This window comes from Heptranchias perlo, chromosome 34 (genome assembly GCF_035084215.1).
Source record: "Heptranchias perlo isolate sHepPer1 chromosome 34, sHepPer1.hap1, whole genome shotgun sequence".
Classification (NCBI taxonomy): domain Eukaryota; kingdom Metazoa; phylum Chordata; class Chondrichthyes; order Hexanchiformes; family Hexanchidae; genus Heptranchias; species Heptranchias perlo.
Window position 1 is genome coordinate 16,552,005 of NC_090358.1, and position 144,179 is coordinate 16,696,183.

General features: G+C 40.1%; 1 protein-coding gene across 4 annotated transcripts; it reads left to right on the forward strand.

Annotated features, from left to right (window-relative positions):
- Positions 1 to 467: 467 nt before the first annotated feature.
- Positions 468 to 100,889, forward strand: znf280d (zinc finger protein 280D). Of its 4 annotated transcripts, none has more exons than XM_067971520.1 (21): positions 468 to 555; positions 27,123 to 27,273; positions 42,028 to 42,123; positions 42,362 to 42,501; positions 43,588 to 43,717; positions 46,968 to 47,177; positions 53,330 to 53,509; positions 58,058 to 58,158; positions 58,466 to 58,686; positions 63,964 to 64,121; positions 72,407 to 72,507; positions 72,596 to 72,742; positions 75,153 to 75,287; positions 77,568 to 77,824; positions 79,312 to 79,452; positions 83,830 to 83,892; positions 85,332 to 85,453; positions 87,230 to 87,260; positions 95,685 to 95,733; positions 96,841 to 96,902; positions 97,088 to 100,889. In XM_067971520.1, the coding sequence occupies exons 2-21, from the start codon at positions 27,138 to 27,140 to the stop codon at positions 97,836 to 97,838; spliced, it is 3,231 nt and encodes a 1,076-aa protein (XP_067827621.1). In that variant the 5' UTR covers positions 468 to 555; positions 27,123 to 27,137; the 3' UTR covers positions 97,839 to 100,889. The 4 variants fall into 4 exon arrangements, with proteins under 4 accessions (XP_067827621.1, XP_067827622.1, XP_067827623.1 ...); XM_067971521.1 differs by having other exon boundaries at positions 95,688 to 95,733; XM_067971522.1 differs by having other exon boundaries at positions 42,362 to 42,489.
- Positions 100,890 to 144,179: the final 43,290 nt, after the last annotated feature.

Sequence of the window (144,179 nt, forward strand, 5' to 3'; positions counted from 1 at the left end):
GGGGGGGGGGGGATTATTACGTTATCGGGGCATGAATTACTCTGTGACTATAGCCTCATGCCATGCTCCAGGCTGCCCTGCTGCCAACTTAGGCAAAGAACAATCGCAGAGGAACAGTTGCATTATTAAAAAGCTGGGTAAGAATGGGAGGAGGGGAACCAGTAGGTTACTGGGGTGGGAGGTGGGTTTGCAATGAGTTGCTCTGTGATGACTGTACCTCATGCCCTGCTGCCAACTTAGGCAAAGAACGATCGCAGAGCAACAGTTGCATTTTTAAAAAGCTGGGTAAGAATGGGAGGAGAGTAATCAGTCGGTTACTGGGGTGGGAGGTGGGTTTGCAATGAGTTGCTCCGTGACTGTACCTCATGCCCTGCTGCAGGCTGGCACGTTGCAGAGCAGACGCTTCGCGCGCCGACCATCGCACGGGCTGCCTCTGTTACCCATGATCCTCTGGCGGGTTCAGGCGAACTCCCCAGTGCGCACAAGCAGCAAAAAAAAAATGCTGGCGGATTACTGTAGTAACACTTTCCGCTTTTAGCCCGGGATAAGCACGCGGTGAGTCACTCTTTCTGACGGTTATTCATTATTAAGGTGCACGGCCGCGGCCCGGTGGCGCTCGGGGGCAGCGGTAAGCGGCCGCCGCGCTGTCCGAAAGCCGGCTCCAAAGATCGGGCCTGTGGAGCTGGCGGATGGATCGTGGGCGCCATGTTTGGTTGTTGTTGCTTTACCGAAACAACCGGACGGCGAGAGATTAAAAGGAGAGCAGTGCGCCGTCGGCGGCTGACTCACAATTTAATTAGCCCTCGTCGTTTTATTGTGTAGTCTGTTTCCCCTGTGGTCTGATGGTTCTGATTATATTTATTTTGGTTTGTGGGTTGATTTTTTTTTTCCGGGAAGGTTATTTATGTAAAACCGCTGCGGCTGCTGCACCACGACCAGCAGAAAATAGAAAATGCAAAGAGCGCGGGGATGGGCGATCTGAGCTGGATCGGCTGCTGCCGCCGCCGCCGCCGCTTGTGGTGTTTTGTCCGCCTATCGGTGGAGGAATAGCTGTTTTCCACCATAGCGGGTGCAAAAAAACACACTCACTCAGCTGTTTACCATATCCTAATGTAACTTGCATGATACAAAGGAGGAAAACACGTGCATTACCAGCCGTCTTTGACAGTTATGCTGTGTGGCTGGTCGCAGGTTTTATTTCTCCAAATATGATGGTGAACTTACGATTGTAAAGAGTAACGGTGGCAGGTACACGATTTCTCCTGAAAACGTGGGTCACCAATAGTTGTAAAACGGTTACTCACATTATACGGAACTGTACTTGATTACTTATAATTGGAATACTACTGCGTTTTTGTATTGGTTTCTGAAGTGCTTGTTTATTTTGGTGACGTGTGTGTCTACGCTTCATACTCTATCTAGTTTATATACACTTCAGTAAACTAACGACTCACCAATTGAACTGTTCGGACGGAACTGCTGATTTAAAGAGATTTTGGCGCTTTTCTGGATGTGGGTTATATGTGTATTGAAAGGCTTAACTTTGGAAACGCTACCCTTATCTCCCATTATTTAAATTGTCTAATAAACATCGAAGTAATTTAAATGAGTCTCTTGTTGAATGGATCCAGAAGTAGACCCATAATGATTTTTTCCCCTAAAAATAACAGATTCTTCAAAATGAGCAAACGTTTTAATTTTTGAGGATGGCAGATATTAGCCCAATAAGATTTATACTCCAAATATGGACTGACAATTTATTGAATTTTTTTAATTCCAAGGTTGAGACGGGAAAGAATGTTAATCAACATAATTCAGTCCTAACTTGGTAGACTTTTATCAATTTTTAAAAAGTATTGTTGTTAAGATGAGTTGCAGATTGTGGAAGTATTTTTTATAATTTAAAATACTTGCAGTCCTGATGCCAAGTGAGTAGTTGAGCCTTGTAGACTAGGAAAATCTTTGTTTCGTGCTTAGTTAACTGATCTTTGCTAGGCAACAGTGGGGCACTACAAATGGTCTTAGTTCTCTGGGTAAGTGAATTGAAATTGGCTAAGGTTCCCGTTTTGATTGCTGCCTGAAGAGCGTGATTGCAGATGGGATAATATTTGGCCGTGAAGACATTCATAGTTGGGCTTGCACATGAATAATGACAAACTGACTGAAGTATGGAATTATACCCCAGAAAATAGTTAACATCTTCAGGAGAGGCAGGGGAGGAAAAGTTGGTGAGAAAAGAGAGGATAAAACGAAAATACATTTTTTGATTTTTTTTTTCCTGAAAATGGGAATGATTGAACTAATCCTAAATATAGGAAGTAAACGGAAACAGCTGACCTGCCAAGATTAGATGACAATTCTACCACTAATTTAGGGGGAAAAAAAAAATCAAATTTTCTTTAAGAATCAAAAATACAGCCAGTTTGAAGGTAAGATTGCAGTTCTTTGGTTGTAACAATTAAGCCCCAGTTTATGTAGACAAATTGTTGATCTTATTTTCATTTTGCTAGTAAAGGTATTAATGAGATGAGAGGCGAGTAGAGTCACATAACCCACATGTGGATATAAAGTAAATCCTCGTGGTCAAAATCAGGCATGAGTCTCAAAGTGAAGATCTTCTGTTAAAGTTCAGAATTGTTTAGGGATTTGTTTCAAAGTAGGAAGGGCTGTTGAGATGTCTGAGAAGCTGTTGTCTTCTGTTAAAAATCCCAGAGGTTTTAACATTAATTTTTTTCAAGTAACATGGTACTTGTTATAATTTTTTTTAATCTTAATTTTAATAAATAATTGAACTCGTCAAATTTGAAAGCATTAGAAATGGTTGAAATGAGTATTTGTTGATTTAAATTTGGTTAAGGCTGATTCTAGGTGTTTCTAATATGTTGAGAACTTTACACACACACGAAATTGGTGAGACTGTTTACTGAGTTAACTTTGTGAGTTCTAACGTTAAAATTGTATCCATTTTCAGTTTCATATTTCCTGTCCTAGAGTATACTTTGTACCCACTTTATTGTAAAGCTTCTCAAAAAAAAATGAAAAAGAAAAAGGCTGTGAAAAGAAAAGTGGCAGCTGAACAAAAGTTAATTGTTGTAGAAGGTGATGCTTGAAGTTTGATTGTCCACAGTTGAACTCTTTGTGCTTTGATTTATGGCCATGTGTATATTTAGGACACATATTGTACCATTTATTGTTTGGCTTTTAAATGTAATTTCCCCCCCCCCATTTCCTTTCTCATATTCTTAATTGTCATTGCTGTTCATTTTTCTTTTGGTCCAACTCAGAATTTTGTTTCAATTTTTAATCATTCTGTTTTATCATCTTACAGTGCAATGGCATTAACCCGGATCAAGTAACTTTTTTGCTGTTTATTTTACCTCATTTGTAATGGAATCTCTGCTGTCTAATGATATAGAGCTTTAAGATATTAACAGCTGTTTTGCAATGTGACAGTAAAATGTCTACAGTGTAAGAAAGGAGGTAAGAGTGCTAATTTTCCTGACTTTTGTACTAGAAAACACCCATTTCCCAGGCACAAAGGTCAAGAAAAATGGGGCTGGAGGTTTGTTCTTTCAAGTCCTTGTCCTCTTTATGTTCTGTAATGTCTGGGGCTACCTGGGGCAGGAGGGCAGGGCAGAGCTGAGTCTGCACCTGCAATGGACTCGATGATATTATCAGCGCATGGCACGTAACTTTTCCAGCGCTCGAGCCTCCCCTTCCTGTTATCTCGGTTGGGCGTCCGTTTTCAGGGTCACCTTTAGGTGACAGTGTGATGCTTTGGGCTGATTATTCTCTTTTCTCCCCCCTCCGCCCACCACCCCAGCCGCCCAAAGCACCCGGGCAAAGGGGACCAAGAAAACTCAGTCCGATGAACTTCTATGAATCATTTCTCTTGTGCTTGATCTAAACTTAACACAGGTCATTTAATTAACAAGGTAGCATGTTTGCAGAATTTCAGTGACGTGTACTTCCCAAAGGAGAATGTGAAACAGCAGGGCCCCCAGGTCAATTGTAGTACCCCAGCTACTGCTCTACTGAGATCGATTAATTCAGTGCAGACCAGAGATTGAATCTGGAACCTATCTGGCCTTTATGATTCACTGGGCAATGAATGTACCAACTGAATCATCAGGGCAGCCTTCATGGTTTTATAAAGGTATGAGATATAAAGCAATTTAGAAATTACTAGAGTTTGTGGGCCCACTAATGTGTCATATTTACATTGTAATAAAGTTGCACAAGGCATACTGAATCTCATTTATATTTACAGAGCTAACAAATTCAAGCAAATTTGGTGTTCACTAATCCTTTTACATTACATGGTTTATGCTCCTTTCTATTACCTGGCTTTCTTGGCTGGCCAAAGCATCTTTGGAGACAACCCTTTGTATAAACATCACAACTGTGATTAACAGCAAGAGCAATCTTCTTGTACAGGGTTTTTGCTCATTGTCTTTAAGCCATACTACTGACCGTGGTAAATATAAACAGCATGTGTTGGTGGCATATAGGTCAGGCTTGACCATATGGGATGTCGACAAGTGGGCTGAGGTTTCAGCTTGCCTAAAGGGGCCAGCACTGCCCTTTGGCATTGCTTATTCAAAATGACCTTCCTCGCATTAGTAAACAACTTTTTACTGACTGCACTTGTGAAATTCATGCATGTAGATTAGTGTTGGTCACATTTGTGACTAAGGAGAAATGGTGAATGCAAAATTCATGTGTCTGCTCCACATTATAAACAATACATTTTCAGCACAATGTAAATGGGCACATATAAAAGACAACACCAACCTACTCCCAATGCCTCCTACAATGACCAGCTCCATGGGACTACCTTTGTTTGGTTCTACTGTTAACTACTCTGTGCTTTTAGATTCCCTGATATCCAGTCTTGGATGAAATGTAACTTCATACAGAGGCTGAATCAGAATGTTCACAACCTCAGTGACCTGTCTGACCCTGAACTAAGTTTGTAATCCATATTCTTTGTCACATGGACCACCTATTTTGCTCCTTAACATTGCCTGTCTCTGATCCGACCTCAGTCCATCTGCCGCTGAAACCCTTATACATGCTTTTGTCACCTCCAGACTGGATTATTGCAACGCCTTCTGAGACAGCCTCCTATGCTTCACCCTGCATAAACTTCAACTCATCCAAAATTCTGCTGCCCATATCCTATCCTGCCCCAAGGCCAACAGGCTATCTTCCCCTCCCCCCCCCCCCCCACCCCTGTCCTCACTGTCCTCCATTGACCCCTATGCCTTAGATTAAAAATTCTCATCCTTGTGTTTAAATCCATCATGCTTATCCCTGTACCTTCTGCAGTCCCATTGCTCGCCCAAACTGTCCGTTGCTCTGACCCTGGCCTCTTGTACATCCTCCCCTCCCTTTGCTCCACCATTGCTGGCTATGCCTTCAGCCACCTGGGTCCCACTCTGGAATTCACTCCCTAAAGTCCTCTGCCTCTCCATTCTCCCTTTTCTCCTTTAAGACCCCCCTTAAAACTCAATTTGACGAAGTGTTTGTTTACCCCTGCTAATCACTCCTTTGGTTTGGTCTTTTTTTTCTCACACCTCGGAAGTGCCTTGCAAAGTTTTTCTACATTAAAGCTGCCAAATAATTGCAAGTTGTTGTTGAGTTAGATTGCAGTTCTGGACAAGTAGACAATATTTTGTAGTGATTAAATGGGCTAGTATCTGTACAAATTGATTCTGGTTGGAGAATAAACTTGGAAAAGTTTTCAAGTGGATTCAATTTTGACCAAGATTTGTTTTGATTTAAAGAACTAGAAAATGAAAACAAAACAAATACAATGTAGAATCTGTAAAGCAAACTAGGGGAAAGGGATGTAAAGAAAGGACATGCTAAAAGCAGTAATTCATATAGTTATAACAAAACTTGTATATTTCTTGAGATTATGGTTTCTGGGCAAGACTATGCATGCTGATCCCAGGCCGTAGCCAAGAAAAGTAATTTGCAACTGCTGAATGTAACTTTTTTTAAAAAGCTTTAATATTTAGTATTTAATATTTAGGGTGTTTAGTAAACTTATAGCCTTACTTAAATAATGACAAGCTTGAAATCTTGAAAGTGACCTGTGTTGAATAAACTGACAACTTGGCATATGCTTGTATTTTTTTATTCAAAATTGCAAATTCTTGATGTTTAATCCTTTCTAACTGTTGGTATGTTTTTATTTGAACCTATGGCCACCATATCTCATTAGGCAGTAAAATCTATGATCTGAATCTAGTATCTGAGTTTGCTGTGGGTAAAATGTCTTTTAATAATTTACTACTTTTTTGTAATTTCATATCCAATTGGTGATTAACGTTATCCAGCTCAACTCTGTTTAAAATACACATGAAGCAGTTATTTATCGAAATACATTGGTCATTTCCTTTTTTAAAAAAACTTTTAAAGTACATTTTTGAAATGGTTATTTGAATTTTGGATTGAGTTTTTGGAAGATGAGCTTCAGTTTCAGATTTATCCTTCAAACAGTTAACTGGTTTATCCCGCTTAATTAACACATGAACAGTATTTGTGGATTGTTGTCCTGCACCAAGGACAAATGCAATGAAGGATAATTTTAATGTGTTTTTCAAACTGTAAATTCCATATTCATAGGTCAAAATTATAAACTTGGAAGCACTTGGGAAGAAATTGGGTGCAACCTCTTGTACCACCTGTATTTATATGATTTGCATAGTAAGTAGCAACAATTACTGGATGGGTAGGCTTAGCGTAATCTTTTAGGAAAGGTCACCTTTGATGCTAATTTTCCATATCTAAGTATAGTGCCTCTTTTTTCCATGCATTCAGCTACCACAGAAAAGCTGGTATTGCTACAGTAGTCAGTGTACCTCTTAGGTCTGCCATCAATCTTGCCCGTTACCGATCTGGTATAGGTTAAAAAACAGATTGGAGATAGATATAAATGGCATTACACTGAAGAATATGTATTGCTGTGACTATTTCTTGTACTTTGTAAAAACGAATATAGGGTAATGATGGATGGCAGGGAGATATGATAGTATTCAGTGGTATAGGAGGGCCCAGAATTCTTAAATTGCATTTATGAGAACTTTTTTAGCCAGTACGTAGCAAGCCCAACAAGAGGGGGACAGTTCTGGATTTAGTTTTAGGGAATGAAGCTGGGCAGGTGGAAGGAGTATCAGTGGGAGAGCATTTTGATGCTTGTGATCATAATTCAGTTTGATTTAGCATAGTTATGGAAAAGGGCAGAGATAGAACAAGAATAAAAATTCTAAATTGACGAAGGGACAGTTTTACTAGGCTGAGAAGTGATTTAGCAAAAGTGGACTGGAAACAGCTACTTGAAGGTAAATCAGTGTCAGAGCAGTGGGAGGCATTCAAGGGGGAGATTCAAGGGGTTTAGAGTAAACATGTTCCCACAAAGAAAAAGGGTGGGACTGCCAAATCTAGAGCCCCCTGGATGACCAGGAGCATACAGGGTAAGATAAGGCAAAAAAGGGAACCTTATGTCAGACACCAAGAGCTCAATACTGCAGAAAGCCTAGAGGAGTACAGAAAGTGCAGGGGTGAAATTAAAAAGGAAATTAGGAAAGCAAAGAGAGGGCATGAAAAAATACTGGCAAGTAAAATTAAGGAAAACCCAAAAATATTGCATAAATACATAGAGCAAGAGGATAACTAAGGAAAGAGTAGGGTGTATTAGAGACCAAAATGGTAACCTATGTGTGGAGGCGGTAGATGTAGGTATGGATTTTAATCAATACTTTGTGTCTGTCTTCACAAAAGAGGGGGACAATGCAGAGATTGTAGTTGAGGAGGAGTGTGAAATATTGGATGGGATAAACATGGTGAGAGAGGAAATATTAAGGGGTTTAGCATCTTTGAAAGTAAATAAATTGCCAGGCCTGGATGAAATGTATCCTCGGCTGCTAAGAGAAGCAAGAGCGGAAATAGCGGAAGCTCTGACCATCATTTTCCAATCCTCCCTGGCTACAGGCGTGGTGCCGGAGGATTGAAGGACTGCTAACGTTGTACCGTTGTTTAAAAAAGGAGAAAGAGATCAAGTAAGTATAGGCCAGTCAGTCTAACCTCGGTGGTGGGCAAATTATTGGAATCGATTCTGAGGGACAGCATAAATTGTCATTTGGCAAGACAGAGAATCATAGAAGTTTACAACATGGAAACAGGCCCTTCGGCCCAACGTGTCCTTGTCGCCCAGTTTATACCACTAAGCTAGTCCCAATTGCCTGCACTTGGCCCATATCCCTCTATACCCATCTTACCCATGTAACTGTCCAAATGCTTTTTAAAAGACATAATTGTACCCGCCTCTACTACTGCCTCTGGCAGCTCGTTCCAGACACTCACCACCCTTTGAGTGAAAAAATTGCCCCTCTGGACCCTTTTGTAACTCTCCCCTCTCACCTTAAATCTATGCCCCCTCGTTATAGACTCCCCTACCTTTGGGAAAAGATTTTGACTATCTACCTTATCTGTGCCCCTCATTAGGATAGTCAGCATGGATTTGTTAAGGGATGTTCGTGTCTGACTAACTTGATTTAATTTTTTGAACAGGTAACAAGGAGGGTCGATGAGAGTAATGTGTTTGATGTAGTGTATGTGGATTTTAGCAAGGCTTTTGACAAGGTTCCACAAGGCAGATTGGTCAAAAAAGTAAAAACCCGTGGGATCCAAGGGAAAGTAGCTAGTGGATCCAAAATTGGCTCAGTGGCAAGAAGCAAAGGGTAATAGTTGACAGATGTTTTTGCGACTGGAAGGCTGTTTCCAGTGGGGTCCCGCAAGTCTCAGTACTCGGTCCCTTGCTTTTTGTGGTATTTATTAATGATTTAGACTTGAATGTGGGGGGCTTGATCAAGAAATTTGCAGATGAGACAAAAATTGGCCGTGTGGTTGATAGTGAGGAAGAAAGCTGTGGACTGCAGGAAGATATCAATGGACTGGTGAGGTGGGCAGAATTTAATCCAGAGAAGTGTAAGGTAATGCATTTGGGGAGGGCAAACAAGATAAGGGAGTACACAATAAATGGGATGATACTGAGAGGTGCAAAGGAACGAAGGGACCTTGGAGTGCATGTCCACAGAACCCTGAAGGGAGCAGGACAGGTGGATAAGGTACTTTAAAAGCATATGGGATACTTTCCTTTATTAGCCGAGGCGTAGAATATAAGAGCAGGGAGGTTATGCTAGAACTGTATAAAACATTGGTTAGGCCACAGCTTGAGTACTGTGTATGGTTCTGGTCACCACATTACAGGAAAGATGTGATTTACAAGGATGTTGCCAGGGCTGGAGAATTTTAGCGATGAGAAAAGCTTGGATAGGCTGGGGTTGTTTTCTTTGGAACAAAGGAAGCGAGGGGAGATTTAATTGAGGTATATAAAACTGACGGGACTAGACAGGCCAGATAGAGTGGATAGGGAGGACCTATTTCCTTTAGCAGAGGGGTTAGTGACCGGGGGCATAGATTTAAAGTAATTGGTAGAAGGATTAGAGGGGAGCTGAGGTAAACATTTTTCACCCAGAGGGTGGTGGGGGTCTGGAACTCACTGCCTGAAAGGATGGTAGAGGCAGAAACCCTCAACTCATTTTAAAAAGTACTTGGATGTGCACTTGAAGTGCTGCAACCTACAGGGCTATGAACCAAGTGCTGGAAAGTGGAATTAAGCTAGATAGCTCTTTTTCAGCTGGCACGGATGTGATGGGCCGAATGGCCGCCTTCTCCGTTGCTTTCTATGATTCTATGATACTTGAAATGCAGGATTCTGATAATGTGAATTGCAACTAGAGCTTTAAACATCTGAACTACTCAATTCAGGTAATCTGTTGGCATCTGTTATTTTGGGGAAATAACATTGTGAGCTATTTATAATGAAATCATAAGCCTGTTCTTTAGAAACAGGTTCGTACAGGAAACCTTCTCCCTTAATGTTGGGTTTTATAAAGGACAGGAGAAATAGTTTTAAGTAATGGTGTAACTAAGGCCAGGGACAACCAGTCTATTCCTTAACTAAATACACATTGGAGTCACTTTATTTATTAGGAAATGCTGAAGGAGCGGCATGACATATGTGAGCTTCTTGTGAAAGTGTTGTGTTGATTTATACATGGTTTCAGTTTGGAGACAGACATGGCTCTTGATGGCGCTATGCAAGTTGTTGACATTCCAGGATACTGCCAGCATTTTGGAACTACGTAAGAAGATAAGAACTAGGAGCAGGAGAAGGCCATACAGCCCCTCAAGTCTGCTCCGCCATTCAGTAAGATTATGGCTGATCTTCGACCTCAACTCCACTCTCCCACCCGATCCCCAAATCCCTTGATTACCTTGGAGTCCAAAAATCTATGGAACTCGCCATAATATACTTAAATGGCTAAAGTGATGCGAGAAATATCCCATCATTATACTTAGTACTAAAACTTCTTTTATATTGCATTAAGTGGGATGCTAGGATCTCTTTTTTATTCGTTCATGGGATGTGGGCGTCGCTGGTGAGGCCGGCATTTATTGCCCATCCCTAATTGCCCTCGAGAAGGTGGTGGTGAGCCGCCTTCTTGAACCGCTGCAGTCCGTGTGGTGACGGTTCTCCCACAGTGCTGTTAGGAAGGGAGTTCCAGGATTTCGGCCCAGCGACGATGAAGGAACGGCGATATATTTCCAAGTCGGGATGGTGTGTGACTTGGAGGGGAACGTGCAGGTGGTGTTGTTCCCATGTGCCTGCTCTTGTCCTTCTAGGTGGTAGAGGTCGCGGGTTTGGGAGGTGCTGTCGAAGAAGCCTTGGAGAGTTGCTGCAGTGCATCCTGTGGATGGTACACAATGCAGCCACTGTGCGCCGGTGGTGAAGGGAGTGAATGTTTAGGGTGGTGGAATGGGGTGCCAATCAAGCAGGCTGCTTTATTTTGGATGGTGACGAGCATCTTGAGTGTTGTTGGAGCTGCACTCATCCAGGCAAGTGGAGAGTATTCCATCACACTCCTGACTTGTGCTTTGTAGATGGTGGAAAGGCTTTGGGGAGTCAGGAGGTGAGTCACTTGCCGCAGAATACCCAGCCTCTGACCTGCTCTCGTCGCCACAGTATTTATATGGCTGGTCCAGTTGAGTTTCTGGTCAATGGTGACCCCCAGGAATATGATGGTGGGGGATTCGGCGATGGTAATGCCGTTGAATGTCAAGGGGAGGTGGTTAGACTCTCTCTTGTTGGAGATGGTCATTGCCTGGCACTTATCTGGCACGAATGTTACTTGCCACTTATGAGCCCAAGCCTGGTTGTTGTCCAGGTCCTGCTGCATGCGGGCTCGGACTGCTTCATTATTTGAGGGGTTGCGAATGGAACTGAACACTGTGCAATCATCAGCGAACATCCCCATTTCTGACCTTATAATGGAGGGAAGGTCATTGATGAAGCAGCTGAAGATGGTTGGGCCTAGGACACTGCCCTGAGGAACTCCTGCAGCAATGTCCTGAGGCTGAGATGATTGGCCTCCAACAACCACTACCATCTTCCTTTGTGCTAGGTATGACTCCAGCCACTGGAGAGTTTTCCCCCTGATTCCCATTGACTTCAATTTTACTAGGGCTCCTTGGTGCCACACTCGGTCAAATGCTGCCTTGATGTCAAGGGCAGTCACTCTCACCTCACCTCTGGAATTCAGCTCTTTTGTCCATGTTTGGACCAAGGCTGTAATGAGGTCTGGAGCCGAGTGGTCCTGGCGGAACCCAAACTGAGCATCGGTGAGCAGGTTATTGGTGAGTAAGTGCCGCTTGATAGCACTGTCGATGACACCTTCCATCACTTATGGGGCAGTAATTGGCCGGATTGGATTTGTCCTGCTTTTTGTGGACAGGACATACCTGGGCAATTTTCCACATTGTCGGGTAGATGCCAGTGTTGTAGCTGTACTGGAACAGCTTGGCTAGAGGCGCAGCTAGTTCTGGAGCCTGACATGTGGGCCTTGTAGCATGGAGTTAACTTGCTAATTTTGCTAAGGCTGACTGCTGGGAAGACTTGGTTTATAAAACAGCTTTTCGCAGGGGTTAGCCTTACAGGCAAGTTTACTCTGGGGTTGGTGCCAGCTGCCGGGGCCATTGTGTTTTTTAAATTCGTTCATGGGATGTGGGCGTCGCTGGCGAAGCCAGCATTTATTGCCCATCCCTAATTGCCCTTGAGAAGGTGGTGGTGAGCCGCCTTCTTGAACCGCTGCAGTCCGTGTGGTGAAGGTTCTCCCACAGTGCTGTTAGGAAGGGAGTTCCAGGAATTTGACCCAGCGATGATGAAGGAATGGCGATATATTTCCAAGTCGGGATGGTGTGTGACTTGGAGGGGAACGTGCAGGTGGTGGTGTTCCCATGTACCTGCTGCTCTTGTCCTTCGAAGTGGTAGAGGTCGCGGGTTCGGGAGGTGCTGTCGAAGAAGCCTTGGCGAGTTGCTGCAGTGCATCCTGTGGATGGTACACACTGCAGCCACTGTGCGCCTGTGGTGAAGGGAGTGAATGTTTAGGGTGGTGGATGGGGTGCCAATCAAGCGGGCTGCTTTGTCCTGGATGGTGTCGAGCTTCTTGAGTTGTTGGAGCTGCACTCATCCAGGCAAGTGGAGAGTATTACATCACACTCCTGACTTGTGCCTTGTAGATGGTGGAAAGGCTTTGGGGAGTCAAGAGGTGAGTCACTTGCCACAGAATACCCAGCCTCTGACCTCTTGTCGCCACAGTATTTATATGGCTGGTCCAATTAACTTAATTGGAACGCCCACACGTTGGGAGCTGGCAACTGTAGTGCCCCACTAAACACAACATAAAAGCAGTTATAAATCCCTAGGCCATTCAAATGGCAGTGGTCATCTAAGCAACTGTTAAGGGCATCTTCATTGGAAACCTCTTCTGGAAATCTGAATCTTCAATGGACCTTACTGGAACATTAGGCAGTGCTGTACTGTTAAGGGGCCAGATGGAGAATAGAAACTGGACCTAACCATTTACGGCTGGATTTATTCATTTGAAATGGAGGTGGCCTCAATATTTTCAATAAAAGGTTTCAGAATAGAGCGAAGTCACATCAATACCAAGTAAAATAATGGAATTCATTTATCAGTAGAGTTAAGGATTACCAGTATGACACGAACCTAGTAAATAGCAGCCAGCATAGATTTAGAGGGAAAGATGCTGTTTAACAAACTTCCTTAATTTTTTTTTGGAGAGACTTCCCAACTGGACGATGGAAAGCACTGCAATGTGGTCTTCTCAGACTTCCAAAAAGCTTTTCACAAAGTTATGCACAAAAAGCTGACACTTAAGCTTAAAGCAGTGAGGTTTCAAGGTGAAATCTGGAATGGATAAGAAATTGCCTGAAGGATAGGAAGCATTGGTACATGTTAGGGATTAATGTCAGGGAGGGAAAGTGTTACGCAGAGTTTTCCAAGGATTGATGCTGGACCCTTGCTGTTTCTAATTTACCTTAACAACTTTGATTTGATTTGGAAGCCTAACGTAAACTGGTCAGATTCGCATATGATGCCAAACAGGGAGTTGAGCGGGTGTGGGAAGAGTTAAATCTGAGGCGGTGTCCGGGGACATTCAGAATGAGTTAGGTGAAATATGTACGTGGGCAGAACAGTAACAGATAAAAAAATTAATATAGATAAATAGAAAATATTATGGATAAAATGGGGAAAAAAATCCAGGGTTTTAGTAAAATAGATGTTAATGATCAATGTGCAGTAACAATTAACAAGGTGAGTAGAATACTGAATCTATAGCCAAAAAAGTAGAGTGCAAGTCAGGGGAAATTATGCTTAAAAGTGTAAAATGTTCTGGTCAGATCACATCTTTGTCACCAATACGCCAGGGAGTGTGGAGGCAGTGCAGAGAAAAGCCAGGATACTAATCTCTAGTGTTAAAAGTATTAATCGTCAGGAAAGATTGAAGAAACTTGGGCTATTCCACCTTGAAAAAATGCAAGAGAGAGAGATCTAAGAAAAATACATCATAGTTCAACAGTTTAGGAAAAGTAAATCTGGAATGTTACTTCAAGTTAAACAGACAGTAGAAACTGACAAAAGGTCAATCTGGGACTGATGTTAGGAAGATCTTTGTATGGTGATTAACACTTAGACTGGGTTTATGGATTGGGATTGGAGGCACAGACCCTGGATGGTGTGAAGGGGGACTAGTTTTTTCTGGATGGATGAGCTAGAATGGGCTCAATGGCTTTCCTCATTTGTATATGTTGGGTGGTGCATGTTTGTTGGTGAATGGTGTTTGTATTTGCAGGTGTATAGTGAACTGCCTCTTATCCTCTCAACTTCTATGGCCTATGCTTGCATTGGGTGATACTATAGCTCACTGGGTGAATGCACTCAGCAGATACCGGCCCAATTTCTCTCTTGTCTGTCCTAAACAGACAAGAGAGAAATTGCTGCTCTTTCACATCATTGAATGTGTTTGTGCACAGCAGTTGCACAAATGCTGACTTTACCACAATGGTAAAAGTGAAAGGAATGGTCACTACAAGACCAGTGCTAGTGAGGCTATGACAGATGTGAGCCAGACTGTGACAGGTGACCAGTTTGGATCATCATAACGAGCCATTCTCTCCAGTTGAGACTTGGTATATCAAACACTTCATTACAATGGCGTAGTCCCAGAGAATGGTTTTATGCGCCCTACCTCTGCAGCCTTCTCCAGACTTATTTTCTCTCTTGCACCATTCCACCTCCTGACTCTGGACAACTGTGTATCTCGCTTTCCCTTTGCCCCCATCATTGGCGACAGAGATTTAAGCCACCTAAGCCCTGATCTCTGGAACGCCTATCTGAAACCTGTCTGCCTCTCTCTTTTTATCTCTTTTTAAAAAAAAAATGCTTTCTCAAAACTCATATTTTTGCTCCAGCTTTCAATCACCCCCTAAACTCTTGTCCCAGCTCAATGTTCCATTCTCTTACTGCTACTTTGTAAATTGCCTTGAGACATTTTGTACATTAAAGGTGCTGTATAAGTGCTTATGTTATAAACCTAGACTGTGCTAAACTTTAAACATGCACAAAATATTTTATTGCTTATTTTTTAACTGATGATTAATTTTATCTGTAGATGGATTTTTGATTCTATGTCCAATAAAACTTTGATTAAAAAGGCAACAGTTTTCCTTCCAAATAATTGCCAAAGTTGTGAACTTTACTGTAACCACAACTACCAGATCTGAATTCAGTAAAAAGTGATGAAAATATAGAGTTAATATAGAAAAACAGCACAATTTCTCATTAAAATGCTGAAAATTGTGATTATCGCTTTGAAGTATAGGCTTAAAACTAATAATTGTACCTGTAATTGTAATTTTTGTTCATAGTGACTTATGGATGGAGACTTTGCTTACTGAGTAAAAATTACCTTTCCTCCTCCTATAGTTAATATCTGAGTGGGTATTTATAATGTGTATAGCTAGCATCAGCAAGCTTCAAGCTCCTCCAAACCTCTTGAGATACCTCTTTAATCATACAATCAAGTTGCTAAGGCCTTTTGAAAATAATACAGATGCAGATGGTTCCAAGCATGGAGCTAAATATCTGTTGTTTTGATCAGTTTACTACTTTTATTTTCCCTTGGTTTCCTTGCTTCCTTTATCTCTCGTTCCCTTTTTCGCCCCCCGGCCCCCGAATGTTTTAAACTTATAGGATGCTAACAAAAAAGCATATGATGCAGATATATGTATCTAGAACTTGTGTACACTGTAAGACAAAACGACAGATTGTAACAATACATCAGGAAAGTTTGCGGTGAATTTACTTGAGCTAAAGCTTCCAGTATCACTGAGTAGATTTCTAGTCTCTCCTTTTATTTCAGTCTTGTAGGGTACATTGTGCCAGATATAATCATAAGGCACTGACCTGTGGGTCACCATGAATGGGGGTGGTTCAAATTTCTGGGAAATTGGGTACATTCCTGTTCAGAGGACCATGATGATTTGGGATTCAAGGAGTTTTGATTTGGAGACTTTCATCTGATACTCAGGGGCACTTTGAATAATTTTATGTGGTTGTAAATTGTCATATCTTAAGTTTCTCGTTTGCTATCCTCTGTTGTGAAATAAACATTTAATTGTCTTGATTATTGTATTGCTGTGCATACATATTGTACATGTGTTTCTCCTTGTTGAAAGAAAATTATGCTGAAAAAAAATTAAATCTAGTTTTTCAAAAGTTAGTTGATAAAAGCTTTAAAAATTCAGCATCTTGAATCAGTCTAGAGTGCTGTCAAGATTCATGTTCTTCTTATGTGGATTAACATAGTGGGTGTCATCAGGTCATTCAGCTGCTGGCACGCCACAGCTGAGCCTGTGTATGTTCTTACCAGACATCCCCAACTATACCACTCTGGAAGCCAGGTGATGTTATTCCTGTATTTAAAAAGGGAGATCGAACAAGTCCAGGGAACAATAGACCAATTAGCTTAACGTTGGTAGTAGGAAAGATAATGGAATCTTTATCAAAAATGTAATAGCAAAATATCTAGAGAACGAAAATATAATAAAGAATTTCAGATTTCAGAAGGAAAAATCATGCTTAACCAATCTTATTGAATTCTTTGACGAAATAACAGAAAGAATAGACGAGGGTAATGTAGTAGATGTAATATATTTGGATTTTCAAAAGGCCTTCGATAAGGTACCGCATTGTACACTCATTACTAAAGTCAGAGCATGTGGGGTCAGGGGACCCGTAGGAGAGTGGATAGCAAATTGGCTACAGAAAAGAGTAGGGGTTAAGGGTACGTACTCAGAGAAGGCAGCAAATGTTACCCTGCTATTCAAGAAGGGAGGGAGAGAGAAAATAGGGAACTACAGGCCTGACATCGGTCTTTGGGAAAATGCTGGAATCCATTTTTAAGGAAGTGGTAATAGGGCACTTGGAAAATCATAATATGATTAGGCAAAGTCAACGTGGTTTTATGAAAGGGAAATCGTGTTTGACAAATCTATTAGAGTTTTTTGAGGATGTAACTAGCAGAGTAGATAAAGGGGAACCAGTGGATGTAGTATATTTGGATTTTCAAAAGGCATGCGATAAGGTGCCACATAAAAGGTTGTTACACAAATTAAGGGCTCATGGGGTTGCGGGGGGGTAATATATTAGCATGGATAGAGGATTGGTTAAAGGACCAAAACAGAGAGTAGGGATAAATGGGTCATTCTCAGGTTGGCAGGCTGTAACTAGTGGGGTGCCGCAAGGATCAGTGATTGGGCCTTAGCTATTTACAATCTATATTAATGACTTAGATGAAGGGACTGAGTGTAATGTATCCAAGTTTGCTGATGATACACAGCGCTGTGGGGAGGAGACAGGCTGCAAAGGGATAAAGACAGATTAAGTGAGTGGGCAGGAGGATTGCAGTTGGAGTATAATGTGGGGAAATGTGAGGTTATTCACTTTGGTAGGAAGAATAGAAAAACAGAATATTTTTTAAATGGTGAGAAACCATTAAATGTTGGTGTTCAGAGAGACTTGGGTGTCCTCATACAAGAAACGCAAAAGGTTAGTATGCAGGTACAGCAGGCACTTAGGAAAGCAAATGGCATGTTGGCCTTTATTGCAAGGGGGTGGAGTACAAGAGTAAGGAACTCTTACTACAGTTGTACAGGGCCTTGGTGAGACCTCACCTGGAGTACTGCGTACAGTTTTGGTCTCCTTATCTAAGGAAGGATACTTGCCTTGGAGGCGATACAACGAAGGTTCACTCGATTAATTCCTGGGATGAGAGGGTTGTCTTATGAAGAGAGGTCGAGTAGAATGGGCCTATTCTCTCTGGAGTTTAGACAAATGAGAGGTGATCTTACAGAAATATATAAGATTATGAGGGGGTATGACAGGGTAGATGCTGAAAGATTGTTTCCCCTGGCTAGAGAGTTTAGAACTAAGGGGTGTGGTCGCAGGATATGGGGTCGGCCATTCAAGACTGAGATGAGGAGGAATTTCTTCACGCAGAGGGTTGTGAATCTTTGGAATTTTCTACTCCAGAGGGCTGTGGATACTGAGTCATTGAATATAGTCAAGGCTGAGATGGATAGATTTTTGGACTCTTGGGGAAATCAAGGGATATGGAGATCGGGCAGGAAAAGAGTTGAGGTCTAAGATCAGCCATGATCTTATTGAATGGCTGAGCAGGCTCGAGGGGTGCTCCTATTTCTTATGTTCTTAAAAGGTGGGAAGTGGTGATCCACAGGTTTTGGTGCTGGGACCACTGTTGATCACAATTTACATTAACTATTTGGTTTTGGGAATCGGAAGTACAATTTCAAAATTTGTGGATGACACCAAATTGGGGGGTGTAGTTATTACAAAGGAAGAATGCTTCAAAATACAGGAGGGTACTAATAAACTTGCAGAATGGGTGTGTAATTTCAATATAGATGAGCATAAGCCAGCAGCAGCAGCAGAATTGTATTCCAGCACAATCGTGGCCCGGCATATTCCTCACTCTTTCATTACCAACAAGCTAGGAGATTAACCCTGGTTCAAAGAGGAGTGTAGAAGAGCATGCCAGGAGCAGCATCAGGTGTCCCTAAAAATGAGGTGCCAATCTGGTAAAGCTACAACACAGAAACTTAACTGGACCAACCACATAAATACTGTAGCTGCACGACCAGGTCAGAGGCTGGATGTTCTGTGATGAGTGACTCAACTCCTGACTCCCCAAAGCCTTTCCACCATCTACAAGGCACAAGTCAGGAGTGTGATGGAATACTCTTCACTTGCCTGGATGAGTGCAGCTCCAACAACACTCAAGGAGCTTAACGTCATCCAGAACAAAGCAGCCCGCTAGATTGGTACCCCATCCACCACCCTAAACATTCACTCACTTCACCACCATGACTGCAGCAACTCGCTAAGGCTTCTTCGACAGCACCTCCTAAACCCGTGACTTCTACCACCTAGAAGGACAAGAGCAGCAGGCATATGGGAGAAACACCACCTGCATGTTCCCCTCCAACTTTTACACCATCCCAACTTGGAAATATATTGCCTTTCTCGTTGAAAATCCTGCAACTCCCTATCTGTCAGCACTATGGGAGAACCTTCACCACATGGACTGCAGCGGTTCAAGAAGGTGGCACGCCGCCACCTTCTCAAGGCCAATTAGGGATGGGCAATAAATGCTGGCCTTGTCAGTGATGCCCACATCCCATGAACGAATAGAAAAAAATAGTGCATTTTAGTACCAAGAATAAAGAGGCCACATACTACTTGGATGATAATAGTCTAAATGGGATAGAGGAGCAGAGGGATCCGAGGGTACAGATACACAAATCACTAAAAGTAGCAACGCAGGTTATCAAGGCCATAAAAAAGGGAAACCAAGCACTGAGGTTCATTCCGAGAGGGACAGAATTGAAAAGCAGTGAAGTTTTGTTCAATTTGGCTAGACCACACTTGGAGTACTGTGCACCGTTCTGATCTCCATATTACAGAAAGGAGAAAGATGCATTGGAGAAGGTGCAAAAAAGATTCACGAGGATGATGCCAGAACTGAGAGGATATACTTATTGGGAAAGGCTGAGCAGGCTGGGGCTCTTCTGTCTAGAAAAGAGAAGTGCTGAGAGGTGAAAGGGTTTGACCAGGTAGATGTCGAGAAAATGTTTTCACTTGTGGGGGTGTACAAAACCAGAGGTCATAAATATAAAATAGTCGCTAATAAATCCGATAGGGAATTCAGGAGAAACTTCTTTACCCAAAGAGTGGTAAGAATGTTGAACGTGCTACCACAAGGATAGTTGAGGCAAATAGCATAGATGCATTTCAGGGGAAGCTAGATAAACACATGAGGGAAAAAGGAATAGAAGGGGATGCTGATAGGGTTAGATGAAGTCGGGAAGGAAGAGGCTCATGTGGAGCATAAACGCCGGCATAGACCAGTTGGGCCAAGTGGCATGTTTTTGTGCTGTAGTTTCGATGTAACTCAATGAAATCTTTCAAGCTGAATAGCAGCATGTGTCAACTTTATTTTCATGTTACGGAGATGCTAGGAATTTTTATGTTTTGGAAGTTGCCAGTAAAGTCTTTTGTATGCAATTTTATTTTCAAACTTGAACAGAGACTTGGAAGTCTGGGGCAGTGGGCGACATGAAGGTTTTGTCTTAAAGGAGAAATGCACAGGATAAGATTAGGAAGACAAAAAACGTAATTAAATCACCGACAGCAATAATTCTTGATCAATTTCATGCTTTCCAGCAATTTGGTTTTGCAGGTTTTAACTAGTTTTACAACCATTTCAATTTTTCATGGTGATTGATTTGGCAGTCCGGATACCTGCTTATGCTGTGACATGAATAGTAGTTATCCTGGAATTTGCTGAATCTCAATCTCCATAATTGGGTTTGGTTCAGTGAGATTGCATTCTAAATAGGAAAAATACATGATTGAGTAAAGGCTTTGTGGTTCCATTACAGAACTTGACTTGACCATTTTTGTTTTATGAATGTAAATTGTTATTTTTGGACTTCAAGCTGAATTGGAAATCAACACAATTCTCTTTACAATGCTTCACCTGAGTCAGTATTTACTGAGTCATACCCATACGTCTGTCTTAAGATTTTGAAGTGGAAGGAAAGTCTGGGAGGGGGGGTGGAAAGGAAGTTCAATTTGTTCAAAGTAGATTTGTTCCGTTAAGAAAAATAATAGGCTCAGCTTTATTTTATTTGATGTTTTCTTGGAAACATCAATTTTACTACTGGTATGGAGACCAGTGAATTTCATATCCTTTGCTCCTAAGCCATTCTCTTGATCGCGAAGGAGTACCATGTGGATATGGGAGCGGCGGGTGTCGAACTGCCTGAGAACCATTCCAGAGCAGCCTAGTGCACACAACTTGCGCCTAGGCTTTGTCAATCCTGCTGCAGTGTCACATAATGTTTTGCCTTTGTTCTTGTTACAGTGGTTTCCAGTATGTTGCAAAACTACTAGTTAAAAGCACTCTTGGATTCATGTTTTGTGTAGACCTATTTCCAGTGTGGCATTCCAATTCTTCAGTGACATGAATAGTAATGATGGTTTATTGGGAGCATTCCCCACTTGTAATGTCAACGAAGTAGTACATTGTGGTGTGACACTAGGGAGGTTTCTGCATGGAAAGTCAATTGCCACGGCACCTTTAACCAACACTTTAATAGCATAACACTATGATAAAGGTTTAGTAAGACCACTCTTTACATTTAATATTGTTTTGTTCGACAGCATACACTTCTCCTTTTAAGAAATGTGCTTGATCTCAAAATTTCTTATGCATTAACATTATATACTGAATAAAAAGGATTAGTGGAACTACCCCTGATGGTTGTGTGTGGATTACAACTTATCACATATTACTTTAACGCTTAACTTAAAACAGTTGTCGAATACACAGTTCTTGGTCCATACTACTTTGTCCCAATATGTGCCCTTTGCACAGAAGTGGAAGGCACCAAGAATAATGTTCTTTGCAACACTGCAGTTGAGGATGTTACTATATGTGGTGAATTCCATAAGTATATTATGTTCCATAAGTGATAAAAAGTCAGTGCAGTTGCAGAGTACTTCAGTTGTGAGTTCTCTAAATGCCACCAAAATATGTAATTGCATAGCATGAACTTAAAAAAAAAATCAATCTCGGAATATACTTGCGATGGAACAATTTTGATTGCTCATAACAAATCGGGGTGGAAAATTCACACTTTATTAAACAAAACACCAAAAATTAATAGTGCAGTATGAAGTATTTATATAATATATAATTTGTCCACCTGTAACAAAGAACTAAGGATTGAAAGGACTTGCACAACTATAATGTATCAAACCTACATAAGTAATGAAGCCTGTCATAGAACAGAAGCTTATTGAAAATCAGAATGTGATCATCATTAAAGTTTTCCGGTGATGAGTTAATGACTCCTCATCACTGACTCCCCACCCAAAGGAAATAGTTCTTTCCTTGCTTAACCTATCAAATTTTTAATAATTTCCAATGGAAATCGTCATAATACCTCACATCTCTCCTCCTGTTGACCTTTTCTGGCATTATTGAGGTGAATCTACACTGTACATTGGCACTAATGTTTCTATATAATAGGATGCCCAAAACTAAACATAAGCTTTGTATAAATTTATCATTACTTTATTGAAATAAAAACAGAAAATGCTGGAAACGCACAGCAGGTCAGTCGGCATCTATAAAAAGAAAAGACAGATTATGACATTTCAAACTAACAGCTAAGAGATAAACAGATATTTTAGTACGGTTGGAAAAATAATGGAGAAAAAGGCAGAAGGAAGAACCAACAGATACTCTATAGTGGCAGAGAGGGAGTTCATGTGTTAAATGACCTGCAAACAACTAAATAAAAAATATAGAATAAAAAGTCATGCAGACATATGAAAACGATAGACAATGAGAATACAGTCAGACAGGACAAAATAATTTGCAAATACTGGCGGGGGGTTGGGGGGCTGAAAAGACACCAGAGGTTCAGGCACAGCAAAAGCGTAAGAAATAAAGAGGGACTGTGTCAATTGTGCTCCCAGACGCTTACAGACCTGAAGTGTGCACATCCGAAATGTCATGAACTGTCTTTTGTCTTTACAGATACTGATTGACCAGTTGTGTATTTTGCACAATTTTCTGTTTTTATTTCAGATTTCCAACATATGCAGTTTTTCCTTTTTATGCTACTTTTTACTCTTGTACTTTATACCCCATGGAGGTCAGCTTCGAAGTAAGAATGTTAGAAATCCAAAAATATACAGTATTGTTTCTGTCATCCACACTACAATGAATGAGAAACTGGGAAGAATGGAGAGGCCCATCCCAGAGATGAATCTCTGACAGACATAATATGCTGGACCTGAATGGCTGCACTTGAGTCCTCAGTAGAGGGAATGTAAACCAACATGGTTGCTGCAGTGAAACTTGAGTGACCGAGGGACTAAGCAATATAGAGCGAGAGCTGGACAGTCATGGAGAAATTGTCATCAGATTTTTCTGAACTACTCGATGTGCAGATCATGGGCAAGCCTGAGCAGAAGTTGACCACCAGTGGCCGAAGGAATGTGTGGCCAAATTGAAAGTCGGTGTGCAAGTCACCTTTCACTAGAGTAACGGTACCAAAAGGGGAAAACAGAGGGCACCTATAGTTGCAAAGATGATTTTGCATTTGTATATATAATTTATATCGCATATCTCAAAAATGTCCCAAAGCACTTCACAAACAATGATGCTGAAGTGCAATCACTGTTATGTGGGTAAACTTGCAGCCATTTTCCACACAGCATGGTGGTGCAAACATCCATGAGATGAATGACGATTTACTCTGTTTTTGGTGTTAGTTGAGGGAAGAATATTAGCCAACACACTTGGCAAACTCTCTGCTCTTGGAGTAATGCCATAGGGTCTTTAATCTTCACCTGAACCACTGGAATAGGCAAATGGGACCTCTGTTTAATGTCTCATCTGAACGATACCAAGTAGCACTTCATTAGTGCTGCACTGAAGTAGCCACACTGAGAAGTAATACATGGATATGTTAAGCACAAATTCAAAGAAGTCAAGAAATTGTGCATCACTGTTTTTGCTTTTGTCCCTTTTATTATGTGTACTTGTCATCAAGTAGTGGAAATAGATCCTGGTGTAATAATATGAGAAAGTGAAGTAGTCCTGTTGCAGATAATTTATTTTATCCTCTGGTTGTTTACATATCTCGTGTGCGTTCTTCATATTTAAAAGTGTCAAAAGTATATTACAAAAAGTGGAAGTTCTTTTCCTGTTGGCTTATCTGACCTTGTTAATCTGGCCTCTTACCAAGGGTGCAACTTAGAAGTATGCCAGTAGAATCATAACATTTTAAAAATTTGTTCATGGGATGTGGGCGTCGCTGGCGAGGCTGGCATTTATTGCCCATCCCTAATTGCCCTTGCTGTATGATACAGCACAGAAGGAGGCCATTCGACCAGTCGTGCCTGTGCCGGCTCTTTGAAAGAACTATCCAATTAGTCCCACTCCCCTGCTCTTTCACCATAGCCCTGCAAATTTTTCCACTTTTGAAAGTTAGAATTGAATCTGCTTCCACCACCCTTTCAGGCAGTGCATTCCAGATCATAACAACTTGGTGCGTAAGCTTTTTTTTCCTCATGTCTCCTCTGGTTCTTTTGCCAATTACCTTAAATCTGTGTCCTCTGGTTGCCAAATCAACCGCCACTGGAAACAGTTTCTCCTTATTTACTCTATCAAAACCCTTCATGATTTTGAACACCCCTATCACATCTCACCGAAACCTTCTCTGTTCTAAGGAGAACAACCCCTGTTTCTCTAGTCTCTCCACATAATTGAAGTCCTTCATCCCTGGTACCAATCTAGTAAATCTCCACTGCACCCTCTCAAAGGCCTTGACATCCTTCCTAAAGTGTGGTGCCGAGGACCTCTTTTTTTTTTTCCCCATGGATAGTTAACTGAGCAGTGGCCTTTAGGGGACAGGCATATATATATATATATATATGTAAAATGTTTGTATTTGGCACCTCACACATTGAATCCTTGGTTGTACATTAAATCTGCCTGTAACAGTAAAAATCAAATGTCACATTGATCTCAGTGGCACAAATAAGCCACTTACCAGTTGCAATATTGTTCGGCAAAGGTTCCACAAAAAGGCAGTCACTCAAGGTTGCAATTTCAAATTGGTTCCAGCTGCCATTCTTATTTCTGGTCCAGGTGAATATTACAACTGTATAAATAACATTGTTATTCCCCCCGATATGATAGTGACTCATATAGTTTCATGTGTAACATCCATGTTTTTCCAAGGGTGTACTTATGTCTTGGATGCCTGGGGTTCACTTTTCTTCTTTTCCCACAGTTTTATTTTTCCCCAGCCTTTATTTCCCATTTTTTTGCTTTGTAGTCTGCATCCCCATCGTGCACTTGAATTGAGCATGTCCTTGGGCCACAAGGTATTTAAATATACAGTTTGAACTTCTGATGCTTCCTCCGTGCGGGGCCCTGGGCCGATCATATTTCTGTTTTATGCATAAGTAGCTGCATGATAATGAGTGTCAGGCAGGTGGTAAAATGACCAGTTAATGGTAATGCTGAGAACAATGAGGTACAAATGGGATTACAGATGGGGCCAACAGGAGGCGCGATATAGCCCTGCCCAGCCTCAGCCACACAAGTTAGCCCATTCCAGTCAGCCTGAGCCTAACCGAGTCCATTGCACTTGCAGGTTACAAATAAAACTCTTGGCTGTTCAGCTCCACAGCTATCCTTCTATGTGGTATCATTCTCCCACTGCTGCTATTCCTGCTCTGCCACTTAGTCCTGGCTGCTCACAGCTTTTGGTGCGCCTTGGTGGGATGCATTGACAAGTTAGAGACACCTGGAAAGAGCTGATGCTCTTGGTGCTCTCACAACCTCCAGTATGGAGGTGTCCTGACTTTGTGATGTCGTAGAAAGAAAGAACAAACAAACTTGCATTTGTACAGCACCTTTCACATCTTTAGGATGTCCCAAGCACTTCATAGCCGATGAATTTCTTGAAAATAACTTGCTATATGAGCAGACACGGCAGCCAATTTTTGCACATTAAAATCCCAAACAGCAGTGAGATAAATGACCAGTTAATATGTTTTTTGGTGGTGTTGGTTGAGGAATAAATTTTGGCCAGGATATCAGAAGAACTCCCCTACTCCTCTTCAAATAGTGCTATGGGATCTAATATGTCCACACAAATAGCTCGAGCTTTGGTTTAATGTCTCAACGGAAATAGGGCACCTCTGACAATACAGCATTCACTCAGTACTGTGTTAAAGTCCCTGGAGTGGGGCTGAACTCATGATCACCTAGTTTAGAGCTGTGAGTGCTACCACTGTTAATCTGGAGGACTGCAGAACTGGAATAGGGAAAAGGGCTGCGAAAAGGGAAACTGCCAAGCCCTAAAACCGATCCGAGAGAAGGGAGAAAGAAAGAAACAAATGATCAGGTAAACAGAAGACTCGCAGCCATATCAAAACTGTTGCTGGATATGCAAAGCTAATAAAGATAAACTCAGGATTAGTGAAATAATTCAACATCATATTACGGTATTCCACTTCTGTTAATTTACACTAAATATTTGTTAGCCTTTGTATTCTGCCTTTTATGGACATTAACCGTTTGTGCATATGCATTTGCCTACTCCCGTTCTTTCCATCACAATGCGACAGGAGATGGGTGGGGTGTGTTTGTGTGAGAAAATCAGATTTTCCATACCTCTAATGCAGTGTTTCTCCCCGTGAAAGTCGATACCAGGGATAATGATACACAATTACACGATGCTATCTGGGTTGCTGAATTTTGTACCCCTTTTACAGCAGCTCGACTTCTGGTTGAAATGTAACCCACATAAGTATTTGGAAATTACGGAATGGCTGCAATAAATTGAATCTTTTCCACCAGTAGCAGTCTTAACTTGATTTGCAACACTTTTGAGAGAAAAAAGTGTTTTTCGTACAGTTGTTTAAAGATTATTCTGACCTTTTCAAACATAGCCGTTATAAATCCTGATCTTCAAAGCCTCATTGACATTTACATATTTGTTTATGATGCACCATTGTTTTTAAATTGCTCTCTACCTGCCACTTGGTCAAGTGAGATTTTATTTAACTGGCCAATTGAAGGTGCTCCATATTTCAGACGTAATAACCAAAATCTCAGTTTAAAGTGTTCTATAACATGGCAGACAGACAGTTGGGGATGATGGTAAAACTTGTCTTGACCGTTACGTTTGTCAGTCGCTATTTTTGACAGTTGGATTAAATGACACTTCTTTGTATTACGGTGAAATAATTTTAATGGACCCAAGTAATTCCTTCCTCACACCTGACAGACGACTGAACTGACATCTAATGGTGAATACACACAGAAAAGTACAATTTAAAGGAATCTATTGTACAAATATCTTAGGATTTTATTCAGAATTGGTTGATGTTACTAATTTTAGGAATTGAAAATGTACAAATATCTCTTCTAGATGTAAGGTGATGTAATGATGACTTTTAAACAATCTTTTTTTAAGTGAAGCAAACTTTTTCCTTCCCCCTCCCAAATCAGGACTGAAGCATCAGAATGGCAGAACTATTTATGGAATGTGAAGAAGAAGAGTTGGAGCCTTGGCAAAAAGGGAATAAAGACGATGAAGATGATGATGATGAGCCCATTTTTGTGGGAGAGATTACAAGCTCCAAAACCTCCAGTTACCTAAGTATGACATATATTTTGTTTCTTCAGGATTAATTGAGATTCCAGGCCAGAGCAGTCCGTTTAAGTAAATACAAGCTATTTGCCACAAATGTATGTTCTGTGGAATTGAACATAATTTCCGTTGCTGGGTGAGTGATCGTTCACTCAAGTGAATGATCACTTAAGCAGGTTGGGATCCAATTAGTTCCGACATTGAATTCTTGCCGCTCCAGCATTTAGGTACAGTAATGCTAAGGAGTATGATGAATCATTTTGATGGAATTATAGAACAAATTTCCCTCAATTTAAAAAAAATACAAGAAGACAGTATTGGTAACATTGGGTCACTTTATTTTGTTTTAACTGTAGTTCAATCTGAAACAATTATAATTGGAGCCTTTTTGCAAAATGATTAAATAACTTTAAATGGATAAAGATATTGTTTGTTTTAGGTATGCAAGGATGACTGTGTTTGGTCATTTCAAAATTAAACACAGCCTGATATGGTAACAATTCAATTATGCTCTAAACAAGCTATTGAATTGAAGAATTTGTTATAATAACAATAGCCATTTGAGCCCCATGAGATCTGCAAAAGAAGCAGTCTGTTTTTTTTTTCTTGCCCCTGGAAATGAATTATTTTTATAAAGGTGGAGAAAACTGCAGGTAATCAAATTTCATAACTAATATTAGATTATTCTGTTAAACTTCAAGAATGGGATGCCATCTGAATCTGTTAATCTGTATTATTAAGTGTTCAGTCCAGTGTGCATCCGTGGCATCATGCACCTGCATAGAACAAACAAAAGGTGATTGGATTAATTAACTAAATCACACATTTTAAAACTAGGGTACCTAGACCCTGGTGTACCCTATCAAGAGGGGCTGTAAAGTCATCAAATTTATGCATTAGTTCACTTAAATAGTATGTTTTTTAATATGTAAAATATTAAATAATGCTTTCTGCAATGCTTACCACTGTTTTCTTCTGGCTAGCAAACATTGTATTTCAGATTGACTTTGGGGATCCCTGGGAGTATATCCATATTTGTCGGGGCCCCCACAGAGAAAGGTTTGAAAACCAATGTACTCGACAGGTAGAAACATTTACTAGTCAACAACTAACAACCACCACAAAACCAAAAAATCAATTTGCTTAAAATTTTTTTTAAAACAAATTTTTTAAAATCCTGAGGAACACTGTAATTGCAGCCATGAACTTACCTATTTTATCTTCGAAAGCCATGTAACAACATTCCTGCACATAGGCCTGCCCCTTTCAGTGAAGGCTAGGATGAAGTTGTACGATTCCCCGACGGGTGCATTGTTTTTCTGGGCTTTCTTGATAATGTTTTCCTGCTAAGTTCTGAGCATGTTCCACCTCAGTTTTTAGCCTGTTACAGTTAGGAGGCTGAACTTGCGGCTGCAATAAATGAAGTTGGAAGTCTGTATAGCTTGACTTCATTTCTGAAATCTCCCTTGTCAAAAGAAATAAAGCCCTGCCTAACTGAAATAAAGCCCTGCCTAACTGTAATAATTGTAAACAATTTTACAACACCAAGTTATAGTCCAGCAATTTTATTTTAAATTCACAAGCTTTCGGAGGCTACCTCCTTCGTCAGGTGAACGATGTGAAAATGAAATCCTCGAGATGAAATCGCATTTATAATTCACAGAACAATGCTTGGTGAGTACAGACAGTTTTTTCAACTGCCCGTTGCCAAGGCAATCAGTGTGCAGACAGACAGGTGTTACCTGCCAGGTCTCACAGAATATACAAATCACCAAAAAAAAACAACAAACAAAAAAAAACAGAGATAGAGAGGTAGAAACATAGAAAAGACAGCAACTGACCCGTTATATTAAAAACAGATAACATTTGTTCGCTGGTGGGGTAACGTGTAGCGTGACATGAACCCAAGATCCCGGTTGAGGCCGTCCTCATGGGTGCGGAACTTGGCTATCAATTTCTGCTCGACGATTTTGCGTTGTCGTGTGTCTCGAAGGCCGCCTTGGAGTACGCTTACCCGAAGGTCGGTGGATGAATGTCCATGACTGCTGAAGTGTTCCCCGACTGGGAGGGAACCCTCCTGTTTGGCGATTGTTGCGCGGTGTCCGTTCATCTGTTGTCGCAGCGTCTGCATGGTCTCGCCAATGTACCATGCTCTGGGGCATCCTTTCCTGCAACGTATGAGGTAGACAACGTTGGCCGAGTCACAGGAGTATGAACCATGCACCTGGTGGGTGGTGTCCTCTCGTGTGATGGTGGTATCTGTGTCGATGATCTGGCATGTCTTGCAGAGGTTACCGTGGCAGGGTTGTGTGGTGTCGTGGACGCTGTTCTCTTGAAAGCTAAGTAATTTGCTGCGAACGATGGTCTGTTTGAGGTTGGGTGGCTGTTTAAAGGCGAGTAGTGGAGGTGTGGGGATGGCCATAGCGAGGTGTTTGTCCTCATCGATGAGTTGAGCGTCATATCCCGTTCTTACTAGGGCGTCTTTCAGCGTTTGTAAGTGTCCATCGCGTTCCTCCTCGTCTGAGCAGACCCTGTGTATTCGCAGGGCCTGTCCATAGGGGATGGCCTCTTTGACGTGGTTAGGGTGGAAGCTGGGAAAGTGGAGCATCGTGAGGTTGTCCGTGGGCTTGCGGTAGAGTGAGGTGCTGAGGTGCCCGTCTTTGATGGAGATTCGTGTGTCCAAGAACCTCACTCTACCGCAAGCCCACGGACAACCTCACGACGCTCCACTTTTCCAGCTTCCACCCTAACCACGTCAAAGAGGCCATCCCCTATGGACAGGCCCTGCGAATACACAGGGTCTGCTCAGACGAGGAGGAACGCAATGGACACCTACAGACGCTGAAAGACGCCCTAGTAAGAACGGGATATGACGCTCAACTCATCGATCGACAGTTCCGACGGGCCACAGCAAAAAATCGCATAGACCTCCTCAGGAGACTAACACGGGACGCAACCAACAGAGTACCCTTTGTCGTCCAGTACTTCCCCGGAGCGGAGAAACTACGCCATGTTCTCCGCAGCATTCAACATGTCATCAGTGAGGACAAACACCTCGCTATGGCCATCCCCACACCTCCACTACTCGCCTTTAAACAGCCACCCAACCTCAAACAGACCATCGTTCGCAGCAAATTACCTAGCTTTCAAGAGAACAGCGTCCACGACACCACACAACCCTGCCACGGTAACCTCTGCAAGACATGCCAGATCATCGACACAGATACCACCATCACACGAGAGGACACCACCCACCAGGTGCACGGTTCATATTCCTGTGACTCGGCCAACGTTGTCTACCTCATACGTTGCAGGAAAGGATGCCCCAGAGCATGGTACATTGGCGAGACCATGCAGACGCTGCGACAACGGATGAACGGACACCGCGCAACAATCGCCAAACAGGAGGGTTCCCTCCCAGTCGGGGAACACTTCAGCAGTCATGGACATTCATCCACCGACCTTCGGGTAAGCGTACTCCAAGGCGGCCTTCGAGACACAAGACAACGCAAAATCGTCGAGCAGAAATTGATAGCCAAGTTCCGCACCCATGAGGACGGCCTCAACCGGGATCTTGGGTTCATGTCACGCTACACGTTACCCCACCAGTGAACAAATGTTATCTGTTTTTAATATAACGGGTCAGTTGCTGTCTTTTCTATGTTTCTACCTCTCTATCTCTGTTTTTTTTTGTTTGTTGTTTTTTTTTGGTGATTTGTATATTCTGTGAGACCTGGCAGGTAACACCTGTCTGTCTGCACACTGATTGCCTTGGCAACGGGCAGTTGAAAAAACTGTCTGTACTCACCAAGCATTGTTCTGTGAATTATAAATGCGATTTCATCTCGAGGATTTCATTTTCACATCGTTCACCTGACGAAGGAGGTAGCCTCCGAAAGCTTGTGAATTTAAAATAAAATTGCTGGACTATAACTTGGTGTTGTAAAATTGTTTACAATTGTCAACCCCAGTCCATCACCGGCATCTCCACATCATAACTGTAATAAAGTGGACAAGCAGGCAGTGTTTAACTTACTAAAATGGGCTTGCTTCAGGTTGCTATTTGGCACGTTCTGATTAGCAATTGTAATGCAGATTGTTTGGAAGTGGGAGTAGAACCGTACTGCATAAACTGTGGTGCTTCTACTGCTCTTGTGAATTATCTGAGCTTGTTAATCGTGAGAAGGAAAACTATAACATGCATAAACTCCTCATTTATTCACTTATTTCATAAGCAGTCTTGTTACTTCTTGGCATCAGTCATAACCTCACTGCTTTCCAACTTCTTGGCCCCCAGACCAATGCAGACCCATCACAGCTTCCGGACTTTACCCTTCCTTATAGCAACAATAATATATCGTAAATACTGATAGCATTCAGCAAAAATATTATTAATATACAGCCAGAACTGCATCCCTAGTCACTGGTCCTCCCACTCTTTTCTGTATCCCAGTCCAAGGCCCAGCTCCCGTGCATAGCTGCAATAAGACAACACACACCAGCCTCTCAATCCGTAAAAGTGGTAAGATAATTTCTGCAGCGTTCAGTGCTTTGGACCTCCTAAACCTGCTTCACGTCTCACATGAGAGGAAAAGGAGAGAGTATAAAATGTGCAGGAAAGAGAGGCCAACATACAGAGAGAACATATGCGAAAGACATTCAAAGTGCTAGACAAACACGGTGAGAGCTGCAGATGCACAAAGGAGGACAGCAATTGTGAAAAGCATTCAAAGAGTTTTAGGAGACACACAGAAGAGAGGACGTAGAGATAACATCAGCCTTAAAGAGACACAGCGAGTGAGACTGAATTTGGGACAAACTGAGTGATATAGAGAGGACAAAAAAAATGAGGTATACAAGGAGCATGTCAAAGAGTTGGAAGACAAAGATAGAGAGACACGCACAAAGAATTGGAGAGTGGGAGACAGATATGGAAGAGAGACACAATTTTTGTTTGTGAGCAACACCACGGAAGATCAGTTATATATTATGCTCAATGATATAATTATCCTTTTGTTATTAAAAATATCCTCTGACTTGTGAGTACAGGAGATGTATTTGTTACATTTATAAAATATAGCTTTTTTCTAACTTGGACATTTTTATGGCATTTATTTTGCTTTAAATTGAAATGTTTGAAGTTTTTAAGGCTATAAATCGTTCAGTGTCTGTATTACATTAAATACCGTAGAGAAGCCTGACGTCAGTATTTCAGGAGTAATTGGTAGTTTTCATTTCCTCTAACCTAACGAATCTTTTGGGCCAGATGGCATATATCCTGAAGTTTAAAGGAGACTAGAGGCAAAATTCCTGGAACATTAGCTATCGTCATTAAGCAGTTGTTGAGTACAGTTAAGGTTCTAGGACTGGAAATGAGCAAACGTAGTGCCTGTATTTAAAAAGCATGAAAAATAAGGCCAGGCACCTTCAGGGCCATAAATGTTATATCATCAGATTTTAAGGAGCAGATGGGAGGAGTACCTGTCGAGCAGTCGCTTAATCAGAAGCAGATAGCATGCAAACCTCCTCAACTTCTTTAAGGATGTTACAAATATGGTAACTGAAATTCCCTGTCATACAATTTATTAGACTTTCAGAAAGTTTTTTAACGAAGTGGCACTTCTAATTAAACTAAAAGCCAATGGAATTCAGGCTGGCACGTGGCAATGGATAATAAAGGTCAGACTGGGAGGCGTTGCTGAGTAGAGTCCCAAAAGGTCATTGCTTGACCTCTTGTTTCCAATTTACATAAATGATCTGACTGTCAGTAGTAATAGTAAGGATGTCAGATTTGCAGATAACACTAAAATAGAGCAATAGAGACAGAGGGTAATTTTAGTCTTACCTGCATGATGGGAAATTGATGAGATCAGTTTGCCACCTGCTTTATGTCCCGCACCATTTTACTTTGCATTGACCTGAATGGAGAATCCAACTAAAAAAGATTTAGATCAGTTATGCAATTGGGCAAAAAAATAGCAAATTAGGTTTAATACTCAAAAAAGTGATGTATTACATGTTGGGTGAAAAATTATGGGACATAAATATACAATGAATGGAATAAAATTTGGACAGGGAGACTTAGAAAGTTTAGTTTAGTTTAGTAGCACATGAGGCAACCCATTTCTTCCATTGTTGTCTGTCCAGAGCAAGATGTTTGACTCCATTGTAAGTTATTTCCATGATGACAGCATCCATTTTGATCATATTGTGATAGGTCATTCTTGGTTCTCCCCGCCATCTCTTCCCTCCAGATGAAATCTAGTCTGAGACATAACGTCATTCTGCCATGGAGTAGCCTGATGATATGGCCAAACCACCATAAACGTCTCTGTTTGATTATTGAGTCCATAGTCAACTGATCCTTGCAGCCCAATACAACAACAATAACTTGCATTTATACAGTGCCTTTAACATAGTAAAATGTCCCAAGATGCTTCGCAGGAGCGTTATCAGGCAAAATTTGATACCAAGCCACATAAGGAGCTATTAGGACAGGTGATCAAAAGCTTGGTCAAAGAGGTACGTTTTAAGGAGTGTCTTAAAGGAGGAGAGAGAGGCGGAGAAGTTTAGGGAGGGAATTCCAGTACTGTGGGTCTAGACAGCTGAAGGCACGGCTGCCAATGGTGGAGCAAAGGAAATCAGAGATACTCAAGAGGCTAGAATTGGAGGAACACAGAGTTCTCAGAGGGTTGTTGGAGGTTACAGAGATAGGGAGGGATTTGAACATAAGTTGAGAATTTTAAATTTGAAGCGTTGCTAGATAGGGAGCCAATGTAGGTAAGCGAGCACAGGGGTGATGGGAGAACGGGACTTGGTGCGAGTTAGGATGCAGGCAGCAGAGTTTTAGATGAGCTCAAGTTTATGGAAGGTGGAAGATGAGAAGTCAGCCAGGAGAGCACTGGAATAGTCAAGTCTGCAGGTAAGAAAGGCATGAATGAAGGTTTCAGCAGCACTGAGGCAGGGGTGGAGACTGGCGATATTACAAAGGTGGAAGTAGGCAGTCTTGGTGATACTTCTTCACTGATTACGCAATCTCCAATGAACTCCCAGCATTCTTCTTAAACAAAGTTGATGGAATGCATTCAACTTCCTGTTGTGCACTTCTAGCATCTGCCATGTTTCTGAGGCATACAGTAGTGTTGAAAGGACAGTAGCTTTGTACAATCTCATTTTAGTGTGTAGGGGTATCTTCTTACTCTTCCAGATGTTGACAAAGGAGAAGATGACCTACTGGCTTTGTTGAATTTTGCTATCACTTCTTTAGTGATCTGGCGGTTAGAAAATATTACACTTCCATGATAAACTGAGTCATCGACACTTTCATACTCTCTTCCATCAATCATACATCTGTCAGTGTTGACAGCATTCTCTCCCATCTCCGTAATCGTGGTTTTCTGCGAACTGAGACATAGTTGCACTTCGGCAGGTTCTGCTTTTACGCTCACAAAGAATCTTTTCATTCTATCCAAGTTGGTACGCACTATGACTATATTATCAACAAAATTTAGGTCTCGCGGCTCACCTCTTGGGCAAACAATACCAGTGTTCTCAGCAACAGCCATCGTACTTCTCATCACAATGTTTATGACACTGCAGAAGTGAAGTGGGGATAATACACAGCTTTGCCGTACACCACCAGCAATCTTAAACCATTTTGTGTCTCTGCTCTTTGTCCTGATGCAGTATGCAGATTCATCATACAAAGCTTCTATCAGATTAACAATCTTTGCTGGAATTCCATAGTGTCTCAGGATCTACCAGATGGCTTCTCTGTGGACACGATCAACCGTTTTGTAAAATCAATGAAGTTAAACCATCTTCTGTTGGTATTCTAAGCCTTTCAAAAGAAGTGTTCTCAAGGTAAAAATCTGATCTGAACACGTCCTAACAGATCAAAATCCAGCCAGTTCTTCCCTGTGTACATGTTGAGCAGTTTTCAAGATAATGGTGCAAAACACTTTTCCTGGTACAGATCAAGCCCTTATCATAAATAACCTGGTTTCCCATTTTTAGGGATTTTATAGATGACATCTCTCCTCCTGTTTTTAGGACAGATCTCTTTTTCCCAAGCCATTCTACACAACATGCACAAGTAATTCTCCAGCTTTTAGCATTTTAACATATGTCTTATTAAGGAATATGGGAGTAATTGGAGATTCATCACTTTCTCGAGGAACCAGCAGTGCTTTACAAACTTCAATGAGCACCAACTTCTCGAGAGCTGTGCATTCTCAACCCCCAAGCTTACCCCACAAATATATATTTGTCCTGTACACTGCATTCACCTCCATGGGAGAAAGATCTAGGTCACAAAAGAAGAATAGAAGGGAATCTGGGAACAAACACAACAACCTTTTCCAACAGAGTGTGGGGGTCAAATCAAATTTGTACCACATTCCACATAAGCTTTGTGGATTCTGCCCTACCCTGCCAAATGAATGCTGGAGAGGATTTGGCCAGAATGGCACACCTGTACACACCATCTGGTCCTGTACCCAAATCCAACCATTTTGGAATGCCATAGGCCATAACCAGCATTAATGTCCACCCCCTCCCCTCCCCAGATCCATTCCCCTGTCTGCGAGGCATGTAACATCAGCCTGAGATGCAAAGGCTATTACAAATATCACTGCTAGAACCATGAATGCATTTCCCCATTATGACAAGGCTCGACTTCTCCCACCACAAATATGTAGGACATAACATCAGCCAACTATGTGATGGACTTGGCCTGGGGAAGTATCAAGGAGTCTAGACCCTCTTTGGCACTAATACAACAGGTTCCCTTTCACAAATTCTGCAACACACTCCTGTAGAGGAAGGGACAGCTAATGATAGTGAGAATACATGCCATCTCTAGCCCCAACTGTACAGAAAAAGTGACAGAACCCAAAATCACCCCAGAATGGGTTGGGAACACCCCTGTGTGTCCATCCAACTCTGGTGGCTATCTGTGCACCTCCCATGTCTACCTTCGAATTGAAGATTGTTAATTTACTGACTAAATATGTACAATTAGGCCATCAGTGTACCTGCCATCTGTAAATGCCATCTTGAGATTATATACGAGTGTGCAAACCATAGTACAATTTTTCTGTTGTGAAAAAAAGTAAACAATTATTGAAAAACAATATCAAAAATTTACCAGCTTTCCCGTCTTATGTTGTAATAGCTGAACCAACTTTTGTCCTCACAGGCCTCCCCTCTTTGAGGGGCCTTGGGTTTGTCTTGAGATCTCTTCCCAGAACTTGGGAACTCACCACCCCGACACCTGGACTAGCATTCACTTGATTCCTATCCCACACTACTGGTTGATTCTTAGTGCCTTCTGAAGTGGCCTACCCAGCAACTCAGTTTTAGAAACAATAGCCATCAAGAGGATAACTGGGGGTGGACTCACCAGTGTTGCCCACATCCAGAGAGCAAATAGAAACATATATTGCCCTGGCTCACCATGAGCAAAGCTATGGCATATCTGCTGTATTATATAGTAACTCATAATAAAACAGCATAATCCTCTGACTCATCAGGAGCAATACTGCAGGAGATCTGCTCGTAATACAGAATAATACATTATGTGCTCCTGTCAAATAACACTGCTATCATTTTAAAATAGCGTATCATCCAACTCACTGTGAGCCATGTCACAAGGGACCAGAGAATATCCTTTTAAATATGTAGTATAAGCACAAAGCCCACAATTAAAAATAACAGTCATTGAAGGAAAAATGCCCACATTGAAAACTATTATTTCTTCATCAAATTCTAGATTTGTTTAACAATGTCCATGTTGGGAATGACTAGTATCTGTCTGTGAACATTAACTTGTTATCTATTATTATGTTTTTATATCAAAACTTTATGCTTAATTTGTTTGGTACTCCAGGTATGGGGGAGGTTGTGGGCTGGTGCTTGGGATGGGGATCCCCTATCGATACATGGCTGGCGGGTCTGCCCCCTAGTGTCGCCTGCCTTTTCCTTATACCATACTTCCAGGCCACTGGAGCCTGCTCCACTTTGCCAGATTTTCCATGCTTCCCCCCACTCCCCACCCTGCGATTCTGCTGTAACTATTTACACATCCTCCACCTTATCATAGACCATTTTTTCTCCTCTACATCCACTTTTCCCTAGCTCTGTTCCTCCTTATAAGCTGTTCACCTGTAACATCTCCCGGTTCTGACAAAAGGTCATTGACCTGAAACGTTAACCCTACCTTCCTCTTTCCACAGATGCTGCCTGACCTGCTGAGTGCTTCTGGCAATTTCTGTTTTAATTTCAGATTTCCAGCATCTGCAGTATTTTACTTTTTGCATATGACAGAATTGTCTTAACAAGATGTACAAATTTTAATATTGTAATATTTAGTTAGACTAAATTAGGACTTAACTACATTGTTAGCCACTCCTACCAATGTATATTCATTTTATTATTGCTGTCCTTTGTTTTGCTGTTTTTTTTTTGAGCAAGAAAAGAAAGAGCTACAAATATAACCTGTAATGGAGATTGTGCCTGGGAACACTTTCCTTTCCAATTATTCATCTGCCCATAGTGATTGTCCAATAGCTCTTTTATTCTGGCAGTTGGAGGTTGAAGTTTACCTGACAAAATGTGATTTCCAGCTCACTGTGTCGATGTATGATTTTCTGCTCTCTGTGTTGGCCCTGTTATGAAGTAAACTCTCTTGTAAGATAGATTTCCTATGGGGACAGATTCTGAGTCACTGAACTGTAAAGAAAATGTTTGATGCATTGCCAAAATGATAACACTCTCATGTTATCAGGGCAACATTTGACATCAGTGTACACAGAGCTTTACTATTTGCACAGGTACAAAATACAGAATTTTCCTGAGGAGCTGCCAGTAGTATAAGCGAGGCCCCTCTGCAAGTTCTGACATGCTGGATTAGAACAGCCCTGCCACATTAAGGACCAAGGCTTGATACAGGCAAGTTATGAGATGGAATTGGCATTTCATGCAGCTTCCTTCAGAATTGACAAATTTAATTCTTAGACTGCTCCATTTCTGTATTAAGTCTTGACCAACCAGTTTCTGTCAGCACTAGTGTCATTTAAACTCACTCTCCTAGTACCTAGAGAGTGGATTTCTTTTTTAAAATAATAAAGTTTTTCTTCTAACTCCAGTCTTTTGTCTTCATTGCAATTGCCGTACTTTCTGCTTTGTATTACAGAATTGTCATTAATATTTTATTGAATTCATAATGGTGGACATGTGAGATTTTCATAGACTGTCCACTTAAATTTTGAAAACAGTCAACTTTACAATGAATCTTGTCCTTGCGAGCGTGGATTGTTTCTGGAGAAAGCATTTTGAACTATAAAATATTAGGATAAAGTACTGATGCAGGTTTGTAAGTGGTGCTGATAGCTGTGGGAACAATTTGAGGTGATGAATATGAGTATCACAAACATTAGAAGTGTATTGGCTTAAATCTATGGATAGGGTAGTGGAGACAAAACCGTGGACTCATTTAGGAAACAGTTGGACGTTGTGATGGAAATCTATAACTTTTCTTACTAGATGGATGAGCTCGGATGATCCAACTGGATTGCCTCATCCAATCTATCTTGTGACACGTGCCATTATGCAAGTTTGTTTTTCCCCAGCTCAAGGTTCTTCACTCTTCACGTCAGACTCCTTGATGCCAAGTTTGGGACACAGCTTTTATCCTGTCTACAAGGAAGTAGGCTACGTTAGACAGAGTATCGAATATTCTGTAATGTGAACCGACTTGCCTGGGCTTTTGTTTTGTTTTTCATGTTTCTCAGGTATTGGCAATAGGCGATGAGCCTCCAGAAAATATTGCACCAGACTACCTTTTTCAAGGCAAGCATACAAAAGAAAGAAAAGCTGTGCCGTTTAGGTGGTAACCAATACTCTGCTTCCTCGGATAAAGAGAGCAAATAAAGCAGGCAACAACAAATGAGCATTAAGTGTACAAGTGGTTAACATAAAAATAGGAATTTTACACTGCTCTTAACATATTCACAGCTGAACTGACATTCAGCACTGATCCCTACAATGCGTTATCTGTGTCAAAAACAGTGTGCTTCCATAGCACTTAGCCTCATGGTGCCAGATTTGGCTGAGTTTCCACATTACTGATTACTGATTGATAGCTAGATTTGGGTGGGGAAAGGAAAGAAAGACCAATTTAGATCCCAGCAATGTTACATTCCACTTCATTTACCTGGTAGCTTATTTAAATTCAGAGTTAAATTAAACACGGTCAGCATATCTAAATCGAAGATCCATTCACAGTGGGTGACACTCACAGTCATTATATAAAATACTTCTCCCCTAAATTTGATGGTGACTTGCTAAATTTCTCTTGGGCTCATGAAATATATCCATAAAGAATGTTTAGAAGGTAGATGAGTATAGTAAGACTAAAAAATCCAGGCACACTCAATTGCTTGCTGTTCAACACACATTATTTCGGCAATCAGTGGCAATCAAAATAATTGCAGGGACATTTTACTGAAGAACCTCCAAAAATTTCCTTTCTCACATAAAAATCGCCAAGCTCAGCACCCCTCTCCACTGCTGGCTCCTACCTGATCTGGCATTATGTTCATTGGTGATTCGTCCCTCTGAGAGACTACTGACCAAAGAGGAGGATTCTAAGAAACTAAACCAAATCTGGCACATTTCCTTGTGTAGTATGTCACAGATCCACAGAGCGTACTGCGTGACCAATATTTCTCCTTGTACAAGACCATAATGTCTTGACAAAATAAGATTTAGCAGGGGAGATGAGATCCCAAGAGGCAGCAGCGTGTCCATTCACCGATAGGTGATTGGAAATGGGATTCTCTCAAGACCCTTGGTTCTAAGACTTCACAGCCATTTGTACCTGGAGAATTGGCCCATCAGAGTTCCACACCTGAATTTTGCTTGTACTTGATACAGTCCATGGATTCATAGTCAGTTACAAGAAGTTCTAGCTGCACCCCAAGCAGGAGTTAATATTCTTAGGGTATTGTTTTGGGCCCCTTTAGACATTTTATAGTATTCGGGGAAGTGACATCCACTTTACAGTAAAGGTTGTGAATTCTATTGAAAGGTTATTTAAAAAATGTAGGTTTGATGACAGCAGCCATCATTCTGATATCTTTTTTTTGTAACCATTTCAACTGAATCTGCTGAACCAGTGGTTTCCCTGCTGCAAAGGCTACCATTTCCAACTATTATGCAGTAACTGTACCTCAGGCCTGGACCTCATTCGATAGTCTCAGGAGTACATTGTACTATAGGCCAGTCTCTTGCCGCTGGTTTCCCCACAGTTGACGTACTCCATCCGATTTGTCAGCATTAATCTTCAAGTGGAAAATAGAGCAGTCAATTTGGTATGTCGGTTGATTGGAACTTTTAGCCTTGATGGTCCGGCGAGAAAAGACTCACTCCTGTTCCCTTCGTCGAGAACACCTATCAGTACACTGGTGTTGGGAGTCATAAGATTAATCTCTTGGCTCAGTCTTTTGCCAGTGTAGACAACATGGCATCAGTTTCTTTCTCATCCAACATCTCACCTCATGAGAGGAAAATTCATCCAAAGGTAGTTTAGGATACTTTCAGGAGTTGTAGTTGTCTGTATGCCTTTCTGGACAATCATCTGCTTCCGTGCTCCTTTTCGAAGACAGAGCCAGCATCCAGAAAAGAAAAGTTTGCCCTGAAGGCTAATAGTCTTCTTGGATGTGAAGATTTCTGCATGTTTTTCCCAATTGGTTTCTTAAGTTAATTGATCACGTTTATATATCCACCATATATCCACAAATCTTCAATGATGAAAATTTTGAGTTTCTTGTATGGATAACTGCACTGTTGTTGGCTTTAGTTACAGTTTGCTAAGTTACTGAACTTCAAGCTATTATTGTATATCAGCTGTATTTGATTTGGCATTCTGACATGGCAATCCTGAGGACACACCCAGAGTTTATACCTGTAGTCACTTGTTAGTTTCATCTTGGATGAAGAAATTGTCCCATCATTTTATCTACCTGCCATACAAGCCAGAACTGAAACACCATTTTCGCTCTGTGGTTATGTGTCTCACACACCAAGACCCAAGGCAGATCAATCACTAAGCATCAAAAACCCAAAGGATAATTGAGTGCATTTTATACTGCTACCATTTTTCACTGAAGAAACCCAAAGTATGGGCTAAGGCTCTTTCCACTTGTTCCACAGCAACTCCCAATGATGTTCCAATTGATAGCATATGCAAGGCTGCCACATGGAGCACTCCTCCCACATTTATTTACCATGTCTCAGTAGATTTACCTGCAACATATAAAACTACTTTTGTTACAACTTTTATGTAGAGGCCCCCCGCTCCTACATTTGTCCTACAGTGGATGGACAATGTGCAATGAAGATGATCGATAGATTAGCTACCTGATAGGGTTGATTTTATTCTTCAAATGATAGGCAACTCTGCAAAGAATGATTCCATCCATTCATCCACCCCACAAGCACTGTATAGTATAGTTTTTGGGGGTTAGTGGTAAGTGTCTTAGTTCGAATATGAGTGAGTCAGCTATTCAAAGCCATCCTTGTTTCTTCCACCTTCTGGAACCTGCCTCACTTTCAGATCATACCAGAAATGTGAGAAAAGCAGCAGAAATACAACAAAAAATGTTTAATGGATAATTTGTTATATTTTGAATATTGCAGACCCTACCAATTTCTCCTTACAAGATGGCTTATATTAATTATTTTTATCTCTTTGCTTATAAGGTAATAAAGCAGGAGGCACAACGTTTAATTTGGCACAGCGAGGAGGAATGCAAAATGGTGGACTTAGCAGAGGCATGATGGTCTCCTTTAGCAGTGGTAAGAGATACCAAAGTGATTTATTTTTTGTTTTGGTGAATTCACTGTGACAGTATTTGGAATTTTATCTGTTTAATGTTTTTAAAATCAAATCCTTTTAATATACAAAAATGAGTGCCACAAATTAAGTAATGATTATTAAAACTTTTACTGTGTTCTCCTTTTCAAGTCCACACAAATTCTGCACTACAATATTGCTAATAATATTTTCCTACCAAAATGTTTGTTTCTGCACTAGGTGCATCTTCCACAATTCAATCAGTCAACCAACAGTCTGTGACTTCTGCTCCATCAAATTCTAGCACAATGGCAGTGTATCAGCCAGGATCTCGAACTATGCCTGCATCATTAACAGCACAGCCTATGGTAATGACACAGGTAACAACAAAATAGTGTAATTTGTTTAGTTAAATACAGTTCACATTTTGTTGAATGTGGTGATTGCTGTCTAAATGTTGGAACACTATTGTAAAGTTTATTTTCATTTGTCCTGAAGAAATCTGTTGAATCCTATCATGACCATCATGATGGGATGCCTCATGACGGTCGAATGTTTTGCTTTGTTACAGTTTAGTAAATGTAGTGTGGGATTAAGACCACAGATAGAAGTTAAAAGTTACAACACGGAAACAGGCCATTTGGCCCAAGCATTGAATGTTGGCGTTTCCCCTCCATACAAGCAAAGCAAATCTGAGTAGCAAGTGTTTAACCAGAGGATTTCAAAATTGTTTTTAGATTTTTTTTTAAAAGAAAAATTCTGTTTTATAGTTGCAGAAATTGGAATATCTATCCTATAATAATATACTAAAAGTCTAGCATCACAATTACTCTCAATCCTATCCTCAAAAAAAAGATGTTTATTGAGGATAGATTTGAGAGTAACTGTGATGAAATATACTTCCAGCAAGGGTCACTGGATAAGAATCGAGTGGTGAGCTCTGGCTAATGGTTCATCCACCCACCCCCTTTCCACCCTGGACTTTAGGCACTGAGACCAATTGGAACACCCCACCCTGACCTAACTGAGATTATCCAAGTCAGAACAAACCAGAATTCGTACCTGGGAATCTGATGTTTTCTGTTACTCAGTGCCTCACCATGCAGTGCTCTTGCATGTTGACCCATGATGGAGTTTGGATACCCATACTTTTTAACTGCATTAGTTTGTTGATTAACAGATTGTGAATAACAAATGAGGATTTATAATAATAGAGTTTTGGCTGATTATACTGTGGTGCTGCACAGACCATTGTGCAACTGGTTCTGTCAGTCAGCTGACCACTTTGAACCGTTTTAGTTGGGTAAAACTAACTCTGTGTGAGCAAACATGATGGAAACAATCTTCTATGTTTAGCTGTCACGTGCGATGGTTTGTGGCCCTAATTTACCCCTCCCCACCATTTTTTGAATTAGTAATTCGTAATTTTATTCGATTTTATTAAAAAAATCTTTCCTCTTTGTTAGGGTTTTGTTCTAAAAGATATGGGTTCGCCTGCGACTGTGACTCAGAGTTCAGGTGGCGCAATATACAATGTAAGGCAGACTCCAAGCCTAACACGCTATCAAAGCAGACCAACTGTTCCTGTACTTTCCGGTATGTACTTTTTTTTTAACATAGAATTACATAGAACGTACAGTGCAGAAAAGCGCTCTTCTGCCCAACTGGTCTATGCTGGTGTTTATGCTCCATACGAGCCTCCTCCCACCCTACCTCATCTCACCCTATCAACATACCCTTCTATTCCTTCCTCCTTCATGTGTTTGTCTAGCTTCCTCTTAAATGCATCTATGCTATTTGCCTCAACCACTCCTTGTGGTAGCGAGTTCTACATTCTAACCACTTTCTGGGTAAAGAAGTTTCTCTTGAATTTCCTATTGGATTTATTAGTGACTCTTTTCTATTTATGGCCCCGAGTTTTAGACTCCCCTACAAGTGGAAACATCTTCTCTATCCTTTGGAACCCTTTCATAATTTTAAAGACTTCTATCAGGCCACCCCTTTTTAGTCCTGTAAACGTAGGAAACCCATCTCATGTAAAAGCGGAGCCTAGTGTAACTACTGAGACCAGGGGGTGAATTTCCTCGCAGTGAAGTTGTGCCGTTGAAAAATTGAATTGAATCGACATCTTGAGGCTATTGCTACTTAATTCTTTGCTTTTGTTCAGCAACCTTTATTTTAAACACAAAAACAGTAACGGATCGAGAAGACTTAGATGTAAATCAATACTCTTACAAGAAAGCATGGAATGAGAAACATTAATTTGCTTTCTTTAAGACAATTCCTTCCATTGACTATTGTGGATCCACCCAATCTGAGGAAAGGCTACTTACAGAAGAGGAAGCCCATTTTGTCCATCTTAATTCATCAATCCAGAACATCCCTATACCCTCACCCTTCTCCATTTACCATCACTATTTGTTTCTTGTTCCCAAAATATTTTTCAATGCAGTTAGATAATCTGCTGTTAATTTCCCTGATGGAAGGATGTTTAACTTTAAATTTGTAGTAGCTTTTTAAATGGAAATCCTACTTCTTGACAAGCTCAGGTGTGAGGTCACTATGGATGGTGACCGATTTACCTTTGTAGATGAGATGAGGATTTCTCTAGCCTAATGCAAAATCAGTCTAAAAAATTATCATTGTAATGAAAAATCTCTGGGTTTGGTTTTGTTGTCAGTGTGAGACTTTAAGATAGCAATGTAACCATTGGTATATTCATTATTTTTAGAAGCAGATTTGGTCACTTTCTGTACAAAACTTGTACTTTTGCATCTCTCTTGACTGTCCCCAGTCTGTCCACTTAAACCTCTATGATATTTTAACATGGTTAACATATTATAATTTCCTGCAGCATTTTTCTTTTTCTTGCTTAAGCAGGTCTCTTAATCAACCTGTTCACCTTGAGCCGGCTTTCAATAATACTTTCTTGCCTCTCACTACTAATTTGTGGCCAAATTGTTTCTGCTGATGTAGCCTCCTTTTCGATAACTTATTAATAACCAACAATACCACTTCTGTGCTTAACTTAACTGGTGAAGCGTTCTATTTCCTCTTAACTCCATCTTTAACTCACTGTAGTATGTTTCTGTGGTAGAGACACTGAGAGTATTGACATTAGGCCTTGAGCAAAAGTGGTGTGAAAGCACTGAATTGAAAAATTTTCAGGTTTAAAACATTTATATTTAATTCACAGTGATATTTTGATTGCTTAAGTGTACTTTATTTTAAAGTTGTAGGAGAAGAGAATGCATTTTTCAAATTTTTAGTTCAAATTTATGTATTCCACAGCTATCACTGAGTTTTGAGGTACCAGTCTTAATCACTAACTTCAGTATTGGCTTTTGAGTTTGTATCGTCACACCAGCAAGTTTTGGCTTATAAGTACTTATTGGCCTTTATGGCTGCTGATTTTTGCCAGTAGGTTTGTTTGCGTGATTAAAAAAGAGAGGGCTTATGAAATGCATAAAAGGGATAGATTTCCAAGAAATTAACACTCCTTCTCTTACCTGGCTATAGGTCACTATATATACTGGACAAGCCATTTCTTTTTTTGTTATTAATCTCTTAAATATTCTATATTAAAATATGTAGTTGTTATTGATCTAAGCATGTAACCGCAATCATTTGTACTCACATAATCCGCATTCTTGATCGTCCATGAGAATCTTTGCGTGAATAGGAAGGCCTTCAGGAATCAGGGCTATCGCTATTGGTGAGGAAAAGTTTTTAAAGGGAAGTAGATCTGCATTAAAAACAATAATTGCTCATCTTAACTGTTTTCTGCTGTCATGCTATTCTGATATTTAGCTTTAGATTGTGGAGGGGCGGTGGGGTGGGTTCACTGGAAGATCGGTGGTAGTTGATGGTTAGTTTTACTGTATGCAATGAAAGTTCCTGGACTGACAATAGCATAAAGATGCACAAGTAAAATAACAATCTTCAGAGGGAAACTTGGTCAAATGATGATTGATCAGCTGGATTTCTACTTGATGTTTTTATGTTTATAAACTGTGTGGGCAAAAGAAACTACCTTTTTTAAGGTCTTAATACAAGCTAATTTATTAGCTGAAATACAGGTTATAACGTTACCAAACTGGAGTACATGTTAAACAATGCATCTTCTTTTTCTTACAACAATTATAATTGTTATGTTAGCTGATTTTTTAAAATTGCTATGCACATCCCAGGAACTTGTCAGATAATCTAATAAGTTACTGTACAGTAGAACCGTGATTATCTGTTGGCTTCTGATTTTGGCTGGGACCCTTACTTCATGCAGATAATTGAGCTTTCACTTAATTTGACACCAGGACTATGTATGCTTGTTTAACCCCCTCTTGCCCCACTAAATATCCTAATAACATGTATTTTCATGCAACACATTCAGATGATGAATCTTGAATGTTTGGTGAAAGAAAAGTTCAGGAGATCTTGTATATACTTATGTTAATATTCCATGAAATACTCACTTCTTGTGATAGATGCTAACCAATAATCACAAAATGATACTGTATATTTGGGAAACTTCATTAAAAAGCTAAAATGTAAGACAAGCATTTACTTACAGACAGTATCAACATGAAAAGATCAACAACAAGGTGGGGTTGTTTCTGTACATTTGATGTGCCATTTCAAGTGAAAGGGCTAATGGCATTGACATGAAAATTGAGTTTGAAACATTTATATGGAGCACCCAGAATTAAAATCGACAAAATTGCTGTTGTTTGATGTGTACAGTTAAATACTTTGTCGGAGAGATGTTAAGAGTTAGTGTCCTCAGCTAAGTGGGGAAAAATCTGTGGTTATTTGATCCTTAATGAAGATTTTTCTCCTTCGTACACAGGAGTCCCGTCCCAGTTAGGAAGAGCAGGACTTCCTCAATTAAGACCAGTTGCTACTGGTAGAGCAATTCCAAATATCAGCTATAATCCCGCTCAAGTGAATTCATCTGTACCTAATGTTTCTACAAGTTCAAGTGGGCAAAAGTTGGTCCAGAGAAACTCTTCAAAACCTCTTCAAACAACTCAGATCCTTAACCATGCCAGTGGAATAGGTAAAAATATGATGAACCTTGAATATCCTCCGAGTCTTGTTAGAGTGCAGCTCCTAACTGGAGTTATATCACTTCTGTATGTTTGGTCGTTGCTTCTCCCTCCCTCTACTAAAGATACTGTATATGATTTGATGCAAATTCATGATCTACATTCCGAAACTAGGAATGCAAATGCAGTTGGGATACCTGTTTAGTTCCCCTTGAGCTGTGTTAATCACTAGGTTTAAGAAGCTGCTTAAAACCTGCCTCTTTGACCAAGTATTTGGCCACCTGTCCTAATGTCTCGTTCTTTGGCTTGATGTCAGTTTTGTTTGATTATGCTCTTGTGAAGTGCCTTGGGATGTTTTATTACTTTAAAGGTGCTACATAAATGCAAGTTGTTGTTGTTGACTTTCAGTGAAGTGCAGTGATGGACAGTGTGAAATTTGCATGTCATGTCCACTTGAACTGCGAAAAAATTCTGAAGTACAAATATTAGATGTGATCCTTTGAACTGTGGATTGTGTCCACAGAGAGTATTTTGAGCTGTAGGGTGAAGTACTGGTTACAGGTCTGTCACTAATGGTGGTAATTGTGGGAGCAGTTTGAAAGGATGAATTAAGTGTATCACGATGATGCATATTACACAGCATTAAAGTATATTGGCTAATGTTTGATTTTTTTTTTCTTTCTGCGTAGTATACTCGTATTACTCTAAATAAACCTGGTTACAACATGACTTTATATCTGCACTATGGAAATACTATTAAAAATAGAAAATCCAGATTGTCTTCATTCAGAATGAGCATGAGAAGAGTCGGATGAGAAAAGGTTGCTTGGTCCATTGAAAACTTATTCCTCAAACTAAATCTCCTTTTAGAGCATCCAGCTGTATTTTGAACAACTTCAATGTTTTTGCCTCTACTACCTTGCTTGACAGATTATTTTGAGCACTTATCTATGTGACTATTGAAATTCTTCCTTCTATTCTGTTTTATGTTTGCACTTCGCTGATCTCCTTTTATGTTCTATGGTCATACTTTCCTGGCTTTGAAGTAATCTGGCTTTCCCTTATCCATATCATTTAATATTGTAATATACTTCAGTGAGGTTCCCCTATATCTGCCTAGACTGTAAAGCATAAGCTTCTCGAATATTTTTCATCACTTTCTACTTGTGTTTGGTCTGTACCCTTTGCAGTGCATGTACATTTATTTTGTGACAATGGTGACCAAAATTGAACACATTACTGTAAGTGTGATTTGATCACTGCATTGTAAAGCCTCAACATAATTTCTTATGATCTTGCATTCTACTTTTCTGGTTATATTGGCATTCTATTAGCTATTTAAATTACTTCACCAAATTGCATACTATTACTTCCAGGTCCCTGTCTGAGACCCCCTGTGTGAATTCATTTCCATTCATTGGACACTTAGGATCCACATTTTAAAAAAATTTATGTACAATACTTTTTAAACTATCACTGTCAAATGCCCAGTTCAAAACCAATCTAAAACTAGTTGCAAAACCAATCCAAACCCTTTTGCAAATTTTTACCCACATCTTCTGTCTCTATTGCTGTCCCTACTTTAGTATCTTTGTGCTGATTTTGTCCAAAATTATTATAAAAGTGGATTCTTTTTAAAAAAATTATAAAGGTAGATGTTAAAAGAGCCCAATCCATTATGTTGTGAAATGTAGCAATGTTCTTTATTACCAGTTTTTCAAAAATCTGAACAATCTGTAGATGTACGTCTCAGAGTACTTTGCAAGAAGGAGAGGTAGACATAGCAGGAAATGAAGGAATGGAAGGGAAGAGACTATAGGCACTGTTGTAAGAGATACATTTTTAAGATGTTTTTGAAGGCAGGGAGAGAGGTGGCAAGATAAAGTGGAAGAGACTTTGAGAGGGTTGGAGTGCAGAGACTGAAACATTGGTATTTGATGGTAAAGCAGGGGGAGCGTGGAACAAGCAGAAATCCAGAGACCAAGGAACACAATGTGAAGCTAAGAAGTCTTAGGCTGAAAAAGATTTTTCAGATAAGATAGAACAAAGCCATGGAAGGATTTGAAGACAAGGAAGGAGAATTCTGAAATCAATTCAATGAGGTACACATAGCCAGTGGATCAAGGGTATGCAGGATTTTGTGCAGGAAAGGACTTGACTACAAAGTTTTGGATTAGCTAAAATTTGTGCAGAGCGGAGGCAGGGAGGCTGATGAGGTCATTGGTGAAATTGATTCTCAAAGTGATGAAGACATGGATGAAAGTTTAAGCAGCGATGGAGGTGAGGTAGTGGCTTAAGCGGGCAAAGTTTTGGAGGCTAGTATTAGAATTGTGTTGGCATTAAAGTTGAGCCCATTTTTTTGTTTCTTTCTCTCCCTCTCCCTCTTATTAAAAAAACCCACTAAATATACATCACATATATCAAACTATGGGACCAATTTTCAGCTCCGTCACACCCATGAAATGGACGCAGACATGGGCATAGATCGGTCCCGGTTGTGTTTCTGATGGAGCTTGGGCAAGCAGTGGAAGGTCCCATCCAAAGCAGGCAGGAGCTGCATTTAAATTTGTAAATGGGGCAAGGACATCCTGCATGAATCTTCCTGATATACATGCGTGCAGCATGCCCTGTGTAAATAACATTGAGGAAACTTGGCATCCAAAGTTGATAGGGATTGAAAAGTCAGGCAGAAGTTCATTTTAAAGGGTAATGTATTGTACACAATTTCTGGAGCATTTTTGTGTTTTTTCTGTTGTCACCTAGGTCCTCATGAGCCATTGTGCCAATTGTTCTTTAAAAAAAATAAAAATTTTCCCCAACACCATTACAAGCACTAATGGGTTAGAAAGAAGAGGACTTTTGGAGGAATAACATGCGGGTCAAGTTGTATGAGAATCGTTCTTTGTCCACTTGCCAATGCTTCCACACCTGTATCTGCAGGCAGTAGTAAACATACCTCACTTTGGCAGATGATTAGTGCATGTAGTTGTTCTTATTCCTAAAGAAAGCTGGGACAGCAGACCCGATAGCTCCACTAGGATAAATGAGTACATGACATACCGTGATGTTGGATGCTTCCTCGGAAGGATCCCAATTACATTATGACATGTTTTCAGTGCACTGCATGAAAGAAGGCAACCAATCCGGATACACCGGCAATTCATCACCAACCATTATCTGCAGATCCTGGTACAGCTACCTGGCAACAACTGCGAGGCTCATTGTGGAGCCAGATGCAGCGTAATGACACATGCAGCTACAATGCAGCATAGGGTTGGTAAAGCTTGTGACAGTATCAGTCAGCTTTGGAGTCAAGGTTGCCGCCACCTCCTTGCAAATGTACAGCAATGAAGGTAACTGTGGACCTTCTTAAGTTGCTGTAGTCGTCTTTTTGATAGAGAATTCCAAAATTTGGAACCAGAGACACTGAAGTAATCATGATTTATGTCCAAGTCAGGATGCTGTGTGACTTAGTGGGGAACTTGGAAGATATAGTGTTCCATGACATTGCTGCTCTTGTCCTTCTCAGTAGTAGAGATCACAGAGGTGGGCGCTGCCATCAAAATAAGCTTGGTGAGTTGCTGCAACCCATCCTGTCGATAGTACATACCGCAACCACAGTGCAATGATGTATTAGGGGTGAATATTGAGTCCAGTGGAACGGGTGCCAATCAAACGGACTACTCTGACTTGGATAGTGTCAAGCTTGTGTGTTGTTGTGGTTGCACCCACCTTGGCGAGTGGTGCATATTCCGACACACTCCTGACTCGTGCCTTGTAAATGGTGGGGAGGCTTTGAAGGGTCAGAATGTAAGCCATTGTTTCTGGAGGACGCAGCTTCTGCCCTGCTCTTGTAGCCATGTTGTTAGTATGGATGATGTGCTTCTGGACATTGGTGACTCCAAGATGTTAATGATGGGAGAAATGGTGATGGCAGTGTCGTGGAGTTCATGGAGAGATGGTTGTTCTTTTTCTTGTTGGATATGATCATTGTCCAGCACTTAGGTGATGCAAATGTTACCTGCCATTTGCCAGCCCAAGCCTGGATATTGTCCAAGTCCTGCTGTAGGCTGGCATTGGCTGCTTCACTATCAGTAGAGTTGTGAAGGAAATTGAACACTGGAATTGTCAGCATGCAGCCCCATTTAGGGTCAACCGTAGATATTTTCTCAGGTTCAGTGGCATCAATCACTCCTGTGAGTGGATCCTTTGGATTCCGTACTGAAGTGGACTCACATTGCCCAACATCTAAAGCAAAATACCGCGGATGCTGGAAATCTGAAATAAAAACAGAAAATGCTGGAAGTACTCAGCAAGTCAGGCAGCATCTGTGGAGAAAGAAATAGGGTTAACATTTCAGGTCAATGACCCTTCGTCAGAACATTTTGACGAAGGGTCAACGACCTGAAACGTTAACCTATTTCTTTCTCCACAGATGCTGCCTGACTTGCTGAGTATTTCCAGCATTTTCTGTTTTTATTGCCCAACATCTATTTGTACAACTGTCTTTGTGTAATAATACCAAACAATGAACATGGTGCGCTTACCCACATCAGTGGGTAATCTTGCTGAACTTAAACAAATTAACTGTTAACAACCCCCCTACATTTGCCTTCTGAGCCTGGCCAAAGCTTGTCCTTGCAGCTTTCTGATTTAATAATCTGACTGATTTCATAGCCTTTGCTGGACCTAACTGACTGTGTCTCTGCCTGTCTTTTATCTGCGTGTTCACAACCCAAAAGGAGGGCCCACCAGACACCACCTGCTGAGCAGCGAGGACCAGGGACTGCCCAACAAAATGGTTGTGAGGTGTTTATTGATCATTGAAACAGGATAACATATTGCTTGTTTTTTTTAAAAACAGCCTTTCAAGAAAATTTACATTTTTGACCATCTTTTCATCTCCATGCCATTTTTTCTTAAACTTGTGTCAGTACACTTTACTTTAAAAACCTAACATTAAAAAGTAACTCTTTTTCCAAATCCTTTTTGTGGAAAAATAGTCCATAAAAATCCTGAAGTGTGACGGCCCCACTTGTCACCTTATGATGAAGCAATTGAAGATGGTTAGGCTGAGGATACTGCCCTGAGGAAGTCCTACAGCGATGTGCTGGGGCTATGGTGATTAGCTTCATGCAACTATGGCCATTTTCCTGTGTGTCAGGTATAATTCCTGCCACTGACTGGTTTCCTCTTGACCCCATTGACCTCAGTTTTGTTTCTCTCACATTCATCTGATATTCAACTCTTGCCTCCATTTCTGGATCAAGGCTGTGATGAGGCCTGGAGTTGAGTGGTTCTGGCAAATCCGAACTGAGCGTTGGCAAACAAGTTATTATTGAGTAGGTGCCGCTGGATGGCACTAGTGATGACTTTATCACCTTGCTGTTGATTGAGAGGAGGCTGATAGGGTGGTAATTGGTCAGATTAGATTTGTCCTGCTTTTTGTGGCCAAAACACACTTGTGCCATTTTCCATATTGTCAGGTAAATGCCAGTGTCATAGCTGCATTGTAACAGCTTGAGTGGGGAACCTTTTTCTAGATAACTGCTAGTGAGGAGAGTGGAGGCTGGCAACATTCCTGCTCCTGAATGTCGATTCTGTTGCTGAAATTTGCTTTAGACTTGATACCGGTTGGCAAGCTGCCCTAATTCGAAACTGTATCTCAGCAGCAGGAATAGCCAAGATGTTGATCCGAGCTGTTGGTAGTGCCTCATCAGATAAATCATTCCAAGTTGGTGTTGTCCATTTGGGAGACCAAGTACAAACTGTTTTCACATATCTAACAATGTAAATGTTTCCTTTCAGGGAGGAGATCATTTAACCATCTTTCTTTTCTAAGATGCTTTAAGTAAAATACTTCCTCCTCTTCTCTCCCCCCCACCCCCCTCCCCCACCCCCACAATGAGTTCTGTTCCTCTTTTAAGGAATTAATTTAGAACACAATGATAATTTTCTTAACTCTTGAACAATCACATTTATTATTTGTCAAGTGGGACATCTACTGAATCATTTGATCAGGTTATTGAATGCAACTCATTAGTCGTAGAACAAATATAATGGTAATGTTAAGGAATATTTTTTTATTACTGACTCTATGAAATTGCCACTTTTTCTAATATTTTTAACTGCTATAATGAGCCATTTATTTTCTTCATCTCAGCAAGTGCAGCCCAGAGCACGAATGTCAGTAATAAGCGCCTAGCAATCTGTGAGAGAAATAATATTGCTTCAAAGAAATCAAAAACCATTGAAGTTGGATCTGGAAGCAATCCATCAATTTTATCATCATCTTCAACCAATTGTCCTGCAGTGGTGCCATCTTATAGCAGTACATCAAAAGGTACATTTTTCATTAGACTTGGACATTTACATTGAAAGAAAATTTTGTGTAAAGTTATCATTGGTAAATGTAAAGCTATCATTGGTAAATGTAGAATGCCTGGATACTAGAATCATAGAATGGTTACAGCACAGAAGGAGGCCTTTCGGCCTATCGAGCCCGTGCCAGGCCCCGTTTAGGGTCTGCTGTAGAGTCATTCGTCACTTATTTCCTTCAATTGTACTACTGTAACATAATTTCACATTAATGAATGCAGCCCTTTGCTCTTGCATCCTCCACACGGTACAGGGGTCAGCCAAGTTATCTCCATTCGAGCACCTAATTTTCCTTGTTAATAGTCGGCACTTACCATTATTCCTGAGCTAAACACTCTACACTGTTTTATGGTTTTCATTACTACTGTTAGCAAGCGATTGTTTTTTTCAAAATTGTCAAAGCTTCCTAGCTTCAAGCACTGCTGTAGATGTAGTTGAATATTCATATCAGTGGGCAGACAGGTGCATTAAGTACTTAAGGTGCAACATGGCAAGGTTTTTTTCAGCGAGGGTTGTATGGCTAGAGGAGGTTACAGAGATAGGCAGGGGTGAGGCCATGAAGGGATTTAAACACGAGGATGAGAATTTTAAAGTTGATGTGATGGACTGGTCAATGTAGGGCAGTGAGCACAGGGGTGATGGGTGAAAAAGACTTGGTGCGGGATAGAATGTGGACAGTGGAGTTTTGAATAAGCTGAAAGTGTATGGAGGGTAGAGCATGGGAAGCTGGCCAGGTGAACATTGGAATAGTCATGTATGGAGGCGACTAAGGCATGGATGAGTATTTCAGCAGCTGATAGGCTGAGGCAGGGGTGGAGATGGGCGATGTTATGGGGGTGGAAGTAGGCGGTCTTTGTGATGAAGAGGATATGGGTTTCGAAGCTCAGCTTGAAATCAAATAGGACAGAGGTTGTGAACAGCCTGGTTCAATTTGAGACCCTGGGTGGGGAGAGAGATGAAATTGATGGCAGGAGTACAGAGTTTGTGGCGGGGACCGGAGACGATGGCTTCAGTCTTCTCAATGTTTAGCTGGAGGAAATTGCAGCTCATCCAAGTCTGGATGTCAGACAACACAGAGAGGCAGTGGATGGATTGAGACAATTGTAAACAATTTTACAACACCAAGTTATAGTCCAGCAATTTTATTTTAAATTCACAAGCTTTCGGAGATTTTCTCCTTCCTCAGGCAAATGTTTTCTCCTTCCTCAGGCAAATGACAAAACATTTGCCTGAGGAAGGAGAAAATCTCCGAAAGCTTGTGAATTTAAAATAAAATTGCTGGACTATAACTTGGTGTTGTAAAATTGTTTACAATTGTCAACCCCAGTCCATCACCGGCATCTCCACATCATGGATTGAGACAGGTGGTGGAGAGGTAGAGCTGGGTGCCATGGAACCAATGACATTAAAAAGAGTTAAATTTTTTTCAGTGTTTTTATGCATTTTAAGCTAACATTGTTTGGGTTTTTTGTGTTACTAAGCAGGCTGAATAGTGATGTTTATGATGCCTTTAATGCCTAATTCCGCTATGTGGCTGGAGCAGGTAGTCAGGCAGTCAGCATGGCGAATGGCCACCTGTTCATTGGAGACTTAATTGTGGGGAAAAACCTCTTGGGTGTTGTACTACGTCACTGACAATTTTAGCATTCCCTGGGAAGTTCAGAAGAAAAAATACCTTTTATAATTATGTAAATAACTCTGAAAAAGAATTAAGATTTTGGGGAGAGAGGAAAAAATGAATAAAGGTACTCAAATCTTAAGTAAATACTGAAAACCCACTGTGGGGGATGCAAAAAAAACTTTAATACAAATAATGTAAAAATATTGGGATGTAACATTGGTGCAGGTAAATAGTGTTACAGATCTTGTATCTTTGAAACCCAGTGTGAATGTGATTTTTACTTTGAGTCATGTGATATATAATGCTTTAATAATTTTGCCGTATTCCGAAAATGGTCAAATCACTGTCAGGTTTTGGCTACCGTGGGACCACAGCGAACATTGGAAATGACATTGCGGGTCCTGGACTACCTATGAGCAACATCACTGGAGATCTTCCAGTGTTTTTTAATAGTTAGTGGTTTATTTAATGATTTGGTACGATTTTCTATAAACTGAATTGTTGTTCCCCGTTACTCATTCTCTGCTCACTTAAACCCACTTTCAAACACTGGTGGCACTTGTGTTTTCATTAGACCTTCAACAATAACGCATTGCGACTTAATGCTGGTCTTGAAGTGGGGAAAAAGAAGAAAATTCCTTTCTTGTTCTTCCTTTAAATTTCTGTTTCGGTGACTTTTAAAATAAATATTTAATTTCAAGAAATCATACATTACAGATTACAAGTTGAAATGAGAAAACTGGCATACGTTCAACAATAATTTTTAAAATAAAAGATGTTTATAGATAGACCGTTAGTTACTTCTGTGACTTTAGTCAATGACATTTGAAGTGGATAGCAAACTTAAGAAAAAGCATAGCGGGTATCACAGGCTACTTTATATACCTGAGAATATAAATAGTTGCAGGATTAGAATGTAAACTTTGCATACTCTTCACTTCCAAACTTATTGGGTGAAAGTTGAATTTCAGATTTTTGTTTAATTGGATGATTGGTTGCCATCAGCCTCATAACACTTTTTTTTCCTTTTCTTCTGGTCTCTAATAGACTGAAATGACCTGAGAAATTACATAACCAAGCAGGACATTCCAGGTTTGAATTTGGGCATAACAGCAGCACTCACTCACAAGTGAGACTGTTTCTATATGGTCTTACCTATCTAAATTATAACTAAAGAATGATTAGATGATCCCAGTACTCATCCTGTCCAAAGTCAGTTGCCTGGAAGAAGTAGGTAACTATAAATTTCAAGTACCTGTATCCCTGAAATGAGGATCAAAAATATTTAGTCAGCAGCACAATTTCCTGCTGCAAAAAGGCTCCTGAGATAACTTAGACTTTTTGGTTTTAATGGTTCTTTGATCAGCAAGTGCTCGCACCAAATCTCGCTCCGAGATCAATGACATTTCACCCTCACAGGACCAATAAGTTATATGGTGCCTGCTCCTTTGTAGAATCAGAACATATCTTTGCATCTGCCCATGATGACTTTCTCCATCTCCAAGAGAATTAGGTTTGTTGGAAAGTGAGCATGAAGCTGAAATGGATCACTGCACTTCCTTTGGGAATGGGTGTGGAGTCACCAGATTTTTTTTGTTGCATTGTGATGGATTGTCACAGTTTTATTTCTAAAGACAGGTGCAGCATCCTATATCCTTAGCCTGTAGTTTAGTTAATAAGACACTGTACGGTTTTGGTCTCAACTCAGCCAGTGGCTCTGTCATGAATGTTACTTGAAAGAACATCAGCTTTATCCGATGTTGCTCCACATGCTGGCTTGGCATCTATGTTGAAGATCAAAATGCTTAAAAATTGAAATTAGTTATGGGCTAGCGAGAGTTCCACTTTTCACATTCCCATGGAGAATTATATTTATGAGATCTGGTCTGAAAGAAATGTTATTTATGGACTAATTCAAATCTCCAAAACATAGTCTTTCAGTTATGTTTATATACCAATACCAGAATAAATTAAAAATATGATACTTGCTTTTTATTTAACACTTTACACATCAAAATATCTCAAGAACTTTATACAATGAATTACTTATTAGAGTATAGTGACTTTTGTTATGTAGGCAAATGTAGCAGCCATTCTGTGCCAGCAACATTCTGCAGTCGTGCAATGAATAATCAGTCAATCTGCGATTAGCTGGTGTTGTTGGTTAGGACACTAGGAAGGCTCTCTGCTGTTCTCCTTCTCATTTGTCATGTTTTGCTATTTGTCGTTGATCATCAAAACATTGTTTTGCTTGGGGTGTTGCAACACATCTCTTCATCCTATCAAATGCCAATATTTCCCATTCATAAATCCTTCTGTTACACTCCTTGAGGGTTCTGCTTTAAACTATCATTGAAATATATGTCACCTGTCCTCACTAAGGTAGTGGTTCCCTAGAGGAAGTCCAGGGAGCATGCAGGAATGGCCCAGCAATGACTTCTCCTTTAAGAATATTTTCCCCATCTGCAACAGTGTGGAACCTAATAGCGTAAGAAGAGAAACCAGATCTGTTTCTGTCCACTTGTAGTCGTACACAGTGTTGCTTCAGTATGCCTTACCATCACATCCTCTAGAATCACAGAATCATAGAAGTTTACAACATGGAAACAGGCCCTTCGGCCCAACATGTCCATGTCGCCCAGTTTAGGTTAGGTAGCAGAAGTTTGCACTTTAAAAAAAATTGCCAAATGCTTCCTGTACATGTTAATAAGGCCAGTATTGACTTTACCGTCTAGTTCTGGTACAGCTAAGTTTTTCATAGTTTATTCAGTCATATTCTTTGTTTTAAGTTAGCATGTTATTTTTTTTAAGATACTAGAAGAATTCGGGACCTGATCCAGCTGAGTATTTCATTTTAGGTTGATATTTAAATAATGATAAATTATTTTGCAGGATCACACAGTAATATTAAAAATGGAGTACCAGTCCCAAGGGCTTGTCCAAAGTGCAACATTCATTTCAATGTCTTGGATTCTTTACGGCAACATATGGTTGTAAGTATTTTGACAATGATTATTTATTCAAACAAGGACTAAGAGGAAGTGGCCTACTATAATTTGAGATTGTGGATGCAAATAATTGAACAGAATTAACTTAAAAATATTGAATTTTACCAGACAGAATCTTTAAAAAAAAAATAATTTGATTTATGAACCATTATTAACCAACATTTTGTTCTAGAGGCATATGTTTGTTTTAATTTATGTTATACACAAGCATTATAAAAATTGCGATCGTACTAAAAATATTAATCTTGTAAGCACTGATAAATGATACCACTATTTGTTTGTACCTGTTGAGTTCTGCTGTCCAGATCTGGTGTCCAGCTACTGTCCTGTACCATCATCCGAACAGTCACCAAACAAGGTATTAGAGATCGAAAAGGGGAAACTTATTATGCTGGTCAATGACTTTTATTATGGCAAAGATGATGGTGATGCCCACCTAAATCAGCAAGATCAGAAGACAAATACAACTTTCAAGTGCTACAGCTGTCTGAAGATCCTTAGGAATAATATACGGTACTATAATCTGTTTCTGTATAAATTAACTGCCCAAGTGTAGGGCTTAGTGGTACCAATACCATATTTCAAAATTAGCATGTTATTCAAAATGAGAGAGTTTATTTGAGTTAGATGCTGCAACATTTATTATTCTGTTAAATCTACACTGAAATTTGTGAGGGAGTCCAAACTAGAGGTCATAAATAGTCACTAATAAATCCAATAGGGAATTCAGGAGAAACTTCTTTACCCAAAGAATGGTAAGAATGTGGAACGCACTACCACATGGAGTAGTTAAGGGAAATAGCATAGATGCATTTAAGGGGAAACTAGATCAGCACATGAGAGAAAAAGGAATAGAAGGGAATGCTGATAGGGTTAGATAAAGTAGGGATGGAGGAGGCTCATGTGGAGCATAAATGCCGGCATAGACCAGTTGGGCTGAATGGCCTGTTTCTGTGCTGTAGTTTTGATGTAACTCGATGCAGTTTCAAATTTAGTTTTAAGTTTAAAGCTGTAGTGCCCCACAATTACAAACAAACAATTTCTAAATAATCCTAAATTGAAGAGGAAGGAAAAAAATCAAATTCTTTTAATTACTTTGGCCAAGATTCCCTCTGTTCTTTACTGAGTCTTGCACCAGCTATGGACCAGTGTGCTGCTCCATGAGAGTGGTCTGCAATGATTCTCATTCCATTTGGTATTTCCTCACAGCAGTGTGGCTGAGATAGGAACCTTAGGTTTATGAGAGATTGTGGAAACTTCTCTCTCACTAAGTCATGACACTATTCATTGGTGCTGAATGGGCTATGCACTGTACCACCCTTTCATGATTGAGTGAAGCTCTTGTATGTTTTTATTCTTATGCCTGTCAGTAAATCACATGAGTGCAGCCAGGTCCTCTGTGTGTAGTGCTTTTAAACCCACTTTGCATTCACATTGTTATAGTTTACTGAAAATTATATTGAAAAAACTTTGATGTGACAGTTTCTTCGAGGAATAGCATCACAGTTTAGATCTTTGAGGAAAAGTTTCAATCCTCATTTCAATTAACAAATGAAAATCCTGGTTAAAGGAAAATAGCTGATGCAATAACAAGATTCTGATTTGGTGATTTTGAAAGAGCAGAAAATAAGGTCAGATCTGAAGGACTGAGCTAGAGGTACATTATAATAAAAATAAGAAACAAAGGAATGGGATTGGCAGTGTGGCCAGTGCAGGTGGCATAAGTAACATTGAGCATGAAATGGTTACTTTATGAAATTATAAAATATTTACAGGGAAATCTTAAAAGGTATATTTTGAATGGGTGTTGTTTAGTGATTATGAACATGTCCTAATTTCAACTAAACTTACAGTGCTCCTGTGTTTTGAGTTTGGCATTCCAAAAAAGTAGTGCATTTTTGTCAAACAAAAACATCTTTGAAAAGTGCAAAAGCCTATTGTTCTAAATGTCATGATCTAAGCTACTATATCCTTTTTAGTAGCATCTTTATAACGCTCAGTTTTTAACTGTACTCTTAGTACATCAACACACATTATTGGTAAAATATTACCATCTCTATAGCTATTATTTGCATTAATCATAGGGAGTGCCATAATGAGGGTTTATTGTAACTTGGTGTATTTCACTCTTATCTGTTGTATCTTATTTTTTCCGCTTTCTTCCTTCTCCACCTCCCCAAAAATAACTGAACAAAGTCAATTAACATTGTTTATCTGCGTAATGACGATTGTAAAAGGCCACAATTAATTTTGTATTATCGATAAAAATGGCAGCATTTCTTCAGTAGATTTCTGAAACTGGATAAATGGGAGGAAGAGTGCTTTCATGATTTTAAAGCGTAACTTTTTCCCTATTATACCTTGGATAAAATTTAAACACACTTTCACAGTAAATAGCTGTTGGATGTTTGAGGACCCTTCATGAGTAAAGAGGATAAGTACCAAATGGTTAAAGCAGATTTAGTAGTGTTGGGATGCAGGCCTGTGCCTACAATTTTCAACATGGGACTTTCCCCATTTTGTCTGTGTTGTCACAAAATGTTGAGTCAAATTGAGGCATTTCCTCACCAAGATGGAAGAATCTGTAATTGGGTTACCATGGGCCATTCTTGCACACTTCCAAATGGCCAGTTACAGAGTGGCTTACTGGAGAGCCTTGGGTACTGTTCCCCCACTCCTCCACCTCAATGTAGATTGAGGGAACAAAACAGAGGGGGAGGGGAACAAAAAAAATACTGTTTTAAATATATTGCACAGTGGTTTCTTCATTTTTATGGAAGTAATTGCTAAATTAATTTTCACTTAACAACAAAGTACTTACATCCATCGTATATGTAAGTGAACCCAGCAATTCAAAATGTGCTTTAGTTTTACTCCAGTTACTATGTGTGATGTTTTTTGCATTTTTGGCAGTACTCTGTATACTGCTACAATGCAAAGAAAGTAAATAGCCTCAGTTCTATTGAAAGAAAATTAAAATTCAAACACCATCAAAAAACCAAATTTGGTGAGCGTGCTTGCAAGTACCCTGGAAGGTGATTATACTGCACCATGAGTATATGATACAATATTCCACAACCTTCTTCACCATTTTCTGTATAGATTGATGGCATTATCAGCAGATTTCAGTGGAATTCCCTTCAGGGATGTACAGTGAAGAATAGTTGGTAGTTTATACAGTGCAAGGACTGTTCTTTTGATTGAATAACTTTACTTTAAAATTCAGCAAAAAAGCTTCTGTAAGCTGTTTTAACAGCCAAACCTGTTTGTATCACAGTCACTTGCTGGCAGTTAAGGTCATAGTTGCCCTGAATATGAATCCTTTAAGGGAAGCTGAAATAGCAAAATTTGAAAATTGAAATATGGGCATGGCTTTTAAGAGCACAGCCTGCATGATAAAATGAGCCGAGTAGTAGTAATAGGTGAGGTGAGCTTTCTTAAATAAAGCAAAAGCTACACATAATTGAGGGTATTTTAATCGCTATTATATGTACTTAGAAGCAGAGACCTAAGTAGATATGCTAGTGATTTGTCTTGAGAGCAGCTGGAATCTAATGAATACATTCAAGAGTTTCATGACTGAGAAATAATAAACAGGAAAGTAAATCTTTTGTAGGAGCATGCTCTCATTTTAATCAATTTGTTATAAATAAAGTAAAAATTAACACTATTATCACTTCCCCCCCCCCCCACCCCCAACCTTCATTTTCGCCATGTATTTGCTCATGGCTGTTTGTTTATTTAAAACCATGACAGCCATTTTTGGAAAAACAGTGATGTAACAGTGACATGTCCACAGTTACCAACATCATACCAACTCGTCTATCCTTTCAATCCAAAGGAGCAAGCTTTAAAACATCAAACACAAAAAAACTGCCTTTTTGTAAGCCAGCTCCTATGTTCCATGGTTTAACTCACCAACAGCCATCCAGAGCTCCAAGGTGATGTGCAGTGTACACCATAAGTGAAATTGATTGAGGATTACCCAGTGGCTAATCACTGTATATTACTCTTGTCACATGAATAAGTACATGCATTGAAATAGAAAACACTGAAAACTTGCAATAGAATCTGATACGCATATTGCTTGTGACTCAAGCCAGTACATCCCTATTTGTAACATTGTTGTTTTCTGGCGATGTAGTTAATCCAAGAAGGATCTTGACCTAGAAGCTATCTTAAGTTATTAAAACTGCACTTATATCCATACTTAATTCAACATAAATAAAATACCTTATTAAGGTGTAAGTAACTAAATCTGCATATTCAAATTAAATTGTGAGGAGAGGACATAAGCTGATGGAAGATTGGAAACCCAAGTCAACCCTCTGTGGCAGACTCTGTAATCTAACACCTAAGTCAGGCAAGTCCACAGTTCTCGAGACTGTTGATGACTGACGAGCCAGCCTTGCTTGCTAAGGGGACCAAGAGGGATAGATATGTCATGGGGCTGGGATTCTTCCCACTCTGGCTCCAGATAACTATAAGCTACTTGCCTTAACTGATAGGGTGTCCTATCTGGACAAGCATTGAGAAGCTTATCAATGCACTGTACTGGAAGGCTGTGTGGTTTTAGTTGATTAACGCTGATGGTACTCTGTGCATATTTGAGATTCACTAAGCTTGTGACATGCCAACATAAGCTCTCAGGAGTTGGGTAAATAAGTTGTTCTTCTAGGGGGGTGGAGAATGTTCATTCTGTATCAGACAAACCGAAACTTTACCCATGTGGATTTTTTAGAGACTTAATTTGGAGAGTCGTAAGCATGGGGATGGGTTTCCATGTATATCAGATGTCTGGCTGACCAAAACATAGAAAATAGGAACAGGTGTAGGCCATTTGGCCCTTCAAGCCTGCTCCGCCATTCAATATGATCATGGCTGATCCTGTATCTCGATACCATATTCCCGCTCTCTCCCCATACCTCTTGATGCCTTTTGTGTCTAGAAATCGATCTACCCCCTTCTTAAATATATTCAGTGACTTGGCCTCCACAGCCTTCTGTAGTAGAGAATTCCACAGGTTCACCACCCTCTGAGTGAAGAAATTTTTCTTCATCTCAGTCCTAAATATTCTACCCTGTATCCTGAGACTGTGACCTCTCGTTCTAGACCCCCCTAGCCAGGGGAAACATGCTCCCTGCATCCAGTCTGTCTAGCCCTGACAGAATTTTATACGTTTCAATGAGATTCAAAAAATCAAATTCAGTAGATATTCAAATTACATTAATAATTGTATGAAAAAGACTGTTTTTGATGGGATCATTTCAAAGAAGAGCATTTTTTATGACATATAGTGATCTGGATTCATGCAACAAGAAACCAAATGTGTCACTTTGTAATTTTGCTTTCTTCATATAATGAATTATTGGTTATTCACACTGGACTTAGTTAATATGCATTTTTCTGCATTCACTGCACATGTGACTCCTAAAGTGTAAACTACAGTATAGGGTAAATTCAGCACATCACGGAGTACCCATCAAAGTTAGGGTTAGAATTCTATGGGCAAATTATCCAGCAAGGCTTTGTGTTGAGAGTAGAGCCCCGCTGAGCTTAATTTTATGTGTTTATAAATGAAAATTGATTATAAATCTAAAATAAAATGAATGATTATGCTGACTTAATTTTGTGTGTGATTTTTACAGTTAAAATTTAAAAGTTTATAACTACATTTTGCAAAGTCAGACTTTCTGGTTTTTACTTGCATACAGTTTATTTCACCTTGTAATATATTTAAAGCCGCATGTTAAGAGATAAGTGTTTTAGTAGCTGCCTCATCATTGTTAGGTTTATGAACCACATGAAGCATCACATGGAACTGGAGAAGCAGAGCAGTGAGAGCTGGGAAAACCACACCACCTGCCAGCACTGTCATCGTCAGTTCCCCACACCTTTCCAGCTACAGTGCCACATTGAAACTGCTCATAGTCCATATGAGTCAACAAGTAAGTTTTTAGCTGCCTTTTGTATCCTTTTAAACAGCAAAGTTGCTTGACAACACTTCTTCATTCCAATTGTGAGTTTGATAAAACGTGTAGGATATTTCACACGTTTGGATTTTACACTGCTTTCTGTTTAACACAATTGAATCAGAATAACAACAGGGTTTCTGCCTACAACTAGGAGATTCTGCCTTAAAAATTGATTTTCCTTAAGTGGCTGCTATGTGAAATTCTACATCAATCCATAGCTGGAGGAAACCCTGGACAAGAACCCATTGTGGTCATGTTCAGGGAAGAGTTGGCATGTCCTTCACAAGTCTGAGTCTGGGCATCTGTAACTGCAGATGGTGCTGAAATTTCCATTAATTGAAAATGAGCCATGTGCTTCCTTGAATGTGGTAATTCTTTCTCTCGAACTCAGCTATTCTTGATTTTAGTTCATTGTTGCATAATCTATGCCAACCTCTCTCAAATGTAGAGTGAAGTGCAGGATATTGCATGTTGTTTGGATTAACAGTATAAATTCATTCTACCTTTTCATGGCAGATTTTTTTTCCTGCACAGTACTGAATGAAAGGGAGCAGTTTTCTTTTCAGAAAGCTGCTGCTATAATCCAGTTATCACAAAATTTTCATTATCCTGCTTTGTCTGGTCTATTATCAATGATAATTATGTTTTCACCATCCAGTAGAATAATACTTCACCCAAGTAAAAGGATTTATAAATGTACAATGGGTGTCTTTCTGTGTTCTTTTGTTAAATTGGGTTTTCACTTTATTCTTCTTTTCAGTACTACAGGGCATTCTTTCAGTATGCTCTTTAATTTATTTTCTTTTAAGACTGTGCATTTGTGGCTCGTTGCTATGTTTCCTTCTCTAGCAGGATGAGCTACACTACATGACTAGTCTACAGAATGAGACGGTCCTGCCAGTTTTTCTCCTCCTAATCTGAGGCACTTCACACTTGACCCAGTATCTATATAGTTACCTGATAAAATTCACTCAGTGAGGTTCGGAGAGCTCAAATGTCAGGTGGAAGGTGCAATTTGAACTTTTGACTATTTGAAGTTTGAAGTGTGATATCATGCAGCAGATTTCTCTGATGTTAATTTGTTAGTACTAGATTTATGGGATAAGACTCTCTTCTCCCTCCCTCCTTCCCCCAATACTTAAGAAATGAATGTACAACTTCTCAGAATAGCTGTAGAAAATGTATTTTCTAAAGCAGAGACACATACACAATACCGGCACCTCTCTCTTCCAAATTGCCAAGATTCATTGGGTTCTCAAATTGATGAGCTGAGATGAAGATTTAATTATGAGGCTTACTAGTGGGTTTGGATGAGAGAACTTCATATTTTTGCCAGTTTCACCATTGAGAGAAGATGTGAAGAATTAAAATTCTTGCCTCGTTTTAGTGGTACTTGGTTGGATGTATCCAAATGCTACTTTAAGTCAGTGGTAAATAAGAATTTTTTTGAATCTTCCCATCCTGAAAGCAGGCACAGTTTTACTCTGGGTCATCCAACGATGGATTCAGTTGCAGATAAAATGCTAAGATGTACAAGGTTTTGTTTAATACTTGTTACTGGGCCAATTCATGTATGGAATTGAAAATTATTTTTTTAAGCAATCTTTATTCAATATTTTATAATGCATTGCTTTTTTTTCATGTGCTGTGGAGATTGCAAGGTTAGCTGAGAAATGTAGTGACTTCAATAAACCACTTCAAACTAACTGGGGTCTGAGAGTTGGTTTATTGAGGGCGGAGGGAAATCATTATGATATTAGAGTAACTGGAAAGGGTGAATGGGGAAAATAGAAAAACTGGTCCACAGTTAAAGGTTCCCTTCTAGTTTGCCCTGCTGTTGTTATAAAAACTATCCAGCTGGGCAGTCCAATAACTTGCTGAATATTTTTGTGATCAGTACCGTATTTCTAAATAGACCCGGGGATGGGGGGGTAAGTGCACTCGATTTAATATATAATGTAGGAAACTTTTTTCAAGATGTACTTATTGTGGTGGAAGTGTGAAGAAACTCTGATGAGTAGATCATACCATTTTCAAATAAAAATATTTCACTAAAATACACTACGCCTTTTCCAATTGCATTGCACTGTGATCTTTTAAATACTGTTTGCCAGAGCATTGTACAGAAACTTTGCTAGTCATCTACTTTTATAAGTGATGCATTAGGAATGGTGTAGAGTTTAGAATAATCATTATTTTAAGCTGCGGTTCACACTTAAGATTTCTGTTTATTAGTAAAATGGAACCAAGATTGTATTTGTATTGGAGCTCTTGTTCTTTTAGTCTCCAAGCAGCCTGAACGAAGCACAGAATTATTTTTGTGATTCCCATAGAACAGCTTTACCTGTACAGCAGAATTCTGTTACTTAAAATTTTGCCAAAAGTGGGCAACTGGTTCTTTGGGGTTTCTGTGGTTATACTGCGGAAATGTGATACAATAGTGCACTTTAGTTAGAAGCATTATGATCATTATTAAATAGAATATAATTTAAGTGCACTGCAAGTCTTTGAAGGGATAGTTTTTCTTAAGTAAGGGTATCAAGAGAACAAAGGCGGGTAAATGGGTTTGAGGTAGTGATCAGTCATGATCTAATTAAATGGTGGAACAGGCTCAAGGGGCTGAATGGCCTGCTCCTGTTTCTATGTTCCTATGTTTTGTTCTCCTACAGTTCTGGTTAATTGTTCATTCTTTGCTTTTCCCCCAGTATTTTTGCAAACAGTTCCTGTACAATTATATTTGTTACAAAATGTGAAGATTAAAAAGTCATACCTGGCACAAATATGTGTGCACACAGAGTTAAAAAGTTAAATTTATCTTAGTTTTTTTTTCTTCAAATTATTCTGCGCTTTCCTCGTAACTCTAGAGCATGCTGGACTCTTCAAATCCTTGTCCACATTTCTCTTTCTATCTTGTTGCCAAAAGCTGTATCCTTTGATGTATTTTCTTTTTAATGGAACCTTAATTCTGGAAAGGTCTGCATCCTGCACCACATTTAAAATAATTATATACAAAACAGGTATATTTTTGTCACATCACAATTTTTGGGTGTTGTCTTCAAAATTTCTTGTCACTTTGCTATTATTTGAAACAATTTCAGGAGTAAGCTTTTTTTTTAACATTTTGTTATTTTCCCTGTTGTGATCAGGAGCAAATGTGATGATGCCAGAATAGTATGGCTGAAATAACTATGCAATAAACCAGTGTTACTTGAACATACATTTTTGGAGGATGTCTTGAATGGGTGAATAATTTTAATTGTAGAGCCTATTAATTTGTTTGTGCCAGTTCTCATTAACACAAACTTTATTTTGAACTGAGGTTGATTTCTATTCCTTTATCTGGAGGTTTAGCCAAGACTAAATAGAAAGTTAATTGTCTCATGGCATGCAAGCTCATAGCAACCTTATTAGTGCTACTTATTTATGCATATCTAGGTGAGGCATGTGCATACTGGGAGATGGAAAATTTCTCTGCTTTGGACACCCAGCTTTGCATTTTCTTCACCATGCTCCAGAAATGTCCCTTCATCTTGAACTTGCTGCACCAATATGAATATTTTCTTTTCACATACTTTGCTGAATAAGAGTGCCAATTTGTGCTAAATTAATGGGCAGTTTTGTTTTGTTGGTACAAACACACCGGGAACTTGGTTGAGGCTGCCTAAACTCCTTTACGTGGTGCTCTTACAGTCAACAGAGAAGATAGATTTTTATCGCAGCAGTCTCTGTTAGATTCAGATTCAGATCCCAGAAATGAAAGGATAGTATTCCAGCCCGCTCTACTGCTGGTCCTATATAAAATAATAGTGTCCCTGATTAGTAAAGTGTTAGTAAAGAAATTTGGTAGCACTAATGGGGATACGGTAGCATAGTGGTTATGTTACTGGGCTAGTAATCCAGAGGCCTGGACTAAAATCCAGAGTCATGAGTTCAAATCCTGCCACGGCAGCTGGCGAATTTAAATTCAATTAATTAATTAAATTCAATTAATTAAATAAAAAAATCTGGAATTAAAATACTAGTATCAGTAATGATGGCCATGAAACTACCGGATTGTCGTAAAAACCCATCTGGTTCACTAATGTCCTTTAGGGAAGGAAGCCTGCCGCCCTTACCCGGTCTGGCCTATATGTGACTCCAGACCCACAGCAATGTGGTTGATTCTTAATTGCCCTCTGAAATGGCCTAGCAAGCCACTCAGTTGTAAAATCTCGCTACGAAAAGTCATAATAAGAATAAAACCGGACGGACCACCCGGCATCGGACCACTAGGCACCGGACACGACAACGGCAAAACACCAAGCCCAGTCGACCCTGCAAGGTCCTCCTTACTAACATCTGGGGACTTTTGGGAGAGCTGTCCCACAGACGAGTCAAGCAACAGCCTGACATAGCCATACTCACAGAATCATATCTTTCAGCCAACGTCCCAGACTCTTCCATCACCATCCCTGGGTATGTCCTGTCCCACCGGCAGGACAGACCCACCAGAGGTGGCGGTACAGTGATATACAGTCAGGAGGGAGTGGCCCTGGGAGTCCTCAACATTGACTCTGGACCCCATGAAATCTCATGGCATCAGGTCAAACATGGGCAAGGAAACCTCCTGCTGATTACCACCTACCGCCCTCCCTCAGCTGATGAATCAGTCCTCCTCCATGTTGAACACCACTTGGAGGAAGCACTGAGGGTCGCTAGGGCACAAAATGTACTCTGGGTGGGGGACTTCAATGTCCATCACCAAGAGTGGCTCGGTAGCACCACTACTGACCGAGCTGGCCGAGTCCTGAAGGACATAGCTGCTAGACTGGGCCTGCGGCAGGTGGTGAGCGAACCAACACGAGGGAAAAACTTACTTGACCTCGTCCTCACCAATCTACCTGTCGCAAATGCATCTGTCCATGACAGTATTGGTAGGAGTGACCACCGCACAGTCCTCGTGGAGATGAAATCCCGTCTTCGCACTGAGGACACCATCCAACGTGTTGTGTGGCACTACCACCGTGCTAAATGGGATAGATTCAGAACAGATCGAGCAGCTCAAAACTGGGCATCCATGAGGCGCTGTGGGCCATCAGCAGCAGCAGAATTGTATTCCAGCACAATCTGTAACCTCATGGCCTGGCATATTCCTCACTCTACCATTACCAACAAGCCAGGGGATCAACCCTGGTTCAATGAGGAGTGTAGAAGAGCATGCCAGGAGCAGCACCAGGCGTACCTAAAAATGAGGTGCCAACCTGGTGAAGCTACAACTCAGGACTACATGCATGCTAAACAGCGGAAGCAACATGCTATAGACAGAGCTAAGCGATTCCACAACCAACGGATCAGATCAAAGCTCTGCAGTCCTGCCACATCCAGTCGTGAATGGTGGTGGACAATTAAACAACTAACGGGAGGAGGAGGCTCTGCAAACATCCCCATTCTCAATGATGGCGGAGTCCAGCACGTGAGTGCAAAAGACAAGGCTGAAGCGTTTGCAACCATCTTCAGCCAGAAGTGCCGAGTGGATAATCCATCTCAGCCTCCTCCCGATATCCCCACCATCACGGAAGCCAGTCTTCGGCCAATTCGATTCACTCCACGTGATATCAAGAAACGGCTGAGTGCACTGGATACAGCAAAGGCTATGGGCCCTGACAACATCCCAGCTGTAGTGCTGAAGACTTGTGCTCCAGAACTAGCTGCGCCTCTAGCCAAGCTGTTCCAGTACAGCTACAACACTGGCATCCACCCGACAATGTGGAAAATTGCCCAGGTATGTCCTGTCCACAAAAAGCAGGACAAATCCAATCCGGCCAATTACCGCCCCATCAGTCTACTCTCAATCATCAGCAAAGTGATGGAAGGTGTCGTCGACAGTGCTATCAAGCGGCACTTACTCACCAATAACCTGCTCACCGATGCTCAGTTTGGGTTCCGCCAGGACCACTCGGCTCCAGACCTCATTACAGCCTTGGTCCAAACATGGACAAAAGAGCTGAATTCCAGAGGTGAGGTGAGAGTGACTGCCCTTGACATCAAGGCAGCATTTGACCGAGTGTGGCACCAAGGAGCCCTAGTAAAATTGAAGTCAATGGGAATCAGGGGGAAAACTCTCCAGTGGCTGGAGTCATACCTAGCACAAAGGAAGATGGTAGTGGTTGTTGGAGGCCAATCATCTCAGCCTCAGGACATTGCTGCAGGAGTTCCTCAGGGCAGTGTCCTAGGCCCAACCATCTTCAGCTGCTTCATCAATGACCTTCCCTCCATCATAAGGTCAGAAATGGGGATGTTCGCTGATGACTGCACAGTGTTCAGTTCCATTCGCAAGCCCTCAGATAATGAAGCAGTCCGAGCCTGCATGCAGCAAGACCTGGACAACATCCAGGCTTGGGCTGATAAGTGGCAAGTAACATTCGCGCCAGATAAGTGCCAGGCAATGACCATCTCCAACAAGAGAGAGTCTAACCACCTCCCCTTGACATTCAACGGCATTACCATCGCCGAATCCCCCACCATCAACATCCTGGGGGTCACCATTGACCAGAAACTGAACTGGACCAGCCATATAAATACTGTGGCTACAAGAGCAGGTCAGAGGCTGGGTATTCTGCGGCGAGTGACTCACCTCCTGACTCCCCAAAGCCTTTCCACCATCTACAAGGCACAAGTCAGGAGTGTGATGGAATACTCTCCACTTGCCTGGATGAGTGCAGCTCCAACAACACTCAAGAAGCTCGACACCATCCAAGATAAAGCAGCCCGCTTGATTGGCACCCCATCCACCACCCTAAACATTCACTCCCTTCACCACCGGCGCACTGTGGCTGCAGTGTGCACCATCCACAGGATGCACTGCAGCAACTCGCCAAGGCTTCTTCGACAGCACCTCCCAAACCCGCGACCTCTACCACCTAGAAGGACAAGGGCAGCAGGCGCATGGGAACAACACCACCTGCACGTTCCCCTCCAAGTCACACATCATCCCGACTTGGAAATATATCGCCGTTCCTTCATTGTCGCTGGGTCAAAATCCTGGAACTCCCTTCCTAACAGCACTGTGGGAGAACCGTCACCACACGGACTGCAGCGGTTCAAGAAGGCGGCTCACCACCACCTTCTCGAGGGCAATTAGGGATGGGCAATAAATGCCGGCCTTGCCAGCGACGCCCACATCCCGTGAACGAATAAAAAAAAATATACACAGTTTTATTAAGTGCTAAGTTGAGGCTAGATTGGAATCCACCAATATCTGCCAAGATCTTAACTCCAGCTGACTATACAAATGGTGTAATTTCCATGGTTTTAATTAATTATTCTAAAGTAAACCCACTTCAGGGGTAGGGTTCAGGCAGAAACTGATTTTAGAGACAGTGCAATGTGACCTGATGGATTTATTGCTCAAATTTATTCTTACACAAAAGAATGTGTAAGAATAAATGCAGTGCAGTGATACCATTTTGCAAAATGTACATTTGGCTGCAGAGCTGCATGAACACTCCCACTCAATCTGACCTCGTCTATTAGGAAATATGTTTGTATTGAGGTAACTGAGTTTAGTATAAATCGGGTATTGCTGAAATGGAGGCTTATAAATAAAGAGGTAAAGTTTAGTATAGATAAGCCATTAGTCAGACTAAATGAGCAAAAACTGCAAGGTGAAGTGATGGAGGAAACTTTAAGAAATGTATTGGAGAAATAAATTGTGAGGAATCAGAGAAACAAATCATATTGGAAAATATGTAGGAAATGCAAAAGGAAATCGTATTCAAATCTAAGCATGGTACAGGTTGAGTACTGAAATTGTAACATTATTTTGGACCAAATAGTTTGATTTTGTAAAGAAAGAGCAGTAGTAAAAAAAAAACTAAATATTTTTAAAAAGAAAAAAAGTCTCCATCTAATAAGACTCTTATCAGACCAGAAGTAAAAAACCATTCGTTAGAAATAGTTTATGCTTCAATGGGAGTAACAATGCTGCTTGTCCCGATTTCCCCTCTCTTGCATCAAGAGATCAGGTATCTTAACTTTATTCATAAAATGCTGGAGCAGAAAAGAATATTACAACTTTTAGGAAAATGCATGACGTTGATAACATTTGAAAAATAATTACCTTGTTCCTTTCCCATTGTTAAACAACACATGCAACCGAGCTTGGTAGCGCAAGCTACCTTTTGATCTATTTTATTTTAAAAAATGTACAGGATAGAAAATATCTGCAGAAGCATATCTTGTGCAATTTGTTGTAATCTTGTTCTTTGCTTGCTTTCTAGCAATTTGCAAAATTTGTGAGTTATCCTATGAATCTGAGCAAGTGCTTCTACAGCATATGAAAGACAATCATAAACCAGGGGAAATGCCATATGTTTGTCAGGTAATTTTCAATTGCTATTCGTAAACAAAGGTTTGTTCAAAAAGTTTTTGAAAAAAAATTATAATTTTTCCCTTTTTTCCTTTCCTAGGTATGCAACTACCGATCATCAATGTATTCAGATGTTGACAACCATTTCCGCATCGTTCATGAAAATACTAAGCAGTTGCTCTGCCCTTTTTGCCTTAAGGTCATTAAAAGTGGAAATGCTTATGTTCAGCATTACATGAGGCATCAGGTACAGTATTAGTATTGATATGCATTGAGTTCATTTGTAATTTCATAAATGGCTTTCTGCAATGATACTGCAGAATGTTAAATTTCTAGATATTATTTATTGAAAATGATAATTAACTATATGGTTCAGTAATGATTTTCCATGTACAATTGGTTTGCTGACTACTTAGAAAAGCATGACTCTAGTGTATAGGGTCAGTTGAGTGAAATGGATCAATTGAGTGAAATAGCTCAGGACAAACACTCTATTTTCATTAGATTTTGAAATGTATGAGAAACTGGTGAATATGGCGGGGAAGACTTGTACTTACCATAAGGGAAAAAGTAGGTCAGTAATCAGTTGCAGCATTTTTGTTGTTTTTGACATTCGTTGTAAGGTGTATTGAACTTCTCAGTTTGTCACTGTCATTGGAGAAATCTATTTGTGGCTCATAGCTCAACAACTTGAACAGTCAGCATAACCAGAAACCCACTTATAGACTGCTGTGTTCAGTTATCTACTTTCCTAGAATTGATTAGACTTCATAATTTGGCACCATTGAGAAGCAGGTAGTGGTAGTTTAACCACACACAAAGTTTCAACAAATGCTGCTTGTTTTATTGTTTGAATACCGAAGTGCAAAGAATCGGGAAAAAAACAAAAAAAATTACATTTAAGTTGTATTGACGAATACATTTTGATCTTCCATGCTAATGAGAATAAAAGGTTAAAGTAAAACATCACAGCTTCTCTATAAGGAAGTCTTTGGGAAAATGCACAAAGCATGTAATAGCAAAGAACCTGCTGGAAAGATGGAGTATCATACAGCGTCTCTGATAGGGAGCCAGAAGTAGTGTGTTCTACATTGAGCAACCTTTTAGTTAGGGACAACTATATTTTGTAATAAACACCACTTGCAGATTTGTGATCTGAAATATCTGCATAGGAGAGAATATAAACGAGTGAAATTATGTTTTTCTCTGAAGCTATATTTGATGAGCACAATTATTTCAGTCAGATGGAAGGGTGGTGGACATACATATCGTTAAGCCTTTTCTCCCCATGTGAATTATGCTTTTCATTTCCACATTAAAGCTGGGAAATAATTTCATTGAGTTTCTTTTAAACTGAGGTGAAAGGCCAAGGCCCAAAGGGTAGAGCACTATCTAGGTTGAAAAGAAGAAAAAAAAATGATAGGAATTGGAAAATGGTTATTTGATGATAGGTTTCAGTTTTAAAAGTCCGATAATTGTAGGAGGAGAGCCTGAGGGAGGTTAGGAGTTCCACAGTTTTGACATGCTTGGAAAAAATTATTGGGAGTAGCAAATTGTGATAAGACTCAAGCAAGTGGGATATTTGGATGATGCAGTAATGTAGAAGTTACAAGAAATCCATAGGATCATTGACCACAGTATTATCAATATGATAGCAAAAGATGAGAAAAGTTATAATAGTAAGAGGTTGGGGTTAGAGGTGAGAAAGATCGCATGTCAGACAACAAACCAATTCAGGAAGGTGAAGAGGTGTAGAAGATGATTGTAGATAGGCTTGTAATAGACAGGATAATGTGGATGCTAGGGAAATGAGGAAGCGATCAGAGATGGCTTTTTTGAATTTTGTAAACAATTTTACAACACCAAGTTATAGTCCAACAATTTTATTTTTAATCCCACAAGCTTTCGGGGGCTTTCCCCTTCCTCAGGCGGTGTGGAAAAAAAAATGTTACAACTTGGTGTTGTAAAATTGTTTACAATTGTCAACCCCAGTCCATCACCGGCATCTCCACATCATGGCTTTTTTGAAGATAGTGTTCTCAGCAGTGGCAAGAGCTCGCAAGATGACAAGGTCAAGGGGCTGGATGTGGGTGGATTTATGTACAGGGTGGAGTTGAGTAAGAACAGGAATGCACCTTTGTACTTTCCTTCTCCTTTACCTCTCGGGGGATGAAGCATTAATTGTGAACTACTGTGTTCCACAGCCTTGACTTCAAAAAGGAAACCCTTTAAACTATGGTGAATACACAGGTGCTCAGTTATATTGTATCACCATGAAGTGATGGGATACAACTGAGCAGCTGTGAACACATCTTATGGGGAATTGCAATCCATTGTCAGTGAATCACAGAATAACAGTCTGGCACTTCTTTACAAAGTTTTTTTTCTGAGAGCAAGTGGCTTGCTTATCCTCTTGGACTGGAAATGGTGCTGTTTAAGAGAGGTAGATGGAATGATGTTTTGTTCAAAGTAAGGATGTGAAATACATAAGCAAGTAAATATTTTAGATTAAAAGCATCCCCCTCTACAATCCAGTTACCTTTTCCTTTAAAGCACTGGTCTCATTTTTATTATACTAACCAACACTGGATTAGGTAAATTATACCCCATTACTGTAATTTCAAAGAAGTCACTTAAAATTTTCATTTCTTGTCCAGAAAAAAGGAGTTTACCGCTGCAGCAAGTGTAAGCTTCAGTTCTTGACCTGTAAAGAAAAAGTGGATCATAAGACTCAACACCATAGGACATTTCGAAAACCTATGCAGTTAGAAGGTCTACCTCCTGGAACAAAGGTAGGGTTACTGCACTTCTTATATGCATTTTGCATTTTTCTGAAAGTGTTATTACAGTATGTAACAGCTGTTTAATATTTAATAATTTGGTAGCTTGTTAGCTGTTTTCAACATTGAATTTTGAATTTATCAGATGTAATCGGTTTGTAATTTGTAAAGACATAGAAGATAGACTGCTAATGCAGTCATTTAATTATAACGTATAGTGAGCACATTTAATGTGCACCATATACCCTGTTCTTTTATTTATTTGCAGAAATACTTGAGTTTAAAGTTGGAGAAGGATAAATTGTTTTCACCCTCTTCTCCCTGAAGGAAGCATGGGTCAGAGGTTGGGCTACAGCACTGCTGCCCGAATTCTCTAATCTGTGTACCCTATGAGTGCGGCTCAAGTCTGGGAGTGCTGAATTTACCCTAATGTCTTGTGTTTGTCCTTTTCAACAACTGGGCCTTGAGTTTTAAAAATGTTTGCAGAGAATCTTTTTCCCCCCAGCATGACATTTTCAACATTGGTGTTGAGTCTGACATCCTGTGCATTGATTCATGTGCTGATGGGAACGATTGATGCAAGATGGTGCTTGTTGTCAGTTTTAATAATGCCATGGACTAGTAGTCATCTTGCATAACTGGTTTACACATTCACAAGAATAATTTCATTGAAATGAAAATATCTGGATAATACAGTTTAGTGAAAGTCAAACTCCAGAGGTCCTTTGGTCAGTTACAGGTTACTTTTTTTATTTTTAGTAATGTAACCCATCATGTGTTGCACTCCAGAGTGGTGGAATATGGATTCAATCCTTAATTTCCCCCACACATTAAGTTATCATTCCCAGCAACTCCAATGTGGAGAGGTAGCAAGTGAACACTGGATGTTTACCCAACATGGAAGAAGAAAGAGAGAATTGAAATTAAAAAGCAACTTCAGGCAGCTGCCGTTCACACCTGACAGCTGGCTGCAGTGCTATTTACAAAACCTTGATAATAGGTCATGCACCTTTATGGCTGGAGATGTGTTAAAAAACCTTTTGAGTTCTTGTGTGCTGCCACCCTCACAGTATTTGAGGTGTTTTTTGCAAGATCTTAGATAATTGTAATAAAGTGTATGTAATGCCATTGTGTTAATTAAAAGTAAATCTGTATGTGAAAGTCCTGCATATATTGCAGATGCAATACAATATTTTTAATAGTTTAATTTAAAAAGAGAAAGCCAGCCTGTTCATGCTCATTTTTGACCTTGGCATGGACTCAGGGATTTACAAGCAGCCACAATTAACATAGAAAGAATTGCCCTTTAATTGACCTCAAGATATGCCAAACAGCAATTAGCCTCTAACTGATCAGAGGTCAGTTACACACAGCTGCACCTTAACAGCAGAATAAGCAGTGCATGTTACATAGCCCTCCTGATAAAACAGTGGGTACGATAATGTAGTAGTTATTTTACAGGACTAGTACTTCAGATTAAAACCATGGCTGTTTGAGAATTTGTATTCAGTTTTTAAAAATCTGCAAATAATCCCAGGTTATTTCAGTAAAAGTGACTGTGAAGTTGTCAGATTGTCGTAAAAGCCCAACTAGTCCACTAATGTCCATAAGGGAAGAAAACTTGCAGTTTTACCCGGTCTGGCTTATATGCGACTCCAGTCCCAAACCAACTTGGTTGACGCTTAACTGCCTGATGAAGCCTGGCAAGCCATTCAGTTGTATCAAATTGGCAGTGGTACAAGAAAAAAGCCCACCACCAGCACCAAATCGCTTATCAATTTGTCCACAACTGAACTGACCCAGACATGAGGCGAGGAAAACCCCCAGTGGTCCAAAGTCACCTGTTCCTCCCAACCATGCTACACTTACCATGTGTCATATCTTAAATGATTGTATACTGTATCCCAAAAAAGTATTTTCTGAAAGAAATGTTCTAGTATGTCAACAAATACAGAAGTCTTAAAGCTCTGTAGTCACAAACTGCAGATGGTCAGAAATCCAATCACCTCATTGGCCGCTTTGGATCCCCTCGGGGACACCAGTTTGAAAAGCTCAAAAGCCACATTGGTGGCAGTATGACAAGTACGGGAATGGTCATGTAACACGTGTTGAAGGGGTCACATTTGCTACAATTTAAGTATGTCTTATTCATTGCATGAGAGAAAATAGTCTTGTAGAAATTGTCTCATGAATGTTATCTGGTGGTCTGAGCGATAGCATCAATGGTCTTTAAAATTTTTAGGGCGGGCAAGTCCTACAATCTTCTGATTGATGCCTCTTTTAATCTAACAGGTTACTATTCGAGCTTCCATGACACCTTATCAAGTGGGATCATCTTCCATGCCTTCAATTAATACTGCAACCAGTTCTACACTCCAGTGCTCATCATCAGTAACAGTAAACACTAAATTGTACTCATCAACTATAAACCAAGTTAAGACTGAAGGAAGGTCGCTGCCAGCTCAGTACTTTAAGCAAGAGGAAAAGAAAGAAAGTTCAGCCAACAAAAAAATAACCAAATCTTTTAACATTGTGCTGCAGTCTTTCAGGTAAATTATGCCAAGTTATTTGCACATCATATTAATTTCAATGTCTAAATAAAAAGGCTTAAACAAGGACATGTAAAGCTAAAAGAATAACTGCATAGCTAGATTGCATCAGCTAGCATTTTTCATTTTAGCATTTTATTGAAAATTGTCGCTCCTGAATGAGTTCACTTCCTAAATCCATTTGATCTCTGTTTCAATGTTTATCGTGAAATTTTGTATTAAGAAAGAAAGACTTGCATTTATATATCACTTTTTCATGTCATGGCTCAAATACACCCAGTGGATTACTTTAAGGAGCAATAAAAATTATGTAGGTAAATGTGGCAGCTATTTTGCACACAGTAAGATCCCGCAAATAACAATGAGAAGAATGTTTTTTTAATCTATTTTGGGTGGTGTTGGTTGAGGGGCGGATCATTGGCCGGTGCACCAGTCAAAGTCCCTGCTTTTCTTCAAATAGTGAAACAGGGAATTTAACATCCATCCAAAACACCTGAATAGGCAAGTTAAATCTTGACTTAACAAGTCATCCGAAGAATGGCATTGTGATAGTTTAGAGATCTGTCTTGCCTGGGGAAACTGTTGTAACTATAGGTTGGTATACAAAATCAGGGCCGAGCAAATCAGCATCCCTAGCTAGTATGTAAATACAGCATTAAAGAGAGTTGTCTATTTATGTGGATTACTTAAAGTATTGGGAGGCACAAAATCCACCCATGTGATAGAAATGATATTGATCATTTTTTAATAATTTCATTAGAGACCTTTGCAATTGTCCCCTCATGGGGTCTTGTGAGCAAGACTCTCACAGTTTGGCTGTGTCCCAATTCCTTTGAAACCTATTTCTGATTGACAATTTTGTTTCATTGTGGAACGTACCTTTTGATCTTTTTAAGAGTTTGGACTTCAATGAGTAGAGAAATACATAATCCAGGCCAGTAGGCACTCCTGGCACATAAAACAGCAATGCAAGGTACAGTTCAGTTCTATATAAAGGCAGAATTCAATCCCATGTGAACCATTTCCCCACAGACATGTGATTTAAGTTGCAAGCATTACTGCAGCTTTGGAACTTTTATTGTTTTAAAAATACTTTAAAGTGCTAGTGAGAAACCAAATATATTACTACATTGAAACAGTTCTGGGTTGAGAATTGGGTTGAACTTGTCCCAATTTATTTCTGTTAGGATCCTTACAGGACTTAGAAAAAGATATGGTCCTAACAGACAGATAAGATTTATCCCAACAATCTGGGCAGGTTCCAGAGATGAAAAGGCAGTGTGCTTTGTTGTGTCTGTATGTATGTATGTATATGTGTATATATACAATATATGTATATTCATATAATTTTAATTATTTCTTGATGCCACACAAATGTCAGTACATGGGATTATTGTGGAAAAGGCAGGCTAGTTACTTTCTTTTGTAATTGAACTTGTACTTTTGAAATCGTTGATTTAACTATGATTTGTCTGGGATACTTACAGGACCGGATGTGGCGTTCACAAATGTATTGAGTGCGACACAGAAATTAAAGAATTTGCCAGTCACTTTGCCACTTATGTCCATTGTTCCCTTTGTCGATTCAGAAGTAGCTGCAACAAATCTTATGTGGCTCACATGATGAGGTAGGATGAATGTTTTTTTTGGTAAAGTTCCACCACAAACCGAGTACTATGTTATCCTTGGCCTTTAGGGATCATTGAAATCTGTTTTACTCATATCATGGATTTGATGCACATGCATCTCTGGCCTTCATATTTGGCAGGAGAAGGAGTGAAGGCTGTGCAAGTTAGACTTTTTTTAAGGGGATCTGGATCTTCTTTAAGTAATGGTGTGAGGACTATATGCTGCACTGCAACAAATGTCAGCCTTTCATTCCTAACATAAGAACATAAGATATAGGAGCAGGAGTAGGCCATGCGGCCCCTCGAGCCTCCTCTTCATTCAGATCATGGCTGATCTTCAATCTCAATTCCACTTTCCACCACAAACTGAGTACTATTACATTATTCTTGGCCTTTAGGGATCATTGAAATCAGTTTTTATTGATTTCCACTAATGAGTTGCCATATTAAATGGTGAATTGATTCAAAAAAAATCCGTCTGAGTTTGATAACCTTCCTCCCACCCCCCCCCCCCCCCCAGTCATTATTTTCTTACCGGAAATCAGGTCCAAGACTTGTATACATTGTAGCTTGTGAGCGTACGCGTTGCATGCTTATTTTTTGTGCTCATATCATGGATTTGATGCACCTGCATCTCTACACTTCGTGTTTGGCGGGAGAAGGAATGAAGGCTGTGCAAGTTAGACTGTTTTTAAGGGGATCTGGATCTTCTTAAGTAATGGTGTGAGTATGCTGTGTGCTGCAACAAATGTCAGCCTTTCATTCCTAACATAAGAAATAGGAGCAGGAGTAAGCCATATGGCCCCTCAAGCCTGCTCCGCCATTCAATAAGATCATGGCTGACCTCAAACCTCAATAACACTTTCCCACCCGATCCCCACATCCCTTGTTTCCTTAGAGTCCAAAAATCTATCGATCTCAATCTTGAATATACTCAACATCTGAGCATCCACAGCTCTCTGGGGTAGAGAATTCCAAAGATTCACAACCCTCTAAGTGAAGAAATTTCTCCTCATCTCAGTCCTAAATGGCCGACCCCTTATCCTGAGACTACCCCCACCCCCCCCCCCCCCCCCCCCCACCAGGTCTAGACCCTCCAGCCAGGGAAACAGCCTCTCAGCATCTACCCTGTCAAGCCCTCTCCGAATCTTCTATGTTTCAATGAGATCACCTCTCATTCTTCTAAACTTCAGAGAGCATAGGTCCATTCTACTCAATATCTCCTCATAGGACAAACCTTTTATCCCAGGAATCAATCTAGTGAACCTTCGTTGCACCGCCTCTAAGGCAAGTATATCCTTCCTTAGGTAAGGAGACGAAAACTGCACACAGTACTCCAGGTGTGGTCTCATCAAAGCCCTGTACAATTGCAACAAGACTGCTTTACTCTTGAACTCCAACCCCCTTGCAATAAAGGCCAACATACCATTTGCCTCCCTAATTGCTTGCTGTACCTGCATGTTAAGTTTCTGTGTTTCGTGTACTAGGACACCCAAATCCCTTTGAACATCAACATTTAATAGTTTCTCACCATTTAAAAAATATTCTGTTTTTCTATTCTTCCTACCAAAGTGAATAACCTCACATTTCCCCACATTACGCTCCATCTGCCACCTTCTTGCCCACTCACTTAACCTATCTCTATCCCTTTGAGACTCTTTGTTTCCTCCTCACAGCATACTTTCCTGCCTAGCTTAGTATTGACAGCAAACTTGGATACATTACACTCAGTCCCTTCATCTAAGTCATTAATATAGATTGTAAATACCTGAGGCCCAAGCACTGATCCTTGTGGCACCCCACTAGTTACAATCTGCCAATCTGAAAATGACCCATTTATTCCTACTCTCTATTTTCGGTCCGTTAACCAATCCTCTATCCATGCTAACATATTACCCCCAACCCCATGAGACCGTATCTTGTTTAACAGCCTTTTGTGTAGCATCTTATCGAATGCCTTTTGAAAATCCAAATATACTGCATCCACTGGTTCCCCTTTATCTACCCTGCTAGTTACATCCTCAAAAAAAATCTAATAGATTTGTCAAACCCGATTTCCCTTTCATTAAACCATGTTCACTCTGCCTAATCATATTATGATTTTCTAAGTGTCCTGTTACCACGTCCTTAATAATAGATTCCAGCATTTTCCCGACTACTGATATCAGGCTAACTGGTCTGTAGTTCCCTGTTTTATCTCTCCCTCCTTTCTTAAATAGCGGTGTTACATTTGCTACCTTCCAATCCACTGGGACCATTCTGGAATCTAGGGAATTTTGGAAGATCACAACCAATGCATCTACAATGTCTGCAGCCATCTCTTTGAGAACCCTAGGATGTCGGCCATCAGGTCCAGGGGATTTATCAGCTTTTAGTCCCATTAATTTCTCCAGTACTTTTTCTTTACTAACATTAGTTACTTTAAGTTCCTCACTCTCATTAGATCCTTGGTTCCCCTCTATTTCTGTTATGTTTTTTGTTTCTTGTACTGTGAAGACAGATACAAAATATTTGTTTAACATCTCTGCCATTTCCTTATTCCCCATTATAATTTCTCCTGTCTCTGCCTCTAAGAGACCCATGTTTACTTTCACTACTCTCTTCCTTTTTACATACTTGTAGAAGCTCTTACAATCTGTTTTTATATTTCTTGCTAATTTACTCTCATATTCTATTTTCTCCCTCTTTATCAATTTTTTGGTCATCCTTTGCTGGTTTCTAAAACTCTCCCAATCCTCAGGCTTACTACTCTTATTGGCAACATTATACGCCTCTTCTTTTAATCTAATACTATCCTTAACTTCTTTAGTTAGCCACTGATAGATCATTTTTCCCATGGAGTTTTTATTCCTCAATGGAATGTATATTCATTGAGAATTATGAAATATTTCTTTAAATGTTCGTCATTGCTTATCTACTGTCATATCTTTTAATCTAATTTCCCAATTAACTGTAGCCAATTCACCCTCATACCTATGTAATTGGCTTTGTTTAAGTTTAGGACTCCAGTTTCGGACATAAGTACGTCACTCTCGAACTCAATATAAAATTCTATCATATTGTGATCATTCTGCCCATAGGATCCCTTGCTATGAAATTACTAATTAACCCTGTCTCATTACACAAGACAAGATCTAAAATAGCCTGCTCCTTGGTTGGTTCCACGACATATTGTTCTAGGAAACTGTCTCAAATGCATTCCATGAACTCGTCCTCCAAACTACTTTTGCCAATTTGATTTGCCCAGTCTATATGAAGATTAAAATCCCCCATGATTATTGCATTACCTTTGTTACAAGCTCCTCTTATTTCTTGAATAATACTCTGACCAACAGTATAACAACTGTTAAGGGGCCTATAGACTACTCGCACCAGTGTTTTCTGCCCTTGTTTTTTCTTATCTCCACCCATACTGATTCTACTTCCTGATCTTCCGAGCCAAGATCCTTTCTCACTACTGTCTTTATATCATCCTTTATTATCAGGGCTATTTCCCCCCCACCTTTTCCATTTTGTCTGTCTTTTCGAAAAGTCAAGTACCCTGGAATATTGATTCCTAACATTCTAATATTCCTAGTTGGATATGGAGCAAGGATCATGCACTGACACAGTTATCATATTGATAGGCCTCTGCAGATTGAGGTCATCAATCAGTCTAACTCAGGTCACACACCAAGACATTGTTTACTAAACGCAAGATCACAACTGTTCTTCTGTGCATAGTTTCCAACAATTTTTATAATCTCCTCATCATGGTGGCAGGTAAGTGGCCAGAGCCACAGCAATAAATATAGGTTCTACAATTTTGCTTTTAATTTAAAAAAAATGTATGTTGGGGTTAAGTGAAAATCTCATCAGAGCTGCATAAAAGTGACGTTCATGAACTTTGCTAATAATTGTGTATTGTCATATAGCTTGATTGTACCTTCTTTTATGTCCCCTGCAATGTTCAATGTAGATTGTTTTTACTAACTTTCTCAGTTTTTTGGGGGTTCAATTTTTCCTACTGACTTTCTCCCTTTTTTTATATACTAAAAATCAAATCGAAAACAAACAAAAAAAAACCCCTGGTTTTTAAATTGGTAAAAACAGACTTTAATGATCTGCACCCATATTAGGAATCAGCTGCTGACAAACTGAAAAGTTCCTATATATCCCATATATATACAATCTATATTATGTTAATTTCTGTGTTCATATATAATATGTTTATGTTTAAAATTTTACTATGTACTTGTGTAACATTTACTTTATTAAAGTATATTAAGTTTTCTTTATAATTTCACTAATGTACAATTGATAAATCTAAGCAGTGGATTATCATCTGGAAGTGTACACAAATCATTGCTCTCTTTTAATAACCATTGTGTTTTGCAGCTTTCATACTGTTCCAAGTAAAAAGAAATTTTGGATGTTCAGAGAATATTCAAACAAACTGAGGTAGGAAATGCAGTATAACTTCAAGCCTAAATATACCATTGAGAAAATGTTACTCGGAATATTAACCCTCCATTTGCCACACTTTAAAAAAAACTAGTAGTTTGTTTCTGATGAGTAAAGCATGTGTAAAGGGTGATCCTATTAGTTCAGTGATGGAGCAGATATTAGATGGATGCCGATAAAAATGGTGGACTCTTTGTTGATGGTACCTCTGCATAAAAATTGGCTATCACCCCATCTGAAGAAAAACAGTAACTTAGTTAATGCTATTAAATACAAGCAAAATGGGATAGTGAGTGGACAATTGCTGTGTTAACTTGCACAGAGAGGACTAAATCAGTAACTGTCAAGAAAGATTGATTGTGACGTTGTCCACTGACTTCTACTGTGTAAGGGTCACAACCTTTCTTCAGTTAAAAACACAACTCATCAGTTTAGTAATTGCTTCTGTTTTGTGCAGAAGCAAACAAGTGGCAAAGATGGCTGAAGCTGTTAGCAGATATGGGGAAGACTTCAATTAATTTCACTCCCATTTGTCATTGACTGCTTCAGTGTACTACTAAGCTTGTTTCCACTCAGTTATGGAATATTGCAATGAAGTTTGGTAGGCTTTAGCAAAAATATATCTTGTGCTTTGGACTCTCAAGTCTAAAGCCATGTAGAGCATAAGGGTAGCCATCCTACCCACCAGGCCCCACTCTCCCCAGCATCCATGAAAGCTGGCTTGTCAGTTCTTCACAAAATTATGACTTCAGCAGCACAAGAGATATTAGCACAAGACAGAGCGCCATGTTTACGCGTCAAGAACTACTGCTCAGCATTCAGTCCAAAACGTTTGCACAGAGTAGCAGTGGTGAGTTTCAGCTCATAACTTCTGTATGTGGAATTCTCCTGGCAAGCAGTGTTGTTGCTTGGAACTCTGTTCCTTATGTGCAGTTGTTTAATGTTGAGTTAATGGTCATGTTGTGGACTACGATTGTTGGAACATGCATCTGGGTATGAGAAATCTGTGATTAGCCCAATGGCCCCAGTTTGATTTCTATTAGTATCTCTATCCACTACCAGATTCAAATTTGTGAGATCTGCCCTTACTATAATTCTCTCTGCCTTTATCCTATTGTCATACCACCTTAATAGAATGAAAACAAAAGCGGAGAACTTGATTCACATCTAGAATCTCACAAGTGCAAGACAGCCCCAGGGTTGCTAAATTAGGTACTACGTGGTAACAAGTGCCCAATTGTAAACTCAAACTGTTCTGTTGAAATTATATTTTCTGTCAGCTCGTCCATGCTTTTAAGAGGCTTTACAAAAGCAAATGCCCCAGACCATTCAAACTGCCAAATATTGTGTGCTGACAAGTAATACCTGTCACAAAATTGATATAAATTAAAAACTTATTTTCGCAGAGCAAACAACTGTACTTTATATTGTTTCAGAGGTATCAAACTGGTGTGTGCTAGCTGTCCATTTGAGGTAGATGTTACTGGCTCAGATGATATGGCAAAACATCTTGATCGAAACAAGTTCCATGCCTGTCGTATTGTTTCAGAGTCCAGTGGTAAGTGAAAAAACTATGATTAAATGAAGTCAAATTTAAAGAGCTGTTGTTACGATCAGTACTTGTTTCCCAAAACCAGATGCTTACAGAGTTATCGTCAGCAGTTTTTGGCTTTGCCTTTCTGTTTAATTTGCTTTTTAAAAAAAGAAAATCTGTATTTTGTTTAAACAGTTGTTGTCTGGCATACTGGAGTAGATTTTGTCTTTGTGTGCTCGTGTAAAATGGGTGATAGCGAATTGGCAGCCTGATTGACTTGAATGGAAATAAAAATCAGGAGTTTGTAAAATGGGCTACCGATTCGCTATCACCCATTTTACATTATTGCACAAAGTCAAAATATCCCATTGTCTTGGATGAGTTACCGATCCAGATAATATAAGGGAATGGAATTCACATCAGAGAAAATCATTAACCCCAGTGTTACTTCAGCTTCAACCATCTGTGTTAGTTTAATGCTTTCACAACTTTAAGGTCAGTCACTCTCACAAGCCAATGTCCATATTATGTCATCAGCCTTTGTTTTTAAACAAAAATATTGAAGAAGCACAACAGGTTAATATGCAGAATGATATTAAAGTTAATATTTGTTTGTAATTCTTTTCATAGTGATAGTGATCGTGACTACTGATAGTGACTAGCTCTGTAAATCTGTAAGTCGTAAATGTATTTTCCTTTTTTGAAAGGAAAATGCCTGTTACTGACATCATATGTTTGTCATGTTTATATTTATCTTTTGTAGTGAGGAGTTCTGTGCAGAATTCTTGTAGTGGCAGCTGTGATTCTGCTATTTGGTTTTCACAGCTAAAATAAAATCTCATCCTACGATCCTCAGTGAAATAGCTATTATAGAATAAAACCTATGCAATTAATTCTGTATTCCCAAGTGGGCCTATACAATTTTTAATTTTTAAGAAAAGTCACAAAGAACATTTTGATATTCAGTTCTAGAATTACACCCTTGCACTACTTCGTGCTAATTACACTAACAGTTGCATAATGGTACTTTCTTTTCCGGGTTTCTCCAGCCTTCTCCTGGAGGCAATAATTTATGCTGGCGTATAGTCCACCAGCAGCCCATGGATATCCCATTTAAGTGACTGTACTTGATACGTAAACTGGACAGTGAGTGTCATCAAGCTGTTTAACCGTGGGGTGCATTGCATTTGAGCTCAATCAAGCCCTCACCTACATCCACTCACATAGTTGTCACAACTGTCACTGGATCTCAATGAGCAAGAACCCTGGCTTTTCCCCCCTCTCCCTATCCTGGGGACAGTGAGTCACCCTGGCTGAGATCAGCTAGCTTAACTGGGCCATTTCTTGTTCGTGTGGTTCATTATTCTGGCATGTAGTGCATTGGGCTATCGTGAAGCTCCAAGCAAATTGTATTTTTAAAATTTTATCTTAATTTTAAAAACTTGCCATTTCTCCTAGTTGTGCCTTGCAGGATAGCTAGGGTAAACAAGCTGATTGTGAACACAGTTTCAGGTGGGAGAGGGAGAAAGCAAAGAAGGGTACAAATAAAGACTGAAAATATAAGTAAGACTGGAAAAGACAGGATACATGGTGAAACATTCAAAAATACTGTCTATCTGGATAGCAAAAAAATGGAGAGAAAAGCGATTACTTTATTGGGGGTGATGATGAATTGTGAACTTGACCAGCTTAGTTCAATAATTTGTCTTGTATCCAAGTCCACTTGTTGATAGCAAACCAGTTCTTCACAGGAGCTGGAGAGGAATACTCTTTATATAATTCTGATTCTTTTTCTTACAGCTTCCTGTGCTGTTGACAATAATATGTTCAAGTAAGTATGCTTTCTCTTCAATATTCTTTGGAAGCCTTAAATAATTTTGAAGACGACATTTTCACTGTGATGTTGCTAGGAGGTACATAAATGTGATGTGGATTGGATAACCCTTAGATTAAGCCCTCCCCATATGATGCATTATGTAGAGCAATGATATTTTGCACAAAACAAACATTTGCCTCATAGATCAGTGTTGTTTGAAAGTTTGTTTTGCATATCTATGTATCACAGTTGATACATAGACTAAAAGCTGATATAAATCACCAGGGCCTGACAATCCGCATCCCAGAGTACTAAAAGAGGTAGCCGTGGAAATAGTGGATGCATTGGTTGTCATCTTCCAAAATTCTATAGATTATGGAACAGTTCCCGCAGATTGGAGGATGGCAAATGTAACCCCACTATTTAAAAAAGGAGGGAGAGAGAAAACAGGGAACTACAGACCGGTTAGCCTAACATCAGTAGTAGGGAAAATGCTAGAGTCTATTATAAAGGATGTGATAACAGGACACTTAGAAAATATCAACAGGATTAGACAAAGTCAACATGGATTTATGAAAGGGAAATAGTGTTTGACAAACCTACTGGAGTTTTTTGAGAATGTAACTGTTAGAATAGATATGGGAGAACCAGTGGATGTGGTTTATTTGAATTTTCAGAAGGCCTTTGATAAAGTCCCACATAAGAGATTAGTATGCAAAACTATGCACACGGGATTGGTGGTAATATACTGGCATGGATTGAAAATTGGTTAACAGACAGGAAACAGAAAGTAGGAATAAATTAGTCTTTTTCGGGGTGGCAGGCAGTGACTGGTAGGGTACCGCAGAGATCAGTGCTTGGGCTCCAGCTATTCACAATATATATCAATGATTTGGATGAGGGAACCAAATGTAATATTTCCAAGTTTGCTGACGACACAAAACTAGGTGGGATTGTGAGTTGTGAGGAGGATGCAAAGAGGCTTCAAGGCGATTTAGACAAGTTGAGTGAGTGGGCAGATGCAGTATAACGTGGATAAATGTGAAGTTATCCACTTTGGAAGGAAAAACAGAAAGGCAGAGTATTATTTAAATAGATTGGGAAATGTTGACGTACAAAGGGACCTGGGTGTCCTTGTACACCAGTCACTGAAAGCAAACATGCAGGTGCAGCAAGTAGTTAGGAAGGCAAATGGTATGGTGGCCTTCATTGCAAGAGGATTTGAGTACAGGAGCAAGGATATCTTACTGCAGTTACACAAGGCCTTGGTGAGACCACACCTGGAGTATTGTGTGCAGTTTTGGTCTCCTTACCTAAGAAAGGATATACTTGCCATAGAGGGAGTGCAGCGAAGGTTCACCAGACTGATTCCTGGGATGGCAGGACTGTCGTATGAGGAGAGATTGGGTTGACTAGGCCTGTATTCACTAGAATTTAGAAGAATGAGAGGGGATCTCATTGAAATGTATAAAATTCTGACAGGGCTAGACAGACTGGATGCAGGGAGGATGTTTCCTCTGGCTGGGGGGGTTCCAGAACAAGGGGTCACAGTTTCAGGATATGGGGTAGGATGTTTAGGACTGAGATGAGGAGAAATTTCTTCACTCAGAGGGTAGTGAACCTGTGGAATTCTCTACCACAGAAGGCTGTGGAGGCCAAGTCACTGAATATATTTAAGAAGGAGATAGATTTCTAGACACAAAAGGCATCAAAGGGTATGGAGAGAGAGCAGGAATATGGTATTGAGATAGAGGATTGGCCATGATCATATTGAATGGTGGAGCAGGCTCGAAGGGCTGAATGGTCTACTCCTGCTCCTATTTTCTATGTTTCTATGTGTCTAGCATTCACAATTTTGACTCGTGGAATATGTATTAGTATGCAAAATTCATTATTTTCTTTCTGATTAGAAGCAACTGGGCTCCCTTTTTCTATATGGAAATCTTTTGCAGGGTTGATGCACTGGATTAAAAACCAGTAGTATATAGGAACATAAGAAATAGGAGCAGGAGTAGGCCAATCGGCCCCTCGAGCCTGCTCCGCCATTCAATAAGATCATGGCTGATCTGATCCTAACCTCAAATCTAAATTCATGTCCAATTTCCTGCCCGCTCCCCGTAACCCCTAATTCCCTTTACTTCTAGGAAGCTGTCTATTTCTGTTTTAAATTTATTTAATGATGTAGCTTCCACAGCTTCCTGGGGCAGCAAATTCCACAGACCTACTACCCTCTGAGTGAAGAAGTTTCTCCTCATCTCAGTTTTGAAAGTGCAGCCCCTTATTCTAAGATTATGCCCCCTAGTTCTAGTTTCACCCATCCTTGGGAACATCCTTACCGCATCCACCCGATCAAGCCCCTTCACAATCTTATATGTTTCAATAAGATCGCCTCTCATTCTTCTGAACTCCAATGAGTAGAGTCCCAATCTACTCAACCTCTCCTCATATGTCCGCCCCCTCATCCCCGGGATTAACCGAGTGAACCTTCTTTGTACTGCCTCGAGAGCAAGTATGTCTTTTCTTAAGTATGGAGACCAAAACTGTATGTCAAATATGTCAAATGTAAATACATTTTTCGCGTTTATTATATATGTCGTCTAATTTGGTCAGATTATTACATTGTTTTATAACTCATGTAAGGTTTAAGAAGTTTCAGGAATGATTGAAGCTAGCATTTAAATGTGTTGAGAGATGCTTACCTATTTCTTTATAAACTATTCTCCTGTGTGCTTTTTATATGAATGTAAATCAATCTCCTGCCTTGTAGCACATATCTTTGAGTTAGTGAAGCAGTTCTCCTCCCCGGAGGTCTGCACTTCCAGGTATCCATTTGTACCCAGAGCAGCCCAAGTGACCTGTGCGATGGGACAGCATATGGGTGCCAATCCAGAGGTACCCAGGCATGAAGAGTTAATATCAGCTGACAGCGCACAGTTAATTTATTTTTAGATTCACTATAAGCACTATATTTATACAGTGAAAAGTTTGCGGGAGTGGTAGGAACTGCAACATTTGCAGGAAAATTGAAATTGTGCCTTACGTTCTGAGCCCCATTTACTTGTTTGAGAGTCAACATTATTCACAATAAAAAATTTTGCCAGTTGGACTCTCCTGTAAAAAGTGCAACAATATTTTTCTTCTGAGTATAAGTAGTTGTGCAATACTTGCCAAATTTTAAGCTCAATTTTGATTTCATGTTGCTAAGCTGCAGTTGCAATTTATTATTTGATGCTGATGAGTCCATATGGATTTTTTCTAAAGAATTAGAACATTCCATTTGAAGTGATTGTTGGTACTGCTATGGTCTATCTTCCAGTTGGAATAAGCTCTGAGCTCAAGCAGGTTTTGTTCCATACCTCTGCACAAGTGTATTAACTCTCCTATATTCACGATCTCCCTCTGTGAGGACTGTGCCAGTAATGCCTTGCATCTTTCCTGCTTTCTCTGAGCGGACACAATGCGATTGACGCTGGACTATTTCTCGATCTATAACAGTTGTAAAAATTGGTGCATTTACATTGATGGGTATATAGTATTAACGGGGGCTTTCACTTCCACTGTGGATACTGGGATAGGCCCATCTCCATAGCTGTAGTGGAAACATCCACAAATCCCAGACCAGATTGGCTGTGTAGAGGGAAAGAGAAAGAAAGATTAAAAGGACGGGGAAAAAAGGATGAGTGACAAGAGAAAAATACATTAATATCATTTAATTCTCCCTTGCAGCCTCATAATGGGTGCAGTTTGCAACTTTTAATCACAGTTATTGTTTTGGCATGATTCAGCTCCTCAGGTACACAGCTCATGACTGAAAATCTCACACTAAGTATTTGGCCGATGTTGACAGCTCTGATATTGCATAACATGTTAAATACAGGCATCCACTTCGTAAAGATTTAGGTTATGACTGTTTCACAGCATTTACCAGTTCGGTTCCATTTTACCTAAATTTCTGGATACAGTGCCATTCATCGCCGTTCATCGTCGCTGGGTCAAAATCCTGGAACTCCCTCCCTAACAGCACTGTGGGAGAACCTTCTCCACACGGACTGCAGCGGTTCAAGAAGGCAGCTCACCACCACCTTCTCAAGGTCAATTAGGGATGGGCAATAAATGCTGCCCTTGCCAGCGACGCCCACATCCCATGAATGAATACATTTTAAAAATCATATCAATCCATGAGAGGAGCGGAACCAACCAGACAACATTTGTAACAAAGTCATGGATGTGTTGTCCAGTTAGATTGAAGAGTTGTATAGTTGTTGCACTTTAGTGGTTTATTTTTACAACACTACCTGATGTGAGCTATTTTTTAAAAAAAGGTCAAAAGGAAGGAGAAATTATGGAGGACTACAGTCATTGTGCACGTTGATTAGGCTATTATGCCATTAGAGCCTTCATGGTATATGAATATTCCAGAGGTTGTGCAGGAGAATGGGCCTTCATTATTGGACTGTAAATTCAGCTGATAATTACCTTCACGTGAGAGCTTGAGGCACTTTTGATGCCCCACATGTCTTTATGTGAAGTACTTAACTTCTCTCCAGAGGATTTTTATCTGCCATCTTGAAGAACATCTTGCTCACAGAAACTAAAGCTAAAAATTATGGGCAGCTCTCGCCTCACCAGTTGTTTACTTTTTCCAACTTATTATTGAGGTATCTTAAATTTATAGAATTGTGACTCTAAATATTACACCAATATATTTAAATTTTGTCTGTGCAAGCAGGTGACCCAATGCTAAGTTCAGGTAATAGAGCTATGCTCCTGGCTTCAACAACAACTTGCATTTATATAGTTAAAAAGAGGAGAAATTGGAAAGGCAAGTGCTCAGGATGGTCTTAGATCATGCTTTGTGACAGTGCACATTGACCCTTTAATTTGCTGTGCAACGAGCTTAAAGTAGGTTATTGCCATTGTGCAAAAGTGTAAATGATCACAACAAGCCATAATTCTCAAGCTCTGACTATACTGTAAATGCTGCATTGAATGATAATACCTCATCCATGAGTCTGTTACACTAACTAAGTGGCAACTTTTATACTCCATGTTTGCAAAGAAAGTAAGTTGCAAATGTTACATAAACTAAGCTGAACAATGCACCATTATTTTAGATTTTAAACAGAATAATAGAAACCTGTATTCAAATATATTAGTATCAGAAATTTGTCATTTAGGCCATAATGATTAATAATAGCGAGGCTGTGATGAGCATGGCTATTTCATTCTGTCTTTGCATTTAACATTTAGGAAGGATATGCGCATGATGAAGTACATTTGGGGATTCTAATTCCCTGTCCTGAAAATGGCTTGAAAGTATCATTTATTGTGTTTTGATTTTGTTTTTCCTCATTATTTTGCTGATATTAATGATTTGTACTGCTAATTACCTGTAGGATATGATAATCTGCCTGATAATAAAGCAGCAGTTTAGAACAACAGATGTGGTTTGAGTAAATTTTATTATACAGCTTTGTATCATAAATCAGGCTGTTTTAAAGTAGCTAATGGGAAAAGATTGTGAAGTAATACCAATAGGACTGCTGCTTGCTGTAAATGTAGTGAAATCATTAAAGAAAGTTAACTTTATTATTCATCCATAGAGATGGCTTAAAATAAATTGCAGAGGTAGGGTTGGTTAGAACTATGTTTCTTAGAGTCGACATCCAACTGGAAAACCAATTTGTTACTAAATTAGTGATCCATACATCATGTTTGGGCATTACCAAAGTACTGTTCTCAATGATAAAATCAATGTATCTGTTTATTATGCTTAATGTAATATGTAGTGGCCGAAAAGAGCAACAATTTAAGCTCACAGGGTCATGAATCATGCAATAAATGATCAATAACTGGGTTTCATACTATATAAGTGCTCTTCTTCAGTAGATAAAAATTGACAGTAGTGCACCCTTTGCCAAGAAGATGCAATCACCAGCAATTTCCTTATATTAAAAAAAAGTCTTTCAAAGAATGCATTACTGTTGAAGCAGGTGTTGATCCGATTGTTACATAAAATTAATTTGTAATACCTATCTGTTGAATAGTATATAAGAAATACATTGTTTTCTTTGCAGTTATTAGAACCTGTAACCATTAGCTACTCTATAATGGACTGTATTTGTCTCAGATGTATAGTTATAGTGAATTATTTGCCTGTAGACTGCTAATTAAACAGCAACTTTATGTATTAGCACAACTATGACCAGCAATTTGAAACAGTAAAAATATATAAATGAGAAATAGATTTTTGCAGTAATGCTTACAAATTTAGTTACGTTTTATGCTTGGTGCTTTTAACAATCTCAGACAACCTTATTTAGTAAGTTTGTTTTGCAAATCATCTTAGGAATAAATAGAAACATTGGTGACTGTTAATGTTGTGCATATTATAGAAACACTAAATAGGTAGGGGTAGATGTCTGATAGGACAGGATCAAGTTTTGGCTGTAACCCTGCGGTCAAATAGACTGCAGAAACTCACCATCTAAGCTCATGTGGCCACCCAGGCAAGGACCTGTGCGCACAGAACCTTATTCCCAGCATGAGTCAATGTCTTCAGGAGCAAAGATGAGAAAATTAGATTGCATTTTTTTGTTAGAAAAGCATACAGTAATTTCAGGATCTTGCCTCAGAGTATTCCCTTAAGTATTATGTTTGCTTAATTAAATTGAATTACTGAATGAATGGGCTATGGTACAAAGATTTGCAAGCTGACTATTTTGATCTGACATTCATAGATTTCAGAGAGCCTTTTAAATGGTTTGACAAGCTATAATGTAATTCAACTGTTCGACAGTAGTGATACAAAATTATCTTAAATAATTACGTTGCTCCTGCGTGTTTAAGCAGAGGCAACTGTAAATGTTTGTTTTTTTAGATATTTATTGAACGTAATACATCTCTAACAATGGTGCATTGGTTGATTTTGATATTTTTTGACAGCAGAATTGAAGTAGAGCGTGGGGCTTGAATGGGTTGGAACATAAACGTGACAGTATTCAAATGTATCATATTTATAATCTTTAAGATGTACAAAATGTCCCATGCGTACTGAAGACTGTCACCATTTGAGCTTTTTTATTTTCAGCAGCATCTAGTTTAGAGATAGTAACCTGGTACTAAACTGAATTCAGTGTCATGAAACAATTAGTAATGTAGTGCAAATTCTATTTCCAACGGGACATTATTTTTGGACATGAAGGTGTATCTTGATGACTTGCAGAGCCAAATTGTGTAGAACATTTATAGAGTTTTTTTCAAAATGTGTAACTTACTAGGATTCTTTATCAGAGGTGTATTCATACTATGGTGCTGTTAAAAATGTGATATTGTAAACCTCTGAAAATGAACCCCTTGAAACATTGCTCCATTTTTACCATCAAGTAAACATCAGCTGAAAGTTTAACAATGGAAGCATGCCTCAGGGAACTGTCGATTTGTCAAATATGCTCCCCTTTCCCTTTGCTTTTCAGTTTGGAGATTGTATCCATTTGTCTTTCCAAAACTATTACAATCTAGTTTTTTTTAGATATTGTCTTGCTAAACAAGCGTTTTGTGGAGAAACAGAATTTTTATTTCCTCAGGTAAATAAGGATTCACCTTAAGTGGAAATAATTTTAAAGAAATCAAGAAGGCTCCATGGAGTGAGGATAGTCCCACTGAGCTGGGCAACGGAGGAGAGATGTTGAATGAGGAAAGTGTAGTTAACCATGTCAGGCTGCAGAGAGGTCAAGGAGGGATAAAGCATCATGGTCACAGCCACAGTCATTTGTGACTTTGCTTAGGCCTCTCTGGTGCTGGGGCAGGGTAAGAAAACTGATTGGACAGATTCAAACGGAGTTGTGGGATCGATGGGCACGGATTTAGGAGGTGAGATTACGTTCAACGACGGGAGATTGAAGATGGGGTGGGCAGTAGTTTGCAAGAGCAGAGGGGTCAAAGGTGGGTTTTTGAGGAGGAGGATGATGATGGTGGTTTTGAAAGGGAGATGGGCAGTATCTGAGGGGAAGGAACCATTTACAATGTCTACTGGCATGGGGACCGGGAAGAGAAGTTGGGTGCTCAGCAGTTTAGTTGGAATGGGGCCAAGGGTGTACGACATGGATGAGGAGGAGATGAGCTCAATGAGGGCATGAGGGGAGAGAAACTTGAGAGAGACGGGGTCAAGGAGATCTGGACTATGGATGCATGGCTAAACCAGTTGTGCGCAGGAAAAAAAAGGAGATAGAAGTAAAGAGCTCAGGTCCGGAGCGGCAGCCAAAATCCGCAAATGATTTCTGGTCTGTTTGCATCTGGCCACTAGAATTATCTATCTTAAAATATGTTATTTGCTTTGTCACCGTCATGGAAATTTATGCCTTTATCAGTTTCCTGTCCAATTTTTCGGCCATATCACTTAAAACAATTTCAGAGCTAACAATGTTTCTTTTCACCCAGCAGGGGAAATGAGCATATTTCAACAACTGATGAAATGAAGAAATCTGAGGTAGTTTCAATCATTTTGTAGCCATTACAGTGTATGATCAGAACCGTATGTGCTGCTGAGCAGAATTTTACTTGTGTGAAAAAATGTATTGTAAATGACTATACTATAGCTGATGTGCCCCATTATTAATAACTAAATCCAAAATAAGGGTTCTTCTAAAGGTTTAAATGCAAATATTGACTTGCAGAGCATTGAAAAAAATGTAGGAAATTGCAACAGTTCAGTGCAATTGCCTGTTCCTTAAATGTATAATTGACTTTTAATCTTACAGCATCCTGGGTGAATTTATTTTTCTGGATGCTGCCAGACAGTGGATCCACTGATAAACGTGCTTATTCTCCAGAGAGCCCCTTCCTGTTTTGACACAATTTTACACGTCAAAGATTGACTCAGTCATGCCTGTGACTCAACCATATCAGTCGTATGATGTGGTCTTCTGATTGGCTGGAAAATTAGCCTTTGGAGCTGATTGTTGACCAAAGAAGATAAATCTTCTTGGAATTTGCTCCACCTCCAGAAGGAAGAGGAAAATAGCTGAAGAGGTTACATTAGATAGGGGTTATGGGGAAAGCTACATATAAGGGAGAGCTTGGGGAAGAAGAGAGAAGGAGGAAGAGAGTGACCAGCTGAGCAGAAGTATTTAAAACAAATATTTAAGATGTTTATTTTGCACCTTAGTGTTTGAAATAAAGCAAGAGCTGGCATTTGAGAACCTTCATTCCTGTATTATTAGAGTTCTGTTGTTCCATGTTTCAGAGTCACTGTGTTTAAGCAACCTGATTGTCAGAGTGATGAGCCTATTGGCGACTAAGTTAATAATACACAATGAATCCTTGTGACTTCTGTGCTGAGTATATTCCTCTTAATTCAAAGTTGGTTCATTTGGATTACCTGATGATTCATTTTTTTGGTATTAATTTCCCCCTTTGCTGTATTCTTTACATTGTTAAATTCAAATTATTGAATTATTCAGTTTTTGTCAGATAAAAAATGACTTTAAATTATCAGGAGTAGATTGTATTTCTTTTATCAAATTTGTAGTCAGAAAAGTATTACAGTCTTGTGTTTAAAGCTCTTAAAAGTCTCTCTTTCTGTTCAATCTTTAAGGAGAAACCATCTTCCACCTTAGCTGATGCAGAAAGTTTGGAAATTGATTTATCTTCTGATGGGTAATTGAGATTTTTTTTTAATTGGATGGATTAACACCTTGTCTGTATATAGATAATTTACATTTTGAAAATTCATCATTTTACAATATTCTAAATTGAAAAGGAAAATATATAACTTAAAAGTAAGCTTCCTGGTTGTACTATTCAAAATATGGAATGTCAGTTTTCTTTTCTCTCTTTAACAGAAAGCAGGAGAAGACTGAACAGCCTTTAAAAGCTGAGGTTGAATGTCCATCTGTGGAAGCTGTGCCTTCACCAAATTGTGACAAATTAAGTGATCATCAAGACAAAATAAGCTCCAATGAAAATGTAGAAAGTAATGAAAGCACTGAGCAAACAACAGATGGTCTACCGTCTGAATTGACTACGGAGAAGGAAAGCGACACTGGAGAGACAGTACAGGATGATTCCTCAGACAGAGAACCGGCAGCTGCAAACACTGCTCAAGAACAAGGTTTCAGTTTAGTTAATGATAATGTAGAAATAATACAAGATGAATTTGAGGAAAGCGCTTCTTGTGACGAAACAAAAGATTGCGAGAGCCTTGAGGATACCATGCAGAAACGTAAACAGACAGGGGACGAGGGATTGGATGCAGAAAAATGTACTCAAGACAAGGGTGATGTTGCAAATGTAGAACAGAATAAGGATCCCAAAGAAGATGTTTCTTTTGAGCAGTTTTTTAGGAGCAAAGATGAACCGGAGGCTGTTGGTTCTGATGTGAGTGAGCAGGGCAGCATCCAGCTGGAGCCACTCACTCCTTCTGAGGTTTTAGAGCATGAAGCTACTGAGATTCTACAGAAAGGGAGCGTGGTGACCTCCACTAAGAAAAAGGGAACAGCTACTTCTGAGTATATAGAGGAAAATACTAAAGAGACCAGCCCTGGCGCAATACTAATGAGTTCAGAGCATCTAGAAGAAAATGAGAAGAGCTGAAGTCTTGTGTGGAACATTTGATTATCTTATTGGACTTCATTCGTACAGACACATACGCACCAAGCACACAAACACTTGTACTGTTAAAAGCTTTGATATTCTTACCTTGTTCAGGCTAGAGTTCACATTCCTGACTTAGTCAAAAAAAGAAAAAAAAATAGCTGGTGAATAGAAAAGACTTACAATTCTTTAGAATTCTGTATAAAATTAAGCACCTTTGTATAGGTGTAATCTTGCCAGGCTCTTAGCTTACCTAAGTAAACTTTCAGTGAAAGTGGAATCATTACAAAATATGTGTGATTGTGTCAGTGTGCAGCTGTGCAGAAAAATCTCTGACTTCAGCCATGTACAAGAAGACATAATCCTGCTGTTGCTGTAACCCAGTGCTTATTATTTTAATAGTCTTTGCAGTAGATGTAGACCATTTAGGATGGGTTACATGGTAAACCAAAGTGCAGTTCATCCTTTTATTGTAGAAAATAGGATATGTTGTGTTAAGTAATGCTTTCTTTGTATTGGCATGTATGTTTTGTTGTTCAGCAGTTAATTCTGCTTACAGAGGTAGACATAAAAGGCAAGGACTGCAGAATATGTAACAATGAATGGTTTAAAAAAAACAGTACTTTATAGTGCCAAGCTAACTGTGTGTATGAGGAAGAATAAAGCTGCTTAAAATTATACTGAATATTTTTTTGCTACATATTTGGTAAATAGCTTCAGACATGTACTTTGCTAGTGACTGACAGTGGCTTGCTTTGATGTACAAACAGTTTGTGCAGAAAACAACACAACCCTATTTAAAAATCAAAACTTTAGACTTGAGTCTTTTAGATGTGTCTAATTTTACTTTGTTATAAAGGTTGTTTTATTTTAGTTATGAGTACCAGAAGGATGCATCATAGTTACCAGAATTTGGAAGTGATGTGGATGTAAGAGCACCCTGATGCTGATGGCTATTTTATTCTGCTGCGTGCATTTTGCTAGATACTAGTTGAGTAAAGGAATATAAAATAGCATGCATCAAAACTTGATAAATATAATTTTTACTGATTTTGTTGTCTCATATTTTCATACGGGATAATTTTTTTCAATTTCCCTTCTAAATATTCTTAATTCTCCAAAAAAAAATTACACCACCTGAAAATATTCTTACTTTGTCCATCTGTCAATAAACACAATTTTAATATCTCATTATATAGAACCATTTTTCTTAAAAAGACCTGCAGATTCTAAGCCACAAAGCAATATATAAATCATTTACTAAAAATCTCATTCCTTCTTGTAATTGCATAATAAACACAAGTTGAACAGTTGCACTTTCCACTTCTGAGAAATATAGTTTAAAAATTGTGAACATTTCTTATTTATGTTCTTTGATTAAGATGGAATCTTCCATATTTTCTTTCATTAATATGCATTTGAGAACCCACCTAAAGTGTATAACTGTCATAGTATTCTAGATGCCGTATGACATTAATATGAATCTTTGAGTGGTTTTGTATCTAAAATAGTAATCCAGAAATGTGATGAAATACTTTTGTTTGATCTTTTTCTGCAGACTTTCTAACATATCTCCCAACTTTTTTGTTCCCATGCCATTTGCCTCTATGCATCGTCCTTCCATTGAGAGCACAGTGATTTCCAGCTTGCCGGCTTCCCCTTGACTGCTATCAATGCCTTTCTGTAATTGTGTACCTGGAGGTGTCCTTGTTTATGGTTCTCCCCTTCCCTCCCCCCCAAAAAACTCTTTAAGAGTTATTGGCGTTTACCATGGTGAGTTTTAAGTTTAAAGCAGCTTTGGAATTTGAGCCCCTAACTGCTGGAATATATAATTGGTAGCTTGCTTCACAGTCAGACAGCTGCTTATAGTTCTTCCTTTTAACTATCAGTTACAATTGTAATTACAAGAATAAACCTCTTGCAAGTATACGCTTTAAAAGTTTTGATACCAACGGTATATGGTAAACTGTTATGCCCAGTCCTATTGACTCTTTTATTTAATTGTGCTTTTAGTTTTGAAGTCTATCCTTACAAATACCATCCCAATTCAAAATTAGAGCTCAGTCACTGATGGTGTAAAAGCTGATCTAGTTCAGACTACAGATTTGTGGTTAACACTTAATTACAGTTTTTTTAAAAAGCAAGGTAGGTGAAATCAAGAGCAAATGTTCCCATGCCGTTCGTGCCAGGCTTCTTCAAAATGTTACATTTTTTCTTTCAAAAAATGTTATACAACCTATTGGCTGTGGCATTAGAGGTACTCAGCTGTGTTTTTATTCCATGTGGACACCACTCAAGATTTGTTTGACTGTAGTCCTCCAGGTCCTTGTGGTTTAGCATATGCAGTCTACCTTGTAGGGGAAATGAGAGCTGAAATGCAACCCCATCTGATATCGTTTCCTTTACACAGTTAATTTATAGCAGGGTTGTAAATACTTTTGTTATGTGTTTTAAAATAATTAATTTAGGAATTGTTAGTATTTTACTTTAAGAATAATCTCCATATTTGTATGTTGGAGTTACGTTGATCTTTTATTGCTGTTATACCTCTGAAGTGTAAATTTACTTGTTCCACTCCAGGATACTCGCACTTGAGTTCATGATCTATTCATGGATGTTGGGTATAAAAAGCAACTGTAAACAAAGCAATGTGCAACTGAATAAATGTTATAGATGCCTGTGCTTGCAAATGTTGGCAAATGGACAGATTAGGCAAATTTGCATTATTGGACTAAGCTACGGCTGTCAAAACAGTTTGGACCTCTGTGAAATATATAAAAGTAATAACATTGGTAGTGCACAGTGCAAAGGCTTTTCCTTATAACTTTCAGTGTGACTGTATTTAATGCTGGTTAACTTGGATGAGGAAATATGTTTCCATTGCTGCCATTGCCACTTTTAGTTCTGGAACTGAATTGATTCCTATTCAGAGTAAAGTTACTGTACACAGGGAGGGGTGAAAATAATGGTTTGTATACTTTTCTTCTTGTAGAAGTTAAATGTAACTTTAATGCCAGTGCCTGCAAGCTCAAATAAAGAAAATGCATCTAGTGACTTGTAACTGTGTACTTTTTTGTGTATCTTCGTATTCTTTTACCTCTTTCTGCAATCTTCTCTACTGTTGTCCTAAAGGCAGTGAATCATGGCTGCTGACAGCCCTTCAGTACCTCGCCCAACGAGCCATTCTTCATGTGTGAGCCTGAATTTTGGCACGGTATTTGACTATGGGGACTAACTAAGCCTAACAGCTGAGCATAATCCTGCCCTAATGTGACATCTCCACATAACCCCTTCCCAGCAGGGGTCACTGGATAGTGATCAGAGGCAGGAGCCCTGGCAGATTTTATTCTCTCCTCCTTTGCCACCCCTGCAGCTTGGAAACACTGAAGCAAATTGTAACACCCCCAAATCAGAAAAGTCAGCAAATATCACTTACTGAACCTGAGACCTTCCTGGTCTGTATGACTCAGTGTCACACCATGCAGTGCACTTATCCACTGGGACATTTGGGCTGTCCTATGGCACAGCATGAGGATTGTATTTAAGTTTATTGGTTTTTGAAACTCTTGAATTCTATTTAGTTATAATTAAGCTTGGTATAAACGTGACAAATGGAGTATGTACTTAAGTTTGTTCTATATTTTCCTGCCATCTTAGTAGCATATTTTGTGATTAACAATATTAGTAGAAGGCTAAGTATGTTTTTTGGATCAGCTGGTTGATATTCATAATAGGAACTGTCACTAAAAATGAATCTCAGTATTATTTAATTATTTTCTTTCCAATTTTATAGATTCCCCATACCACTGCCCCTATTTCCTGGCCCAGATCTTTGCCAGCACCAGCAATGTTCAATACCTGCCTACCAGTTTAAATACTTTTATTTCCCCTACCCTCTAAACCAAAGGAGATTGGGAGCTTGTGTAGAAAATTGACTCCTGTACTACAGTCCAATGAACTACAGAACTGTTGTTCTTGAAATGAACCCTGCAGTTTTGTCAGAATTTAGGGGTATTTGTGTTATGCGTCCAGAGTCATTTACTTGTTTTGTGCTTGTGGGATGCTAAGGATAATAGTTCTGGTGAGTGCTGACTGTTGCACTTTATGTGGACACATGAAAGTGTGCATGAATTGAAATTTTGGTGAGTGTTTGCAATTATGAGAAATCAATACCTTTTCTGACATGGTCCTCATGTGAAGTTGGATCTCAGCTAATCCCTTCTGTAACTGCTCCCCAAAAGCTGTGCAAAAGCAGGCCAGGTTCACTGCCTCCATTTTCCTTTCCTGTAGGGAGAAACCTTTTGCGTCACCTCAACTGGATAATCCAGTGCAGATCAGAAATTGTGGATGCAAACTAGTAATGCCATTCAGTGGGCCAATATACAGAACCATTCAGCTGCCCCTTTGATGATAAGTATCTGCAAGACTTTTGTGTTGAAATTTCAGTGCAAAACTGCCCAATTTAACAGTCTGAACAGAAAATATCACTTGGTGATCTAATTTGTGCTGAAGGGAGCTTTTAGTATTACCAGTGACAACCTTGGGTATTGATGTTCTCTGAGACTGGGCAGTTTATTGTTTTTCCAGCAATCATCGGTCCCGTTTAAAACGTCATAAACTTTTTTTTCACTGTTTAATAGCCATCCACCTGGATGAGTTAATATCTTGGAGTGAATGAAATACTTTACAATAAGAAAACAACAACAACTTGCATTTATGGAGCACCTTTAATGTAGAAAAGCACCCCAGATGCTTCACAGAGGCTGAAGGAAAACCAGACACTGAACCGAAAAAGGAATGATTAGGACGGAAGACCAAAAGCTTGGTCAAAGAAATGGATCTTAAGGAGGTTATGGTGGCAGAGGGGCATATGGAGGCAATTCCAGAGAGGGCAATGGTAAGGAGAAGGGGATGCACAAAAAGTCAAGAAGAGAGTTTGTGGGAGTGGGGTGTTTGTGAGGTAGGAGGCCTGGAGGAGGTAACATAGATAGGAAGAGGCAAAGCCATGGAGGGATTTAACACAAGGATGAGAATTTTAAATTTGATCTGAGGGATGGGAGCTGATGTAGGTCAGTGAGGACAGTGGTAATGGGCCAGCGGTCTTGATGCAAGTTAGGATTCTGGCAGCAGAGCTTTAGATGAGCTGAAGATTACAAAGGATGAAAGACTGGCCAAAGGGGTCATTTGAATAATTAAGTCTGGAGGTGACAGACATAAATGAAGTTTCAGTGCCGGTTGGCTGAGGTAAAGATGGAGGTCGAAGTCTTTGTGACGGTGAGGATATGGGGTCACAAATGCTTCTTGGGGTTGAACAGACTACGGTTGTGAACACTCCGATTCAGCCTTAAACTGCTAGAGAGGAGGATGGAATTGGGGCTGAGGGCACAGAGTTTATGCCAGGAGCTGAAAACGATGGCTTCGGTATTCCAAAGGATTAGCTGGATGAAATTACAGCTCATTTAAGACTGATGTCAGACAAGCCTGGCAACAGAGACAGCGGAGGGGTCTGGACAGGTGGTGGAGAGTGGAGCAGGGTGTCATCAGCTTACATGTGAAAGCTGACCCCATGTTTGCAGATGATGTTGCTAAGAGACAGAATGTAGAAGAGGCCACGGATAGATCCTTGGGGGACTTAAGAGGTTACGGTGCATGGTGGAGAGGAATGCCATTGGTAGAGATGCTCTGACTACAGTTGGATAGGTCAGAGTGGAACCAAGTGAGGGCATTCATGCAGAGCTGGACAATGGAGGAGAAGCATTGGAGGAAGATACTGTAATCAACTGCGTAGGAGGCTGCAGTGTGCGCAGGAAGGGATAATACATAAAGTCTCAGAGAATATTGTTTGTGACTGGTTAGGACCATTTCAGTACTCCGGAAGGGGAAGAAACCAGATTAGGGGGATTCAACAATTGTAGGGGTGATAGGCACAAATCTGGAAGGCAGAACACCTTCAAGGATCTTGGAGAGGAAAGGAAGGTTGGCTCATTATTTTGGCTCGTTTCAGCATAGCCTCAATTATCCCTGCTTTCTCATGATTCTTCTCTTAAGTCTGATGACTGATTGAGGTTGCTACTCCAGTTGACAATGAAGTTGTTTTTTAAAGCGCCTGTTGTGGGTGCTCTGGGTCTCCCTCCCAATTTTGGTGGTAAAGGTTACAGCTTGCATTCCTTAAACTTTCTTCTCGACATGGCTATAGCTTTAACTTTGCATTGAAAACGCTCTGCTGCTCAATGTTTACTATTCTAGACTTGGCTTTGGTTCTCTTGACTTTACTGATTTCACCTTTGTAATGCTTAAAACTTTTTCTTTAAAAGAATCAAACCAAGTGTATTATATGATACGACTGAGGGAGGGATTTGGGGAAGATGGATGAAGAACTGTGTAATTAATTCAGTAATCCTCCCTTGGTACTCATGTGATCCATGGAGGATATATGATGGGATTTAGTGGTACGCTGAAAAATAAATCACTAAAATAATCACTATTTTTCCAGAAACCAAGTCATGTCATATATGTGTGCAGTTGACTAGTTTTACAAATTTAATTGTGTATTTAAATACACTCTAATATGTAATATCATGAGTTGCCAATCCTCCCCCCAGTAATCAAGCGGAATCTTCAAACATCAATTCGATCGTACACTTTGCACTATTCAAATCTGACCAGTTGCATTCCATAAATGGTATACACCCATGATTCCAGGGATGTGGACAGTATTGTGCTATACAGAATATTCAAATTAGCTATGTTTATTCTTAAAGCTTCGATTGTATTTAACCAATATTTTAATCCTTAAAAGAATTGGACGCTTGACATAGCTTAAACACAAAGGGGTCAATTTTCGGATGGCCGAGCAGGTGCGTTCACGGCTGGGGGGGGGCTCCTAAAATTGGGGATTCCTGGGGCGGGTCCGGAGCCTGGCTCCAACCCTCCCACTTCCCAGTTCCCCAATGACGCACTTAGATGCGCGCGCAGCCCCCGCATGCGGGACTCCCGCCGGCAATTAAAGCTGGCGGGATCCCACTTAAAGCAATTAATTACATAGTTCAGGTCATTTGCAGACCTGATTGACATGATATTTTAGGTGGGGTGGGATTTTCATCTCAACAGAGCGTGTTTCCCGTGCTGGGGGAAACACTCCCAGTTGAAACAGACGTGTTGCAGCCACCAGCCTGTGGGAGCTGCAAATGTCCATTTGACAGGTTGTGGGGAGACCCTCACTCATTGCAGGAGGCCATTCTGTCACTTTGGACAAAGTGTGGCCTGCACCATCCTCCTCCTGACACTAAAATTCACCAACTTGGAACCTCAACCCCGGTGTGCAGACACATTTACCTACCTTGCGGACCCCCTCAAATATACATCTTCCGGATGGGGGCCGCCATAGCTGCAGTCATGACCTCGTCGGAGGACGAACAGCATCACCAGCCTCGCCGTCCACCTCAGACACGTGGAGCTCCACAACACAGTGCTGTGACACATCCACCTGCACAGCAGGAGGGAGGGCAACCGCAGAGAGAGATGCGTCGCAGAAGGCACCACCCTTGCCACAGGGTCTACAGACCGAGGCTCAGCTTCCTGGACCTCTCTGAGCAGCAGTGCACACGGAGGCTCAGACTCACTCGACGTGTAGTCGTGGACAACTGCAGCCTCCTTCATGCCGAGCTGCTCCCGGCTGGCCCAAGCACCATCTTCTTACCTGTTGCTGTCAAAGTCACCATTGCCCTCAACTTCTTCTCCGGATCCCTCCAGGGTGCCACCGCGGACATCGCCGGCGTCTCAGTCGTCTGCACAAAAGAGCCCTGCAAATACACCTGCACCCACTCTGCAGTGACCCTTGGGTGGCATCAGGTGTGGGTCTTCATGGTGATCCTCAGGAAAGGGAATTATTGCACAAACCAGACAAGATTTGCAAAGATGTGGCAGTAGTGGTGATAACAAAATTTAATGTGCTTGGCAAAACAAACAATTCTAAATGAAAATCATGACATTCCGTCATACACCTTTGTGCTCACAAAACCTTCACCTTACGTTTACGGGCACCCCAAAGTGGTGCTACCCCTGTGGATTCAGCAGAAGTCGTGGCAGGTCGCTCTTGTCCATGCACTGACTGATGAGATGCTTTGCGCGGACACCCTCTGGGTTTCGGTGCCCATGAGGGCCCCTCCAAAGACTGCTCCAACTGCACCTGTGCAGGGGCAGACTCGGCCACCTGGAGAGGAGGCAGCATTGTGGATACTGGTTGAGAGAGGGACAACGGGTGAGACGTGGGAACACTTTGAGTGGCGTCCCCACTTCCATGTCCCCTTTCGCCATCATCCCTCTCCTGGGCCAGGCCCACATCACTCCTTCCACCATGCTGGACGACAATTTGGAGGACTTGTGTGAAGCCTTGGAAGGCCTGTTGTAACGTATCTGTCAGCCTGTTTAAGGCGGCAGAATGTTGCTCATCCTGAATCCAAACGGCCGTTGTCAGGGCCTGAATGGACTCATTGTTGAGCCGTGCTTGAAGCTCAACGGAGGCTCGCCTTCCCTCCATCGCAGACATTCCCGCACCTACCCGCGACACTATCTCGGAGATACCCTCCTGTACCTGTGCCACCATTCCACTCATGCAGGAGTTGGACTCCTCCATCCTCTGCGCGATTGTGGAGGGTGCGCATGGCAACTGTTCCAGTACGTTGGCAATGTGCTGCTGCCCCTCGATGACTGTCCTTTTCATGGCTGGCCCCCAGGGTTCAGCAGCTGGGTCCAGCCGAGCAGAGCCTGGAGAAGAGTGCTCCCACCGACACGGACTCTCCACGGCTGCCCCTGCCACCATGGTCTGCTTGTGCTCACATGTGCATGGTGACTCACCATGTGCAACCCCCACTAACTGAGGACGGGGACCCATCGAGGTGTGTATATCTGCGCTGGTGGCTGGCTCAGATGTGACGATGTCCCCTCAGGCGGTCGCAGATGGCCCTGCAAGAGAACAGAAAGCAATATTAAGCATGTGCACAGATGTTGAGGTGCTGTAGATGCCAAGCGATGTTAATATCATTTGCTATCATGAGTGCTGAGTGTTAGATTTCTGTCCCCAGCCACTTGTGTGCTCCCAGTATCGGCGTCCGCCACGGACAGGCACTCCAGCGTGCAGCTTATTTCGAGTGACTGCTGCTCTGCGTCCGTTAGCACCACCTGGTGTGGCGGGCCCCCTCCGGTCCTTGCCCTCTCTCGGGCATTTTGGCATCTCTTCTATCAAAGCAAAACACAGAGAGGCGTGATTGAGTGATGGTTGCATAGTGACCCGTTGCATGCATTGGGGTGGGTGGGGGTGAGCGTGAGGGAGATGCATGGGAGGGTGCGTGTGAGACACAGCCATGAGATTGTACGAGGATTGGGTTGCGTGGTAGTGTTCAAATGGGAACTGGGGCGGTGAGTAAGTGCAGGCAAGGTGAGGATGATGGTTGAGTGGATGTGAGGAATGATGAGAGCGTTGTGGTGGCAGGGCAGAAGGAGTTGTGTGGTGGTGGAGGTGATGTGGAAGACGGAGTGTGGGAGAATGCGTAAGTATACTCACTTTGGCTGACCTGGTTAGGTCATTAAAGCGCTTCCTGTACTGGACCCAGGTTCAGGCGACATTGCTGCTGCTGGTGACCTGCTCCGCCACCTCGAGCCAGGCCTTCTTGGTGGCAGAGGGAGGCCACTTCCTCCCGCTGCGCAGGTCTGCAACGGGAAACCCGGAAGCACGCATAAGTACCTTGAATTAGGCTGCGATCACGTGCGGAGCACTCCGATTTCGCTGGGCGCGTTATCCACGTGCCCAGTCGACCCCCCGCTGGCAACCTGCCTCCCTCCTAATATCAGGCCCCAAGTTCTCAAAATTGGGTCACCTAATTATAGTAGATGTAATCTTCCAGAAATTGATGCTGTAACAAAGATTAAACAATTATACCTGGTATAAAATGTTGTCATGAATGAGGTAGAACAGTTCAAAAGGCTGGCATCATGTATGTGGATTCATGGTTGCACTTTTTTGGAGTCAAAAGTGACAGTTTCAGAAATAATCCATCACAAATAAATCATTACTGAAAGACTGTTTTAATCCCCTGAATGTGTTTTCTGAGCCCTATAGGCATGCAATGGAATTTTATTCAATATTTTGCAAATAAATACTTCATATTTTGTTACCTATGCTGTCTAATCGGGTACACATATGGTGAGTGTAGGGCTGTTGTGTTATGACAGCGTCTTGGGCTTGAGCAGTATACACTTGGGGTTTGAGTTTCCGCTTTGGGCACAATCGGGAAATTGCACTCGAAATTGCGCTGGTTAGGTTACAGATCAAGTTTTCGATAAAATTAATTTACATAATCACAAACTTAAAATCTTCAATGAACCAGCGCAATCGGGCAGCAGAATAGAACATAATCGTTTATTTTTTTCTTTAAAATAAAAAGTATTCCTTGATGTATTTAAGAGTGGTAACCTGTGCAGTTTTATTAATACAGCTGAAAATGGGTTTATCACCAAAAATAAGCATTTTTAATAAGATTGTCCAGTCCTCCACCTGAGAGTAACCTGATTTAAAATCACTGAAAATTACTTTAAAAAAACTATACTGAACCATTTAATAGTTTCATTGGTGTACACTAGTCAGTTCCTTAGTAAATTAAAAACATTTTTGATATGAAAAACTTTTAAAATGTGCCTACTAGTGAATGTGCGTCTAAGAAAATGAGTGCAATTTGAAGAGCCTTCCTGAACCAGTGCAATCGGTGGAATCTCACAATTTCGACCTGAGGGCGTGGCCAGTTTTGTGGGCGGGGCCTGATCTGGACGAATTGAATCTTAAACCAGCGCAAAAGATCGCGGAAAACACAAACTTAAGTGGTTTTGGGCTTAACTTACAGTTAAAATTCCCCGATCTTTTGCGCTGGTTCAGCCGATTCCGCCCGGATTGTACTGATGTTACTGGCGTAAACGAGTGGAAACTCTGTCCCTATATACACTATAGACGTACGGAATAATAAAAATCCACAGCTCTCCATTCATCCACTGCAGTTTTCTTTGAAATCCAGTTCAGTCCATTTGTACTTTAATAGTACAATATTTTTCTGCTCAGTAAAGCTTGACCAATACATCAGCGTTCCCTTGAACAAAGAATATATCAATATATTAAAAGATAAGTAAATGAAACCTCCGTACTACAATTCAGCTGTAGTGGATCAATCATTAATTAGCACTGTGAATACAGTAGCAAAATAAAAGGACTACTATTTTAATCATTGTTTTTAATTTGATCATCCAGGTGATACACATGGGAACCCATCACCATGTTTGAGTCTCCAAACCAAGCTATTGATAAATTAACACATGTTTGCCTGATATGGAGTGCAAACTCCCCATAGGAATACATTCCATGTACCTAAATCCAGAGCCTCGTGACCTCCAACATGCACTGGAGCACTCCAGGGTTTAATCAGCTACCACCCGGTAACCAACTGCACAAAGCACTTGGAAGCATCCAGCTGCCTTTCCAGCCACGACCCCACCATTACTCTGAGGGCATCGGCTTGCAGCATTAGCTTGAGTTTTGTGGGAAGAATTCAAGCCCCAATGATATGGCTACTCTTTCAGGTTCCATTAGTGAGCCAAGCTGGCTTGTCATGCATCAACAATGTCCTCACATACAGTGGACCCGTGTGACTCAGATATCAGATTATCAAAGCAGCCACCGAGGGGTTTTCCAAATTTTCAACACCAAGCATATCAACTTGGAGCCACCCTGACTTCAAAGAGACCCAGCTGACCATTCCCCTCCCCACCAGGCTGCTCACTTATCGATTGTTAGACAACTGTCAAGTATGGTTTTGAGCCCTTGCTTGATGGACAGAAGGCACCAGGATTCCTCACAAACTAACAACTCACCATTAAGTTTGTAAATGCATTGTCACCATCCTCCTGACCACAAACAGCAATGAGATGAATGGCCAGTTGATCTGTTTTTGGGGGTATTGGTCGATGGATAAATGTTGGTGAGGACACCAGGAGCAATCCCATTTTCCATGAGGTGGGGTGTAGCTTTATTAGGAGTCATTAGTCATTAAGCAGCAAGCCATTGCACTGATCAACAGTTTTGCTTGATCTCTTGTAACTCTCATTCCCAACCCCCACCACAGTGCAAGTATTGATTCTGCAGTAGAAGTATAATTGTGCCCTTGACCAAATTATTATCTATACACTTAGATAGCTGTTCATTTAATCATTCCATGCAGTGAATTCTTCCACGTACATTGCTGCCACTATAGGAACCTTTTTATATGTTTACTTTGCCTCATGTAATCGCTTCTGTCTGTGAATTTAAAGAGGGATAAAAGATAACTTATTCATCCTAGAAAAACTTCAACAAACGTAAATGGAAGGTAATACCTAACTTTAAATAATTTAATTATGGCTTATAAATAATCCCCGTGAGCTTAGTATAATGAATTCCTGATAAATGCACAATCAGTTTCTCAACAATTAATTATGCTTTAATCAAGATTGACTGCTTATCGAGCAAAATAAAATAAAAATCTTTAATTTAGGCCACCTTATTGATCATTGTCACATGTTTGTGCATGTTCTCTTCACATCCCTTCCTGATAGCCCTGAGACAAAGCTTCAGTGTTTCTCCTCTAGAAAAGAGGCAAGGAGTCTCCCTTGTCCATTGATATCCTTTTCCCTGCTCCATTCTGTCGCTGTAGTCTACTGGTATTTGTATCATGGTATGTTTACATTGGACTATGTGAGTTAGTTGTAAGTGGTTTGCTTCTGCTTTTATCTCTGATGTGTTTAATCACTTATATCTGTGATGTTCCTGATTATCCTTGTTGCAAAAGTCTTTAATTGAAAATAACTAAATAATAACGACCAACTTGTAATGTTTACACTTCGGCCCAGCGTATCATTCATGATGCAACTGAATCAAGACTAAAACACTTTGCTCTGCAAAATATGATTTTTACAAAAATGCTACTGGTGTACAAAAGACTAAGATATGATGAAGCAACAACATTCAGTGGGCTGAATAATTTAAAAAAAGAATAATTGGAGTATTTTATAATTGAATTGAGATCATACATGTAATTGTTATGTGTGGACCAGGAATTCCAGATAATAGGTGTAAACAGGAAGCATTTTAAGCTATTGGAACTATGTGCTTGGATCATCTATGTATTTTATACCGTATCAACAAGTTTTTAAGTTATATTTCTGCACCAACCTGGTATACTTATCCTTTTTAAAAATATCTTATTGATACAAGTGATATTGATACATTCTAAACTGAACACAAGAAAATGCAGAGAATTGCAGCCTTAATCCTGCAAACCTGAACTATTCAAGTGTAGTAAAGGAACAGCTCCTCCTTATGGAAATCTCAAACACAACTGTTCTGTGTTTATGTGATGTGAGATCACCACAGGTTTTGCAGTGATGGACAAAGTAAATACAGTATACAGTGAAGTTAATGGGATTTGTTTTGAGTAGAGGGGTAACTTTTTTTCCCCCAGTCCTATACTGGACCAAACTTAAGGTTAAAGATGACAAACTTTTAGTTCCATCATCCCCATATAATTGAATCTGATTCCAAACAATAGACAGAATTCTGAGGGATTTATGCATTGCTGGAACCATAATTTTATTAATGAGAAAACAAAATTAATAATTTGTCATGTTTTCTAGTATATTTCTTTCTTCGGGTCTGGTAGTACAAAATGGATATTTACACATACATCATCAAGCTGCTGCTTTGTTAACCCGGCAGGTGAAGGGGATCTGCCCACTCATATCATGCAGCAAAGACTAGAAAATTTACTCCATGGAGAAACACAATAGCTGAAATTAGTTTGATACTATGATATGATTTTAGTCTCTTATTTGCAAGCTCAACACTGTAACAGTGTAGGTATTGAATTGCCTATTGATAGATGGTTTATTATAATTCTGTAATAATTTATAAAAATATTTAATGATAGTATCTAAATCTTACAAAGTGCCACATGTGTTCCAACCTGGCCCAATAGTTATCTCAATCTTTAACCATCTCTGTTCCCTTTAAGATTCATTGTAAATAGCAGATAAATGGGTAAAAAGCTTGCACTGGTTAATCATAGCAGTTTAGGAATTTATGTAGTGGCAATATAAACCTGCTAAATATATGCAAATTTTTATTGATTTCAGCCAATCAAACCACCTGTGTATAATAATGTATCAATTACCATAAAATGCAGCATTAAAATAAAGAAAATCACATTGCAATCAAACCTTCAAACATTTAGGAAGAGTCGAATGATGCAGTGGGTTGTCACACAATCCTTTTTCCTTTGGGAAAATTCACCAATCCTGCACACTCAGCAGGAACTTGGATAAGAGATAGAATTACATTGCTGTAGTGCTGATTCTTCAACCCATGCTCCTTTTGAGCACAGCTTCCTGCCAGAGGCGTAGGTTGATGAATTTACCTTTTGAATGCAGCCAACACTGATTGTGTGAATGTTCTCTCTTTCTGCCACCTATAGGGGGTCAAATGTGAAATGAGTTTGGGTAGTCTCAATATAACTGCTGTGGAACCTCTCTCACTGACAGCTGAGTGGATCCTACTTGAAATTAATTTGAGTCATCTTAATCTAGGTATTAGTGGATATGGGCTACAAGCACAAAACTGCCCACAATTTGGCAAAAAATTGACATTCAACTGGCAGTCCTGTAGGAGGAGGTTGTTCAGCTTATGACATGGCAATGGTACAAAAAGCTTTTCATCACTCAACACAAGTTCCACCAAACCCCAGGATCCTGAAAACTGGGTACTAAGTCGACCAAAGCAACCTCTTTTTGGCAGATAATTCAAACACTTTCTGCCACTTTATCACTCACTGGGGACTTTCCTATTCTCCCTCAAAGACATATTAAAACTTGTCCCAGTGTTTATTACCATTCAGCCAGAAAATACAAACAAAGCATGAGAAAGAGACCATGGACGAACGTTATCTGATGATGAATGGGAATCCATCAGAGAGGCAGCATAATTTCCATCTGCAACTTACTGCAACATATGATAAACCATTGCTTCTCTCCTGCATGCACAGATGTAACTCTGAATCCTTAGAGCAGTGATGAGAAGGTGATCAAGTTCTACTGGAATTTACCGGGGGAAAAACACCCGACCTCCAATGAGCTGAAACCAGCATGTTTCTTCCAGACACTTTCACAGTAATCTCAATAGTTCTGCAAAATGGACAAACTTCTAGGCTATCTCCAAATCACCTGTAGTTTGACAGCCTGAAGTGGTGGCAGATAATGTTTCACTCACTAACTAAAGTGTTTGTGGCATTGTGGAACATGGCCAAGTTGGAGAAAAAAAATCACATGCTCAGTGAGGCTAAACCAGGAGAAATTCTTCAAAATCTAGTATTCGTTCCTGGCCTACTACCATGTCTGTAGTGGAGGATATATTCAGGTAAACTGAATATACTCGCTTTTCATTTTTGGTGGCTAAGGTGTGAATGAAGATTAAATGCTGTGTGTTGTGCTGAGTCCTCGTCAACATATTTTTCACATGTTTCCATACACGCACTACTGTTTAATTCTCATTCATACCCTATCTCTATTATCATTATATACTATGTAAACTCATCATTCATATATATTACACATTTTCATGAGGTAACATATCCCCCCAATAAACTCAATTAATTATTATTAATGTTGGATGATAAGAGATCCATGCCATCAAATGGATGAATATGAATGATTTGTGCCCATAAATTGATTTATCTCCCCTATTGCCCAATTCTAACATCTGATAAATGACTTGATCCTTGCCCAAATCAGCTTTCCTTAGAAGACAAGGCTGTCGTTTAAGATTTTTTCAAATGAAACTATACAGTATTGCTCAGTTGGCTCATTGATCCACTTTTAGTTTTGATCAAACCCCAGTTTTGAAGAATAACATATTAACAGGCAGAATAATTCTGAAATGCACTGTTCATCTCAAACATGACTAGTCTCAGGTGAATGGACCACATAGTCCCCTGTGGGATCCAAAGAAATAAATCAGATCCTGGCGCCAAAAGCATAAGATAGAAAATGTCCCAAGGTCAAAGTGATGTGATCTTGTAATGAAGTTTGTAATCTGGCATTTACTGTAGTGAGGAGCTATTTTTAATACTATACAATTAAATTATCAGTGATTCATTTTGGGACGAAACCTAGAAATTACTGTTGGTGACATTAGCAGAAGAACACTTAAGATGTTTGTATGACTTTCTTTGGTCTCCTATTTTAACTAGTTTAAAATAAATAGGGTTCATTCTCCTATTAAAATAGCAGATAAAGGAATATTATACAAATGTGTAAAGCATTCATCTGTTAATACTTCTGGGCTCAAAAAAGTTGAGTGGCATCATCAGAAAAAACTCAGAATGAGTCAAATATTTTATTTTGCTAATAACAGATGAGCACAATGTACATGATTCTTCATTATGGATGTTTTCCATCTGGCTTTTTGAGACATATTCACTCATATGAAGTAATGTACACAGCAGAAAAAATATAGAATATTAATAAAAGCTCCGAAATGCACCGTGTTAGTTTCTGAGAGGGGGTCCACGCCCCAGAAACCCATAGGAAATAAATCCCATACATTATGCGCAATGTTCCCACTTATATTACCTACTGCCATCAACAGACAACACATTGACAATGCTTCTCCGGTAAGTATAAACAGTAAACTGGAATGCACATAGTAACTCGTTCAATCAAAAGGAACTGAAAGGTGTTTGCCAGGAAGAGCTTTCTAACTCTCAGCCCAGACAAACACAGTACACACTGACAAATGCTTTTGGGCATGTCCACAAGTCACCCATAACTGTAAGTCACTTGTCAAACTTTATGATTTTTAAGATATAATGACACTGTCCTGCAATTTGTACGTATAATATATAACAATATATAATATATAACATTGTAACTGTAAAACGTTTGTGAAACAATTAAAAGTATACCAAAGCAGATTATCAGGTAGGACACTTGGCTTGAGCCTCTAAAGCAGCAGTGTGGCCCCAATGAGCTTGGCCATGGAACAGAAGATTGTGGATCATGTCAACAATTCTCCACACCACAGTATTTTTTTTATTGGTTGTCCCCGGGTGTGGGTGACACTAACAAGGCTGCATTCATTGCCCATCCCTAGTTGCCGAGAATGTTGCTGGTAGTGAGCGTTCTCATAACATTTTTTTTTAACAACTGAATGGCTTGCTGGACTACTTCAATTACATGGGGCCCGATTTTCGCTCAGTTTTCGTCTGGTAAGACCTACAATTCTGCTCCGCCTGACAACAAACCTTTTTGGGCCTCTTCTGATCCCAATCCACTTTGCCACCAGGTTAGCCTGGCGGGAAACTCACTGCGGCTTTCCGCTCCGGTCGCCAAGTTGAAATTTCAGTCAGTTTGCCGGCTTTGGGCAGGTGTTCTTGCCACCTACTCAGTTGAGCAGGTTAAAATTGCAATGGGTCAGCTCCCAGCAGCTCCAGGGTGGGCAAGTGGCTGATTTTAACTGCCCGCCAGCTCACCAGCTACGGTTAGGGTTAAAATCATCCCATAGTGTGGGACTGGAGTCATATGTTGGCCAGAGCAGGTGAGGGGTGGGGTGTTGGGGTGGCGGGGGGGAGCTGGCAGGTTTTCTTCCTTGAAAGACATTAGTGAAACAGTTAGATTTTTACAACAATCTGCCAGCTATCGTAGTCATGCCAGCCCAGAGATTACCAAATGTATTGGGGGGGAATTTTAACCCCCCAGGATAGACAGAAGAGTGGCAGGGAGGGGGTTAAATTCTTAAAAATGAGAACCCCCGACTCCAACTTGCCGCGAACGCGCCTACCTCCAGTTTAACCGAGGAGAGTTGGGTGGAGGGTGAGTAACCTGCTCTCGAGAGACGGGTCAGTAATTTTAATATGTTAATGAGGCTGCGCGCCTCAGATTCTAGCTGCCATTTGGATTTAACGGCTGTGGGCCAAGTTTCCCAGGCTCGGGAAACCCAGCAGCTAAAGGGAGGCGAGAGCTGCTGGATGCAGCAAATATGTGCTTTTCCAGCACTGCTTGTGGGCCAGGAGGAGCTGGACTGCTTCCCCGCAGCCCCCCAAGCTAATTGCGCAATTGGCCTCCCTCCCCGCAATCAGCCGAACCCCCCCCCCACAACTGTGATCGGCTGATCCCCCACCACAATCGTCCGACCTCCTCCCTGTGACCTCCATACACCCTCCCTACGACCTCCATACACCCTACCCGTAATCTCCATACCCCCTCCCTGTGATCTCTCCGTCTCTCCTCTCCGGTCCCCACTTGCTGCCTTCTACCACAGGTCTTCCCGCCCGGCAGCCTGCCTGCCTCTCAATCTGGTTAGCTTCCAGGCGGGAAACGGGGAAAAGAAATTCAAATGACGTGCTGCCGTTAATTTGGCAGGACCTCCGCGTTTCCCATATTTCCAGGTTTCTCAGCCGTTGGCAGTTGCCCCCACACTCTCCCCACCTCCCCGTAAATATCGGGGCTATTGAATTCAATATGGTGGCATTTTAACTCATAACCTCTGGTCTGCTGGTCCAGTACCACAATCACAACACGACCATACCCTTGTTTTTGACCTTAGCCTGGCAGATTCCCAGAAGGAAGAAGGGAAATTACAGGGACAAAATCTTTATGACAGAGAAAGAAGCTAAGATATATGTTTTTCTAAAAATTAGTATATATAATAATTTTTGTGTTGTACATTACTTCTTAGCAAACTTTACCACTTAAAAAAAAGTTCAAGTGAGTTCTGAGGCGATAATTTGTCAACTGCTTTTTTAGCTAAAGCTCGTGTGAACTGTGAAATAAAGCAGTTTGAAATGGGAGTATCACCTTTTATGCAAATATATCTGTGTTTTATTGGTTACAAGCAGGCAGGCAAGAATGGTTCATCATCTGTAAAGGGAAGCCCAGAAGTGCACAGTGCTCCAAATTAAACTGCATCCTCCAGGGTACTATTTTGCTGTAAACTGCTACAGCTGAATTATGCAGTCATATATTTTAACCAACAGGGTGGGGAGAGTTACCATCAGTGGCTGCAATACTTGACTGTGTTACTCTAAGAAAGCACAAAGCATATGTGTCAGCATGTAATATTAGATAACGTAGGTGTCTTTTGGAACGTAATTGCTTTTAGTCGAATGCTACCTGTTGTGTTCAGTGATTTGACACATGCATGCAGATTTATGTGAGGAGGATTCTATCTAGGGACATATTTATCAGTACCAGGCATTCATGTAACCTGCAGCTTATAGAAACTCATTAAGTGACTGAAGCTGAAAGTCTGCTGCTCAAAACAGCCAAAATCACAAAGGGAATAGTGAAAATAGCTGATACAAGTTGGACTAAACACATTTTTACGGGTAATGCATTCTGCTGCTCTGTAATCAGAGATCTGGGTCTTCAAGCATGATGCCAAGGTATTTGGTGTATTACGAATCAGCAAATATGATTTATAATTACAATAAACCTCTTGATAATTGTGCTTCAGAGAGACAATTAGGCTTTTGCAGTTGAGGGAAACTAAAGACAGAATACAAAATGAAGATATTACATTGCTAATTGCTGACAGTGCCTCTACTCTTCAGCACTGCTTTCCTAAATATATGATTTCTTCATTCCTTGGGATGTTGGAATTTAGTTTTGGTAAACAAACTTGTAGTTAGGCTAACCACACCATGATGGATGTTTACCATGATGATGAGGATCTAAAGTGCTCTGTTATTATAAAACCCTCTGAAGTCGGCATGTATAAAGTATGATATGTACTCATATGAAACTGACAAACACACATTTTTTAGGGTCCATGTATGTGGAAAAACTAATATACATATCTACACAAGATGGCAGCTGGGCTACTCTATTGATTCAGTGGATAAAATCATCACAGGAAGTGGCAGAGTTATATAGACAGGCCGCTTCCAGTTTTGATCCCTGGTCTGTACTGAGTTAGCTAATCTAAGCACAGCAGCAGTGTCCATGCTATAAATGATTTCAGCACTCCAGGGGCTCGGAAGGGGGAATGTTGGAATCAGTTCCTGCTCTGGTTTGCTAACCAGTGCCTCCTACTGGAATGTGTATGTGTGGACAAAGGCTAAGGAGAGGAGTGGCTTTAGCTGAGGTGTTCCGTGGTTGAACACCCTACCAGCATTGAAACATGTAGAATGGCGAAATGGGCGAGATACTATTGGGTTGCTAGAGCCCATGGAACCATACCCCAATATAGTCACTGCCTTCAAGATAGGAGAAAAACTAGAAACCTGTTTTATGCAATATGACAGTCAAAAAATGTTGCATATAACGATTTAACAGGCCAGTGATACCAATATGTAAGAAGCAAGATTGGAGCTCCCCTCCCATTCTCTCCCCTCTCCTCATCACTTTCACTTTGCAACCAAATGCTCTCAGAAAACCTACTGCCCCTCGAATAGCCTTGTTGATAACAGTTTTATTTTGTCTGTATCCTTTAATGAATGGTTAATAATTACACCCAAATCGTTTTCTATTCCACATCCCCACATTTCCTATTTCTTATTCCACTACTCATTATCTTGCATTTATCCACATTAAAATCTAAGTTTAATTCCTTAGCCTGCTCATTTAATTTGTCCAGATCAATTTGAATGCTTAATATCTCTCTCACAGAAGTTCTCAAGGGTTAATGGTTCTTATTACTGGGGGGCATTTGCTGATAAGGGGAATGTCAGGGAAAATAGACCAGCGTATTTGCAATCCAGAGAAAGTGACCTTTGGTTAAGATAAGCTGATATTTTGCATGCTAGGCATTGTAACTTGTTCCTCATTTTTCTCCTCTTTCAAATAATGCAGTAAATGTGGATGTGAGGCTCAATCAACACCAACACTAAAGGATGCGTGATGGTCAACAGTAATGCTCCGAAAAAATCTTAGACACACAGTAACAGTTAGAAGGGAAAGTATTAATTGTGTCCAAATGCTATTTGACAGCTCCCTTTGTTGACAAAATCAATAGTTTCTACTCTAAAAAAATTGCACAGATTTTACGTGAACCTTTATCACTAATCACTGGTATGTAGTAGGAGTTTTACAAATAGATTTATTTGGCAATTGCTACATACTATGAGTTGGAGACTTTTACAGTGGTTGATAATGTGAAATCTTTGGATCCTGCCTTAATAGAATATATTTTCCACAATTTGTTAATTTTAAGAAAAATATTTCACTACTTCATACTCAGATCAATGTTTTGCTAACATTAGTGAATGCATAAAAATAATGCCTTATGCTTCTTAGTTTAGATTGTGATGGCATGAACATCAGCCCCGAACATCTGCAGTGGTTTGCATTTACAAGAGCTTTTTCAGTACAGAGATTCAGATAATAATCTATATGGTAATATAGTGCAACACTTTATAAAGTGCATAATTATATATCTGTAGCTCCATTTGCAAGCAGTTACAAATTCTACTAGCCCTTGATGGAGACAATGTTTCATTCCCTGTGCTGTCATACACTGTATTTGTGGATGGACAGTACATTTTTTCCCCCCTTTGTTTGTTAAGCTGGTCACTCTGTAGTGGAACAGGCAGCATGAGAAAAACAGCAGAATTCACAAGATAAAAGAAAACCTTAAATAATGACGAGGGTGTGGGAACAGTCAAGGGAATGGCAGTCATTTTTTTCAGACATGCCATATTCAGGTGTTGATTATGTGTTTTCTCCTTGAGCCTTCAATTCATTCCAGAGGCTGAGGTTTGTCCAGCCCAGTTCAGAGATTGAGATTTTGCCAGTTTGCTATGTAGAACAGATGTTGGGTTCATTAGAATTCACATATGAATCTGATATCTTTTTTGCATAATAAATAAGGTAATGGAGTAAACTGCACTTCTACACACCGCAGATGTCCTCTAATAAGAATTATTTCAGGTTTAGCTGTAATGATACGTTGTCCCATGTTATAACGTCATTTACCTACAAGCAGTATCCCAGGGTCAACCTTTAGGTGACCCTCTGCTTTTGTAGCTTCTCCATTACCTTTGAGCATGCTTTCTCTCTGGTGTTGACACTGTGAGCCCTTTCACAGACTCGGTCTCCTGTTTTATATCAAACAGAAAACGTCCTATCTCTGGCTGCCAGTTTGGTTGAAAAGCAATCACCTGGTGAAGGCAAACAGCAAACTGCACTAAAGTTTTGCTACCAAAAAAGCATACTTGATAATTGGATTATTTTCATATCTGGAAAATTTCAGAAATTCTTGTCAAAATACCATATTATAGTTCTCTTGTTATTGGTTTTTCACTGCTGTGTTCAAAATAAATGGATCACAGTCTTTTAGAATATTATTCATTTCAACCTCATCATTTTTTTATTAAAATAAATACAGACATTGATCAGATCCATCAAAAAAACATTCCTGAACAGAACAACATTGAAAACTGTCATTAGATTCTAATTCAATTGTCACAGTCATGATCTGTCTTGGGATTTCTGGGCAGGCTGATTGATAGTTTAGTGCCAAAAAAATTCTGGCTTCTTTGAACTTTATATCTATTTTTGTCACATTAGTCTTCAGATAATTAAAGGAGAAAGAAGGTTTGGGGACAATACCTCCTGTTTAAAGTGCTCTCCCAATACCTATCGAGAAAAAATATGGTCAGCAAATATATTTGTACCTGGAGTAAATCATTAACATTTGCTATCCAATGGATTTCTGTACTTTCAGTTCCAGTCCAATGACATTACCTGCATCCCAGTGCAACTGGGAGCTGATCCACAGCCAACCGATCCCAGAAGAAAACAAGCTATTAGTTTTGTGCGTAGCTTTAATCTTTTTCTGAATGTATTGTTTTGTTCTTCTCCCCATTAAGGTTCCCCATCCTTGGCTGATAGAATGGGCAGGCTATCTACACTCAGGCCTCTGCTCATACTGGCTTTCATAGTCTTCAACCAATGTAACTTCAACTTTTACTTTTACTTATCATTGATAATGTGTCTGTTTTATTGAGGCTATGTGATTTTTAATTTATTATTATGGCATTAATTGCTGATACATAGTGAACATAAGAATGCAACTTCATCTTGGGGTTCAAATGACATCTATAAACCTATCAAACTTTGCTATTCATGGTTAATAAGGTTATTTGACTCTTTGGAATTAATTACTGTCCTATTACTCACTCCGTGCCATACTTTATAAAGAGAATGGAGCAGAAGGGGCCATTTACAAAGATGATTGGTATATGCACACAAGAAGCAATGGTTTCAAATTTGACTATTGAATTGACTCACTAATATAGCCCAAAATGGAAATTGTGCAAAAATAACCCAATATGTGTTGCATGTCACATTGTATTTCTAATGTCATTAATCTAACTTTGTGTTAGCTTGGTCACGTTATTAGTTTATATTTTTCTCAGCTGCATCCAATATTCCAAATCAAACCTAAGCAATGACCTTTACTAGCATTGTATTGACTTAATATCGAATGCCCTTGAGATGTAACCCAGTACATGATCAACTTTATTTATGACACCTTCATATTGACTAGATGTTTCCAGTGAATGATCAATAATCACACCCAAATCCTTTTGCTTTTCCACTTCTGCTAATGGACATCCCTTCATCTTGTACAAGTACCTCATGTTCCAGTGAACATAACCTTACATTTGTCTACATTAAATGCATCTGTCATTCCTCTGTCTATCTATTTTATTTGATCCAGATCTCCGATGCCATCAATCTTGCTTCTACTGGTCTCCAGATCACATAGCTGGACATCACCAGGAAATTTTGTAATATTACAAGACATATCCTTTTCAATATCCATCTATATAATACAAATAGAGGGGCCCAGAGCAGATGTCTGCAGAACTCTAGTAATCAAAACATATTACTGATTTTGCTTTACAATATTCACAATTATAGCTGTGCAGAAAATAGCTTTTGCAGATGTTATTTGACAGCAAAATGCGTGTACTTTATAAAGTGAAGCTGTTGGATTCAGTAACTAAAGAATAAATATGCAACAGAGCTCATAAAATAGTAGGTGGGGAATTAGCTGAAGGAAATGATAAGGAGAATCAAGCTTGAGAGCAAGGAGTGAGATCTATTGGGGTTTGAGATTACAACTGCAGAAGACTTGCTGCCAGTCCAAAGTTTTGTGGAAAACCTTATTTTGTGAGGAAGACCAAAGCTTGATCAAAGAGGATTTGGCAAGACTATGAGAGATTTGTCAAATTACTGGAGAGTGCGTTAGTTTGATCTTCACCTCAGCATTCAGGATTGGTGTATTTTATGAGTGTGCACCCAGTCTACTACCCTAAGCACTTTATAGAGGGAAAGCACTCCATTTCAGGAGGGGGGATATTATCAGGAAAATGGATCTTGCCTTCTACTTGAGCCTCTTCTATGGTTTTTATGTCATTCAACCAGAAATTATGGCATTCGTAATAAAGGCCTTATGGCTGCAGGCTGACAGCATGGACGCAGGTAGCCTGAGAGTGGGAATATAAATTACATAGAATTCACAGCACGGAAACAGGCATTCGGCCCAACCGGTCAATGTAGGTGTTTATGTTCCACATGAGCCTCCTCCTCTCACCCTACTTCTTCTAACCCTATCCACATATCCTTCTATCAGCATAGAGCTTCGACAGGACTAAACAGCTAAGTCAGAAACTTTTGGTGTGAGATGATGAAGTGCTTTTGCAAATGAAAGTTCAAACAGAAACATTTTAAGTACTCATTTTACTTAATTTTACTTAATAACCTTTTTTCCAATATGTAATAGAAATTTTAACAATAACAATACAGACAGTGGCTTAATGCAACATTAGCATTTTATCTGTAGTTTAATTGCTTTGTTGAAGTCTTTCAATCTTTTTTTCTAATTAATACTTTGAGTTAATGTAGAAACGTTATTCGATTTGTATTTTAATTTAAGAAATTATTCAGTGATGATGTCTTTACAATCATTATGAGAGAGTCATCACCAGAATTGTGGAATTATATGCAAACATTTTTTAATGCCTGTTGAAGGTGGATGATGCACAATATCCACTGTTTTAATGAAATCTGTTTTTCTTTTGGTGTGCTCATCAATGGGAAAAATATCAGCCTTTGTAACAGGAAACATGAGACGAGGCGAGACGGCCTGAAACTGCAGATAAGTGCCTTTATTGTACTGCTTGAGGTCCCTGAGGAGCAGGAGTGCCTCCCCCACGTCCAACAAACCTACCTGCAGCGACTCCCGCCCCCCCACGATCAGCAACCCAGCCCCCCCCCCCACGATCTCGGACACCGACAGCCCCCACGATCTCCAATTCCCCCCCATGATCTCCGACTCCCGCGATTACCCCTGACCTCGACCCTCCGATGACTGACCCCCCTGACCCCCAATGACTGACCGCCCCCCGATGACTGAGCTCCCCGACCCTCTTCCCGATGACCCATGACCGACCCCCCAGATGACACCCCCCATGATCCCCGATGATTGAGCCCCCCCCAATGACTGAGCACCCCGATGACCCCTGATGACTGAGCCCCCCTGATCCCCCCGATGAACCCCCCCATCTAACACTTACCTGTTCATGTCGTCTTCCTTCCTCTTCTCCAGTCTGACTGAGGCCAGCCTGTCAATCAGACTGGCGTGTCGGGCAGGAAACGTACAAAGAATAAACACATCCTTACGTCAAAATCGTAAGGACGTCCGGGAAACCCGGAATTCCACCCCACCCACCCCCGCACCCCACTCCCCCCCCCCCCCCCCCCCACCCCCCCGATAAAATCATGCCCAATGCCTTTTTTTTTCCACACAAGCCATCCATGGGGCCTGTTTGAAGCTGTCAATTCTGTGTCAAATTACAAGCCGTTCTTAATTTTCTGAAAAAAACATTTTCTGAGGTGGGGACAATGTTTCTGGATCCTTCTTTTTTAGTCATTTCAAAGCTCTGCACAGAACTGAATCATAGAATCATAGAATCATAGAAGTTACAACATGGAAACAGGCCCTTCGGCCCAACATGTCCATGTCGCCCAGTTTATACCACTAAGCTAGTCCCAATTGCCTGCACTTGGCCCATATCCCTCGATACCCATCTTCCCCATGTAACTGTCCAAATGCTTTTTAAAAGACAAAATTGTACCCGCCTCTACTACTGCCTCTGGCAGCTCGTTCCAGACACTCACCACCCCTTGAGTGAAAAAATTGCCCCTCTGGACCCTTTTGTATCTCTCCCCTCTCACCTTAAATCTATGCCCCCTCGTTATAGACTCCCCTACCTTTGGGAAAAGATTTTGACTATCGACCTTATCTATGCCCCTCATTATTTTATAGACTTCTATAAGATCACCCCTTAACCTCCTACTCTCCAGGGAAAAAAGTCCCAGTCTGTCTAACCTCTCCCTGTAAGTCAAACCATCAAGTCCCGGTAGCATCCTAGTAAATCTTTTCTGCACTCTTTCTAGTTTAATAATATCCTTTCTATAATAGGGTGACCAGAACTGTACACAGTACTCCAAGTGTGGCCTCACCAATGCCCTGTACAACTTCAACAAGACATCCCAACTCCTGCATTCAATGTTCTGACCAATGAAACCAAGCATGCTGAATGCCTTCTTCACCACCCTATCCACCTGTGACTCCACTTTTAAGGAGCTATGAACCTGTACTCCTAGATCTCTTTGTTCTATAACTCTCCCCAACGCCCTACCATTAACGGAGTAGGTCCTGGCCCGATTCGATCTACCAAAATGCATCACCTCACAACTGAAGATGCACCTGAAATCCTGGCATCACTCCAATGCCCCCCCACCACCGTGGACTGTGTGTGTGGTATAAATAGAATGTAGAGCTTGGTGAAGTCATGTATGGTGCACTTGTAAATTATGCAGTGCATTGTTACTCACTGGAATATTTCTGTTTGTCACTGGTCCCCATTATAAATTCTTTATCTATTATCTGCACAGTTTTCCACTGATATTTTTTGGAACTTTAATGCTATCTGAATATTGAAAACCCTCGTTGCTCCATATTTTTCAGGGCTGCTAAACCCTTTAATATATCCATAAATTCCTCATTTCAGTATTTCTGAAACGCCTTTCATGTTTGTTGTTTTTTTGCTTCCCAATTGAAGAGCATAGCATTTAAATTTCAAATGAACTCTTTCTATGACAAAGTAGGAAAACAATGTGGTTGAGATGAGATATTCTAAACAATTTCTGTAAATCAGTCCATTTAGCATTCTATTTCTAAATGGAAATCGTAGCATTAACATTCTTCAGAAATATTTTCCCTTGATCTTTACCGTTAAGCTTCATCACTTAATATTTTATCCTCGAGTCACAAGGTACTCAGTGTTAATCCCTGCGCAGACTATTGAAAACAAACCTGCTTTGGGAAACAGCGCGGATATCTACTGTCATCACCTTATTAAAACAATGACAGTCAATGTAGGGACTCAGGGACGAGTCATCCTTTTAGGTTAGAACCAGTGGTGTTGTCCACAGGGACAGTGAAGGCTCAGTCATTCCTATCTTCAATATCTCCAAGACATGCTGTCAGATTAATGCTGTATTTCTTTTCCAGGGCTGAAGAGCAGGGTTGCTCTCTCCTGGGTACTGCAACCCTGGTATCAATCATATGGCACAGAGTTCTAGTCCCTGCATCTTTTAGCTGTCACTGCCTGGGAACCTTGTCAGCAGATCACGACTCAGGACAGCTTTCCAGCCAGCTATCCACAACAATTACTTACACTGTAGCTTTTGGTGCTCTCTTGGCATCAGGACACAGTCTTTCACTTCCTACCATGGATTAAACCCTGCTGTGTGATTGTATCCTTATTATTTGTTAACCAGGTAGAATTTAAAGAATGCTATTTTTGGGTGGCTTGGTATATCAAGTGTTTGATGAAAGATCTTGTGGGTGTAGGATTGTTATAACAATCAAAAGTTTCGGGCCAGTCTATGACTTGCCTGTTGGCACCTCATTACAATTTCTCCAAATCTCCATGTGCTCCGAGCAGCTGCCTGGGTCAACCTCATAAGACATATGTCCTTGTTATAGCTGCCTCCAGCTGTATTTGTTGTGCCACTGAACACATAAGAAAAACAAGCCCACTCCTGGGCAGATGGCGATGAGTTTGTGTCCCAGAGCTGCCTGTCACCTGAAGTCATTTGCCTCCAGATGGGTTTCATCCCTTCTCAGTGAGACTGCTCGATCGAGTGCCAGAGGCATTTCATTTTAGGGGAAGGGGCAAAACTGACAGAATCAGACCTGCCCTTTTGTTTACCAATTACAGACCGACACTGGCAGCAGATACAAATGTCTAAAGTTTAATGCTATAAGTCTAAGTCAACAATGGCGGAAAGAGATCATGTCAGGGCCTATTTTTTAAGAATATCGAAACATGGTTTTGTTTTGTATTGTTACTTATAAAGAACAATTATCACTTAGTTAGAAGATAACACTTACTTTAAACTGATGCAAGTTATGTAGACAGTGACTTTAAAAAAGCTCCCTCCAGAAAGCTTGTAATGTCCAATTATTCAAAATGTCTTACCTCTACAGATTTTGCACAGATATTTGTGTGGATATTATACAATATAATGATAGACAGTTTTTATTAAAGGTCACTGAACACTGGAAATAGCGTAAATAAAGGCACTATCTACTGTTAAACAGTAGCTTGTGCAAATGATCTGACAGCTAAAATCCAAATTTAGCACCAGGTGCAACCACTTTTCTCTTCTCTTTTAGAATAAAATGCCATTCAGAGATGTTTCCTATCAAGCTGTTGAGGCCTGTTTTCCAAAATTCTTTTCTCAAGCCACATTGGAATGATGAATACAGTAATGGGCAAATACACAACATTGACTTCTGATTGTTTGCACTGTGATATGAAAAGACTTGAACTGAAATTATTTCTAGGGGTTCTGTTTTTTCCTACTTTTTAAACACATTTTCTTTCTTCCCTGCAAACCTCTTTGAGCCATGTATGGCCCCCAGTTCAGAGGACATGGAAGGTGACTGTCAATATTGCTTTTGAGCAGGCTCTTGGAGGTGCATGATACATCTTGGGGATACTTTATCTTGAATTTTTTTTCTGCCTTCCCATTGAAATGTAGCTGGCCTCGCCTCAGCATCCTCTCTGAACGCACAGAGAAGATCAGGTTCTCACCAATGTGGGACATTGCAGATGTTGACCTGCACTCTACCTCTTCTTAGGAGGGCTCCTCTAAGATACTGTATGTGCTTTTCTATTTCCAGTATCTTTTTCATATTTTAAAATTTATTATAATATTTAAGAAATAAGAAAGAAAGAACTTGAATGTATACAGTGTCTTCACAAACCCATGGAGTTCCAAAGAGCTTTACATCCAATTAATTACTTTTGAAGTGTAGTCATAGTTGCTATGTTAACAATATTTTAATACTGTATAACTTCTCAACATGTACAACTAGTTGTGAGATTAGTCAACTCACAATACATGCCTTTGCTGCACTAATGCCCAAGATGCTCTGAAGGTCATCACAGTGTATACTTAGGTTTATCTTGCATATTAATTCCTATTGCCATCGAAGAAATATTCTGTTCGTTATTTATTATACGAGCCTTGAAATTGAGAAGTTAACTAAGGTGCTTATGTGGCTCGGTATCAAATTTTGTTTGATAACGCTCTTGTGAAGTGCCTTAGGACGTTTTACTACATTAAAGGCACTATATAAATGCAAGTTGCTGTCATTGTCTAACCCTCGCAGCTGTGATACTGAAGGTACTGGGATGTGTGAAGGACTTGATCTCCAAGCAACTCTTTCTACCACTTTCTGACTGTTAAAATATTATTGAAAACAATGATTCTAGATACCATAAGATAAGGTGGATTATCTTTGTTGTACATTGAGCTATAATCAGTCAGTACACAACCACTAACTTATATTTGCATATGATGAACTGTGTAATCTTTCAACATATGCAATGAAATTGACTTTCTAACTAAATAAGTCATTGAAGCATGAAACAAATTTGTATCATAGTTCATCCTGCTATTTTGGTCAGAAGAGAACATTTGATGATGAAAGAGTTTTGCTTGTTTTATGAACACTGATGAGAATAATTCCTTGCATCAACATTGTGATCCCATCAATGCTACTTGTTGGTAAACCTTCCTGGTGGTATCTACGAGTACTGCAGAATGATACTTCCCTTTCTCAGGCTAATTTTGACTCCTTCCTCCGAAACCCAAGACTGACAAACTCATCACTTGTGAGAGCCTAAGCATGAATACCGTACAATAATTGGATTTAAATTCCATTCTCCTTGTTGAAAATCCAACACTCTAGCATTCTAACTATCAGGCATTCATTATTCCATGTTTCTAACTCTGCTTCAACTTAACAAAAGGATGCTTTAAGCTATTAATACCATAAACATTTTGTAATGGTTGAAAAAAAATTATGAAGAACTAACTTTTTTCATTGATTTTGTTTTTGTTCAGAAAATGTACAACAAATAAAATACTGACAAGTACATGGATGATAAAAAAGGATCAGAGAGGAGCTCTGTTGTCTCAACCCTCAATGTATGTATACACAATGACACTGGCATCAAGGTAGATACAATACAACAACTTGCATTTATATGGAGCCTTTAATGTAGTAAAAATCCCAAGGTGCTTCACAGAGGAGAAACAGACACTGTGCAGTTGTAGAAGAGTTGACCGAAAACATGGTTGAAAAGATGGTTTTAAAGAAGCTTTTATAGGAAGGAAGAGAATAACAAGGTTGAGGGTTTTGGGGAAGTTTCATATTATGTTTGAGATGGCTGAAGACTCTACCACTGATAGTGGAGTGGTGGAACAGGAGGAGTGTAGCAGAGGCCAGAGGCAAAGGGCATAGGCTGGGATATAGTTTTGCATGAGATTGAAGGGGTAGGATGAGAAAAGTCACTGAGGGATTTATAAGTAAGGATGAGGATTTTAAACTCATGAGTTGAATGCATTGAGGGGCAGGGAGGTCTGCTAGAACAGGCTGTGGAGTTTGGGATGAATTGGAGTTTGTGTAAGTTGGAGCTCAGGAAGTGGGCTTTAAACAAATTGAGTATTGAGGTAATGGTAGTGTGGATAAAGGGATTGGGGCAGTGGGGGTGAGGTAAGGATGGAGATGAGTGATGCAGAGATGGAAGTAAGTAACCTTCGTGATGGTTAGGATAGGTATTTTGAACTTCAGCTCAAAGTGAAACAAGACATTAAGGTTGCAAACTGTCTGAATCAGCCTGATCAGTAGCTGGGGAGGCAGATGGAGTTGATGGTAAGGACAAAGAGTTTTTGGTGGAAGCAAAATAAAAGGACTTTGGTTTTGCAATGTTTGGTTGGAGAAAGTTTTATTTGCAATAGGTAATCAGTATTACTGGTCTCCCATTGTAAATAGAATGATTGACTGACCCAGTGACAAAAATGAGGAGCAGGTGGGTTCATATATCATCAAAAAATCACAGGAGGAACTTGGTAATTATGTAGGTCAAGATCTAAAGTGAGTAATGAGCATCTGCCTCTTGACCTGGAAAGTAAGCGTTCCTGGTTAAGACTCCTTTACCAACTCTAGAGTTAGCAAAATCTACTTATTTATGGGAGGGGAGTCCCTTTCTTTCCACTGCTGGAGGATCACTTTGATGGCTAAGATGAGGAAGGTCTGGATCAATCGTTCATTGTGACTGGGAAACTGGAGCTGCCCAGCATTAGAAATGCAGAACTAATTGTAACAAGCTGTTCAGTGATTTCAATAATGCAATGGAACCAGTCTTCTGAAAAACAATTCAGCTTTGTGCACTCCCAAAGAAGCGCGGTGTTCCACTCCACATCTCCAGCAATGATTGTTCCTAAACATCCCAGATGAGCTTTCCCCTGCTTTCTAATCAGCTTTCAGGACCTGGATGGCCAAGCCTCTACCTGGGAGAACTGATCTAGTGGTCTAGATGATAATCTAGTGGAGAAAGTGGTCAGATAGAAGACTGGTTCAGATCAAGAAGGCCATTCGGCCCATTTGATCTCATCCTTCCAGAATACCAACTCTACCATCTTCCCTTTACCAAATCTCTTAAATGAGATTTGGTAAAGGGAAGATGGTAGGCAACCATCTGTCAGGCAACTCATTTAAATTGACAGTATTGAATTCAAGATGTAACTGTTATGATGTCACCTGCCCCTAAACCTGCATGGAATTCCCCTCACTAAGGTAAGCTAAACCAGGGCAGAACCACGGAAGAAGTAAGGAGATGAAATCTCCCTGGTACAGTGACTTAATAACCATAGCATGTCACCCAAGTGTACCATATATCAATATTACTATTCAATACACCAGTAATTATTTCCAGTGTATCTGAATCCAGTAAAATACATTGAGGTAATAATAAGATTGAACAATTTAGCCCAACAGATGGCAGAGGTAAGCCAGATTTTCTAAACCAGGGAGGGAAAGTAAGTCATCAGATCAAATATCAAATAATAAGGCTGGTGTATTCAGGTCAGGAGGGATGGCACAGACACTGTACATTCAGACATGATGTCACAGCATGGACCATTGGATAATGTTCAGGGCATGGATGACAGCTCTGTAAGGTTGCAACTGTCTACCACACGTGGTATGTCCCAGCATACCTTTCTGTCTCCTGGAACCCTTGACTTCCTAATGTGTTTTTTAATTATATGGAGCAGGGTGAATCTCCCTGGTCTGACAGTAGTATAGTCAAAGGATGTAACTTTTTGTTTAATTGCATTCTAGGCATGTGACAGCAGGCAGTGCCTCCAATGTGGTCTGGATAGATCCAGATGTCCTGAAAATAACCTAATTGAAAAGAGACAAGCATGCACTCCTATTTTGCAGGTTTTTAATGCTGAAGTTTCTTTTGCCATCTTGTGGTCAAAATATTGTATAAAATACTGAGATAAAATTATTTCAATTAGTTATAGCCATTCAATCTAACACTTTACAGAAGGCTGAGCTCTGGGTTATAATTAATTCAATTGTGAGCTTTTCAATGAATTCAGTTATCACACTAAAACAAACAGAATTAAAGTTATTTTCTGTAAATCCTTCAATAGCAAAGGTACCAACCAATCAAATGGAAATGTATTTACATTTTCAGCAGTACAAAAATTAACATATGGCATTGTGTACAGATCATTTAATGATTTTTCATGTCATTATAAAGTAACCAAAAGACAGTAATACTGAAGCAAAGCAAAAGTGAATCATTTAATGGAACAAAACTAGTTTCAGGTAGTACACAGGTAGCAATTATAACGCTCACTGGATTTGAAACCTGCAGAAATTGTACATCTGAAATCCCACTTTAAACATAAAGTAATATCCTTTTAGGTTACAGTTGGTAAACAAGCTTACTTATATATGTCATATTTCTCACAGTTGGGGGAATGCAAGCTGGCGATACAGCAGGGAAGAGCACAGTAATAAATCACTTTTGACAAGAATGGGTATTTTGCATAATATCGACTGTAGAAAAAAGCAGTACGCTACTGTTTGAGGAGATAACTAAGTGAAACTCCTCCAATGAGGATAGGCAACAGTCTGGACAGGGATCTGAACTTATAGCTCTTTGGTTTGGAATCCAGTGTGCTGTCTCTAGGGCTCATTATTGTATAGGTTTAAATATAGTATTCACCACTCTATTTAAATTGTACACTTTTTTGTCTAGAAAAGAAAATCTTTTTTGAAAAACCCCATCACCTGTCCTCGCCAACTTCCACTGGCAAGTTCCAGATTTCAGCTCAGCCCACTTAGTCTGAGTGGGAAGGGGAAGCAACTGTCGGCCAATAGTTTCTCTGGGGAGAAAGCAAAACTGGAGGGAAAGCAAACCATATTGCTCTTACACACTTACTAGTGGCCAGCTCTAGAATGACATTGGCTGATACCTGGGAACAGTTTGCTTGCTCGCCCTGTTAGCTGAAGAATGGCATCAGGTGAATTTTCAGATATGGGTGAAGACATAGATAAACAAGCTTCATGCTCATTGATCCTGGTCTAACCTCCCAGGATTTTCCAATGTAAGGAATCTTACAACACCAGGTTATAGTCCAACAGTTTTATTTGAAAATCACAAGCTTTCGGAGCTTTCCTCCTTCGTCACACACCTGACGAAGGAGGAAAGCTCCGAATGCTTGTGATTTTCAAATAAAACTGTTGGACTATAACCTGGTGTTGTAAGATTCCTTACATTTGTCCACCCCAGTCCATCACCGGCATCTCCACATCAGGATTTTCCAAGGCATCGTTAACTACTCATAATAAGGTCGCTGCCCAGTTTAACTTGCTTGCAGGAGCTTGGAGTTAGCAGGAGATGGGAGATCGCATGCAGCTGGTTCTTAATGGCTGCAGCTGCTATTTAAAGGAATTGCTTCATTATTGCTGTGCAGAGAAGGAATCTTGGCCAGATAAAGGGCTGGGATACTGTGACTTGCAGATAGAGTTTTGAAATTATTCATGGAAAAAGTGTAGCAAAGGAGAATGGCTTGCCAGGAAACCCTCCTCACAGAAGAAATGTCCAGACTGTTTGGTAGCAGATGGCTACCAGAGTGAAACCAGTCACAAATATCCACGGAACAGAGGTTAATGGCCTCAAGAAGTCTGCCAAGGTCAGGCTGGCTAACATTGCATAGTGGCAGGTAGATGGGCAAAGTTTGCAGGCCGTTAAGTTTCCTCTCACTTAACTGAGGCTGCATGCTAATCCCTCATAAAACAGCTTTTTTCAACCTTCACATGCATGTCCATACTGCAGCTGCATGTACTCTTACTGTAATTTCAAACAGGTACTGTTGTTGCATGACCAGAGTATGGAAAGGTGTTCCCACAAAGCATGTTTACAACAACACTGCTAGATGCATGTTTGTTTACACACATACTCCCTGTGATGCATTGTGGCCAACTGGCTGTCACTTGTTTATGAGCTTTTCAAACGCCCACCATCTCAGAAATACTTCTTTGCTTGCAAGATGAAGTGGCATATAACTGGAGGGAACAAACCACAACTAGAGGAGATTCCCCCACATTTTAGACTCATCGGTCAACATAAACTGGACATGGTGGGACCTGGGAATTTTGAGGGAGTGGGCCATGTAAAGTTGGAGGCATCTCTGGAGGTTAGTAGCATCCTTTTCTTTTCATTCTTCCTCCCTCTTACCCTTTCACTCTTGCACACATCTTAGCTGTGTATGCTTAATTGAAGGGTATGTTTTAGCTACTGTTCTAACATATCATCTTGTTGGGTTTCTAAAGATGTCCCTGAAGTGAAGGCACTGAATCCAGTGGTGCCCACAAACTCAGTAACTCACACAACTCAGGGCCACTTGCCCCATCAATAGCAAGCATCAACACAGTTAACTCCACCCAGGGAATTTAGATAATCAGTATGAGCTGGCTAAACTGGGTGAATCACAGTAGGTGTGAGTAGGAGCAGGTGAAGGCACAAGAAGAGCTGTAAACCTGCTGGCCAAAAGCCCACCTCACAAACTTTTTCAGCTATAGAACCTTGAGATTCAGATCACACAGAGCCTGCATTTAAAAGATATTGAAGGGGCATCTCATAAAACATTACAGATAACCTGCAAGTTGATGGAGTGGAAACCCTTGTGTTCATCAAGGGCTTGAGATTGTATGCATGTACTTTGGGGAATCATGCCAGGCATAACAAATTTTACAGCCCTGTTATTGTGCTGGGGGAAGTGATGAAATTGTTTGACCTGGTGAACAATGCATCAGTTTACTGCTTGATACCCCTGTGAGGTACAGATTGACTGATATTGCTGATGTCCCCTGTGACTGCATGCAATGAGCCAGGCACACAAACGTTCAGAGATGTAGTGATCTTGACACCCATTGGCAGTACTGTCTCTGCAGTGGACATTGGCTGAAGATCAGATTCTAGGAAATAGCTCAACTGTCACTAGCTCCTTAGTGAAGCAGAGCCTGTGAAGGCATTATACCTCTGACATTCTAAAGTTTGTGTGCCTCTTGTAGATATGGCATCATGGGTGTGGGCAGTATGCCTTTGATGCAATCTGACCTTCTTTCATCCTTTTCTTCCTCCTCTAAATAATGCAAAAAGTGAGGAATCCCTACTGTAAGACTCAATTTTCAAAATTATAAATGCAGCAGCTAAAACCCTGGCAGCCAAAACACTTGGCCAAAATCCTTAACAAAAAGGATAAAAATTATCACTGAAAATAACATCCAGCAGAAAACTAAAGAAAAATGCCACTTTTTCAAATTCTTAAAACACAAAGTCTTTGCTTTTTGAAAGGCTTTTAAAAGTGGTGAGAGAAGTAGGGAGGTGGAATGGTTTCGGGACGGAGTTCCAGGGAGCAAAGGTGAGAAGGCTGAAGATTCTTCCATCAAGGCCAGAGTGGAGGATTGAAGATGGGATAGAAGGCTGAGGGACTGTGGAAGGGAGGTGTAACTGAGGAAAATAATTTTGAACTATGGGAGGACCAGGCTGATGCGTGCACTAGAACTTAATATAGCACAGAATGTGATCTGCACGGTTTTGGACAAGTTGGAGTTTCTGCAGGGTGGAGCTTGGAAAGCCAGCAAGGAGGGCAAGTCAATCTAGAGATAACAAAAGTGCGAATAAGGGTTTTGGCAGCACCGGCAGTGAGCTAGGGATTTAGGTGGGTATTCTTGTGAAGTAAGCAGTCTTGGTGATGGATGGGATATGGTTTGCAATTCACCTCTGCATCAAACAGGACACCAAGATTGCACACCATCCAGTTCAGGCTGAATGACCAGCCAGTTAAGGAGCTGCAGCCAGTGGCAAGGGTCCTGAATTTTTGTTCAATGCTCAATTGGAGGAAAGTTGGCAAACTGTGCTCAATGTATTCCCAGTGAGAATCATGAGAAATTATATATATTTGAATTTGCACCCCATTATATCAGATTTAAATACTAAAATGAAGATCTTTTCGATGCAGTCACCTCAAGGCTCGATGAGAAGTTTGCGCACAGTTAAGAATGGGCGGAGATCCCGTAAGATTGATCTCTGCCCGATTTTACAACCTTCCAGTGCTGATACATTCTATTGCTACCAATAATGGCAACTGGAAAATTTACCCTATGGTGTGTGTGGAGGGTGGGGAGACTTTGCAGGAGAAAAATAATGCACTGTAATTAATGCTTAGACACTTAGAATATTTTATAATCACTTATGAAAAGTATGAAAACAAAATTTCCACAATTTAAACCTTTTTTTCTTGGTTGCAGGTAGTTCATTATATTTTTAAAAATGAACAAACAGAAAGTGCACTTTCAGATTCCAACTGTTAGGTGAAGGTGCTAGAAAGCATAAATATTGGTGCTGTCTTCCAAGCCATGCCTTACTGTATTCTCAGTGCAACCAACATGAGTACATCATCATTAATCACTTAGGACAGTTTTCTCTTACAATAATTACAATTATCCATATGCTGAAATGTCATTCTAGCCCCAAATGGAGTTGGGAGATACATTCAGCTAATCGTTGTTGTTTATTGTTGTCACACAGGGTTCTGAAAGCCACCAACAAAAATGTATATATTTATCTTATTACTGTGCTGTGCAAACATGGTGTCAATAGAATTGCCAATTTGTGAAAATAATTTAACCCATGACACTAGGTATGTGACCCACTCATCCTTCAGGTTTCTTAATTGCATCTTCTTGACATTGCAGAGTGATTTATTCCCTGTATCCCACAACTCAGTGTCTGCAATTGTGATCTGAGTTGTTATTGGTGTCTGAATGAAGCTGCCATGTCAGAGCTCACACAGGCCTTTAGACACAAAGATGTAATTTTGACTTTCTTCTTCATGGATATGGCCAGGGAATATTGTACATCCATTCTTTTTTTGGATGGAAAAATGTGTAATTTTTCTATTAAATTTAACTTTTGTGTGAATTTATAAGTACAGGTTACTATGGTTTAAATTGTGTGATTCTGTAAGTATAGTTTACTATGATTAATTGTAAACAGAGCAAATGTTTGTAACAGAATCTTTTGGCTGCAGAAGGGAGTGCTGAAAAGTAAAATTTATGATACAGCTCTGAAGAGTGACAATAAAATGGCTTCCTCCCTTTGCCTAGAAATCAAGAGCGCTGCTTGTAATTTCCCACCCTTGTACCTTTACCCTTGTTTCTTTGCTCAGTTGGATGCAAACAAAAATTCACTCCTTTTAATAGTCTTTTATGTAGTGTTAAATAATTCAATTGCACATTACATTGGCAAAATAAATCTGAAAAAAAGTTTAGACCAAAAGACAAATGCGAATCACAGCTAGTCCACTGCCCAGTTCTCATTGTTCCAAATTAATGCTGAGTGAAGTACCTTAGAATAGTTCTGTCCATTAATTGTTAAGAACTGACTTTCAACTTTAATGATTCCTTTTCAGTTGCATCTATTTAGTTTGCTAAATCCCAAATAGTTGTGAAATGATATCGATTAAATAAGGTGAAGACTGGTGTAAACAGAAATCTAGGTTAAAGATGTCTGGAGGATAATTTGTTCGAACCTACATACAGGTTTGTGTTGATGAAAGAGTCTAATTACTCCCCCTCACTTTCACCGACTGCATTGAGCGTTAATCAACATCATATTGTGCTTTATGTACTATCTGAAGTATAAGTTAAAGAATTATTGACATTATTTGGATAGTTTTGATTTTTGAACAAAAGTATTATGTAATCAAGTGCTGGCATTTCTTTTATAATCGCTGGGTGTCTTGCTCTTCATTGAGAAGGATATTTACACAAAAGGATGCAGAAGTGATGTACTCATTAGGATTTATTTTTCCATTTTTATTACTCTAATTAGGCAAATTTGCAATTGGGATCAATTCACAACATGTCCACAGCTTCGAGGATAGAGTCTCACTCTGTGCCTGGTGCAGAATGTAACTTTTCCTCACTCTGAGGTACTGACAACAATATGTCACTGCTGAATTTCATTAGCACCCTGTGCTCTTGAGGGTATTTTTTGATGCCCATTATTTATAACAGTCATTTTATTTCAGTGCTGATTTAAGAAAAAGCATGAAGCAGATGGCAAAAAGCGGTTGTTTTTTCACTAGTAATTTTTGGAAAACAAAACATGGTTCATTCAAAGAAGTTGAAACAAAATGAGTAAGAATACATAAGAACATAAGAAATAGGAGCAGGAGTAGGCCATCCAGCCCCTTGAGCTTGCTCTGCCATTCAACAAGATCATGGCTGATCTTCTACCTCAATGCCATTTTCCTACACTATCCCCATATCCCTTGATGCCTTTAATATCTAGAAAATACAGTTGACCACCGCTAATCTGAACATTACCAGTTCGTGCAGATTAGTAATCCAATCAGCAGTGTTAGTTTGAAAAGACTGTTGGCAAAATGACCATTTCATATTAGTGGGAGGTGTTGGGCAGTCTTTTGCCAGCTTAGGTAGTTTATTTTACGTAGAATGTATGGCACAGAAACAGGCCATTCGGCCCAACTGGTCCAGGACAGTGTTTATGCTCCAAACGAGCCTCCTCCCACCCCTCTTCATCTAACCCTATCAGCATAACCTTCTATTCCTTTCTCCCTCATGTGTTTATCTAGCTTTCCCATAAATGCATCTATGCTATTCGCCTCAACTATTCCTTGTGGTAGCAAGTTCCACAATCTAACCACTCTCTGGTTAAAGAAATTTCTCCTGAATTCTCTATTGGATTTATTATGACTGTTATATTTATGACCCCTAGTTTTGGTCTCCCCCATAAGTGGAAACATCTTCTCTCCATCTACCCTACAGTCCACAGACCAGGATGAATATGTTTAATTATGGATTGGTGATTTTGGGAATGTGACTGATCCCACTACTCATCTGACAGCAGGAAAACTTGCCAAATCATGCTTAGAGCTTTAAAGTATCAGCAGGAGCTGTGACTAAGTTGGGAAGGGGTGCTAGCATTTAATTATCACAGCGTTGTAGAGTGGGGCGTCTTCCTTTCAGCCGTTGCTGTCAACTGTTGGTCTGCTCCACTTCTCCAGTGCTGTGTACTTTGGTATATTTAAATAGTAATTATTCCCTCCCCCCCACAACATGACCCCCAATTTAAGTGGCGACTCCAACTTCTTTGAAAACCCCTGGAATCCCAAATCTGAGCAATAGATCATTAGACTGAAGCTGGTCAGAACTGTGTTTGGTCTCAACCAGTTTGGATTATTTGATTGCACTTGATTGATTTAACTTTCAGTTTTGAACATTCTGCAGTACATTACATTAATTACATAACCATGTGCATGCCTAAGAGCAGATTTATTTTGCTTCTCCGTGGCCCAGACGTTATGCTGTGGGATACTAATGCAAAAACACATTTGTCTAAATTCTTCACTCCACAATTGCAGCATATAAAATAAATAGGTTAACAGAGCCGCTAAAATAGAGAGGAATTTCAGACAAATTCATTTAAGTGTTCATACACTAGTAATTTCAGGGCCAATATGTTTTGTTAAAAAATATAACTGGAAAGAATTCACACAGGTACATGGGTAAATTATTGGAAGAGAATTCCTTCATATTAGAGCATCTAGTTATCACATTTATGTATGGATAATTTGTTTAGTAAATCATATTAATTTTTACGCTGCTGTGTTTTTATTGATTTTACTTTATTCTGCTTCAAACCCCAAGCGGTGCTGAAACAACATAAAGCCTGGTGTGGGATTCTGCAGAAGAGCTGCAATATCCACTTTCTATAAATTGTTTAACTAGCTGCTCTGATTATGTCACCAGGACTGAACAAGTGAGTTTGATGTAGTTATAAATCATGAGATTTAATTTCAGTTTATAAAGACCTTTTTTGACATTTTCATTTTGTCTTACTGTTTCATTACATCCCTTCTAACAACTGTGCCACCTACAGTTCCTAACCAGAGGTACTGAATGTTTTGCCTTGTCTCTACGGGAATGTTGATCCTGGTTTGGCTATTTGGAAATTCTGTGATGGACCCATGTCAACAGGAACAGGATTTTTTTAATCTCTCCCTTAATCTCTTTTAAGCACCATCTAACATCCAAATTCAATGTGTAGGGAAAACTTGGGGCCAAACTTTGGCAGAAGCTGAGATCTGAATCTGTACATACCAGTGCTTGTTGGAGCATGGTAGAAGGGCCTTTATTCTGAGTCTATTCTGTGCCTGGGAGTGCTTGACAATGCCACTTGATGCACAAAATAAAAAACATGATTTCAGTCCCCAGATATAACACCTCTTACTTTAATGAACACAAAATTTTTTAAAAATGCAAATGTCAAAATGGAAAGATTTCACCTGAAAAAATGAGAATTTAGTTTCACAACATCTTTCAAGAAGTGCAATATATTTGCTGTTTTAGTATACTGCTTCCAAGTGACAGTGAGGAAGTGTGCAGTAGTAGAGGCTGCAGAATTCCCCCTCCCCTTTTCCCTTCCAATTTGTGTCCTTCTATGTTGGCTTGGCTCATGGGATAGTGCCCTTGCCTCTTAATCAGAAGGTTGTGGGTTAAAGTTTCACTCCAGAGATAAGAACAAAATCTAGGCTGACACTCCAGTGTACTACTGAGGGTGTGCTACACTGTTAGGAGGTACTGCCTTTCAGATGAAATATTAAATTGAGGCCCTGTCTACCCTCTCAGGTGGATGTAAAAAATCCCATGGCACTTATTTCAAAGAAAAGGAGAATTCTCCCTGGTGTCCTGGTCAACGTTGTGAAAGGCACTATATAAATTGCAAGGCTTTCTTTTTTTCTACGCTACTAAGACTTGTAGTTTTGAAGTATCTTCCCATTCTGCAAATCAGAAATTATTTATGCATAGTGGCTGCAGTCATTATGTTAATCATAAATCAAATAAATGTGGTGTAAAGTGATACATCTGATACTTCACATATTTTTATGCATTATGTATGTTTATGTATTTTTAGTGCATAAATCACAAACATTTTATCATAAGAAGAGACCTTGGAGGTTTCTAAAAGCTTGTGCACTCTATAAATTACCTTCCAATAACAATCTATACTATTTGCAATTTGTTTCATTTGATACAAGATTGTCTGCAGTTCCTTTTTATGTGTTCTACATATGCCATTGCAGCTTCCCAACAGCTGGGCACTACATTTTTTTCTGCTCTGCACCTGCATGTGTAAGTACGTTCATAAACAAAAAGAAATTAAATCTTATGCAGAGCAGTAGAAAAGCCAACCAGCCGTGAACCACAGGGGAACAGTATGACAAGTGCTTAGCTGTAAACAAGCTTTAAAGGGATTTAGTTCTTTTGACAAGTGCCAGTGGTGGCATCTCACATGGAGTCAGCATATGCAGAGATTTGAGAACAGGAATCACAAAGGAGTTTATTTTCAATGCTCAAAGTGAATCAGCTTCAACATTTCCCAAAATAACCAAACATGCAAGTGATATAATTACCCTCCTTTTCAAGATTTCTGACATTGAATTCTAATGGTGCTGACATTAATTTTCTGAGCACAACACTGATATAATGGAAGTGGAGGTCATATTGGGGATGAAAATTACAAAATCGAATACAGTTCAAATCCAACATAACTAGTCATGGGGATATAACATTACAATCTCAAGTGGAGCCATTGTGATAAAATGTCATTTTTAATACTGAAACTTTGTTTTTCACCAAGACATAAAAGTAATGCATCTCTTTAGCCTGCTCACTTTGAGATTTTTTTGGAGCATACATTGGAGGATATTATACTGCAAGACTTTAAATTTTTACCAGCAATTATCAGAACTTAATCTTAATTAATCTGAACATTAATGCAGTAGCAAGCAGAAATAAATTGATGGGTCCAGGCCCCTCTCATGAAGAAATTTGCCTTTACTGTTATTAAGACTGAAAGGAGGCAGAAACTAATCAAATTGGACACGCAATCATCAGAAGAAAAACCCATTAAGTCTGAAACAATATTAGAGGAATTTAATCCTCACTCCATTAATTTTAATGCTTTGTGGAGCAATTGCCTTCCCTCAGTCGTAGCAGTAACCTGTGAGATTTGTCAAAATCTTTCCTTCACTTTTTCCCAAATGGACATTTAATGCTGACAGCTGGTGAAATTCTCAAGGTGCAGCTACACATCTAAACAGCCTCAGACGCCTGTGATGTATTTCCTCCTCTTTTACCTACTGTTCCCTGGGCTTGTTTCAAAGTGATTTGCATGCCTGTCCATACCTCCTAGAATTGTACTTGTTTGAATTAAAAAGGAACAGAGCAGTAACTGGCACTCATGCCTCATCCAGTAGTGGCTGTTACCATGCAAGTCCTCTGATGGGCACAGACACCAACAAAGCCTTTCACCTTGGCCAACTATTATTTGTCTCTTCCACATGGGTCCTACCAACGCTATCTAACAGCTGTTCAGTTGGGGTCTAAATGTTAAGCAGAAGAAACTGTACAATACATAATGCATAACTCAAAGTATTAATAACATATTATCTATTTCCCTCTTTACTCTTTTTAAAAATGTTACAGTCTTCATGCTGCAGCCTTTTAATGAAGACCCCTGTCCAAGTTAAAGGCTTTCAGAATCCAAAATTCAAGCAGAAATGGGGGCCACCCCAAAATTAAGTTTGTCTAGAAGAATTGGAAAGAGGATTGCTCCAAAACCCCCTCAGTAATGAAGGGCCTGGTTAGATGATATATTGGAATCAAATTCAGAAATCTCCAAAGCTGTTAGAGGCAGGGAGAAAAAATTATATTTATCAGGCACTCCTTGATATGGAGAAAGGGCCAATCCTCATCCATTACTAGGTACAGAGTTAGTGTGAGGAGCTTGACCTGACCCTTCTGGAGATGAATGTGTGGCCAATGGCAATGCCATGCCTACATCTCACAGCATTAACACCAGCTATGGATTAATACCCAACCTATTTTGGGTTGCAATTTTGATTTAGTAAGATGTCAGATCACATTCCCTCCCCTAATATTCAGGCACTGCTGACCATGGATCAACAGCCTGAGCTTCCTCATGCAGGACACTCTCAAACAACTTTTATTTTCCCTCCCCTTTTCTCCCTCCCTTTATGAAGGCACTGACTCATACTGAAGTACAGTTCCATGGTAACCCTCCAGCACATCAGCCAAGTGGCCAGCCTTCAAGTGTGAGCCTGGTGAGTGTGTGTCAGTAAGGATAGCCAACTGCAGGGGGTATTACAGGCAAACCTCATCTTGTCCAAACACACTCCCATTCCAACGGAGGGCACTTCATAGCAATCGGTAGTAAACTTGGCGAATTTCTTCCTGTGCCCTGCACAGAGACACTGCGGCCAATTGTAGTCCTCTATCTCTACACAGTTGAAATTAGGAGGTGGATCAGGGACATCCTGGGCTCAATGCCAATCGAAGTGGTCCACTTACCCACTGAATCATTACAGTGTTCTTTTTTAAATAAAGATTATGCTCATGCTTGACATGCAGACTCAAAAGTAACGATAATGCAACGCCTGCTCTAGCTCACTCTATAATTGCCTTTTAGAAGTCAGTTGAAGTGTACTTGGTCAGCAAGAGTTAGTGAGGATCCAATTTACCAAATGGCTGGGGAGGTAGGCAGGTAAGTTGATTCTGTCTTTCTGATACTCATTCAATTACCATGTCATATTGCGAGGTTGGTGATGCAGTCAGTGTTTACAAAGATATTTTCTTGTCAAGATAAATTTCATCAGGACTATGACAAAGGATTGTGCCTAAAATTACTGTGAATGGATTCAGCAACTGATAGATAAAAGCTTCAAATTACAAATATTTCTAGGGTCTATATAGGTGTCTGTGTATGTATGAGGGGGGGGGGGTTAGGGTGTGTGTTATCCATGTACCAGTAACTTCATTATTGTTCTCAGGCTTCAGTACATATGGTGGGATTAATCAGGATGTCCCTCTCTCGAATGTTGTTCTTTTTATTTGGGACTCTAAAAGATTCAGTAGGATTTGATAAACAAACTTTTGAAAATATTAATTTCACTTTTGTGAATTCTGCTTACACAGCTTCAGGAATTATCAAATGTTACGAATTGTTCTTAAAAAGATATTTCCATCACTGAACTGAGCAATTTATTTGTTTAGCAACTCGTTAATAGAAGAATGGCTATGGACCTGAGACAAATTGTATTGTAGACTCTTTCTTAGCCTAGTGGACCAAGTGTCAGTGGGGGAACATTTAGGGAACAGCGAGCATAGTATTATAAGATTTAGATTAACTATGGAAAATGAAAAGGACCACTCTGAAGTAAAAATACTCAATTGGAGGAGGGCCAATTTCAGTGGGATGAGAATGGATCTGGCCCAGGTAAATTGGAATTAAAGATTGGCAGGCAAAACTATAATCGAACAATGGGCGGCCTTTAAAGAGGAGATGGTTCAGGTACAATCTAGGTATATTCCCACGAGGCAGAAAGGTAGGGCAACTAAAGCCAGAGCTCCCTGGATGACAAAAGAGATAGAGAGTAAGATGAAGCAGAAAAAAGGGACGTCTGACAGATGTCAGGTTGATAATACAAGTAAGAAGCAGGCTGAATACAGAAAGTTCAGAGGGGAAGCGACAAAGGAAATAAGAGGGGCAAAAAGAGTGCATGAGAATAGACTGGCAGCCAACATAAAAGGGAATCCAAAAGTCTTCCAGAGGCATGTAAACAGTAAACGGGTAGTAAGAGGAGGGGTGGGACCGATTAGGGACCAAAAAGAAGATTTATGTCCGGAGGCAGAGGGCATGGCTGAGGTACTAACTTTCCATCTGTCTTTTACCAAGGAAGAAGATGCTGCCAAAGTTACAGTAAAAGAGGAGGTAGTTGAGATACTGGATGGGCTAAAATTGATAAAGAGGAAGTACTAGAAAGGCTAGCTGTACTTAAGTCAAATAAGTCACCCAGTCCAGATGGGATGCATCCTAGGTTGCTGAGGGAAGTAAGGGTGGAAATTGCAGAGGTACTGGCCATAATCTTCCAATTATCCTTAGATACAGGGGTGGTGCCAGAGAACTAGAGAATTGCAAATGTTACACCCTTGTTCAAAAAAGGGTGTAAGGATAAACCCAGCAACTACAGGCAGTCAGTTTAACCTTGGTAGTGGGGAAACTTTTAGAAACGATAATCTGGAACAAAATTAACAGTCACTTGGACAAGTGTGGATTAATTAAGGAAAGGCAGCACAGATTTGTTAAAGGCAAATTGTGTTTAACTAACTTGATTGAGTTTTTTGAAGAGGTAACAGAGAGGTTCGAT

Excerpts from the sequence above, each read along its gene's own strand:
- znf280d (XM_067971520.1), top strand. The coding sequence starts at position 27,138 with ATGGCAGAACTATTTATGGAATGTGAAGAAGAAGAGTTGGAGCCTTGG. Across the intron at positions 43,718-46,967 it reads AACTGTTCCTGTACTTTCCG|GAGTCCCGTCCCAGTTAGGA; the intron begins GTATGTACTTTT and ends CTTCGTACACAG. Across the intron at positions 87,261-95,684 it reads GTTGACAATAATATGTTCAA|CAGGGGAAATGAGCATATTT; the intron begins GTAAGTATGCTT and ends CTTTTCACCCAG.